This window comes from Falco biarmicus, chromosome Z (genome assembly GCF_023638135.1).
Source record: "Falco biarmicus isolate bFalBia1 chromosome Z, bFalBia1.pri, whole genome shotgun sequence".
Classification (NCBI taxonomy): Eukaryota; Metazoa; Chordata; class Aves; order Falconiformes; family Falconidae; genus Falco; species Falco biarmicus.
Genome location: NC_079311.1, coordinates 31,062,712 through 31,206,890, shown reverse-complemented (window position 1 = coordinate 31,206,890; position 144,179 = coordinate 31,062,712). Strand labels below are relative to the sequence as shown.

The following is a 144,179-nucleotide window of genomic DNA, read 5'->3' as shown; positions in this document are numbered from 1 at the left end:
TGGCAGCAGACAGATGGCTCAGTAATTTCAAAGCCTCTCCAGAGAAAGGAAGTGTCACTTTAAGCCCGCACTATCCTGACATTAGGAGAGAATGGGATCTTAACATCTGCATTAGCTGAAAACAGTGTTAGGAAGACATGTTGTAGGCTGGATTTTTATAGTTATTCTCATGATCTCCACTGGCATAGCTCTATGATTCTCAAGCCTTCTCCTTATCTCAAAATGGTACTTTGAGCCAACATTTAAATGACTTATTTCATTACTTTAGATGTTTTCTCTGCATCATCTCAGTCAAAACATGTTGTTGCTTGATGCTTCAGTTTCTTGTCTGCAAAGCAGATAAAAATCCTCCGCTGCTCCTGTGCTTTTAGATGGCAGACTCCTTGGCAGAGAACTTTTCCATAATTTTCTTTTTCTCTTTCTTTGTTTTCTTTCATGGTGCTGGACTCTACTTCGACTGCTTTTTTGTTATCTTTGCTTAATCCCTTGTTTGGGGGGTTTATTTTTTTTAACTATTATTTACGCTGGAACAGGTTTGCTTTTCCTTGTTGCAGTTTTACTGCTGCCTGTGCCCTCTCAAGATTGAACTGACTCTTGTGATAGTGGGGGAGGGGGGTTCATTTTCGCCTTCTCTTGGATACTTTGTTGCTGTAGCTTTTTGAAAGAATTAAGTTTGTCCTTCCCCCCTGCACTCCTGTTGCATGGTACAAGGCCCACCAAATGCTGATTCAGTAACTAAATCATTCCTTTGCTTTACTAGAAGTGACCTCTTCTTACAGAAGCCAAGTTGCTCTCATTCTCAGCTCTGACTGGTCCCCCAGAGCACATATAACTTTCTTGTCTTCTGAGAAGCTAATCAAACATCATCAAAAGGAATCAAAGGGCTGGCTCTGTCTTCTCATCTGGTGCCTACCCATTAAGCAAAGTCAAAAGAGAGGAGGATTGTGGCACAGCATAAATTCTGTTTAGGGTGAAATGGAAGGATGAAGTCACGAGCATCTCACTTGGGGTACATCACAGCTCAACCCAGCAGAGCTATATGCTTATGAAGTTTGCATAACTGAAAGGAGCACCAGATCAGTTTTCCTTGTTCCAGGAAGCCCAGTCCCTCTGTGCTGTCATGACTGTACTTCAGGGGTTAGAAGGTAGTTGGCTGTCCTGAACTCCCCCTTCTCCTTTGCTAGTGAGAACAAGCTTGGCCACTCAGAGGTACAGAGAAGGCACAGCTCCAGCCGGTGGTGATGGGGCTTGGCTGAGCTCGGGCCCAGAACTTCATGAGGGTTTCAAAAGTAGGAAGGGCCTAGGGGTGATAGAGAGTGGGTACTCTGCCATCAGAGGGAAAGGTATAAAAGTATAGATAAAATGGATGTGAGAAGGTCCTCATTGTCATTGAGCAGAAAACGACATTGGACACAGAACAAGAAAACAAACAGCATCAGGTTTATTATCTTGTGGGAAGATGCAAATGGTGTGAGGAAAGAACTAGTCCTTAGTATGAAGCCCACAAACAGTGGCATAACCTGAACCAAGCAAGGGATAAGCTGAGGAGCAAAAAATGGCAATGCCCATTGAAACTAGCACACAGAAAATGACCAAGCTGAACGTCAAGCAGTTACCACAGGTCTGTTCACTGATCAGAAAACCCGGGGGTGGGTGTTGCGATGCAGGCCCCCCAAACACAAAAGGGCAGACCACCCTGAAAGGGAACATGACTAGCGTCTGTATGCAAAGGTGGGTTTGGCACAGCTGTGACACAAAAAGGGCAGAGGCGTGCTAGGATGGAAATGGCAGGCCACTGCAGGCCTCCCATAGTGTGGAAGGGGGGTACATCTGCCTTTTGAGATAACATGGGTCTGCGAAAACTCTGGCTCTGCTTGCCGCTGCAGAAAGGATATAGAAATTTAGAAGGCAGGAGATGCTAGGAGCAATGCCATTTTGTCCACAGCTTGTACCAAAGTGATCTTACTGTGCTGCTGCCTCTCACCTTTCCTCATCAGCACTCAGCAATAAGAGCTATCCTGCTTACAGAGTGTACCCTAAGATCAAGCGTGATCTGGGAGCTGATGGATGTCATTTTGTCCCTCTAGCAGACAGCTGGGCTCAGGCCTACTATTATTCATCCAAGTGAAACTTCTGATCCTGGGCTGGCAGCTAGATGATGTGGGCAGGCCTCCACTGAGAACAATGGTGTCCGCTACACAGCAGTCTGCCTTGCTGGTTGAAGGTGGGACCTATAAAAAGATGTATGTGTAACTGTGGAAGCTGGCACAAGCTCCTGTAGATGGAGGAGGCACCATTCCCTGGGGAATGGTTGGGGAGAGTTAAATCCAAACCTAGAAGGACAGGAACTGAAAAACATAGTGGACTGGGAAAAGGACAGGGAGGGAAATACAGTGGCCTAAACTTTTGAAAAATCAGCAGACTGTGTAAATTGCAGTCTCAGCTCCAGCAAGCATGCAGCTGCCTCCATACAAGCCGTGAAATTACAGAATTAACTGCTGGATCTGTCAGAGAGATTCAGAGTAAAACAGAGACATCCTGCAAATACTCAATAAAACAAAAAGCAGGTTGTCGATACAAACATTGCTTCCATCATCAGAAACAAAGCAGGAGAGCCCGGTAACTGCTCCAAAGATGTTGGCAAAAACAATGCAGATGAAGCCAGATTATTTTTCTACAATATGTTATTGACTCAATGTCCCCTGGAAATGAAATTTTTCTGCCAGAAGTCTACTTCCAGCCAAGAGCCTTCCCTCAGCAGACAGGGAGCAGGCACTGTTCTCAGTCAGCATGTGGCTATGAGGGTAATTAAATAGTGCAGCAGAGCAGGTTTGGGACACACCAGAACTCCAGGGATTTAAAATGAGGTTAGGCAGTTCTTTAAAAAAGCCAGTTGTACTCTAGCATCTAAGGAAAATGCTATTGCTGGGTGAAATATTTCTGGGTATTTAACAGGCAATGAGGTAAAGCAAACATGGCATCTCTGCTGCCCAGTGAGGTATTGGCAAGTCTTGACCGTGGGCTTGGAGGTCTGGTCATCACCACAGGTAAGAAAGGGAATTTAGTGATGTCATATGCCATTCATGTTCTCCTATTAAAGCTTCCTTAGAGAAGGCTTTAAGATCTGCAGGTGGAAGAACGTCAGACAAGAACTGGACTTGATAAGACACCCTTCTGTACTTACAGATGTTATCAATGATACTGCACACCATCACACAATATGTAAGCTATTTCCACTTGGCAAAGGGCAAGTAACTCTTCACTCACAGCTGGTGAAGGTGACTTGTTAGTAGTATGTTTTGTGCGCATGTTCAGAACTTGGCATCAGCCTTCTGAGTTTGCCTTTAATTTCTGGTATAACAGGATCAGATAATTCATTGGAAGAGGAACTACCATGTTAGATGTTGGGAATTTTTATGGTACCCCTTGAGGTGAATCAAATGCACATTTGTTCTTAAATATAAAAGAAACCTTTAATGAACAATGCACGGTGAAAAGTCCTACAGCAACAAGCGGTTCTACATGGAGTCTGCAAAGATACATCACAAGCAGATTCCCTATAAACGTTTGCACCAGCACCAATCCCAAGCGTGGTTGCATGGGGCACCTCAGTTCAGATGTGGATCCATCCTCCAGCCCAGGTCTGCTGCTCGAAGGTGGCCTCTGAGCTTGGGCCCCTGTCAGCTCCCATGCAAAGATGGCCACGAGGTTTCTTATCTCCTCACCAAGGGAAACTTCACTCTCTTGAAAGGAGTCCTGTCTCTGGCAGTCCTGCTTCCAGCCATCTTAACCCTTTTTTGGTTTTGGCCCTTTTTGCCCTCTATGCTGTATCATTCTTCAGTGACAAATCACCACTGCTAAGCAGTTACATTTAGATTTTCCACTTCATAGATCAAACAGGCTGATGAAGGGGACTTGTTAGACTCAAAAAATATTCCTGAGCAGCATTTTAAACAGGGGAACAGAGACTCTGAGCTGGGGTTTGTGTCAAGAGAAGAGCCAATGTATGCTTATTTTGGCCAGTACTGTTAAGGAGATGGGCTGCAGCCATTCTCATTTCAGTCCTGCTTTGGAAAAGGGACGTGAGGCCAGACTGTTGCAATTGTTTGGGAGGCACTAGACACAGCACGTGCAAATCAGCACATGCACAGACCTGCTGTGGCATGTCATGTACTCCCACCTCTGACCCCTGTGGTGTAAAATGGCACTGACATAAGCTCAGAGAAGCTATGTGCATTGCCCAAGGTCACACAGGACATGTGTTTGAGCTGGAATTGGTGCTGTAGTCCCCTGCGATACCACATCTCAACAATACCAGCCTCCTTCTACCCTTAGCCTGACTCTTCTCTGTCTGCTTAAATACTAGCGCATGTTCCCATTTCCCTTAGCAAGAAATTAATTAGCAAGAAATGTTATTTTATGAGAGAAAAAATGTCTTTCTCAGCCTGCTGTCTGTTTAGACAACTGTCAGTCTCATGAATAAATTGATTTAATAACTATAGTGAATTTATAAATCCTTATGGAAAATAACCATTACAGTTTTTATGTGAGTGTGTGTTTATTAACTCAACACCTCCCCAAGGAAGATGAGACCTGTTAGGCCCGAACAGGCACTGGACTTCCAGGCAGTGAGAGGCAGGGCTGCTGGTGCCTTGCACCACCTTGTGGGTGAGGAAATTCTGCTATGGAGTTTGCTGTCTTGCGCTGCCCAGGTCCATAATCTCGTCCTCCCGCGGGCAGGGGCAATGCAGCCTACGGTGCCCTCAGGCAAGGAACTGGTCTGCAAAAAGTGGATTTGAAGAGCACAGGACAGAGCCCTGTCCATGCAGCCATCCCTGTGGTACACAGAGGACAGCTGCCCTTCCATGGTGTTACCTTCTTTATCGCTATGCTGTTCTAAAAGCTGGTGCATCGGCATTCATTTGAAGATGTGGTACCCCTGTGTTGATCCCGGTTTGCTGTGCTCTTATGCCACTCTCCAGTGAAGGCCAGAGCTGATGGCTTTTGTGACCGCTGAGCTCTTGCTCTGCAGGCTCAGTTGGCTGTGAGCTGCTGTCGCATTAACAAAAAAATCAGTGAAACAGGTGGTGCCATCTACTGGGAATCGAGATTTTTACTCTGATTCACAGACAAGACCGTGGAATCTAATCTACTGCCATCAGTCAGACTCCCTCCCGACTTCATCTAGCATCTTTGCAGCAAGATGTTCGTGGGCAGGAGGCAAAAACCTTTCCCAGTAGCACCATTACGAGTCAGGATCTGAATTCAGTCTGTCTGCGCAGAAATTTCTGTGGGGCTCTGGTGTGGCTTTTCCCCACCACAAATTACTGATGCAAGAGTACATGAAAGGGCCAGGAAGAACTGCTTCTGGTTTTTTGACCTGGTCAGAGAAAATATTCATCCTGCTGTGGCAGAATGTAGATTAAATGCCCTGCAGCTGCGACAGACAGGTGCAGGGTATTATGGAAGGCTGATAACAGGGGAAAGCATTGAGCTTGCAAAAGAGTTTTTGGAGAGATTCTCTGCTGTGTTTTTACCCAAGGTGTTTCCCAAAAAACCTGATAGAACACCCTCATAAAACAAGGTATAATTTTGTCACTAACCTCTGCCTCAGTGCCTGAAGTGTCCAAGGATCAGAGAGCTCTGGAACCTGCGGAGTGACCTTTTGGAGTGCCCCCATCTAAGCATCTGGGAAACTGGATGTGACCATAGTTCTGGTAATGAAACAGAATGGTTCAGACTGCTCACCAGCCCCTGCGTCCTTCTGAGCAGCAATTTCTCTTTGCTGATTGATGAGATACATCGTTGCTAGTCCATAATACACACAGTCAAGCACTAAGTCAGGCTTTGCTGCAGCAAAGTGCCATTTAGTCAGACCACTAGGTAGACAGAAACTTTACTAAACCATTTGCTGCCTGCCTGAGACTGCCCTCCATTTAATTCAGTGGGAGTTTCATCTCTGATTTCTGTGGAAGAATACCTTAGAAAAATCCCTTCTGAACTGTAACTTTCTCTTCTTTGTAAATGTTTGAAGCCTCCCTCCCTGCTTCTATGTATTGCTAGCAGCTTTTGTCTAACAAGCAAGAAAGCAGTTAATTCGTACTATTTTAAATGCTGTCTCCAGAAGTTATTTTAGGTGAGCTATTTGCTGTATTAGAGCTGCAGCCCTCCTAGACACAGGAATTCATCAGAGCCATATAAACACTGTCAAACAGACCTGAGACATTATCAGAACAACAGATTAATATATGGTTTGGATCCTGACAGAATCTTCAAAGCAGGTACAGCACAGAGGTATGAAGGTGCACCCCAAACCATAGTCTAACAAACTTCTGTTGAAGTGAAATGCAGTCCTGTTAATGGAGGGACTTGAGAGCAGCCTTTTCCAACAGGCTTTGCTGAGATGGGCAGGCTTCTTGCCATGGTCAGTGCTCCTTCACCGGAAGAGGACCTGGAAGCTGGATTTCTTCATCAATGGGTTCTTGTCTAAAGACGGATGATTAATCCTTCTGTTCTCTGCTTTGCAGGGTTTGTTAGGATTTTATTTATTTATTTATTTATTAATCCAGCTGTCTGTCCTTGCTGCTCTTTCATGTGCCTGAAATAGCTGTCTGATATCAAAGAGGCTGTTTTGTGTTTGGGTAGGAAAAACAAAATAAAAAACCACATGAAATTTCTTTGACTCCAGGAGTGGTTTCTTTATTCTCTGTGAGACAAGCCTCACACATTCAACAGCCCAGATAAAAACTGAGCAGCCTCCTGGTCTGTAAATCTTTCAGTCTTGTGGCTTTTTTATGTGCAGGTGGAAGAAAAACCCTTTCAAAGCTTTACCTTGAAATCCCAGCCTGAAATACTACAGTTTCTGGAAGAAGCCAAAAGCATCTACAGGGAAACTGCCTTTGGATCTCTTGCAACTGCTGGATGTGAAAGCCTGCTGAAAGAAGGCAATATTGTCCCAATTCCCATGCTGCCTGGTCATTCTGAAAGCTTTAGAGATTTTTATGTGTAAGATTGGTTTTCTTCAAAAATACCGAAACTCGTAGCCCCCCTTTTAGGAATGCCCAGATGCATACTTCTGTGTGCATAAACTCCTTTAATGTTCTTCCCATGCTTAATCCTTGACTTTGAGAAGGTTTAAGTGCCCCCTTAAAAGGAAGAGCAGGAAAAATTATTGATTTGGAGAAGAAACTTAATGCTTCTAGCCTTAGGAAGTGGAAATATACTGCTCTTCTGAAAATTATGCATGAAGGAGAGGGGACAGGGGTGCAAAGAAGCAAGGGTATGAGACAGCAGAGGAGGGGAAGTGGGGATGTGACACTTAAAATTATTTCCTGCTTAGCCATGATGCCAGCCTGTGTCACAAAGCCTCTTTCGACAGAATTTTAAGTGAAAACATGTCTGAATAATTCGTGTGCTCTCTTCCAAGATAATAAGTAGTCTCAGAAAAAAAAAACCCACCACTGTTTTTTTCTGCTAGAAATGGTTTATTTTCAAACTGTGAGGCATGATGCCATTGTTGTTTATGTAGTTTTCACATTCCTGAAAATAGTTTCACTGGCTCTAACCAAGTTGCTCCTGATTTGCACCAGTGTCCAGCATGACATCCAAAGGACAGTAAGAAGACTTAGGGGGGAGGAGCAGGAGGGAGCCCCACACCAAACAAGAATGTCCCCACAAGCTTCAGAGTTGGAGCTTAAAGCAATATAAAGCATATATCATATCCCTTGCCTTGTGAGCCCGTGACCTCAGAAACTCTGGTTTATACACCTTCACCCTTCGTTTGCTAAAAGGAAAGGGAAAAGATTGTCATGGTACATTAACATAAAGGCTGTGCATGCAAGTGGCTCCAGGAAGATTTATAACCATGGAGCTTTCTTTACAAATAGCCCTTGAAATAGTGCTTTGGGATGGGAGAAGTCAAACGCTCTTCTAGTACCAGATGGAATAAGCAGCTGAGATTTTGTTCTCTTTTTGTGATCCAAGGAGAGAAGAGCTGGCCTTGTCTGAGTTGCCTCACAGAGGCAGTGGTAGTATTTACCCACTAACACTGGTTTGTTCCTATGTACCCCTGGAAGATTTTCTGGGGGCAGAGGTAGATATTGCCTCCTCCTTCCCCTCTGTGAGGAACAACTTTTACTAAATGTTGCTGGAGGGGAGTGGATCAAGTCTGAAAAACATGGTATAGGTTGTTAGGGGCAATGGAGATACTTGTATTGGTTTCAAGGACATGCAGAACTCATGCGATCAAAGGAGCAGTAGGCTGACAGTAATATAATACACACTTCAGAAGTGTTCCCCCCTTTAGCTAGTGAGTAACTCAGCTTACTGGATATAGTGCAACAGAGGGGAAAGGAGACTCGTGACATGTACCTGCTCTTCTTCCCCAAGTACACTTTCTTGGAACCAGAAACACCTCTCAGCAAGCCTACGTGAAGCTGTGTCAGACTAGCAACAATTCCATGCTGTACGTGTAAATCATACTGTGCCTTTTGACAACTCTGCACACTAAGTATTTGCATAATTTATAGAGAAATGGGGAGTTTCCACCCTAAAGCCCCTTCTTCTCCACATGACATGTTTTGGTGGAGCCCCACACAGTTCTGCCCATTCCTCAGCTGGCCATGCTTGGAGACCGTGGGGTGTGATTTCTGGCAGGACTGGGTGAGCCAGGCACTTTGGAAAGTGAAATTCAGGTTAGCAGCATCACGGGATGAATTTGTAAGTAGTGTGTTCAAGTGGCAAATAAGCCTTGTCTCTAAATACAGTGGCTTACGGCCTCCTTTGGCTGTGAAGATGCCTGGCTATGAAACTCCACCCTCATGTGAAGCTTCTCCCACTGAATGCTTGGCCCTGTGTCCCTGTAGCATTCCCCATCCACCAATGTCTCTACGTCATCCGTCATCATCAGGCCAGCTGGTGATCCTTCATGACCTCCAGTGTTGCTGCAGGCAAGGGGGAGCTCGACACTGTTGTAAAGATGCAGTAATTCCCTCTGGTAACTGCAAAATAACTTCAAGGATCTTTCCCATCCTCCCTCCTTGCTAGCGAGGGCAGCACTGCCTGTCATTGCACACCAGGCTGTTGCCCAGGCCCCTGACATGTCCCACACTTCCTACCTGCAGTTGTTACGGCCTGCAGCACCTCCATCTTCTGGGAAAGAGCTTCTCTGTGGGCAGTCTGTGTCTTAAACAGGGCAAACCAGCTGTTTGTCCTTGTTCCCTTGCCCTCGCCCTGTAGGGATTAGCAGTCTAGGTTGGTTGTAGGAGTCCTGAGGAACCAGGGATGTGAGACCACAGTATTGTGGGGTCAAGCTTCCAGCTCTGCCTCAGCGAAGCTCTGGCACCCATGCCTAACTTTTCAGCACATGAAGACACTGGTTGGCTACTCTGCATATTTAAGGATTGCAGCAAACAAGGGCCAAGGCAGGGTAAAACCAAAGGGTTCCCTGTAACCTGACAGTAAAGAGTGCCCATTTCCCTTCTGGGATGACAGCTCCATGCTTGCAGACTGATTCCTGCCATCAACCCAGGCTACTAGGTACAACAATTTGGGAATGGATCTGTTTTAAAGGTTACTGTGGCGGTGACACTCCCTCAGTCACTAAGCCCTACTATTTGACTTCTCCAGAGGTTTATGGAAGTGGCACAGGCTGGAAGGACCTGGTGGGGACAGTCCTACAGGGGTGGATTGGATGCATTGGATGCATTGTCTTAAGGTTTGTCAAGCTGAGAGCACCACACAGTATGCACACGGATTTGGTGTTTTCATCTCCTGCTCTCAGATCATAGGTGTGTGTGAAAACCAGGGGGACTAAGAAATCCCCTCCTATATTAAGTCCCTTCCTGTTTCACTCTGGTACCATGTGCCTTTGGTCCCTCATGTACTTCTTGTGATCCTTGTCTCTGTGGGTACATTGTCACAGGCCAGACCTGAAAAGGAGACTCTAAATGGGAATCACTAAACAGGAATTGCATAAAAGGTTCAAGCGTGGAGACCTGGTCGGTCATCATCGTGCATTGAGTATGTTCCATAAGGAAGGACTCCGAATGCTTCAGCTTGTCCTCTAGGACATCTCTGTGATGAGCAGGTGAAGTCTGATGGTCAACAAGTATTCAAATGCTATTGGAAGTCCAGGAAAAAGGAATCAGATGACTTGGTCTTTGCCAAAATGTTTTCCAACAGTTCCCTGAAATGGTTTAATTTCTACATGGTAGCATGAATGCAGGTTATGCAGGGCTGAAGATTAGCTGCACTTGAGCTGATAATAGCCTTTAGCTATGCCCTGTTGAGCCAGAAAGGGCAGGCTTGTCTTTAAGAGGTATCTGTCTGAAATGGATATACAGCATGTTTGAAGGAGAAAGGGCAAGATAGATCACTTCTTTGAATGACAGGCTGGCTATTTCAGTGAGGAGCAATGCTGCCTGCTTTTGACCTTTGCAAGCCAGAGAGGGCAAGAGTTGAATGTACATCTTTCTGAGTCTGCAGCCTACCACTCGGAAAGCACAAATGGTGTAGGAGGCATGTTGTTTGAGGCTCCTGAGACAGTCACCATCCCCACAGCTATGGAGTATCCCTGCTCCCTGCCACAGGCAAATAGTTTTCATGAGGTTTTCCTGCCTTCAGAATTTTTTGGTGCAGGATTTGATGGCTCCCATGGAGGTGAATAGGACTTTGCATACTTAGTCTACATACTGTCCTCCCAAGCTGAGAGTCACATAGTCCTTGGTGACAAACACAGTTTTCATGAAGCAGGCATTTGTAACAGCTGAGATTCACAAAAAAGAAAGTGAAAACTGGATACATCGAGTACTCAAAACAACACAAAACAAATTGAACCTCTATTTATTTTTCTATCTGATGTTTTCAGGCCTGTGCCATGATTTTTCAGGAACCAGAACTGATGGTGCAGATATTGTCAATGCTAAGCTGAAGAGTTTAGTGTTTTCAGTACTGCTGCCAGGCTGATCGTGTGTGTCACCCCAGCTGCAGCTCTGAGTGTAGCTGCCCCTTAACTACACAGACTCTTGGACACGATCTCCAATGGGCTGGTTGAATCTCCCCACTGAGTGAAGCAGCCAGTTTAGCAGCTGTGACTTTAATTTCAAATGCAGCCACACAGTCCTCAGTACTGGCAGTAATCAAAGGTACCTTTTGAACAGCTAAAACAAAGTTCTCCATGCTTCAGAAATGGCTTCAGCAGTTTTCCTTTCAAAGGAGCAACACCTACAATGCAGCCAACTACAAACCCCCCCCATCCTAGCTGAGAATCCCAATTTGTTTTCCATAGGAGAACGATGCTGTGGCTGACCAAAAGTAAAAAGTATAAACTTATTTGCAGTGGATGGAGGAATTTCTTTCTTTTTGCAGCGTCTGTGAATGATCAGCATCAGGATTCTGTCTGATTGCTGGATAGCTAGCAAATCCAAGTTAAAACATCTGTGTCAGATACTGCATCGCTGCTGATCCATCTGCAAAACACATCAGAAGTCAGTTGATTGATTTGCACTTGATTGGGCTGGGTAACCAACCAGCAGGAAAAGAGAAACTACATAGCACAGTAAGAGTAATTTCCCCTCACCCTTCTTTCTTTTTAGCTCTACATTTTTGTTCCTCTGCACGCATTTTTGCAGTTCTTTTTCTTACATGGTATAGTTACGGTGTTGAATATGGATAGGACAGTGAAAGCCCACATTCCGAGAAGGTGGGAACACAGCTGTCCCTGGCAAAAGCAAGTGTATCTGTGACTACCATCACCAAAAGCATAAATGAAACATGTAATGAAATCTTCCAGAATCTGCTTTGGGATCTCAGCAGGAATACTGGGGAGAGTTGTGGGTGTATTTCTGTAACAAAGATTTGAACACTTTTGGTTGTCTTCTCCTTTGACTTTTAAATCACATTGACTCAAACACAGTTGTGATACTGGAGTTTGTTGTTTGAAGTTGATGTCATATTTTCTGTCTTGCTAACCACCTGATCACATTTATGCTGGTCACCCCTACTCCTCATTGCTTCCTACTGCCTGCTTCCCTGGGTCACATGCACATGCAGTTGTTGAGGTCTTCATCAGAAATACTTTTGCTGTTCTGGGTGCTCCTTTTGTGACCTGTGGGGGTGCAAACACGCATGATGATGATTTACAAGACTTTCATTGTTTGTTTTTTAATATGATGTGCAAGGCAATGCAGCCTGGCTTATGACTTTGTATATCTGTCATAGCAACCACTGTATCAATGATTACTGCAAAGTTAGCCTGGATGCGGGGCTTGTCTCTGCCCTTCCAGAAATCAGTGAAGGATTCAGCCACTCCCACTTCAGCAGCAGGTCTCCTAACAGTGCTTGAGAAGACAAAATATCTGTCTTACTCACTTACCTTTACATTGTTTCTGCAACACTGTGGGAAGTGATAGCAGCATGTTGCTGTGTGGTCTCTGGGCAAATGCGATCATCAAGACATGATAGAGGCAGCAGGCAGTGAGTTAGAAGGTGATATCTTATACAGACAGCTTTCTGACTCTAACTGCTGTTGATGTGCAAATCTGGAGATCCAGCAACCAAATCCTCAGCTGAGATCATGTCATGCTCCAGTTCCTTATGCTGCTCTGAGAGCAAGAGGAAAAAAGTCTTTCCGCACAGGCAGTATTGGTAAACCCCAACATTTCTGAGACATAGATAGTTCAAGGCTTGCTTTAACAGCCTTATGGGATTCTGTGGCTATTATAGCTGGCAGAGGGGATCTGCCATACAGTTTAAAATCAGAGCCACCGTCCTTTTAATTATTTTCCCTCTGCAACTCAATGATAGCTTGTTAGCACAGTAGTTCAAACTTCCCAGTATGACTGTGATGTCTGGGTAAGTTCTTTGCAGACTGCTTTTTAATCCTGGTAGGAGCAGAGCAGTCATTCAGCAGCTGGCTGGCCTAGCAGATGAATCCCCTCTTCTGTAGGCACCCCCTGCATGAGATCACAGATGTCTACATGGGAAAGGAAATCTTTTCATCAAAGGCTGTGGCTCAGATAAGTGTGCATGAGCTGTTTTATTTGTATCATGTCAGTTGGAGGAAGAAATCTTTGCAGGAAAGGTCTTTCTGTATCAAAAAAACCCCAAACAAACAGGACAACACAAATTGGGAGAAAAGTGTGAAACTCATCGATCTGTATAAAGACCTGAAGGGAGAGTGCAAATAAGTTGCAGCTAGTCTCTTTTCAGTGGCGCCAAGGACCAGAGGCAGTGGGCACAAACTGAAACACAGGAGGCTGCCTCTGAACATCAGAAAACATTTTCTCACTGTAAAGGTGACCAAGCACTGGCACAAGTTGCCCAGAGAGGTGGTGGACCTCCTTCCTTGGAGGTAAAGCCATCAGGACACAAAAGCCTGGGCAACTGGCTGTAAGTGGCTCTGCTAGACCAGAGGGGTTGGACCAGATGACCTCCAGAGGTCCTTCCAACCTCAGTCATTCTGTGATTCCGTGCCAGTGAGTGAGACGATCTCTTCAGACCAGTCTGATGTGAGCATGCTCTTCACCCAGGTACTGGGAGCAGGGTCTGGTACCTGATAGTGAAATGCTTTAGCCATGATGCTGTGTCAGTAGCAGTGCTAACTCCTGTGCAGCTCCTCTCTGTTAGAAACATGGAAGCACATTAACAACTACCTACATTTAACAACCAGGGGAAAAAGTAGCAGTAGGAAGTTGATATATCATCTAGATGCAAGACAGCTTCACAGGCCAGTGTACTAGGCAATACCACTTAGTGCATGAGGTTTTGCAGTGCCATCCTTGGGAACAAAGAAGCAAAGCATTTCAGCATTTTCTGCCAGGAAAACTCGGAGGCATATTCCTTTTGCTTCTCCCTTTACGCCTGGGGACAATTTGACTGGTACCTGACAAAGGTGAGATTGCTGAAAGTGTGCCCAGCTCAGATCTAAGAAGTCACATAAAAATGGAAGAGGAGCAGAACTGGAAAAGTCCCCAGACAATAAGCACTAGTAACAACCTGTTACCATCTATTAAACTTGAAACACAAGCAAAGGCTTGGTCAGTTTTGTTTCAGAACTAACTAATACTGCAGTATGAACAAAATGAAAAGCCTGCAAGAATGTTTTCTTCCACTATGTGGGGGAAATGTGCTCTAGACACTTGCAGTCTGTTGGTAACAAACAGCTGTATGATGTACCAGATGGATTTTGAAATGATGCCTCTAACTGATTTAACAAATATGCAATGATAAAATGTCCAGCAACTGGCTAGGTGGAAATAACAAATGGAAGATTGTAATCCAGGCCTCAGAAATGGCTTTCTCTGTGCTTCACTGGGGCAATTTTTAGAAGCCAGACTCAGAAACAGCCCCTAATGTTGAATGATTCATTCTCTTGATGTACTGATAGAAAAAGAGGCAATTTTCCAATGCCTGTCAGGTCTAAATCCTAGTCGCTATTTTGAGCATGCAGCACTGGAAATGAAGAAGAGCAACATTACTGCTGAGACAGTTGGCTGCCTGTGGAAGTCAACCTTTGGTCTGTGAGAGCTTTTGGGATCTTCTCCAGCAACAATAATCTAGTCTTGAGAAAGAACACAGGCACTGAGAAGAACAGGGCAAAGCATCTAGAGACATGGAGTTTCTGAAGCTGAACCAAAAGAGAATTTGGCCTCAGCACACACTATGTAAGATGCCAAGGGCATTCTGAAGGGGTCTTCTCCCTTCTGCTGCCACAGCAGAGCTAGTTTGTGATTCTGGCGGCAGGGTCAATCTAGCCTGTGCAAAACAAGTTGCATAGCAGGTCTCTACACAAGATCCTGTGTTCTCAGTGTTGGTATTTACAGACTACCTTTAAGGCAACCATGGCCCACAGTTAGCAAAGGTTTTATGGCTAGAAGACAAGAAAATGTGCTCATGTTGCAGTGTGGTGACTTTGGCTGAAGAAAAGATGTCCTGACTGCTGAGCTGACCACTGCAGCATGAATGTCCTATGTCTCCAGTGGTTTCTGCGGTGACTGACCTCTACTGCACTCACCTGTGTTTTTCATGCTTGTGGAGGTGCAGCCATAGTTTTTAAGTTAAGTGGGAAAACATTTGGTGCTATAGTTATCACCCAGTAATTCTGCTGCTAAAAAATTTCAGTTCCCCTGGGGGAATGCTGGGAAGGCACTGGAATACTTAGCAACATAAGGCAGAGAGTTTGTCTTGCCTAGCCTTTACCAATAAAGTCCATCTTCTCATGTGAGCTACTGCAAGACTCTGGGCTTCTTTGTACACAGCACAGACAGAGAGAGTGCCAGAAGATGATTCCTCTCAGCCAAAGATTTATTCCTGAAACCAAAGGAATTTCTTCTCAGTCCTTGTCTCTGCTACATGAAATTTAGGCATTACTAGCTCCAATGAAAACTATGTGAGCTCCAACAAGCCGTCCACCTCCTCTTCCTAGCTAGGTTTGCTTGAAGAACTGCTTAGATTAGGGCAGAGACTTCTCTCACATAGGTGAGAAAAAATAATGAGGGGGAAAAAATGGCCTAACTTCTCTGTATGTATATGTTCTCTGAATTGGGACCAGGGACAGTAGAAGGCTTTCTGCTCAGTAGTGAAGTCTAGCTTCAGAGAAAGCAAACGTGCAATCTGCAAGCAGCCCTGCACAGTATCTCTCCTGAATGAAAAAGTATCCAAAAATCCACAATCCTTTTTCTGAAGCAGTCGTCACAGAAAGGGAAGTGGTAGGCAGAGAGGAGAAGCCATCTGTCCTCAAGGATGTTGAAAGCAGCTGTTTTCTGCAGTTCCTTTGGGAAAAGACTCAAGAAAACTATAGACATGCATGGGTCCATGTGCCTTCCACTACTGCAGTGCACAATGTGCCATGAACAGCTGAGAAAGAGCAATTACCATTAGATTTCCAGTAGCACTGGCCTGACTACTTGCAGGACAGAGGAATGATGTGCCTTTAGAGGCAAGAAGTAATTCATCTGGCAAACAAGGTATAACACAGCCAGAATACTGAACGTAGCAGTGGGAATTTCTGTATGAAGGAACAGAAGAGTGTTCAAGTCAGACTAAACGGATTTACTTTTGCTTTATTTAAGCCAAGCCAAAACAGATTTCTGAGTTGCCCTCACTTCTTTGTGTAATCAGTTTAAGGGGACATGTTAATGTAAGCTGAAGCTCATCTGTTTGTGGGAAAGACATCAATATAGATTTGGATCAGGCAGTAATTCAGCAATGTTGATTTCAAGTGCAGTATTTGCAGGAAGAGGTGACCTCTTCTATCACGTGTGGTGGTGCAGCTGGGGTAGATGGCAAATGTTTAGGTGTATAGGCTTTTGAGCTAGAGAGCTGAGTAAACACTGCTTCTTTACCAGAACATAAGAGGAAACTAGTACTGTCAGCTGTAACTGGAACATTCTCTCCCTTGTAATATTTTAGTGAGGTTATAATAGAGAAAGTAGGTCGTCATATAAACAGAGACAGGTCTTGGATCCAGTCCTAAAGCTCCGAGGAAACATTACTATCCTTTCTGTCAGGCTTCCCAGTTTTGAGGGCAGCTTGTCTCTGTTAGTTCTCTAAGGCACCTACTGTAAGAACGTCTCAGTTCTAAACTCTGTTCTGCTGTTTCCAACACTGAATAATAACATTTGTGACAGGGGTGGCTGCCATAGATGTATCAGCATGCTTGATTGCAATGGTTTACCTTGAGGTACTTTTCATCCTCATTTAGCATGGCTCCATGTCTCTGGCCACCAAAGCAGAGCATGGATCACACAAAGAAATCCAGAAGAGGCATAGCTGCTTCAGCACAGTGCTACATGAATGCACCACACAACCTGGCCCCTGCATAGGCTATACTGTTGAGTTTTGCAACCCTCCTAGCCTTTGAACTTTGTTTTCTCAACATAACACTACATATAATAGCATATTCATCCCGCTATGTATCAAGGACCGTAAACCCCTATAGCTTTCAAGTAAATTTGAACACCACTGCATCGAGCTGCATCCCTCAACTATTCTGAAAACAAACTGTACCGTAAAATTATGTACAATTTCTTTCACAGGGTATGCTCTGTTGGTTAGAGCAAGGTGACCAGTCCCAAAAGCTGGTTAGATTTACGTGACAGCAGGCAGTTTGCAAATACTCATTGCTTCAGCTTTTCACTGTCTGCAACAAGACCCACCTTCAGATGGCAGAACAGGTGTTTGAGGACAGGCGAGTGGGCTAAGTTATGGTGAAAGTGCTTCTGGAGGCCAGAGCCTCCTCTGGGGTGTGCAGGCACTACCTTATTGTTAGCAGACAAGGGGCAAACTCACACTAAGTCTCCATCTCTACATTAAAAATTTCCTTGAAGAGGATCAGAGGTAGCAGGCCCATGAAAATCTGCTGGAGTCTGGCAAGAAACGGACCTCTGGGTAGGTGCTGGGTAGTGAGAAGAGTACATTAAAGCCAGGAGGGCTTGACTGCCAGGCAGGAAGTGACAAGGTATAATCGTGTCCCCAGGACAGGGAGAATCCCAGGAAGTGGGGTGTAAATTATCCTGCTTCCTCTGCTGGGGTCTGGCCAAGGATTAACACCCCTGTTTGCTTAGGAGAGGTCCTGCGGTGCTTTTAACATCTGCAAGGGCCCACACGCTGCTGCTGTCTCACGCAAATGTGCTGAAAGAGCACTTCTAAGCAAGCGTCATGAATCAACACCAGCCCAGGCTCCACAGGAAAAACAAATAGCCGGCCCTCCAGCCTTTACTGAGGGTCTCTCTATAATTTATGGGGGCCCAGGGGCACGCTTCATGAGGAAGTGTGATCTCCTCCCTGCGTTTAGGGTTACAGCCTGCAGGCCATTTTTAGAACCCGCCAGGAGTTTGTCCTGTGCCAGCACAGGAAGAACATGTCCTGGCAAAACTGAGCCTTGTTGTGGTCTCCAGTATAGGAATATTAGCTGCTGATGATGAGCATGTGGAGGGAATTTCCTTGTAGGATGACCTTCACTACAGCCCTAGAATTGTTACTGGAGAGTTAGCCCTTGTGTTTCTAAGATCACCATCTTGCAGATGAATTCATCATGGGTGATGAGGAGGTATACAGTCACCTTTTGCTATTCTGACACAACCAGGATTCACCATCAAAACCAGAGCAGTGGCGTCTTCCTTGCTCCCCTCCCAAGGCATTGGCCTCACCCTATGTGCCCTACCTGCCACCCCCATCAGAGGTCTGTCCTTTAAGTGATAATGTTTTTCAAGTGCTTATCTTAGATATAAAGGTTGACATTATATAAGCATATGGTAAGGAAAACCCCTTCCATACATAACTGATGCTTCAGTATCCACTGCAGTTTAGTCAGTCTGCACCTAAACCCTACCACTGAGTGCTCACTTCAAGGCCTCCCACACAGCCAGCCCGGGACTAGAAGTGATTTTACTGTCTGTGCAAAGCATTAAGCCCAAATTCACAAGCCATGCCAGGCATGAGTTGGCGTTCTGGCAGCATTGCAAGGCAGGATGAAGGAGTGAGAGGTTGAGAGAAAGAAGTCATTATTAGCAGTGTCTTGGGGGTGTGGTAAGTGCAAACAGGCAGAAAACTACTCCTTTGCCAGATAGGTCCAGGAAAGCAATCATGCGGGTGGTGCAAAAGATAACAGGGCAATACAAAGACTGGAGGTGCAGCAGATGCAGCAAGGCTGCTGAACTGCTGTGCACCATAGTCAGTGTGTAAAAGAGGTGATGAACAAAGCCATGTTCTGGAGCAATGGGGTTTGTGACAGAATTGTAGAATCATTTAGGTTGGAAGTTACTTTTAAGATCAACAGATCCAACCATTAACCTAGCACTGCCAAGTCCACCAGTAAACCATGCAGCTGCAGAAAATCTCTTGCACCCTGGTCCCAAAACGTATGATGGGTATGTTCCTGATAAGAAACTGAAAAGCTGCTAGGGCGCATTTGCCTGGATTCTAATTCAGGCAAAAAATATATATAGGCTGGAGTAAGGAATCATCCAGGCTGGCTCCCTGCTCCAGCTTGTATTCGGCTTTTAGAGGCCCAGCTTTGCAGGATAGGTAATGAAAATGTTGTTTGGTTTTCATGAGTTACTCACTGTCAAACATTTGGAGAAACCTCTTCCTGCCCTCAGTTCCCCATCCATCTGACCTTCTGACTTGAGAATGATATATTCTGCAAGACTTGACATTCAGCTGAAAATATTTCATTAAATTTTTAGACATTAAGGAAATGCAACTGCTTTTGATGTTATCTCTCCCAAAAATCTTGCTATCTTTAGAAAACATTTTCTGTCCACTTCACTTACATGAGTGTTACTCCATCTCATTGCTGTACGTGTCCAGAAACAGCCTGACACATCTATATAATGACCATTCTTGCTTTGTTGTCATATTGCTTGAAAATGGAAAGAACCACAATCAAGAAGAGAGCAGTGGAAAGAAACGTTCTCAAACTGGATTTAAAAAGCTATCTGTAACCTTTCTCAGTTCTCTATACTGAACTGTCTGGCATTTATAGATCAGTCAAATAGTACCAGGAAGTGAAAGTCCAGAAAAAACTAGTACCTCCCTTATTCCTTCTAGTAGAACTGGGCAAGACTGCTGCCTGTGATGAACCCAGATGGTTTTATTTGTGTGTACGGTCCTCCTACCTTCTGTGCAGAGCTGTGAGAGCTGGCTCACCACGGCACTTGAATGCTTGGTACCAGTCAGCATGCTTTGTGTGGAGTCTATATATTGCCCTTCTTTTTGGCTCTGATGTTGGCAGCTGATGAGCAGGAGGACCCTGGGGCAGATGGTTCATAATGGCTAAAAGATATTTGGGCTCCTAGTGAGGTCTGAAGCCTACTAAAGTGGCCTGAAGATGGATAAGGAGGAAGACTGGCTGAGGAAAAATACAATCCTATGCTTTAGAATGCATCCACATAAATCATGTCATCTTCTAGTCAGAATACCTCTGTGGGTCAGAAGAGAAGTACAGGCAAAGAACAAAACATCCCAAACCCCTTTATCTGCAGAGAAGGAAGATTTGAGTCTATGCTGAATGCATTTTAAAATCCCCCTCAGTATCTAGTGCAGATCTTGCTTGTGCATGGGTGTGCACTTGGGCTGCAATCCTGTGCTGTCCAAGCGGGAAAATAGCTCTGACCCTTTGTGTGCAGTTTCAAGAAAGCAGATGAGATAAGTCTGTGGGTGGGCTCCTGTCACTGATAAAAGTCAACCCCATGGCCTGGGAAGAATTAGGGGGTAGCAGCTAGCTCAACTACTTCTGAGCTGTGGAGATGAAGAGCCTGGGAGATTCATGGAAGTCCTGCTTTGGACTTTGCATTTTCCAGCTATGGGAAAAGTGTCCTGGTCTTGCTGAAGGGAGGCTAGATGAGGTCCACAGGTCCTTCTGCTTCTGCTTCATATGTTAGAATTACTTTTTTCCATCCGGAATTTCACCATGAAGTGTGAAAGCCCATGGCTCATCCTAGCAAATGCCTCTGAGGTTTAAAAAATGAGGCTTTGGCTTAAAAGAGTTGAAGATAGTCATGGCAACTATGTAGGAGTCCTGTCCTTCATTGAAAAGCAAAGAAACAGGGTGGAGTAGCTTTAGTGTGTGGGTCTGGGGTCTAGGGAAGAATGGGCTGGCTTGCTAATGGCTTGGTACCAGGTCCTGGTTTGCTAGTGGTGTGGTACTGATGGCTTGGTACCAAGTCTTTCACCTTCACATGATGGGGAGATATCCTTGGGGAAGAACTGTCTCCCCAGGAACCTCCATCCTAAATGCTTTTACTTGTATTCAGTATTAGCCACATAGAGCAATGGAGGGTTCAGCTACATTTGATTGTCCTTGGTTTGGTTTTATTTTCTGCACAACGGGGTGTTTGACTAGATCTCAGTCTCGAAGTAGAGATCTGGTTAAGCTGTGGTACTGTCCATCTGCTTCAAGTTAAGCATGCATCCCATAACCCTCCTGGTCTGCAGCTTGAACATGCTCCTGCTGCTTTCAAGTCTCTGGCAACTCACTTACTTAAAAGACACCATAATGATGAAAAAAGTTGTTTTATGTCACCACAGTGGGTGCAAAGGAGGTAATTTGGCCTCTGTTTGTAGCACATCTTTAACACAGGACTTAGGGGGTAATCCTGTGGTTGCTGAAGTCCTGGATAGAGCTCTCAGTGGAGAGAGTGCAAATCAGATCCAGACTGGCCAGGAAAGTTATACAGCATTTCCAGTAGAAATAGACACCCCACCTGATAAGGGTTAGATATTCTTCCAGCTCCTTGAAATTAACTGTTCTGCAAAGCTAGGTGTAATAGCCATGACTAAAGGGCAGTTATTAGCCCCCCCTCCACACCCCAAAATACTGTTTCAGTGAAGAAATTCAGCATTAAAAATCATCAGGCTAGAGTTGTGCCATTTTTTGGAACAAGTAGAAAGCACATTTATTGGCTTTTTTTTTTTTTTTAAATCCTTATGAGAAACTGAAGTAATTTTCCCGAATATTTAGTGGGGAGAAAGAAAATTCCACATTGACTGAAAGCAAAGAAAGTGCTGACTAAAAGAAAATTACCAATGAAAATAGAACTAGAATAGAAACTTAATTTCAGCTCTGCTGCACTGATGGGCTGACAAGAAAGAAGAATTTCTACAGTCGAGTAAAGCATAATCACTGGCAGGCTCATACCCAGCTATGTGGTCTCTTGAGAGAGCACAAGGCTAATACAAAATTGTATGGAACATTTTCAGTATGCTGTTTCTTTAATTCTCCTGGGGCATTTTGCAGTGTGTGAAGCAAACCATCTTTGTAAATCTTCACAGGGTCTGAGCTTTAAACCCCTTGAGGCAGGGACGGTCATCTGCTGTGCATGTCTGTATAGCAAATAACCCAGCAGGACCACCATTGGCTTACTGCCTTTCAAGGACACATTCAAGTGCTGCTGAGAAGTCAGGTCTGAATGGGTTGGCACATGCAGAGCCATTCTGTGGTGCCACAAATGCCTGACCTGAGGTCCACCACCCCGAGGAAAAATCCCACCCCCTGAAATCAGTATTGAAACTATGTGGTTCCCCTTGTGCTTGAGCTTCACCTCATGATGCACTCCGTGTGTCTGTTTCTGCCTTAATAACTTCAGGGAGTTGCTCACCACGTATTTATCTGTTTTTCCAAAAACGAGGCACCTTACACACTGCTAAGACAACATTTTGTAACAAGTTAAGAGTGTCACCTACACTGTTTTCAAACCTGACAGCTTTGCTAGTATTTTTTTAGAGCCAGTTAGAAAACCAGGACAAGATTAAGTGTTTTCTCTTGGAAAATTCCTCCCCTTTGTGGAAATCTTTAATTAAAACTGCTAAAAAATCAGGATAGCTTTTCTCCACCAAAGACATCCTGAAAAAAATCATGCTAATTCAATGCATTTCTACCCATCTCAGATCTTCTTCGGTTGTGCTGCAGTGAAGTTGTCCTGGTATTTCCTGGAAGCCATCAGAAATCTACCCATGCAAACTGAAGGTTTTGTGGATCTCTCCTGGGGCCTCAGACTTTTCAGCTGCTTCCCAGATGGATGGCTATGTGCACAGGACCAGGATCTACCTAGGTTTCCAGGACTGCATCTTTCCCTCAATCCAGTGAAGGGCTCAAGAAGGAGTGAGAAGCGGGACGGTTGCATCCTTCTCTTCCAGTGCCTAAGCAGCTGTTTTTCAGCTAGTGGGGCTGAAGGCCATGTATAGGTTAGTGGTGGAGCTACAGTTCCCAGAAAGAGAGAGATGGACTAGCCTTCAGGGACCTGCATTTCCCTTCCAGCCCTGCACAGCAGTTTTGGCAAACATGTTATTGTCCAGCATGTGATTTCATGACACAGCCATGCTCAACATCGAGGAGCACCAAAGCATCAGTTGAGAGCATAAACCATGGGCTGATTAGGGTGGAACATGCCTTTTGGTGGAGAAAAACAGTTAATTTTGCTCAGACTACTTGCGCTTCACTGTGGAGCTGTGGTCTGTTTCTGCTTCTCCAGTTGCTGTATGATGACAGTGCAACTCAGCCATGCCTTTAAAAAACCTCAAGAAATACAGTATTTTCTGTGTGCATGAGATATGGGGTCCCTATTTACTGAATGTAGTAAAATAACACATTAATTGTATTTATTTTGGCAATGCTTTGCATTTTTTCCTCCTATTTTCCTTATTACAAATTAATAGCTGAATAATTCACACTTTTCTTACTATTTTGTTAGCACTTTATTCTCACCTTTTAAACAGTTTGGGGTTTGATTGCTCTCTTATAAAGAATACTTTCAGTTTAGGGAAAGGTGTTTGTAAGCTGTTCTTTAACTCTTTCTAGCCTGGCTTCAAATGATCCTCTCCTTTATTTCTGAAGTGCTGGGGCCTAGTGCAATTCAGAGCTCCCTGTTCTGGTCATGTACTTTCCCTTCACCCCCTTTCAATGCCTAAGAGATTTCTCTCTCCATTCAGATTGAGATTACTATTATTAAGTTGCATTTAGAGAACAGAATTCCACTCTTTATTTTTGGCTTCTGGCTGACTATGCTTGATAATTACATGTAACCACTTCACTTTGTAATATATTCCCCATATTTCCCTTCCACCTGACCTAACACTTTCATACAGTAACATACTGCAAAGTTCACTAACCCTTTTTATCTAGAGGCATAATTGGGGCTCTGTGTTCCCGAATCTCTGAAGTCCACATCAATCCTTCTAAGCAAACTTCCTTTCAAATGCAGATAAAGTAGAGTACTTTTTCTCAACTTGATGAAGAAAGCTCCTTTGCCTCCTTTATTATCTGCTTTATGATACCTGTTTCATAATTTTAGATGGTAAGAAATCCTCATGCTTAATTTTCATGGTGTTTAAAATCTATGTTGAATGCAAAACCAGATGAGTCATGTTTGATAGTGGGTGAATCACAGCTGACCTGCCTGTTAAGGGAGTGTGAATATAATTCTGTCCTGAAGTCTGTGCAAATCTCTTTTGTGGCAGCTTCTTTCAGTCAGGGCTTGCTGTGTTTGGCTTTCTTTCCCATTGTGGGTTAATGTTGGGTAGCAAAGGCACATGCACAAGCCAGAGGTCTGTCAGGAGTGTGTGTACTGTACACACACTGTGCCATATGCACATGGATGTATGCCATCTGAATTAGCATGCACAGGTTTTGGACTGTGATCCTCTGCAGATCTGTCCGCAGTAACACCCACTTAAGGAGACTTAGGCTTCTGACAGCCTCTCAGCCATTTCCATGTAACTGCTCCTGTGGTCTGGGAAACTGACACAAGGTAAACATCAGCTGACACACACACACACAAAAAGAAAGTTGCTACTTTTTACACACAGCCCAGGTCACAACTGGACCCACCTTTATGCACACCTGAAAGTGTGGGATGTGAGTGTGAGCAACTGCCTGTGCATGACAGCTACTTAAACTAGCTGCTTAAACTCTGTTGTTCTGAGAGACACAACTGTGGAGCCTGCCCCTTTGGTTACCTTGAATTAACTACTAACCAGACAGCTCAGGTCACAGACTGTCTTTTAAGGCCCTGATTCAGAAAACCATTTAAGTGCATGCTTCAGTTTACTCTTTCTGTACAATGTATGTAAGCAATGCTTAGCCTTAAACACATGCTGAAGTCCTATTGAAATCATTTTGCAAGGGACTGGGATAAACAAATCCCAGCCACTCAACAGGGAGAACTTTATTAAATGAAAATGTTGGGTTTATCTCTTCGGTTTCTGTTAATAGGTCTAGGATGTGGCTTTCTACTGAAATGTTGCAGTGAAAGTATAAATTACTTCGAAAGTGTCTATAAAACATTCCCTTTGTCCTTCCCTCGTTCCCTATTTTTCACTAGCAATTCATCACAAAGAACGTATTTCTCACCAATTCAAAAATGAAGCCAAGCAGCAGCTTAATCTGCATTGCCTGTATGCCTGCAAGCTGCGTGTCTCTGGGAGTGTTACGTATTTTGTTATTTTAGAATGAAAAGCAACTGAAATTGTCACACAGAAGGTACCTAAGCAGTCTGGCAGCAAATCTCTGTTCCATGAAAGATTTATTCTTATTCTCTATAGCTTGATCTAGGTATTGTATGAATGCTGTCTAGCTTCCATGCCCAGAAATACATACAACCAAATACGGGTCTGGCTTACTGCATTACAGGGCGGAAAAATTTTGTTGCTATGTTTTATACCTGGCTGCTAAGAGTGGTGTCTGGAAAAGCTGCTTACCTGTCTCTGACTGGTGGGCAAACTCACTATTTGAACCCCCATTGTGGAATCAGGGTTTTTTTTGGAAGTGATGATGATGTCTCATCCTCACTTCTTGCTCTGATAGATACAGAAATATCTAAAGTGCTGGAAAATTGCAAGGTGCTATTTCCCCCAATGTAAAAAGGGAATAATAATTGAAATAGTTAGGGATTATAATTACTATACTATATATTGCATATAAGCCATATTCTTTGTCAGATAATGATTTTTGTTATAAATGGTTGGCATGACCTAGCAAAAAAAGACGCATTGCATATATTACCAGTATCATTCTCCTCATCAAAATCCACAGTATTCAGAAATAGAGTAATGCACATAACAGAAGTCAAGAGAATGAAGAGTTTTGGCTCTGGCTACCTTCTTCTGGAGGCAGTTACTTCACACAAAATTAGGTTCTCCCAGTAAAAGTAAAGAATGGCATCTTTACTTTCTTTAAGGTTGTGGGAAGTTTGCTGTTTACTCAAAACCAGAATTTAACCTTAGGGACAGAGATGTGGATCTCTGGGATTGAAAAAAAGTAAGAATAGAATAAAGCTAAAGAAGTTACTATCTGAGTCTGCAAAGAGCCTGAAACAGTTGTTCTGCAGCTCGCCTGTTGCTTTGCGCATGGTATTTTCAAACACACAACTTCAGAAGGAACAGTCAACACTGTAAAGAAATTACAGTAGTCTTCCAAGACCATCTTTGTATATCCAGTGTACCCAGCCCACGGGTAGGTCAGGTCCACTAGCTATTACAAAAAAAAAACCCAAAAATGCAGAAGGATCTCCATTCATCCTCATAGGACAGTGAGCATGGCAGTGACTACTGAAGTAGAAATCATAAAAATGCTGAGAAAAGGTGGAGGAATTAACTGTGGAGAAAGGTCTGCATAAAAGCAACACCTTTTTCTGCTAAACAAGCAGACACTGGTTCATAAAGTGGCATCACTTTTTTGTCTTCATTTGACCTCTCTTTACTCTGTTTATGGCTTCAACAGATTTTGGCTTCTTTTGTGTTTGAAAATACTTAATTAAAACAACTGGGGGTGGTGCAGGAGGGAATGTACCATACAGTAGCACCACACACCGTGATGGTTAATGGAGAGTTAATATTTTAACTTTAAAGGTTTTCTTAGCTTAAGCCCTAAAAGCATTGACAGTTTTGCTATACGCGAATCACACAAGCTGTATTAAAATCATCAGGAAGATCCTATTGTGAATATTTTGAGAGCTATGGAAGTTCATTCTTTTAATTTGCGCCAAACTAAAAACTGGCATATTTCTGGCTTTGCTCAGTATTTTTAGACTGTGATTAATAGCAATATGTGCTTTTATAAGGCTTTAAATACGACTTTCCTCAGCAGATATGGCTAAATTTTACAATTAAAGATGCTGATACATCCTTCAGTGCATTTTTGATCTGAAGTAGATCACACTGTTTGTGCAAAGCACGCCGGACACACAGTTTTGGCACAGGCGTCCTGGAACAGGAAAACGAGAGCGAGTCAAAGCAGTTCCCCGATGCGAAGCTGGCGGACAGTAAACGAGACTGGGGAGAATCACAGTATTGGATGTCACACTCACTTCAGGAGGGGCAGGCTGGGCACAGACTGGCAGGCAGGGCAGGGGGCAGGCAGGAGCCGGGATGCAGCGGCAGGCAGGGCCGGGCCGGGATGCGGAGGGGAAGGTAGGGCCCGGCAAGGCAGCGGGCAGCGGGACAGGGCAGCAGGCGGGCAGGGGACGGGCAGGTCCGGGGCCGCTGCGCTCCCTGCGGGCTCCGGACGCGGCGGGGGGGCGGGGGCTGCCGGGGGGTGGGGGGGCGCAGCTGCCCCAGCCCCCAGGGCCAGGCCAGAGTCTCGCCCTATGCGGGGCGCCCCCCGGCCCCGCCGCCGTCTGCCTCAACCAGGCGGCGGCGAGACCCCCCCGCTGCTGCCCTGTCACCCGCCCCCGGTGCAGCGGGCCCCGCGCCCTCCCCTTCCTCCCCCCGCGCTCCCCCCCCCCCCCGCCCGGCACGGGACCCTTTAAGAGGAGGGGGCAGCGGCTGGAGGGCTTGGCTAGGGGACGGGGCCGCTTCTCTGAGGGCTCTGGGATTGGGTCGACCGGCCGAAAAAAAAATAATTAAAAAAAAAAAAAAAAAGAGAGGTGGGTGGTGAAGGCAAAAGAGGGGGAATTAAAAAAAAAAAAAGGGGGGGGGGGGGAGGTGTGGAAGCAGGACAAGAGGGGAAAAAAAAATAGAAAAAAGGAAGCCGTCCTCAAATTGTGCCAAGCCTGGGAGCGAGCAGGGATGGTGCACCCCGGCTGGCTCTGCCTGCTGCAGGGCTCCCTCCTCCTGCTGGCCAGAGCGCGGCAGAGCCGCGGCCCCGCCGGCGCCTGCCCGTCCCACGGAAAGGTAAGCGCCGACGCGTGGGGGGCACGGCCGCCCCCCGCCCCGCGCCGCCCCGGCCGCCGGGCACTGCCGCGGTCCCGCAGGAGCGGCGGGGGTCCCGGGTCCCGGCGCGGCGGCCCTTCCCTCGGGGGCGGTGGCGAGGGGACGGGGTGCCGGGGCTGCGGAGCTCGGGCAGCGGCCGGGGCGGGGGTGGCTGGCGGGAGCGGGGCGGGGAGGGCGGTGCGCGGGGCTGCGGCCAGGTGGGGCGACCACCGCCGGTGCCGACGGGGCAGCGTGACGGAGGAGGAAGCCCCGGGACGGGCCCTGGCAGGACCTTTCCCTGCGCCGTGCGGGCGGGGCTGCGCCGCTCGCAGCGGGACGGGCCGCCGGCAGCGCCTTGCCCCAGCACCCCTGCCCGGCGGCGGCCCTTGCCCGGCGGCTGGGCGCCGAGCGGGCGGGGCGGGCTCGGGCCGGCAAGCGGCCGTGCCCCTGAGGTGGAAGCACGGCTGTAAGTTGTGCTCGGTTTTGTGCGTCCTCTAACATCCTCAGCTTGACTGGAGCGACCAGGAGCAGCACGGGCTGGAAGGTAGTGAGCGCAGCTGAGGGACCCTGCTGCGAGTTAGGGGTGATGTTCTGTCCAGCGTGAAGCTCGAGGGAAGGGTGTGATTTCTGTTATAAATCGGACACTGAGAAAAAGCAGGTCTTGCTGAAGTTTCTGGGATGAAAGGACCAAATACCATGTAGGAAAAGACTTCCTGAACTTTGTCTTAATGTGTCTGTTGGTGTTAACAGACCATCCATGCTGTCTGTTGGCATCTGCTTGCACCTGGAAGCAGCCTGACCAGAGGTGCTGTGCACCGAGATTTCCCTGGGACATGTGCCTTGCCATTTGTGTTCATCTGCACCAGGCAGGGTTACCTCATCCAGCACAGCTGGGAGCCCTTAGGAGTAAGTGCAGGAGCACTGCGCTGGGGAGGTGCCAAAGCCACAGTGGGCTCACTGCAGGGTAGGTGTGAGAAGGCTTCGCAACTATGAAGAAGGTCTGTTCTGTGACCTTTCTTCTCTTTCTCTCACTTGGAGGTGCACCTACATATAGCTGCTGGTCTAGGGGCCTCGCTGCTTCCAGCTAAGCATGCCAGCCTCCCTGCAGCTGTAGAGGCTGAGGCGTCTGTCTCCTCCCAGACATAGGGCACTGCCAGTTCAAACATATGCCAAGCTGCGTGTGCCTCACTGGACCTGTCTGCCTGACCTTGGGCTAGAGCTTAACCTTACCTTGGGGGATGGTGCCGTAACAGTTCGCTTGTGCCTGGAACCAGTTTGTCAAGTGGATTTATAGGTGGCCAGCTGTGACATTGCCCTAGAGTCAGCTCAAGCCTCTGGGGTGGGTGCCCCTTTCCTCCTGAGGGCATGAAATGCAAAAGCTGTGGGCTGGCATTAATCTATTGCAAGGAGCTAGTGAGAGCAAGAAGAAGAAAGGGGACAGCCCCTGAGAGCCTAAGCATACTTGTGAATTACTCATTTCCACTAGTTTGGTGGGACATGAAGGGAGTTTTTCTCAGGAGCCATTGACTAGACTTCTGCCAGTTACCAGCAAAACTAGAGATGAAATGTGTTAATGGTATCTCATTATCTGCTGATTACTCTGTCATTAAAATGTGAGACCACCTGTAGTTCTGGTATTGGCAGGTTGCTTCCTAGGGTCATTAGAACAGTGGTGGTAACCACACTGTCTAGGAATGGCAGCACCTGCCTTATTTGTGAAGCTGAGTGTATTCTTACCCTTACACCAACCCCTTGGGAAAAAATATTCCTCCTTGTCCCTGTGTCATCAGGGAAGGCTTTTTTGCTTGTTTTTATCATAATTCTTTATGACACCTCTTTTCTTACTTCTCTAGGTTACAAGTATACCTTTCTTCTTTTTGTCAGGTTGCCTAAAGCTTCTGTCTTGAAAGAAATATGTACATCAGTGCCTGAAAGAGAGAAGCTGCTACTTTAAGGAATGAACGTACAATACTTGAGAGGATTTTCTCATCATCATTCCAAATTATAGTTAAATCTGCAACCAATAATGTGCACCACCCTCCTTCTTCTAAAAGAAAAAAAAGAAAGACTTTGAAAACAGTTAATCTAAAATAAAGTATGCTGGAATCCTTTGGGTTATGTTCCAGTTAATAAGTGGTGTAGTCTGGTGATGTTTTCTTTTTGCTTAACATTGGAGTGTATTGGTAAATTTAAAGCCAGAATCCAGAGATTAACAGCGGAGTGCTTATGGTTGTAGCCGGTTAGTATTTTGTGCTGTGTTGTACCTTACAGGGGGGTAGTTCATTGGAATGGCTACTTCCCCATGCCCTTCAGCAGGGCAAGTAATCTGTCTGCTCTCAACCCTTGGCTTTTTTGTTAAAAGTTTTATTTTTATTTTTAATCTATATCAAACAAAGACTGAATGTGTGTTCTTTTAATAGTTGTAGCCACTGTGGTGTTTATCCCCATGTGAATTCTACTTACAGTCTTAAGCTGAGTTTGAAAGCCTCAGTAATGCAGGTGAGCAAAAGCTCAAGACGGTGACCTTTGAAAGCGTCCCTAGCATTTCTGTGTGCATTGCCACAGATGCATGGGGCACTTTACATGGCGAGTAAAGGCACAGTCTTTGCCCCAATTAGGTATAAATGAAGATGACAAGATACAACACCAATATAGGTAAAAGGGAGGGAGCAAGCCATATAGGGAGGGTGATAGGGCTGCCTGCCTGGGTAAGATATTGCATATCACATGCTTTGGCTCCTGTAGCAAGCAAAAAAATGTTAAGAGAGTATTATGGGTTGAGAAACAGTGCAATCCTGGGCTGAGGTTTGGAAGATGTGGCTGTGGCGCCAAGTGGTGAGTATGAGTGTTAAGGGTTCTGAAAGACACTGAAGCCACAGAGGGCACCAACCTGCACGGCGAGCTACACACATTGTGCTGGAAAATCTATCGTCTACATAGATGAAACAGGCAGGAGATGGAAGGAAGCAGAAGTGATGTAGAAGGGAGCAGACGAGGTATAGGTTTCCCATGTCTGGAGTTTGCATCTGGTTCCTCAGTCTTTGGACAGCAGTTTTTCTTTCCCTCTGAACCTCTGTTCCTGTATCACTACAACTGTCATTATTAAATTTTTTTTGGCTTTTGAACTCCCATGCTCTTCTAGACACTGAAAGTGCTGCCACTAGGTGCATTCTTTGTTCCTCCTGTTTCTTGCTGAATTATTTTCTGGAAGTTTACCATAATTTTACTCTTGACAGTCAGTATGTCATTTGGCCCAATTTGAGCTATTTTCTCAGAAGAAAGATGACACTTTCTCTGATCCTCTTTGGCACCTCTCTTCCAGCAGAATCATTGCTGCCTTAGCTGAAGATGCATGATGTCTGACAAACACAGTATTTGTGTATTTGAAGACTACAGGTTGCATCCTATGGTGGACTATAAATACCGCTAGAAAAGCAAGCTGCTGGGGTAGTTAAAATAAACAGAATCTGAGGCTTGGGGTTTGGGGTTTTTTTGGTTTGTTTTTGTTGTGTGGGTGTTTTTTTCCCCAAATCTTAAAAGAAACAACCTATTGGAAAGATAATGAAAATACTTCTCTGTCAGAGCCTGTGTTCTGCTGAAGCAGATAGAAGAAAGGCAGGAGGTCATGGCACTTTCCAGTGCCACCTGTGGACAAGCAGCTATGTGATTAGAGGGCAGATGTGATATGGGATGAGCACGTGCTGGTTTCAGCTAGCAATCTGCAATGCATCATTTCGCTGTCCCTTTCTTTAAGTTTTTTGTTGTTCTTGCCTAGACCCCTCCTCAGCTCCTGAGGAAAACCCCTTGATGTGTACCATGCTTTTCCAGGATTTCTGCAGTGCCTGACGCTCTTGTCCATACATTTTAGGAAGCACTGTCTGGCCTTACATGCCCCCAGTACATCTCATGGGAGGCAGTGGAGTTTGTCCTTTGTGCAGCCCTGGCTCGGGAGGGAGACATCCTCAGTCTTTTGGTAGGGAGTGGATCCTGTAGCTCCCAGTATGTTGTCTCTGTTGACAGTGTCAGCTTAAGCAGCTCCTTTTTCTTCTCCCTCATTCCCCTGCTGGCTAGGGAAAAGACTTTCTCTTTTTCCTTTTTTTGTTCCAAGCCATTTTTTGGCTGGGCTGATACCTTGAATTAGTTCATAGCCAGCTGTTTTTCATCTGGGGAGGTGAGGTAGGGGAGAAGGCACTGTGCCATAGTGCTGAGCATTCAGAAATACCTTGATTTGGGATTATGTAGTTGGAGGTCAAACTTGAGGCATGGAGGAGGTGTGGTATGGCTACTGTGATGCTGCTTCAGGTCTTGATGTGCCCGCAGATGGGGAGACCTGTGTTCTCTTGTGGGACTGCTGCTCTCTTCATTAGGCTGCCCCTCATTTATTTTTTTTTAACCCTTGTTTCTACTTTCTCCTGTCACAAGTAATGTGTTGAGTACCACCTGTAACTTGGAGAGCGGAGACAGAAATATGTGTCTTGATGTAATACATGAACCTGACTTTTGTTGTTATGCAGCCGAAAGTGAAATTCCTAGAGTTATACAATGCAGCTCTCTTAAGCCTCCAGGACACCACTTTGACTGTAATTTATGCTGGTTTTAAAGCACCCCTCTCTGATGTAACAGCTGTGTAGAAGGATCCTACTGCAAAGGAAAATTGGGTTGTAGCACCTTTATCTACTGAACGCTGTCAGGGAAGTGAGGTGAGGGAAAGGCAGTGCCAGTGACGGCGTATACTGTGATGCTGAGCAAGCCTCGGCACTACTCCTGTGCTGTCTCACAGCCACCTAAAGCATTGTTTTAATGGCTTCCCTTTTATGGTCTTGGGGAGAGATTATACCCTTGCTTTTTGTTCTCTGAAGAAGCTGTAGTGAAACGCGTGTGAGCTCTGGGAAGGGGGATGTGAGGGTGCCAGAAGGGATAGCAGGGGAAGCACAGACCTGCTCAGGCACACCAACGACTTTGCTCCATCCTGTCTCACATAAGGCAGTAGCAAGCTTTTTGCAGGGGTCTGGCATAGAGGCAGAGCAAAGCTGGGACTCCAATCTCCACCTTGTGCAGGAAAAGGAGATGCCAAAAGAGTGTGAAGCACTAGCATGTCCCGAGCAGCTGTAATGCTACCTTTTGGAGGGAAAGTGAGCTTTGTGAGCTCCTGTTGTAGCATCACCTGGTAAGGATGACCAACTGCTAGTGCCCGGAAACTGTCTGTGCAGGGTCTGGGGAGGTTTCTCATGAGGTTTCTCATGTTTCCTGTAAGAAACAGGACGGTTCTCCAGCCCCTCACACTGGCTTCTAGCAGTTCTGAGAAGGGAGGTCTGAATGGTGCTTGGGGTGGGTTGCAAAGTTCGTGATAGCTCCTGGTGGCATAGAAGTATCAACAAGGGTGCCCAGCTGCTCCCCTTTTCAAGGTCTCAGTCTCTAGGACTGTGTGAGAAGTTTCATTAGGTTGAAGCCTGCTATCTTCTGCCTGCGCTGCAGGCTCTTCAAAGGAAGACTATTTACTGTGTGCCTGATGGCCTGTGTGATTTCCTTGGTAGTACTACTAATAGTTGGCAGTATTACTCTGCTTTCAGTATCCGATTGTGAAAGCTGGAGTGATTTGCAGAGCAAAAAAAAGTGAAAGTGAAATGCCAAACATCTTTCTGGCTGGGCTGTGTGAATTGTCCAGAGCAGCATTGATGATGGGCATTAAAGCCTGGTACCATCTATCTGGACTTGAACCTTCTGGCTTTGTTCAGGAGCTGAATTGAAGTTTTAAGCTGGCTGGTGACCACTAGTTCCTTATGATTCCTTGCAGTTGTGACTGCTCTTGTGCACTGCCATGTACATGATCAGACTTGTGTGAAGTGAAGGAGTGTTGACCTCTTGACCTCGTGCCTGTCCTAGATGCCTCTTCTGTCTTTTTGCTTGCTTATAGATAAAAAGTAGCACTTCTGGTCCTTCTTTGTTGCTGGCTGATGACTACTTCCCATTAATTTCTCACTGTAGTGGTGTGTCCTTCCAGTTTTCCCTCCTGAATAACAACAGGAGGGAACCCTGTGGTGTTCTCCCTCTTGTTTTACTTTGCATATTTATTTTCCTGTGTTCTTCCTGGGTCTATGTCATACTCATACTCACCTATTGCCCTGTATCTTAATTACCTCTCTGTGCTGCATCATGTTTTTTCTCCCTTCTTCCCGTGGTCTTCAGGAGAGTTTTTATGCTCTGTAAGTCAGGAGTGAACTCCAAGAGTGTCCTATGGGATCTGGAGTTGTAGCATGGTGTTACCAAGGTCTGAAGTATCCTTCAGACTCTTTACATGCTGCAGAAGTGTGTGAGGAGCTCTTTGGAGTATAGTTGGTTTGTGGATCTATGTGGGTAAACTGGACTGGTGGTAGCACTTCACTGAAGTGCTGCCTGATCCATGGCCTGAGTTTGACATAGAGAGCTGCTGGAGAAGGTTGTCCAGGATGAGCCATTGCAGAGCAGTCCTTAAGATTAACCTTTCTGACCCTGGGTCTTTAGTATCAGAAATTTATAGGCAATGTGCTTCCAATAAATTCCTCTAAGCAGCCTGTTCTGCATTTGGCAGGCAGGCAGGCTGCTTAGATCAGCACACATGCACACTTAATGCTAACCTCAGCTCTGAGGCTATCTGCTGGCTAAAGGCTGACCAGATGTTTGAGTGCATCTGGAAGCCTGTTCTCTTACTTAGACATGCAAAGGCTACCTCTTCCTGTCTGCACAGAAAGATAGAGACTGTGTCCATTGCACCAGTAAGGACAACTGCACCAGCAGGGTGCACATGGTAGGTGATGGAGGTCATGTCTGCTGTTGGTGTAAAGTGACTTGGCAAGATCCATTTTGCCCCATCTGCTTTCCTGTCCCCCAGGATTGCTTAGGGCTTGAGCACAGCCCTGTGCTCTGGTATTCCTGGGGATGCTATGAGGCACATTTTGCAATGGAACAATCTTAGTCTGATTCTGACTTCCTGATGGCTGTGGTTTATTGAGAGACTTTAAAAGCTAAATTAAGAAAGAAGGAAGCTTTTTCCTCCTTTGTGTTTGAAATAGTATGCCCTGGAACCACAGGCCGAGTTTGGTCTGCAGAATTTTTTCCCTCACTTTCCAAGGTATTGCATGCATGTCTCTGCTACTTAAAAAAGGTAGCTCAGCTGGAAGAGGTCCTGTACATCCCTGTAAAGTTTCTGCCCCATATTTCTGCCTGCTCCAGCAAGTCTGCCTGCCAGCAGTGTTGTGTGTTTCTCATTTGTTTGGTGTCTCGCTCAGAGTGGAAAGTTCTTCTAAGATGCTGTGGCATTCTCTAAGTGTCACATCAGTTTCTTTGAAAGGTGCCTTGCTATGCTGAAGTGCTTCAGCAAAGTGATGCCAGCTTTTGCCTTGTTAAAAGGTGGGAATGTCTGGAGCATGGCCTGCTTGGGCTGTGCTCTGCAGCTGGTTTTGCCAGATGCTTGGGTGACAAGCCAGGGGGTGTTACTGTTGAGAAGACCCAGTGTTAAGTTTCAGGAGGAGAAAGCCAAGGCCAATCTTCTTGTGTTTTTAATTAGTGAAATTAGAATTTTGACCTCAAGAGCTGAGAGAAAGGATGGTCAGAAAGTACTGACTCTGTGTGAGCAGAACCACCGCTGGCAAGCTGCTGAGACAGATGACCTGCTGGCTTGGCACCATGCTTTACTTAAGCCCTGGACTGCAGTGCTGTGGTGTAAATGTTTGTACTTACTCAGCTGTGTCTCCCTCTCCCCCAGCAAAGCGAGCTGAACTCCTTCCTGTGGACCATCAAGAGAGATCCCCCATCTTACTTCTTTGGCACTATCCATGTTCCGTACACACGTGTCTGGGATTTCATCCCAGAGAACTCCAAGAAGGCCTTCCAGCACAGCCACATTGTGTACTTTGAGCTGGACCTCACTGACCCCTACACCATCTCCGCTCTCACCAGCTGCCAGCTCCTGCCACAGGGGGAGAACCTCCAGGATGTGCTGCCCCATGACATCTACCACCGGCTCAAGCGGCACCTGGAGTATGTCAAGCTCATGATGCCATCCTGGATGACCCCAGACCAGCGGGGCAAAGGGCTGTATGCAGACTACCTCTTCAACGCCATTGCAGGCAACTGGGAGCGGAAGAGGCCGGTGTGGGTGATGCTGATGGTGAACTCTCTGACGGAGGTAGACATCAAGTCGCGAGGCGTGCCTGTCCTGGATCTGTACCTGGCCCAGGAAGCAGAGCGGTTGAAGAAGCAGACTGGGGCTGTGGAAAAAGTGGAGGAGCAGTGCCACCCGCTCAATGGGCTGAACTTCTCCCAGGTGAGACAGTGGTGTGCTGGGTGCCAGGCTGGCTGCTTGGGTGGATGTCGCAGCAGCAAGAGCACGGGCTGGGGTGTGTGCTAAGTGTGAGACTTGTGTTTGCTCCCTGTAGTCCCTGCCTTTACCTGTGCCCCCAGGAAAGCTTGCTAGCTGTAGGAGTTCAGGCCACATCCTAAATTTATTTAGAGCTGCCCTGGAGAGACCCCTGTCCGCTTCCCTGGGCTGCCTTGGGCAGGCTCCACCCCAAGAGGCACCAGACCTTTGGATGTCTGTTCACTGACATTGAGTGAGCTGCCCTGCTGGAGCCCAGGGCAGGCTGGGGCTCACTGTCTAAGCTTGATTTTGTAAAAGCTAGTTAAGAAGAAAGCACTTGTGGGAAGCAGAGGTGCTGCGAGTAAAGCTGAGAAGTAAGTGCTGATTGGGAAAGTATGCCAGTGGACCTCTTAGTGCCTTCAGAAATAAGGGCCCATCCTTTGCATTGGGAAAAGCGTGTTTCAGTTTTGGGTTTGGTGGTTTTGGTTTTTTGCTTCCTTTAAGACCAGATGAGGGTCAGCACAGCTTCCTGCAGGGAGCTCCACAGGCTACTGTGGGCCCTTGTGCAAATGCCTTCATATTTTCAGACCAGCTGGAGTTTAGCACTGTTGTTCATGCAGTATCACATCAGGCAAGAAGACTGACCTCTCTTGCCCATGAGTTGGATGGGGCAGTTATGGGCTCTGCTTTCTGAACTAAATACACCAGGGAGCTGCATCTGTTGCTGTCTCTGCCTGCCCAGTGGGATTACAAGCAGGCATAAGGCAGCTCTCTGGCCTGGGGTAACTTTGCTGCAGGGAGGTGCTAGTCTGGGGAGAGAAAGTGGTGTTTGCTTAGGAATAGGCAAGACCGGCTGTTGCAGCGTGCCCTTGTAGCCCACGGTGGGGGGACCTTTCGTTGTGGGGTGAGGAGTTTCAACTGATGCCCGACCCTTTCCCCTGTGTTGATGCAGTCTCCCGTGCTGAAGGGAGCTGCAGCCCAGCAAAGGCAGGGACGGCAGTTTGGGGCAGATGTCAGAAATGCTGCTACCCTGGCCAATCTTGGCAGGGACCATAATGCAGGGAATGGCACTGCAGCCCACACTGCATTTTACTTATGCTGTCCTTAATTGCATGCAGGATATCTGCACTCTTCTCTTCCCTTGTCTGGAGCTGGGCAGTCTCATTTGCATCTCCAGTCTTTTGCTTAACTGTGCTTTGAATACTTGTGCTGTCGCTGTTTGCTCGCAGCCGCCCTAAAAATGGCCTGGGAAGTTTCATCTCCACCACCTCTTACCTGGTTAAGGCTTTATTAACATTGTTATTAACATTATTGCCTATGTTTTTATGTTGCTGAAACTGCCCCTTTGGTTTAGTATGATAGAAGTGGGAGGGCAGGGGCGTGTGCTTCCTCCACTGCCTTGTAAGAAAGTAGTAGGAAGGCTGAGAAATACAGGTTGCAAGTCATGTCCCTGTCAAGCTTATGCAACTGTTGACGCTTGCTTTAGGCTGTCACACAGCTTTCTTCAGAGTGGCTGTTGCTGTACTGTTTTGCAGGCGGAGTAAATGCCAAGTGAGCTGGCAAACTGCATGGGTGGGAACACAGACCCGCAACATACAGCTGCCCAGCCTGGTGACATTGACTGTCAGAGCCCAGCTGAGGAAGTCAGGGTAACCAGAACTGCAGGAGAAACTTAGCTCTGGTTGGGAAAATCACAGCCCGTGATGACCCCATAGTGGGTCGAAGTGTGCACGTGCACCATGTGAGCTGTGGCTGCTCTCACACCTGCTCACTTCCATAGGGAAGAGGCATGTTGTCCCATGTGGGAGCAGGTCTGGAGCAGCTCTTGCACTGCAAATTCACACCCTCACTTCTGCCCACAGCTAGATTTCCAATATGGGCAGCTCAAGGAAAAGGAGAACCACAGGCAGATGCTTTTTGTGTTTCTAAGCCAATTAATTTCAATTCCAAGCCAAGGCATTTCAGAGTCTGACTTGTGAACTCTCATGGTTGGCAATTCTGTAAATCTTTGATTTCAGAGCTTTCTTCTCAGTTTGTTGAGGCAGTTGATTTAATTATGTGTTTATATTAAACCAAACAAATACTTTGAAATAAGCTCTTTGAAAATGATTTTCCGTGGTATTGTGCTGCTATCTGGGAACTTCCAGTATCAGGCTACTTCTGTGTCTATCTTTCAAGTGGGTGAATACACAGGGACAGCTTATAAACTTCTGCTGGGGAAAATGGGGACACAAAACCAGAAGGAATGGTCTAATCCTGTACAATGAATGTTTTTTGTTGCACAGAGATGATTTCCTTGCCAGAGAAGCAAGTTCAGTACTTTCAGTTTATGCTTCTGCACAGGGTTTGCTCTTTCTTTCATTTATGGCATGGTTGTACTACTTGATGAGGAGGACTCCCAGGCCAGTTAGAAGCAATACACTATTACTGGCTAGGTCCCACTTTTGATCCATACTGTTGAACAAGGCCCGTTTGGTGTGGGTAGTGGTTATTGCAGGTGAAGTCTGCAACAGTTTGTTATTGATTGTGTTGATGGAGTTTTACAATGCTCAGTAGCTGAAAAATGCAGACAAACCCAGGCTAGAGACTTCCTCCTCCTCCTTGTGAGGAGAAAGAGGAGAAAATATACAAAAACCCACACACATACAACAGCTAACACTGCCTGTCATGGGGCTCTTTTTCTTTGACTGTATTTGTTCCAGTTTCCTCTTTATCTTTTGTTTTATGACTCTCTTATTTTACCTGCCAAATCTGTCTTGTTCTTGCTCAGCTCAGGCTGGCTGCCCACATAGCCAGGCCATAAAAGTATCATTTCTATATGGTACACAATGATGTGTAAACAATCTGTGAAATACCTTACTGCCTCCTAAATCCTCCTCTCTTGTTCAAAGATCTATGTAACTGTAGGGAGTACGGAAAGATTAGTCTGTCTCCATGCCAGGACCATGGTGTTTATTTTCCTGTTTCGCAACTGTTTCTGTCCTAGTTTGTCTTGAAGACTTTATCCCACCCCACCTTTTTTCATGGGTAGTGCCTTTCTTGTTGCAATACCGTATAAGGATGCTGGTCTCACTCCTAGCAGCAACTGGGCTTCTAGAAGATAAAAGGCTTTGTAGCTATACACAATCTACCACTGCTGACTCCCAGCACTGGAGTCAATACCTCAGACCTCACGACTGTTCCTTTCAAGTTACGCATGTGCTTAGACGTTTGCAGGATTGGAGGCATTAGTGCTCCAGCCTAAAGCCCATGCAGCTTTGCTGTTGGCTCTAGCTGTAGCATCATGAACATCAGTTTGGTATTGACTCACAAAATGAGCTGGCCTTGGCCCTTGCCGTGCCACACACTTGAATTGGCTGTGCTTTGGCACACTCAGATGGTGTCCAGGCTGTGTTTCTGACAGACTCGTTTGAGCTTGAACACAGAAAGTTTAGGCTTGTGACTACCCTCTGCATGGGACCCCGGCTTGAGCCATCGCTAGTTCCTAGCCAAGACCATAACCTGTTTAGCTTCTCCAAGCTTGGGATGCTTGATGGAAGACTACCTGTTAGATGTTCTTGATTTGAGAATGGTTTTTGCCATGTGGCTTTCCTGTGTCCAGACCCTTGCCACGGCACTCTGTTCCTACCTAAGCATCTGAATACATGCCTACATCTTTAAAAGTAGTCTTCAAAGCTGCTGGGGTGTCAGTAGAAAGCAGAGAGCCACTAAGGACTGACTGCTCTTGAAATCCTTGCTCCAGCTCTGAGACAGAGCACTTGAAAGTCTTATCTTTTGCATCTTTCAGCCACTTCCCCAAAGAGTCAGTTGTAGATAGAAGATGAAGCAAACACTTCTAGGATTGATCATTTTGCATTAATTAGGACATCAGTTGTTCATGTTTTTACTCGAAGGGCAACCCCTGCAAGCAACAAAGTGGTGAGAGATTCCTGCTTTTCTCTAAAGGGTTCTCAGGTATTCCAATTTCTGGATCACTAAGAAGACTGTGAGAGCTGTAGACTCCTGCTTAGTAAATACAACCCTTCTGACTTACCAGTATAATTTTTCTTGCTTAATCTATGTACCCAATTGGGTGAAAGGACTAGCCTTGATTGCCCCTGGAATAAAACTAGGAGCACATCTGTGGGGCAAAGTAGGAAGCCAAGGCACCCACTGCCTTGTTAGGTGTGGAGGGGGGAGCTGGTTGATTTTTTTTTTCCCTAAGAAAGTTAGAGGAACGGCAGTGATGGCCTGCAATTAGGCCCAAAAGGCATGAAGTTAAAGGGAATTGTGCTAGTCTTCTCACTTCAAACAAAGGGCCTTTTTTCTACATTGAATTGATCATTTATAACATTCGTCTTTAATTTCTGGGGTGATGAGGTCAGATCTGGCAGTGTTTCCATGCATGAGACCCTGGTTCAGGTTCACTTTTGCCAACAGCAGTAACTGAGAACCTTGAGAAAGAAAGAGCAAGGAGAGGCATGTGGTGGGAGCTCTGCAAAGAGTAGTTCAGATCCAAACTTGGAGCAAAGTGAAGAGCAATTGCTTGATGAAAGAGCTGACAGAGGAGCAGAGCACTCACTGCTGAACAAGTTGGACAGGACACTACTTGTGGTAACCTGATTGCATCTTCTGCCCTGAGGGTGTAACTTCAAGATGTATGCATCAGGAACAGCCCTCCCTTCTCAGGTGATGGGAACATCAGGGTTTTCTGCACATGAACTGGAGCTGAAACAACTGCATTGATCCTATTTGCATCTTTGGCTGCTTGAGTCTATGACCTACATTTGTTTTTGTTTTCAGTTTGTATGTAGACACACCTGCAGCCTCCACGTCTAGACATCAGGCAAGGGGAATGGGCTGGCTGGTGGGAACCAAAATAGCTAAGGCTTCGCATTTCCATTGTCATAATTAGAGTTTAATTAAGATCTTATTAAATACCTGAAGAGTTCAGAGTTCTTTCTTTACTGAGAGTGAAAGGGGAATTCAGTTACTGATCTGCTGTCTCTGCATTCAGAAGGGTGGAGACTTTGTTTCAAACAGCCTGGACTCTGCGGTAGGGCTTTGAAATCCCAAACTGCATTTTGCTGTGGCACTGGTTTACATGTGCCACTGTAAGCTTCTAGCATTTGTACTCTGTGTGCCTGTCAACCAGCTGGATTTGCCTATTAAAAATGCCCTTTGTTCAGCATACTACACAGCAGAAACAGAAGACGTCAGGTGGTAAATGTGGCTTTGTCTCTCCTTGCAGCTCCCACAGATGGCCCCTTGCCTGGGCTGGCTCCCAGTGTTACGATGTGAGCATGCCAATACCTTTCCCCTTTTCCCAGTTCGTGAGGGCTGGGTGATGAGTTGTGTGTACACTGCTGTGAGTGTGCTCGTAACTAGGTTATCCTGCTCTCCTCTGACAAGTCAGCACTAGGTTGGTGAGCTGGTCGGCAGACACACTCCAATGACACTTGATATCCTCTAGCTTGGGTTGAGAGTACTGCTGCTGCAGAGGAGCACAGCCCTGTCAATGGGCTGAGGGGTCCTGGGCATTGGGGGCCACTCAAGGGAGTGCACAGAAGCTCTGGACTAGATGCTTTTTGGAGCAGCTTAACCAACAGTAAGGAGTGTGGAGCAGGAAGGGGATGTGGGCTTGGCTCATTCAGCTGGTCAGGTAGTCAGGTGTGTCCATACTAAGCTTTGGTCTGCACATCCTTAGGTCCTGGTGCAGACTTATGGTGACCAGTCGCAGTGGCCTGATGCTGTGGCTCTGTCTGACACCTGATCCTGAGCGCTCACTGCTTATTGCCAATTACTGAACCCAGACTGTGGGACTGTAGCTGCCAACTTTTCCCTTGGACAGGAAGGTTGCAAGCTGTCAGGACAACCTAAAGGCACATGCCTGCAGAGTTGTAGAAGACCAACTTCCTTTCTGATTGAAGAGCTGGTCTGCACTGCTGTCACCTTCCTGCCCAACAGCTGTAGAACAGTTCCTATTTGGCCCAGACTGCATTGCCAGGTCCATGGGTATACCACTTGGCTCCTGCATCCCAGTGACATGGTTTCTGTCCCATGGCAGTGGTTCTGAAGACTAATTTTTAGTTTTCTTCAACAAACCTAGACATATCCAGACCAAAAATACAGCCCAGCTTCAGCTCTCAGCTAGTGGAATTTGTGAGGGTTTGTGATTCGCTGAAAAGCCTCTACTATCAAATTTCTCTACCTTGTGCGGGTGCTGCAACTGTAATCAGTTTGCCCTTGAATGTTCGTTTTGTTAAATGAAGCAAGTGGAACCCCTTGAGCCTTGGCCAGCAGGGCATGTTTTCTATGTGTTAACTATTCCTCAGCTTTTCCCAGGCCTAGCAGAATCTGTCTTGTGTCATGGCACTCAAGCGTGTGCTTCGTGCAGTGCTGTTGTCACTACCCTCATCTTTCCTTGTTTATGCATCGGAGTTTGTCTGTGGTTCTTCCAGGCACAGTGGTTTTCTCAGAGCTCATGCCTGAGCGACTCAGTCTTTTTTACTCTTCACTGCTTCCCAGGAAAGGGAGAGTGTAACCTGTGGTGGTGTGGTCCAGTCTCTGCCTGCTCTGTGGCCAAGATGAACTGCAAACCAGCAGACAATTTTTGTTGTAACAGAAGTTCCAGATTTCACAGCACCTCTGCTTTCTTCCCCTTATTATTTTGCTCCTCTGACCTTTGTTTTACCTGTAAAATCCATTAATGATAGAGTTGGGGGTTGCTGGGTGTTTTTTGCTCTCTAGGTTGTTGACATGTATATTGAATGCTGTATGGCAAAGAATTTCCCCTGCAGAGGTGCTTAGTAGCTTACATAGTGTTCTCATCTGCAGTTACATATTCAGGTCTACTAACTACCATTTCTTTTCTCCACGTCTTCGGTGTGTGATGTGTTGGGTTTGTGTTTCTCTAAATTCCTACTGCCCGTATGCTTTATTCAGAATTCTGTTCACTGATGCCATTGCCTTTACCAAGTAAACTTGAAAGCTCACAAAAAGCTATCAGGATTTTGGAAAGGGTATGTTTTCCATTATCCTTGCTGTTCTGCAGTTTTCTATAATCTTGTAAGTATTTCCAATAATCTTCATGAAGGATTTTATTAATTAGAAAGGTTGATTTCAAGTAGGATGAGGAAGCTGAAAAACAGTTTTAAGATGTCTACTGCTTTATCTGGCCTAATGCAGAAAGGGAGCAGCAGGAACATTTCTTCATTGCTTTTGATAACCTAGGAAAGATTGGGTCCCTCAATAAAACTATTATCGGGCAGAAATCTTAGCAGGTAGATGCACATCCGCACAAGGCATCATTCATTTCCAGCGTGCTTGGGTGAAGGGTGCTTGAACACAAAGATGTGTGAACAGTTTTGAAAGAATTAGACAGATATATAGTCACACCAGGGAGTCTCATGTGATGTGTGTCCCACGTGGCATCTTTGGCTAAAGACATCCCTCAGCCCCTGACAGCTTGAATTGAGGGCAAGTGCTAGGGAAAGAGCCACTCTGTAGGTGCTCTGCTGACATTGGAGATAGGGTGCTGGGCTTCTGCCTCACTGGGCAGGTGTGGGAACATCATTCCCAAAATGTTACTGGGGCTGCATTTTCCAGAGGGTTGGCTGAAGTGAGCAGCTGAAACAAAGGGCATGACTTGTCTCTGGAGATGCTGAGCTGTGCCAGTGGGGACAGAGCCTGTGCATCCACATGGGCCTGGCTAGGTGTCCTGTGTGGGAGTCGCCTGGTGCCAGGCTCAGCTGAGTGCACCGGTAGCTGGCTGCCCACTTTCCTTCCTCCAGGTCAGCCTGTTTGCTTTTGGAAGAGAGAGGCCAGGGTAGGCTGGGTGTCTGGGTTAGTGTTCCTGTCACCCCTGCATGTGCTGTGCCCTCAGAAAACAACAACCTTTCCTGCTGGTTTTCAGGTGAGATGGTGTTACCAGGGGTGCAACAGCCCTTTTCCTTCCAAAGCCTAGCCCTGGCACGTGTGATGGTCCTGCATGCAGTGCCTGCAGTCCAGGTTGTGCTCTGGGTCATGCTACATCTGTCCAGTCTCTTGGAGCATGCAGTCTGTGTGGGCAGATGCTTGGAGACTCAACCTGAGACAAGTGGCAGTAAAAGTTGGTGCTCAGACACAACAGCTTTCAAGCTCCATTGGCTCACCGGGAACAGGAAGTGGTCTTGGAAGTTGATAAGGAACAGGTCAGCAGACCTAACCTTGGCGGTGTCTTGGCTGGAGCACTCAGACTTCCACATTTCCTTCCTTTTCATGAAGCTTATCTTTATTGAGCGTGCAAAGGTCAAACAGACAAGCGTGTGAGGAGCAGTTAGCTGTGCAGTCTGAAAGCAGGGAGAGGTTTATGAAGGGGTCCATCCATGCAACTTAAGACCGGTCCTGTCAATTAAAAACAAATGTGTAACAGTGTTTAGTCTGCCACTTACTGTGATCACAATCCTGTCATAGAACCGTGTAAGGGAAGATTTAGGTAGCTGGCCTTGTGCATTTCTCAGTCTCTTTGCTCTAACAAGATTAGCAGGATTGCTGGTTTTGGCCAGAACTCAAATTAACCTTTGGCAAAAAAAGATAGGCTGTTTCAGACTTGACCTACATGAAGTGCCTGGTAAATGCAGTATAGGAATGTTCTAGCAAATATGTATATTTTTTTAAATGGTAGCTTTTATGTGGTTTTGTGTTGCTCTATTTTGTTTTCTGAGCATCATTCTTTTTGCACAGAGGCTGCATCATCAACGTACTCAGTGCTCCTGTCTGACTTTCATCTTATTTACTCAAACCCTTAATTTCTGTGTGGATTACCTATAATTTATCAGTGTGTCCCACAAACTGTACCATGTGAGAAAAATATTTCTACATCTTTATGGACCATCAGGCTGTCAAAGCTCAAATGAACTGTGTTTGCAACTGTGCATCAAATCTTGCTGCGATTTTTTTTTTTTGCTGCAAGTAAACCATACTACTTGATCCAGACAGCAAACATCGTCCCATGGATGATCCTCTCTCTCAAAGATATAAGCTGAGGTCTGTGTATGTCTGGTGGTGAGGTGTTGTCACACTCGCCACTTGCAGTAGCTGAGAGACCCCACTGAGATGCGTGGCTCTGGGAGAGCGTCCTGCCTTGTTGCTGTCTTGAGAGTGTCCCAAGTACAGTTAGCACCCTCCACCTGTCAGAAGTGGCAGTTGTTGGCTTACTGTGATGTCACACAGGATGAGCCATTTAACCTGCACCAGGGAGACAGGTTTCATGGTGTGTTCCACTTGGCTAAGCAATGAGCCTGCTCCAGGCATGGCTCAAGCTTATTTTCACTCATGCTTGAGGCAGGGCAGCAGAGGACTGCATCACTAGGGTCCTTGGCTTTCCTTTTGTGGCACCTTGTGGCACTTTGAAGAGTTTCCTGCAAGCTCAGAGAAAGTGTTTGGACTTCTTGTGGGAACCAATTATATAAATAAAACACCAGAAGCTCTGAACCAGCAGGAAAGCTGCAGCCCTGCAGTGACGTGCTGCTGGATGTGTCCCAATGCAGGGTGTTGTTGAAGTCCCTCTACTGACACTACAGCCCTGGATTCCTCTCATTCAGTGTAAGCTAGATTTTCAGTTATTTCAGCTAAAGGCTTTACTTTTTCTGAGGCTCCTGGATTAACTGCTTAAAGATTTTAAGTGCTGAGAAAATTTGACCTTTCTTCTGGACATTTTCCTAAACATCTTCCTGCCTCTCCACCTGCAAACCTTTCACCAGATCATGGAGTCTTGGCTCACTGGTACATCTGAAGAAACAGGGTGAAAAGCAGGTTTTATTATTGCTTTGGGCTTCTCTTGTACTTCTTTTGTAGCGGGGAGATGACTAGATCACTCAGGTGCTCGAAATCCACTGGTCTCTTCCCACAGTTCTATCCCTCTGCTGTGCACCCAGAAAGACAGGTAAGTTGTGTCAGAATCCAATGGTAAAGAAGGCTAAAGCAGGTTAGCTTTCCACAGTTGCACAGGATCAGCACAAAACTAACTCTCACAGGTCTTTCACTAGGCATCTCAGGGCTGCGCAGCTTTGGGAAGGCTTGACAGTGTGGTTGCTAGCCCACTTGACAGGGCTGTCCCAGGAGGGAAGACGTGTCCTTAGCCAGCGCTAGACAGACAGAGGTTTGCTGCTGATGTTCTGAGCTCAGTTTTGAAGCTCTTACAGTATTCTGGCCAAACAACCTGTTCTGCTGGGATTGTGCAGTAGTTTGACTACCTGAGTGTATTGATTAACTCAGCTTTGTGATGTCCCATGCCTATATCATATAAGAATCTCCCTAACTTCCGTGTATGCTGGGGGAAATTCCTGCCCATGGAGCTTTCAGGGTATCCCCCAAAATGCAAACATACCATATTCCTCTATAGCTCTTTGAGACAGGATCTGAAGTCCTGTCACTGTTGGTAAGTCTGGTAAAATGGTCTCTAGGGATATTTAGGGCTGAGATTTCTGTACTCGAGCAGTTGCAGACATCCTGAGGTGAGGTATATGTATACTGTCTTTGAGACCATGGTGGGTACCTGGTAGCCAGATAGTGTACCTTTCAGTCTTGCATTGGTAAGAGATGACTAAGCAGATCCATTCTGCCCAGTCTGGCTATGTGCTCCCAACGGCTCACCAGTCTGTGCTCTGTGACAGATTGAGCGTTTAAAAATAAATTGCACTGGACCCTGTATTTCTAGTTTTCCATATGCCTGCAAAAAGGCTTGACCCTGCAAAATGCAGACATATAAGGAGTGGTTGGGAGCTGCTCATGGAGGCATTAATGCGGAAACAGTTCATACAGTATGGCCAAAGTCTGGACAGTCTCTGCTGCTTAGCCAGCATACAGTGACTTGTTAAGCTGGGGTGTTTTGATCACGTTTCTTCTTTGTATGAATTTATAAGGCCTGTTTATTAAGATAAATGGGCTATTGTTACAGCTGGAGTCCGGTGGGGTGAGTTGCATGTTTGGAATGTTTAAAAATAAAGTAGCTACAACCCTGCTTTCTAGGAAGGATGAAATGGAGAAGGAAGATGGAGTGACACCATATCTTTTTTTATTTGCTGTGAAGCTGTTGGTAGGTCAAAGGAAGAAGGCTTGGAAAGCTCAAGGTTGTAGGTGATCAACAGCAACATAGAGGATGGAAATAACTTCTTAGCAGTGTTGCATAATGCCTGGGTGAGCAGCTCCTTGAAGCTCTGCTAGAGGAGAAGAAAGAGAAAAAAATCCATTTAGGTACCTGAGGTATGGTTTTGCAGCTCTGGAAGAAACCTGTTCACTTAAAACACATACCTTCTAGACAGAGTGTTATTCACGTATCACAGCTGGCTTGGAGTAATGCAATTTCAGCCCTCATCCAGGTTAATGAAAATGAAATAATCACTGAACTGAAAAGGAAGTTTGCTTAGGTACGAGTAATTGTGACTGAACTTCATTCGCTACGTGAAAAGGGAATATATAGTCCCAACTAATAATATGTATGATGGGTGCTTTTAGGGGGCTTAACTTCCCCAAACTGAAGATAATTATAGGCCAAATAAAGTGGGAGGAAGAACTTAAGCATAAAAATGTGAATGATAATTGGGAGTTGTTCAAGAATCCTATGTTAGGTCCCTGAGAAACCACAATCCTGCATTTGCAAAGATGAATTCTTTAGTAAAAAAAAAGCTGTTTTGGTTAACAGAGGAGATGAAAGCAGCAATAAAAACCCCAAAATACAATGAAAGGAAAAATAGAGGAAGCGGCGTGGACAAGTAATCTGCAAGGAAATGCAGACAATTGATGAAAGAACTGAAGGGTACCAATGAATAGCCTTTGGGCAGTGGGTTTGGAACAATAAGACAGGATTCTTTAAATGTATCAGGGATTCATGAAATCCTAGCAGTGGTACAGGCTCCATACTGAACAGGGTTGCAAAATTGTTGCTTATGAAAAAGAAAGGCAGAAATAACTAGTAACTATTTCTTGGTGTTTGGAAAGGGGAACACTGGGTATTCATAGCTTGGTCAAAAGGGAATATTTTCTGCTCCAGTAAGAAATTACTTCCAGTAATTAGGAAAAATGTTAAATGTCAGTGTTTTTGAATGTACGAAACATTAACGATGGTTAACTTACAGTCCAGAATATTTAGAGACTAAGCCAAGGAACTCTTTGAATCATTAATATAGGCACTTGAAAAGCTTCAGGGGAGTGGAAAAAACTTACTGTATCAGCATTATTCTGGGACAATGAGTGGGTAGCTTGTCAAGCTCCCCAAACTTCAGTTTGCTCAAAGCATAAAAAGGCTGATAAACTCTGCAGCTGGTGAAGAGCTGAGAGAAGGCAGGATGATGCTAGCCAGTTTCCCTTGAATGGGAATCTGGCCTTGTCAAACAAACATGATTCCACTTCTTGATAAGAGTATGACTTTTTGGTGATAAAAATCATTGCGCTGATTAATTATACATAGATTTGAAGGCTTCTGATTTTGTTCCCGGGGATACTCTGATACAGGAGTACACGCTAGACAAAATCAAAGTGGCTTATTGTAAATACCTATGGGGAAGTGATCATTCTCATAAAATGGCTGCAGATGGAGAGTCATCCTCCACCAGGGAGGAGGAAAGCTAGAAGGTGCTTGTAAAGAAGTACTGAAAGTATCAGTGGCTTTGTAAGTGATGCAAGTACCAAATAAATGTTAGCACAAACATGGAGATCCTGCAGATGGATGGGACGTGAACAACGGATCAGCTGTGGGAGCGGAGCTGAGTCACCTGGAAAACTGGGCTGATCTTCTGCTGTTAAATGCAGGGCCGTACATCTTGGAGCAGAGCATGGAGGTCAAGCTAGCGAGGCTGGAGGAGGCCTTATCTGGAATACATTAAAGGTGCAAAAGGCTTGAAAGATAACTTGCTAACATGACTGCCAAGCCCAGTACTGCAGTTGAGAGGGAGATTTCCCTGCTCCTACCACTCACCTGAGGATGGCAGAAATGTGCTGAGGAGCCCAGTGCAGAAACACTGCGTAGTCCTGGTGTCAGCACTTCAGAGAATGTTGAAGAATTGGAGCAAGGTTAGAGAAGAGCTACACAGTTAATCTGGGACCTGAAGACCATGCTGCACAACAGGAGAGTGATGAAAATTATTCTACAAAGTTGTGTGTAGAGAAACTGAGTCATTTCATGAGCATGCTTGGGTATCTGTCTGAAGAAGAGGGACAATGCAGCAAAACCCCTAAGTCCAGTCGTCTGGCTGCTGAGGATACACACTATCAGAATCAATAGAATTGGTTTCTGAAAGTAGCCAGCTGAACAAATTTCCTTCATTCCTGGTGGAATTGCTGTTGTTCAAGCTTTAAATCACAACCAAATTGTTCTCTGAAATGGAAAAGATTTCTAGGTAGTGTTCAAGAGCTGCTGATTCACGCATAGGATCAATGTACATTTTGTTTTGTCTTATAAAATACCACTTTGGGGCATGTAGACATCTGTAATTAAGGCTAGACAAGCAGTTTCAAGCAGCTTCCAGTTATTTTTTTTTTAAGATCTTTCCTGTAGATTGAAGCTTCATAAGTTTGTTGTCAGTGCCAGCGTGACTTTCTTAATGCTGATCTGAAACCAGACCTTTTTTTTTTTTTTTTTTTCTGACAGTGAGACATAGGACAAGAAATTATTCTAAAACAGAGTTACTGAGGTACTGTGACTTTTTTAGCATGGAGGCAGGCAGGAGTGGGAGGCAGCTGCAGGTCAAAGCTGTGTGCTTTCTGCTGCACATCCACTGCAAATGGGCTTGAGCTTTCAGGAGCAGTAGTACACCACCACCAAGCAGAGGGGTCTGTTGTGTGCTTGTGGTACTGAAGGCCTTTGCTAGCCAGTTCCAAATGCCCTCAGGCATCAGACAGATGTGTGTGAGTGAGAGGGACCAAATACTTGTAGGGCTGCATTCAGTGCTGCAGTACCTGCAGAGGAAGATCCCTAAGGAACAGGCGCCAGTTCTTCTGGGCTCTGTTTACCTGCTTAACAAGGAATGACGTGTGACCATAAAGACATAATGCTGCCTGTAAGCCACATTCCTGCTCAGGCTAGTCACGGGTGAGTGGTTAGAGTTCAATGCCCCCTTCATCTCACTAAGCTCCCACATTAAACTTGTGGCTTACGAGACTGTAAAGGGCCTGTCCCTGCCTGGTGCAGGACATGGATGCTGCAGAGATGCATGGCATGTGGGCTCTGAGTGCCCTGCCCTGCAATTGTTCGGTATCGCACTGCTCCCTTTATGTTCACGAAAGCCCTTGCCATACCTTGTGCTGTCAAGTAGAGGGCTGGGATTTTGGCAAGTGACAACAGCCCTTGGTGCCATTGGCTTGCCCTTGATTTGTGGCACTAAGCACAGGGAGCATCAGCCAGATGAAAAGTCATTTAAAAAGTACTTGTGTTGCCAGGTCCCTTTAGTTGGAATGCAAGACACTTTCCTGGGCACTTCTGTGAAGATGGCTTGAGCTGGTCCCCAGAGCAGTGCTTTTTGGTAGTTACTGGGACAGCAACAGTGGTGGGGAGCCTGTGATGCATGCAGGTGGGAAACTGAGGCATCAGTGATGCTGCTAAGTAGCAGAAGTTGCTCCTCTTGCTCATACTGTCTGGGAAACCTACAGCATGTCTGTACAGTAGCATTGTAATGGATCCTCAGGGTATAATCCTGTTTCCTTTGCCTAAAATTTGGTTGCTGTTTTAGGCTAGTCCACTTTGACATTAAGAGCTAAAATTTCCAGGCTGGATTCTTCAGACTGTACTGAATTCTGGCCAGCTGGCCAAAGCAAGAGTTGGAGGTCATTACTGCTGGTGCAAAACTGTTTCCAAAATGTCATCGTGGTGCCGCTGTTACAGATAGCATCGTGGATAGATGGGGATGTCTTTTCTGTCCTTCCCATGTTCAGTGAGGACTGGGAACCTGGCCAAATGCATTAATTGCCTTGCTTAGGCAGTTTTCAGGCTGGTAGTGTTTCAAGGCCATTACAGTGTTTTGAAGACCTGTCTTGTATGTATCCGTCCATTCCTTGTTGTGGTGGATTAGGGAAGCTGGGTCACCTGCATAGCAACCCATTGTCTGTGACTGCTGGAGTGTAATGTTTTTGTAACTTCCAGAAGTCGTGGGGTCACTGGGGAAAGTCCTTGAAAGAAGGCACTGTCCTCTTTTTCCAGTGCCATCGTGTGTGATTGTGCATATGCAATAGCTAAGCAGACATCCAAAATTTAGAGGAATTACATCCTTTGGCAGCTCAGGAACCTTAAGTGAATCAAAGGCTGTGTGACACTGAGACAGGAGAAACAGGTATTTCCAGATACTGTTGCTTTTAAGAGATGTGTGCTGGTCCATAATTGATGTTTCTATATATCCTTCTGCCAGCTATGTCTCTCTGGAAGGAGCCACCCTGCAGGCTTCTTGCTGAGCTCCATGCTGGTGGCTTTTGTTTGGAAGGGAGTGTGCAGGACAGTATGCTGGCATAAAGCAGGTTCCCAGGCCATGTGGTGAAGTGATGGTAGTGGCTCGATGGTATCTGCCTAGCCTCCACCGTTGTGATCCCATGTGCCACATGCTTTTCTGTTCTTGCTCTTAAAATAGAGGATGGAGATCTCTTGAGAGATTGTCCATGTCTAGAGATCAAGCAGTTGTAGAGCTGCTGCATGATGCTAGACCTCCCTAAATAAGGTGTCTCACCATGTGATGTAGAACCAGAGTGGTGGATCTGGAATGTGTCCCCCAAGCCAGAATAGGCTTGGCTTAGGAAAGACTGTGAAAAGGAATCCTGCAGCTCTCAGGCTGTTAGAGAGTCCTGTGTAGCCAAACAGAAGGTGAGCTGCTTCAGATCAAATCTAAATTTTGCAGGAAAGCTCTGCCCTAGCTTGTAGTGCCATTTTCCTTGTTCTCCTAGCTTTGGTGAAGCTCAGAGCCTGGCAAAGAGCTACTTCTGCATGCAGATCAAGTTGGTCAATGGTGGAGCAGGTAGACTGTGGAAACTGGAAAGGTAACAATAGCCTTGTCTTAAGGATATTTGTGAAAAGTCAGCTGCTGTTTCTTGGTGCAAAGCTCGTGAAAGTCAGGAAAGGATCTCCTGCAGACATCAGTGGATTTCTGCTTCAGTCCTTTTAGAAGAAATGGGAAAAGTCCTAGGAATAAATTCTGATGTTAGATCTCTTTATACAAACATGGGACCTTTATGGGTCTTTATGGAGAGTATGTCTCTGGAAAACACATGGTATATGCTGAATTTACAGCTGCTCCTCTGGGTCAGGGGTGCTGCTGACCTTCATTTTTTAATCCCTCCTTGCACACTGCTTTCCTAAGATGTGTCCCAGCCAAGGAAAGCAGCAATTCCCTGTATCAAGAATGTTATACACGTTTTTGTGGTGTAACATTGCAGGGTGCTAGTTCTGCAGTCACATGCCTTAGTCACACTGGTTTACATCCTGAAAACTGCCTACTCATTAAAATGCTCAGTGGCTGCAAATCAACATTGATTTTACTAGAAATAGACAAGGTTTTTACACTCATCGCTCTCTTTTTAGTCTTTATATGGGTACCTGTGCACTCAGTGCTTGAATTTTCAATGGAGACCAATGTGTTACATGGGCTAGAACCAGCACAAATGATCTCAGCTCATTAGGAAACTGTTGCAAGTGACCCTCCTGTCTTCCTGCTGTTTCAGGTCAATCAGCTTTTCCTTGCTGTCCCTAAAACGTCACTCCTCCAGTTCATGTGGTAAAGAGCCTTACACATAGCGTTACGAAAAACATTCTTTGCTCAGTTGTGCTTTCCCTTGGCTTCTGTTTTTTTATTCTTCTCACCACCTCTTGACATAAATGCAGCTGAGGTCAGACTGCTGGTGATGCAGAAGCTAAACAAAATGTTACTTGGCACTCACGTGGTTGCAGGCACAGCAACAGCCCCCAAGGTGTATGTGCAGCAGGAGAAGGGGAGAAGTCAAGGGGACCGGGACTTGAGTTAGTCTGTTTCTGCCTTGGGCTGTCATTCTGCACTTCGTCCCACATCCAGGGCTTGGTTTTCTAGAAACTCTTTAGTCAGATCTGGCTTGCTTGACACCCTGGTACTGTGGCACTATGTACTATAGTGCTGCTGTCACTTTCCCCGCTGCCTCTGAACAACACAGGCATTGGGAAATACACTCCTGTTCCACTTCAGTGTGAACTGACTTTTTTTTTAACTTTTTTCCCCCCCTCTGGATACTGACCTTATGCCCTTTTTCGGAGTAAGAGTAAAGGGGCAGAGCTAGAACTGAGCTTTAACTACATTTCTGCCTGGCTCCTTTTTCCAGTTTAATATCAACATTTGGCCAGAATTTTGTTTTTTCCTTTTATTTCTTTTTTCATGGAATACAGAGACACTTTTATTCCCAAGACAGTCAGACAGGTCTAGCATGAACCAGTGGAGTGCCTGAGGACTGACTCTAAGCAAGCAAACACTTTGGACTCCACCAGGGTTCGTGTTTAAAAACAAAGGCAACTGTTAAGCAAACTTTCCTGGACTGGTGGGTGACAGGCATCAGCTCTGCAAGAGCATCACTGCTTGCCCCAAGACACTTCAGCTCCTTGCTGAAGTGCTGCAGGCCTCCTGGGAGTCAGTGTCTGCTGGAAGTTTTCTTCCTCAGCATTGGGTGCAAGCACGTGTGACATTCTGGAAGATGAGTGCAGAGCTGGGGGCAGCAGGTCTTCCGGCTGTGCTCCTGCCCTTAGTGTGTGCACACCAGGTGGTGGCCCTACCTGCCAGGAGGTGAGTGAGAAGGAAGCCCAGATTCCTGGCAGTCAAACTGCCTGTCTCCCACGACCTTGTTACGCCCAACACAGAAAGTGCCCTCTGGGCAGGATTGTATTTCTGGCTGGATTCATACATCTGCACAGTCTGCAGGTTGCACAGCCAGAGCTGCAGGGAGACATCAGGAGGATGCTGAGAGGGGATGCGATAAGGCTTAGGTTTCCAGTCACTTACAGCCTCTTGTGAGGTAAAAAGAAATGGTCTTTCCTCCAGCTGGGAAACAAAGGATGGGGTGAGAGCAGGTGAAATGGGTTTACCAGGGCACGTGGTGTACATAGACCATGCCATCCCACAGAGGGTTAAATAGCTTCCCAGGGACTGCAGTGGTGTTTGCTGCGCAGACACCTATCAATTTCTACCTGGCAGAGGGAGTAAAACATGCAACTTGTTGGAAGGCTGGGAACAAGGCAGTTGCTCTGATGGGTGCTGCTGCATTTCCTCTGCATTTCCTTCCCAGCTGAGTTTCCTGGTCTCTGTGCTTACCTACCTTCCTCAGGGACTTCCACAATGAGCCAGAGGTTGTCCACATTGCCTTTTTGTCCCAGGGGACAATGCAGTCCTTCTGTCCGGAGCCTGTCTGTAGGCTTTTAATAAAGAGTATTTCCCTTCCTTCCTTTCTTCTTGTGTCACCCGTGCCAGGCAGAGGTGCAGCACTGCTGAATTAGGAGGAACATCTGCTTTGAAGCTGGGATCGCACACCTGATTGAGCAAGATCCTCTTCAGCCCCAGCATCTCTGCCTGCAAATGCCTGTCTCTAGGCTTCCAGAGCATGTATGTGCACTTCAGCACTGCTGGTCTGCTTGAACTCCTGTTTTTTTTCTGTTCCCACTGCTTTTTAATCCACCCTGGCTCCCCGAGAAACTAGTCAATGTATCATCCAGGGTCTAGCCACAGGTCGTGTAATGGAAACCTGGAGACCCACCAATGTATGAATCTTCACCTTACATATTGTAAGTATTATGTGGGGATTTCAAACATCCTGTAGATAACTTACTGTTTCTAATTGCATTTGCCCTGGCCAAGGTATTTTTTTCCATCCACTTCAGTCCCTAGGGAAGAGTAATTGCAGATTAGTTAGCTGATAACGAGAACTTTATCTTGGCCACATAAGAGTCCAGCAGAGGATTTTATTGATGGACTTTCATAGCTTAGACTTAATGCTGTTGGGAAAGCATCTTTCTGGAAGCTGTGATGCATTTACTTTTGATGAGGGCAGAAACTGTACTTACTCAGACTGATTTGAGTAGAAGCAGTTGTCCCTTATCTTTGCTATGATTTTTGAAAAGAGTGGGAGAGGAAAATTAAGGTACTGTCTTGTTGCTAAGAATCATAGGAATTTAAATGGGGTAAAGTCTCTAGGGCCCAGATAATGGTGCCTGAAGACAATCCGTTTCTCAGCCTTAGCTCCTACCAGGAAGGTGGTTTTCTTTTCAGTCACGTGCCATCTTATTTGTTGAGGAGGGGCAGAACTATGGTAGGAAATGGCTTTGTCCCAGCATGAGTCAAACAGCAAAGGGATTGCTGGATTTGGCTTCAAAACTGCACAGCATGAGCAGCCATAGGAAGAGGGGTTGTGAAATAGTTGGTCCAGGATTGGAGATGGCTGAAATCAAATTTCTCAAGGACAGAGACTACTTAAGCCTCAGAGATATTAGAGAGTCATAAGTGAGAGAGTGTGCAAGGAATATAGCACAAGAGACCGGCTTCTGGTTTTGGCATCGCTGCTTTCCCCTCTACCTCCCCAGGCTATGCCAGGTTGGCAGTCGCTCAGCATGTCCTGTAAAGGTCTGGTTGCTCTTAAGAGTTTGCACTTTGCACATATCTGCTCATGCTGGTTTTATCTGATTTTCAAACAACGTGTAACCTTGCAGAGTTTGGCTCCAAAGCTTTTCAAGGTGCCTGGTCTTGGCTTACACCAGGCTCTACCACTGAAATGTCGTAGAGGTGAGTCACTTGTGCTGCACATCATTGGGCAAATGGAGCGGCAACTGGAGAAAGCAATGCTCAACTGCAGAGTTAAAGACACAGGGTACAGTTTATGAGATAGGTGCTTGATGTTTTCACTCTTTATATATCCTTTAAAGTTTCAGATGTCAAGGTCTTTTGAGAGCCTCTGTGGAGAGCATCACAACTGGTCCTACTGAGACAGTGAGGACACCACGTGGCTTTGCTAGCCAATACTCCTTGTGCTAATTTGTAGCTAGGCTAGGCTTTGTAGGTTCAGTGCATCAAGAGAGGGGTGTGTTTAGAAGAAGCAGTCCGGTTGTGGCATTGAGAGACAGAAGCAGCCATAGGGGAAGCCTGTTATGGTATTTATTGGAGTGCAAGATTATAATGCTGTACAGCAAGCTGGCTGGAGAGGATTGCCTAACATTACATCAATAATTATTAGTGGTGTAGCCTATGGCAGCAGAGAGTCCTCTTACTTTGTAGTTGGTGAAAGTCTTTCTCACCTTCTCATTCTCTTGTTTTGTGCTGAAACAACTCATCTGGCTGTACCTGATTTGCAGCCTGCTGTTCTGTGGACTGTGCTGAATTTAATGTACAGTTCTGTGCTCCGTCTAATCAGATGTGGCAAGGAATGCTCCTGTTCTGCTTTGCAGATCCGTTCACCTCCTCTGGGCTAGGAGTGTTTACAACTGCAAATTGTGCAATAAGGCAAATTTTATTCACTTAGGTTCTTTCCAGTGAGCAGTGAAATGGGAAATTCCTGGACAGAGAGTGAACATAGCAGTTCCCACTGTCCCAGCTCAGCCTGACTCTTTAACAACAGCTTTACATTTGCTGCTTAGCTATAAAAAATAGGAGTCATGGTTCCAGCTAGATTTCACCCACAGGGTACTTAAGGAATGAGCGTAAGAAATATGCCATGCATAAATTTACTTCCCCCTGTGTGATCTTTCAGTTTGTGGTTATCAGAGGCATGGGGACTTCCTGAGCTACAGATACATTATGGCTGAGGGATGATGAAGACATTACAGCTGCTCTGCTGAACTTGGCTAGCACAGAGATGCTGTCCAGGCAGGCACAGACATGAAGGAATTGTTTTGTTTCACTACCTTGTAATAAGATTTAGAGAAAGTTAGCCTACATTAGCCAGGCAGGACTAGATAACTTTTCCAGAGCCACATATCAAAAGCATTATGGGTTCGGAGATACAATACGTACTGGATTTGTTTAGCTGGAGAAGAATTCCTGAGAGGAGGTCGTGGGCAGAAGACAGTATGTGGGTGCAGCAGGTAACTGTGGGATGCAGCATACCATTGTGTTGCAAGGTAGTCTAACAGTTATGGCCTTGAAGACCTTGCTGGTTTGTCATTTCCAAGTCTAGGGATTTCATTACTCAGAAAACCTTTCAACCATCCAGGCCTGTTGGTGCTGTTGTAAAGAATGATACTTCAGTGGCTTACAAACCAGAGAAAGGTCCGTTGGTGACAGAGACAGCATTGTGGAAAGTGCATTCAGGAAAATGCAGTTGGGAGCAAGGAGGGAAGAAGGGCTGCGAGGAAGAGCCATACATGCTATTATCAGTGATGTACTGTTAAAATAGATCATTGTATCTTCTACTGTAGAACAAGGTGTGTGAAAGACTGAATGCTTCATCTGTTGTCTCCATTGGTATTTGTAATTTGAAGTGGAAAACCTCACTAGAAATGAGAAACCAGCCCAGGAAAAGGGGCTAGTTTGGGACTCTGTCTACAAGAAAAGAATTGCCCTTCAACCATCTTCCTTATAGTGGGTTTTTTTGTTTTGTTGTTTTTTGTTGTTTGGGGTTGTGGTTTTTTTTGTGGCTGCTGATCTGGACCTGTGGGTAAACAGTGTGACCTGTTCAAACAGGTCAAAGCATGTGCATCATATCAGCTGAATTGAGTAAGTGTTGGCCTCTTCTTAAATGTCTTTCAGGCTTAGTATCCTGTAACGTTGCTCTTTTCTAGATTTTACTTTGTCTGCTGCAGGCAAGCAGTGTAGCAGTTCACTGGGGAGCTGGGACGCAACGTGGTGGCACAAAACCAGCAAGCAGGCTTTGAACTCCCAGCAGCAGGTGAGCTGGTAGCACAGCTAGTGCATCCATCTGAGGCCTGGCTAGCATCTTGTCCTGGTTTAGGTGGGAGGGAAAGCTGAACAAGGTGCAGTCCTATAAAGGAGTGGATTGGAGTTTAACAAATGCTATAGGATAATTACCTCACTGTAATAGGTTCAGAGGAACAGCATGCTGATATATCCACCTTAATTGTTCACATATAATCTAGACTGGCCTGGGCCCTGTGGTGTAGTGTAGCATGTTTTGCTAATACCCTACCTGTGCAAAATTTGTCTTCCCTTGAAAAGAGAAGAGCACAGGACACCTCTGCTGTTGTAGGACTGGGGTATGTGAAGTGAGAGAGGATGCTACAAAAACATAGTCTATGTGTGAGGACACCCAGCTGCATGGTCTCTTCTCCCTTACCTCTCTGTATTTGTCTCCTCAGAGTGATTAGTTCTGACACATACCAGAGAGATCTCACCAGATAAAAGCTGACGTAGGCTGTGCCCAGGGTTCATGTACAAGAACACCAAGCAGAGCTTGCAAGACAAGTTCCAGAGTTGAGGCAGGCTTTGGTAACCAGGAGAAAGAGATAGAGAGCCTTACTTGCAAGTGGTGGCTGGAGGAAAGTTTCTGCAAATGGGTCCTGTGGGCTAGAGGGGAAGCAAATGCTGTTGTGCTTCTGTGAACTTCCATGTGTCTTGTTCAGGATGACAACACAGCGTAGTGCCTGCCACGTCTCACCTATGCCTGTTTTCTGGGCCAGCTCTGTGGCAGCACTGTAGTCCCTCATTGGCAGTTCTATAGAGGGCTTTGACTAGGTTTGGTCTGAGGATTTAAGGTAGACTCTTTTCTACCAAAAGTTTTGTCAAAAGCACAGGGAGTCTTCAGTTTGGAGGAAGAAAAAAACAAAACCAAAACCCCAAACCCGTCAAATGTAGTCTTGATGGTGGTTTGGAAAAGAAAATTTCTAAGACTGTTATTTGGGTTTTGTTTTTTGTTTGGGTTTTTTTTTTTTTTTTTTTTTCCCCAGGAACATTCCTTCCCTTTGAAGGATGCTGTGGCATGGTATGTGATGAAAAAAGAGCCTGGTGTCTCCAGGCTGAAACCTTATAATTGGAAGACCTCACTTCAATTCCCAACCCTGCTTCTGTCTTCCTGCCCCTTCTTTGCCTTCTGTTACTTGTACAACATCAGGTTTAACAGTGCTGTGCATGGCTGTTGTGAATATGTTGCAATCAATACACTGTTTTGCTATTGCTACAACAGGATCACAACAGCCCACAGGAACAGAGTGGGTAGCATGCTGCTTCTGCTGTTGGTTTTCCAAAATGGATATAGCCTGTCCACATGCTTTAGTCATACTCTAGGTTCAGTTTTTTAAGGACTCCTGAGGAGCTGATCCTTTCCTAGCTTGAGAATCTAGTTTCCTGAGTAGCAGCAAGCCATTTCAGTAGCCTTTTAGAGAGCTGGAAGTGTGGTTTTTAGTGCAAAGGAAGCTGAGGAGATGTGTAAGGTAGCCTGACTGCTTTGAGTGAAAGTGGATTTAGCTCCCCATAAGTCTAGATTTTTCACATGCAGTGAAACTATGTTAATAAAGTAGATTTCAAATGTTTTCTTTCAGGAGCTAAGAATGTCTTTTTGGAATGGTGAAAGGTAGAAAACATGCATTAGGATTACAATGGGTAATTGTAATTACAGTTCATTCGTGGATGGATACAAAATCTGTTCTGTAAGCAACAAACAAATAATTGCCTAGCAGAAAAGGAAGTACCAGAATAGAGTTGTTTTTCTTCCTTTCTCCACTATTCCCTTAATGTGTCTGTTAACCTCAGGTGATGCTGTTCTTGTTTTGATTGTTTCTATTTCAAAAAATGTTTTTCTGTTAAATGATTTGGTGAAGGTGGATTTTGTTAATTTATCTTAGTTTAATTTTAGCCCAGATTTTATTAGGATTGACAGTGGCCTAGCATTGCAGTGTCCCAGCTGTAGGGTGTATTTATTGTGTTTTGCCTCTTAATACATCTCTGTTCCTCTACAGGAATTAGATTGACATGTTTGAGAAGATTATCTTCTAAAACATAATTAGAGCATAGTGCTGCACCAGTGACTCTCTCTCTACATGCTTCTAGGGGAGGAAGGTAGGTGAAGTCTCAAGATTTCTCTGTTTTCAGGGCTCTGATCAGCATAAATTGAACTATTTTGGAGACTGGAACAGTATTTCACACTCTGTTGTCAATGGGCATGTTGAAAAATAGCAGGAGGGTAAATCCCTTATAGTAGGGAGGTTCTGGCAGATTGTGCTATGTGGTCAACCTAATGTTACTATGTCTCCCATGGTTAAATGAGTGACACTGTGTTGTGGTAACTTTTAGTTCAAGCCTATGGCTTATGTTGGTGAGTTTGTGCTTAGTGCAGGGAGTGATGCCCAGTGACTGCTGGTGCTGTAGAAGATGCAGAGCTGAAGAGAGGAGCATGAGACAATGTGTGCTGAACACAGTTGGCAAATCAGTGCAGAAGTCACCTAAGAAGTAACTTGAAAGTGCTTCTGAAATCCCTGTATGTTTTTCTGTAGATTTCTTGCAGAGTGAAGGCAGAACACACTGCTCCTGGATGTGATGTTTGCCAGATAAGAAAATATTTATTTGCTGAAGCAGATTTTGGAAAGTGCTAAGTGGATTAGAAGAACAAGTCCTGTTAGTCTCAGTGGGTTGGGAGCTCCTATGTCCTCTTTCTGCATCTGAAAATCTTTGCTCATTAGGGCTGTCTGAGATAGACCAAAATCTGTATAGTTTTGGATTGTTGAAGGAGTTCTTTAAAGCACCCTTGTTCTTTTTAGTGACACAGTTTGTAAGAGGATGTTGGGTCTGAATCTTGTCACAGTTACTTTGTGTTGTGACAGTCCCATCATCAGTGTTACTGCAGAAGGAGCTGTGAACAAGTGATTTTTCCAGCTGTTAAGAAAGTGCATGTATCTGCTCAGATTTCTGGCGTTGAGAAGACTCTTTGCTTCTTAGTGGTTTGGCTTTGCTGTCAGCTGTGTTGCTTTGTAACAAAGATGCAAAGAAGTGTCAGCATGCTTTTTGGCCTAAAGCAGAGGTGAACGTTGCTTTCCAAGTAAAGTGCTTTGCTGAGTATCTTTTCCATGGATTATGCTTATAGCAGAGACAGCAGGATAGGCAAAGACAGGTGCGAACAAACATCTAGTGAACCTGGGTGGTGGGTTTTTTTGGCTTTTTAAAAATGTGTGCTTGGTGTAACTCAGATCAAGGGAAATTTGAACCTTTTACAGACACAGTTCACACTCTGTAAATAAATATTTTTATTTATAAAATGAATGAAACAGGGGGGAGCCTGAATTGGAGAAGAAAAGCCATGCCCTTGAGTTCTGCAGCTTAAACAGTCCTTCAGCACAGTCCTGGTAGCTGATGCTTATTCTCTGTCCTCACTGGACTGATCATGGCCCCAGGTCAAGGAATCATATTTTCTCAGCTATGGCTGTTAATGTTAATGTTACAAGTAAAAGTGGGTGGGAAAGGGTTTCTTTTTCCATTAGAATTGTCCAGGCTACAAAAAGTTCCCTCTGTTTTTAATTATAATGTGTGGCTGTAATCTCAAATTTACAAGAACTGGAGACATAAAAGGACTTTAACTTAGCTGAAAATCTTTTTGGTAGCTCCAAAATGACGTATTTCTAAATTGTTATCTCATTACATTTGTTTGTAAAAGTTAAATTTTGTTTTAGAGGTTCTAACTCCAATGATTTCAGTTGAGGTGAAAGAGGCACAGGATTTTTGAAATGCAGTCTCATTATATAGAGAAACTTAATCATAGGTTGACTTTGGAGAACCAGTTTTGAAAAACCTTACTATGACTTCTGGAAAGCTGGCTGGATATGCCTTGTACTGACTTCCTGGGCTTGTTCTGCAACTCTAATAGCTTTGATTTCCTTCTTCAACTCCAAGAGCACCTGCGCGCTTGCTATCTTGGCAGTCACTAAAAGATCCAGCTGTTGTATGCAAATTTCTTCTGGGCTTTCAAGTCACTGGCATGTAAGGCATCAGGGAAAGATTAGAAGTGTCTACCTGTGAATTGCTCTGACTGATGAAGGCAATATGAAGTTTATAATCTACACTGAAAGACTTCTGTTTATATTTGGATGTTGCAAGCAATTTTGTGGAGAATTAAGAGGTCTGTGTAAATGCTGTGTCACAGAATCCTTTTTTGTCTGCTTTTGTCTCCCACAAGTATGTGAACTTTTATAATTCATGGGGAGGTAAGAGCAGCTGGTACCATTCCAGTCAAGGGAAACATGCACATGTGGTAATACTAGGCATACTGCAACACCTATCTGCTACCAAGATTTAAACTTGGCTTTTGCTTCTGCTCTGCAGCTTCTTCTGCCAGTCCTCTCCTGCAGGAGCTTTTCCTCCTGCAGCCTGCTGATTGCTGCTGACAGTACCAAGCTTCTCATATGTGGGAGCTGGCTTTGTGGCAGCGTGGCAAAATATGGGCAAACTGCTAGTTATCGTTATTCCTTCTGCTGTTCAACATGCTGCGTGGCAACACTGGCATCCAGGTGGTTGTGTGGTGCTGCCTCCAAGTAAAAACCTTGAGCAGCCAGTGCTAGGGATGCAGCTTTAGGTGCTGCTGATGCTGCTGCAGTTGTGGCTTTTTGTGTGTATGCATGTAAGTGTAAGCTTGCTATTGTGGGCGAAGTCTTGCAGCTGCTGCTGTCTCATCAGCCTTAGGACTAGTCATCAATGCTGGGTGCATTGCCTACCATGCCTGAGTCTCAGAAGGAAGGTGAATGCACTGGATCCATCTCTCTTGGAGCTGTCCTGTGCTGGGGAGCAGCCTTAGCTGCTCCATCACACTGCTCTGAAATGGCATTCAGACTTCCCTCGGTGAATGTGTTGGTGTTCCTGGAGCATGCGAGCATACTAAGGTGAAGCAGCAGTACGATGGGAGGTCAGATGTGTGAAGAAGATCTGAGAAAGACATAGGGTTGAGGGGCAGGGTTTAGCAGAAACTGATTTATCAGGAAGGACTGGAGTGCTGGGAAATCATGACTTTTCTTGTGAAAGTTGTTTTTGGTTGTTTTTTTTTCCTCTGCCATAAAGACTTGTGGATGGGACCCATGTATGCCATCCAGTCCCTTGGCTGCAGTCACACTTTCGGCAACATTTTCTGGTTGCAGAAATACATTGTGAAGCTGCCTGTGCTGTACAAACAAACTGAGTGGCCTGTGAGCTCTGTGGATATGCATGAATGATTTCTGTTCAGTAACTAAATTAACAGCTAATTTAATGACACTTGGTATGTTAGGTTGGTTTATAAAATAAACTGATTTATTTAATTAATTTAATAAAATAGAAATTGAAGGACCAAGTAAGCGCCTGCAAGTTGGCAGTTATTAAAATTCCTGACTGAGCTGGTTTGCAGACCACTTCTGTGGGTACTGAGCTCATATGTGGGTGATTTTATTGTCATCAGGTGCCATGATCCAGAGAAAGTTCTAACCACCACTATGTAGACAGTCTCCATGATGAAATTATTCTGTCATGTAACAAACAGAAACATTTCAGATTTTGTGGGTTTACCAAGTTTAATGAATTTACCAGGTAAGTATCTTATTATTTTGGACACTGACCTTCTGCATACATTTATTTTCCTTATACTAGATGCCTCTTTAATTATTGTGCGTACAATATTCTGTTCTTTAGCCAATTTCAGTTTTGTATTACAGTAGCATCTGGAACTTTTTAAATAGGGACACACAAATATACAAAAAAGACTTGAGATTGGAGCAACCTGTCAGTCAATACATCTCTTGGCTTCATTTTAGTGCTGTTTTCCAGTGCTAGAAAGTTCCAGTATTCTGGTGTCACTTGAAACAAGAAGGTTCTGGGCAAAGTAGCTAGGCCTAGAAGATAGGGAACATTGCAGAGATAACTGGGAAAACAAGACTACAAACATCTTAAGATAAAATCCTCAAGTGTTATGTCAGTTCAAAATGGAGATGGACTTGAACAATTCAGTTGATACTACTACAGTAGGAAATGCCACTTTGAGGCACCTTGCTTGGTTTTGTCTGCGTTTTATAATACAGTTTATAAAAGCAGAGCTTGCTTCCTTTTTGTCTTTGATTTGCTGGACACAGTTAGTAACTTAGTATTTTACTTAGTTTACTGTCCAAAATGAGCCATTTTTTGAGCATCCATTCCTTAACAATATAGCCCGAGGAGGATGGTAAGTAAATGATGGTTTAGGTGTCAGAGGCTGCAAAACTATCACACGTGCCTTGCAACGCAAAAACATACAGTGGGAAACATTAGCAGGCCACTTCAAAGCATCCCCTATGCGCTGGACCCTAAAGACAGGAGACAGCCAGGAGTTCTAAACTCACGGCTTTCAGGGAAACTGTCTGAGTGGTTCACAGTGAGTTACAACGTGTGGTGGGAGCTCGGTGGCAGGAGGACCAGGTGTGCTCTGCACCCAGGCTCTGCTGAGCACACTCAGCCTTTCCTAACAGCAGTGTGTCTCTCTGTCTCCAGTTAATGTTTTCTTACCTGAAGAAGCAGTTACTTGTAGCATGTGAGCATTTGGCTATGACAGCTAAAGAGACTTGCTGAAGGTCTAGAAACCTAATAAATCTTCTTGTCCAGGCCAGAGAAGTACAACAAAATTGTGCCTGGGAAATAAGGCCAATGATGTCTTAGATCCTGTGGTGGAGACTGTACAGTGACCCTGGAGAATCCATCCCTACTTCATTCCTTCCCATCTTAGCTTCCCTCTGTACCTAAAACACTTGCTGTTGCAAGCTGAACTGGTGTCTTCTTGTTGTCCCCAAGCTGTGGACCACAACTTGATGGCTTTTTCCTTTGTTAATCACCTTTTGTAGGCAGGGTGAACTGTAGTGATGCCTGTCTCCTTCCTTGGGCTTCCTTTTCCTGAACTGATTAAGCCAGCTTCTTCGTCCTTTCCTGTAGCTTATGTTTCCAAACCTTTGAACAGTCTTCCTTTTCCCTTCTGGACTCTGAATTTGTTTCTGTCTCAGCAGCATTCAAAACTGGATGCAAGAGTCTGGCAGAGGCCTCGACAGGGATGGATAAGACAGGATAACTACTTCCCAATGTTTGCATGTTACACTCTTGGAAAATGTCTTTTGCAAAAGCATCATGTTGTTGACTCAAATGTTTTTGTGCCCTGCCACCCACAGATCCTGTGTGAATCCTCACATTTACTTGTGTATTGATTTTTGTTTTTTCCTCCCATATTTCTATTTGATCCATCTGAGATTATTTATTAATTTTGCCACGGTTGCTGTGAAATATTGCTGTGGCTCCAAAGAAGTTCTGAGGACCATTTTGACCTTGAAATTAAAAACAGCAACAAAAAACAGAAGATGGATTTGTCATAGTAAATCTCCCTGTACTAAGATAGAGAGCCAGGAGTCACAATCAATTTTGTTACTTTGAGCTCCTTAGCCTGTTACAGAAAGACTCATTTAGTTTGCAGTGAAAGCCCCTGTCCTGAGCAGACCTCATGAATTAGCTTGCTTGAGCATATTTGCCTGTTTGTAGGTATGAAAAATCCTTTGATTTCAGTACCCTTTCAGTTTGGAAGCTCAAAAGATGTGACAGACTTGAGACCAAATTTTGTCAGAAATGTTACAAATGAATTGTAATTATGCATTCATTCCATTAATGTAGTAAATCCCATAAGCTTTTGCTGGATAGGAAATACGTATTAAATAGTGTTAGAAAGTATCAAGAATAAAATGGAATGTGGAATGAGTAAGTTTCATTATTATAAATCTTATAAGATTTAGTATACTTAGCTGTACTAGTTTGTGCAGTGGTCCTGGACGAGTTATTGGATCACAGCATCTGACTTTTTGCAGTGCTGCACACAGGTCACAAGCCATGTGTGACTACGGATTCCCCAAGCCATAGTACAGCCATGGCTAGTAGCGCAGGGTGGTATGTGTGCTCCAGCTAAAGTCTGTGTTAGATGTGCATTGCTATATGGAAAGAGGAGCAGCAAAAGTTTTGGGAGATCTGTCCTAAACAACTGTAGCAGTGTGTGTGAGATCATGGTATTTCACATCTGCAGAGGAGGAGGAGGACTTTTGCAGTCAGAAGTGTTAGTGCCAGCAGCCACCCCAGGGTCCAAGTTCTTAGTAGTTCCCAATGAGCTGTTTTGGCAGGCTTGGTGCATCTGTCTGGTCACCCTTTGTGAAAAGGGAACCTGATGGTAGGTAGCATTTGGGCTGTTTGGGGTTTTTGCCCTTCTAGAGCGTGTGCTTTCTGCAGAAGTTTCTTTTGTGTGTTAGCTGTAGTGCTTGCCAACACCTTTGAAATACATCCCTTGGTCCATCATGTTTTTTTTTAAAAGATCAGGACTGAGGATGAGGTCCTCAAAAGCAGAGGTATTTTCTTATGTCAGCAGTTAGGAATTTAAAAGACGCCAAGAAAACTTTACGGAAGCAGACGTGGGGCTTCTGCTGCCCCCTCCTGCCCTCCTCAAGTAGCCTGTAAATGTCTAGCTGCCACTCAAAACCATGGAAAAGTTTCAGAGGGCTTTCTGGGTTCAACCAAAGTAGTTATTACTGCAGCTGATGCTTTGTTGCTTATGTTCCCTTCTAAATGAAGTAAATTAACTGTACAAATTTGTGCTCATTTAAATTCAGCACTTTTTACTTGAGTTGTTAAATGAAGAATTTGCTTCTAGCGTAGATAAAGCCATGCAGTCCAATGAGTGTGATAAGAAAATGGTGTAGGCAGAAGCAAGAAGTGTCTTAAAATGGATTTTTTGCTGGCCAGATTTTTTGAGAACTCTCCACCAGCAGGTCTGCACTGGTGGAAAGTCCCTTGTGCTGCGGAAATATTCATTACATCATTTTGCATCAGGGGAGCAAAAGTTGTGGAAGTAGGAAAGGAAAATATAAAGAGAGAAACTCTTGAAGGAACAGCTTTGGAGTGTCTGAGGATGGCAGAAGGGCTGAAGCAAGCAAATATTTACTAGTGCTGTTATGGAACATCTTGTAAGGAATGGAATAACCTGTTGGTTTAGCCAGCAAGTTATTGATGAGGGAAGGGTGAGAGGAAACCTGGTAAAACTAACCATTTCAAAACCAGCAGGACCAGATGACACAGTGCCAAGGCTTCGAAAGGAACTAGCAGAGGATACCATGAACTGCTAGCCAGCCTTTTTGAACATTCATGGAGAACAAGTGAGATCCAAGACAACTGGACTAGGAAAACATAGTAACAGCCTTTAACAAGAAAAAAGCATGTCCTTGGAAGTTGTTAAACAGAAAATGTGAATTAAAACCATTTTGAAATGTGACAAAACATCAAACATGGCAGCACTGGCATCAAGCAGCGTTTTTCAGCTATTTTAAGTTTAAATTGAATTAGCCCTTTCTGGTGGTGGAGAATTGCAGGCCATCTTGTGTAGTGCTGTTGCAACAATTCCATCAGCAAAGAACAATCATGCTAGGCTTAAGGTGTTAATTATTTTTATTTCATGATTGCATGGGTCTGGTTTTTGATGGCTTTTAAAATGTGCAGTCATCTCATGGGCTGATGTCCTTGGATAACTGGTCTGACTGACCACAATTTAAATAATCACTGAGCTGCACGAAATACATCCTTGACACAATGTACTGAGGGCTGGCCCAGTGGCTTTTGAGTATCATGAAGTCATTCAAGATAAAAGATTGTGCTGACAAAACTTTGATGGCCTCTGGAGCAGAATTATGTGATCACTGAGTAAGCTGAAAACACGGGCCTGAATTAACTGGACCATGAGTAAAATTGTATGTTCCTTTCTGGAGCAAAATAAAGGTACTAATAATATTTTTAAGGGCCTCTGCAGAGGGGTGATATAGTCCCAGCAGAGGCTGGCTATCTCTAGTGGACAGACTCAGAAGGGAATTATGATTTGGATTGACATTTATTTGATTGTCTTTCTTGCAGAAAGAGAGCTTGGCAGAAGTCCTGTGTCCCAAAGCTGGGCTGGCTTGTCAGTTCCCATACCTGAGGATAGTGCCAAAGTGCACAGTTTCAAGTTTTGTTTTACTTGGTTTGAAGTGTTTGGAAACATATATGCAATTAGACACACTAGCTGTGAGCCTGGTGTATGACTCAGGTTTACACTCCTTAACCAGTGGTGCTGCTATTTTTATGTTCGTAAACTTGCACTTTCATCATGTGCACATTAGACAAGCAAGCCGCTTGTCAGGTAGCAGTGCTCTCTGCTTCGTGTGAAAGGTCTCCTGGAAGGGACTATACAAGGGGGTTGCAGTAGAGGCTGCAAAAGATTGGGGTTCTGGGTTTGGTACTACACTTTGATGCTGACCAGAGGGCATACCAAGGGAGTGAGTTTCCTCCCTTGGATCTCACTCTCACCATTTAAGGATAAGTGTTGAAGCACTTCCTTCCTCTAACGCTTCTTTTCACCTGGCAAAGCATCAATACTGTCATGTTAGAAGAATCTGATACATCAACATTGCAACTAGAATTTGATACTGAAACCTATTGCCATGGACTCTGGGAGGCATGGACAGCCTGATCATAAAAAGCAAATGTGATGGCAGTTAGCATCTGAGGTTGAGCACTGAGCATGTGACCATCAGGAATGGAACCTACCCTTCTCTTGTCCACCTTTGTAGCAGCAAAGAAGCCCAGGAGTGTTGCATTGAGTGAGTTCTGGCTGAGCTTGTCTGGTTTCAAGCCCACCAAGGGCACTTTCAGTGACTCTGGGGGTTATTTGAATAATCATGCAATCAAGCTGAATGCCAGCAGGTCACAAATAAGCAGGCCGAAAGGGAAGACTAAGTCTGGAAGAGGGGGCTTGGAATGGTAAAGGAAGGGAATTTATATACAGCTCAGGTTTGTGCAGTAGGACGAGGTGCTTCATCCAATGTATCAGAACCTACTCAATGTGCTTATGTAGTGTGAAATCCTATTTCTGAGTGCAAGAAGAAGAGTAGAAACAGTCAAGTGAGATTCTAGCAAGAGCGTTACACTTAATTTGCAGCACTGTTCAGCTGCAAGACTGTAGCTGGTTAGGACCGAAGTTTTTAGCCAGCAGTGTGGATGCAGGTGATAAAAGACTTTAATGTCCTCTATCCTTGGTATTCACGTGTCTCCCCAGTGTAGTTTATAGATCACCAGTGGGCTCACAGAGATCACAATGGGATTGATGTGCAAGACTTTCCAGGGGTTCTGAAACCTCTTGGGAAACTTAAATTTCCTTTTTGCATTAATTCCAAATGGGTCAGCAAGTTCTGGAGGCTTGACCTCATTTCAGGTTTTTTGGATTTATACAAAAGCTTGAAATGCTGTTCTGAGGGATAGTGATTTAATTCCCTTTTTTGTCTTTCAGACAGATGTTCTTCTATGTAAGGTTCCCTAATGAAATGCTTGTTTGCTGTGAATTTTCTTTTAAACACCAAGAATGTTTAACAACATGTTCAGTATGGCATATTCTGAACAGGAAATCTCTGTTGTCCTGGTAGGTTTTTGTTTGGTTGTATTTAATCATGAACAGTGCAGAACTTGGAGAACTGGCATAACATAGTACCATGCAAGAGTTGTTCTGGTTGATGAGTGGTTTTGGAGCAGCGTTCCAAAGGCAATGTCTAGGAAGGTTCCTGCACCAGGAGGGGTCTTGTGGGCTTTTCTTCCAAGATGAAATATTGCTGTGTCTGGAAAAAAAATAGGGAAGAGGTAATATTGACATTTCTCTGTCTTTAAGTTCCCTGTCCTGCTCATGTGTAAGGAAGCAAAAGAACCCAAAGATAAGCTCGAGTGAAAAAGCAAGCTAATGACCCTGGGAGAAGAGTAGCAACTAAAAAATGAAGGGAAGGTTTGGACCTAGGGCTGCTTTGGAGGTGAATGAGCACCAAAATGGAAACAGAATCCTGATAAGGTCTGGTGGAAAAATACATCAACATAAGGATGCATTGTGTATTGTGGCATACTGGTCTGTGTAGTTTTCAAGAAGGGCTGAGCTGAGCTGCCACTGAGCTGTGACATGAGCTAGTCCAGTAGGGTCCCTCACTGTTCATGTCTGCGTTAAAAGAATGTCACTTTCCTATTTGGGGAAATTTGCACAACAGCAAATACCAGATCTCCTGTTCTAAGGAGGCAACTTTTTCTCAAGAATTGTTTCTAGTTAGAAAGGTTGAAGATGAAGATTGATCAGAAATACCAACAGGGCAGCATTTTTCCCAAGATGATAAAATTTAGAGGAGTTAATATATGAGATTGTTTCTTCCATCTGTTGGATTTTGGGACATTTCTTAATGCCAACTTTATTTTCCTTGATTATGAGTTTGGGCTAGCATTTTAATCCTTTCATATATATGAATATTAAAAAAAAAGCAGCAACAAACCCTGAGGAGATTTATAGGGGTGTTAGGTAGTGTATTTCAAGGGTTGGATAGCTTCTTTTTGTTATTTATTCTGTGTCACAAAACAGAGTGAGGTAATCTCTGAACTCTTTTATCCTTAATCTGGTGTCACAACACATCTCACTTTAACATGTAGTCAGCAGGGTAAGGAAAATAATAAAGGCCTGTTGTACAGCAGATAAGTATTGGTGTTAGCAAGGGAAATAAGAATCTTTTCTTCTGGCGTTGGATGTATTAAAACTGGCACAGAGTTAAAGTCCACAGGTTAAAATCTTCCAAACTTTGAAAGCAATAAGCTTACCTGATCTGTAAGATTGTTTGCAAATCCATTGAACTTAGTTGCTTAAAATTCCTGATGGGTCTTTGTTGGCATGCAGCAGTCCCTCTCAAGAAAAAGCAAAAACCTGAAAGAGAAAAACAAAATAAAAACCCCAGATACTTTTTAATAATAAACAGCCTATCTTTCAGAAGTGCCAAATGCCCAGCAGTTCCCTGATTGCATTGGCAGCAGGTGGGTTTTCATGGGTCTGAAAATCAGAGTATTTTAGATTTTTCCACAAAAGCAGTTTGATGTGTTGGCTGAAGTGAGAACACTGCTCATGTCCTAATGTGGACAGCCAGGGAGGTGACGGAAGGTGCCATCTGGCAGCAGAGCCAGCTGGCTCATTCCAAGAACATCTTCTCAGGGGGGTTGCACAGCACAGCTGGTGGCTTGTAAATTCCCATCCTACCTTGGAATACGCTAATTTTTCTATGTGGCTGAGCTTACAGTTACTATGAAGCACAACTTTAGGCCTATGTTTCACTATGTGAAAATTGTCAACTATTTCTCTTGGAAAGCTTTTGCACTGAGAATTTCCAGCCTCTGATCTGCCTGAAAATAGCTAGGGACCATTTTAACAGTTCTTGCATGAGGTTTTTCTTGGCAAGTCAAAGTCTACCGCTAATATAAACTTTCTGTTTCACCCCTGTACCTTGAAGAAGTCATTTTGCTCTGCTGTGCTCCATTTGGAAACCAGAAGCTTCTTTTGAAGATGCTCTGAGTTGCTTTTGACATAAACACTGGTCAAAGTTGTTGTTCTGTTTAGAACAGCAGCCAGAGTCCTGGCCTAATTGTTCTCTTGAGTGGAAAAAATGTTTTATCAATGCCGAGTGTTTTATATGGAACATGCATTCCCAGCTGGCAGAACTTCAAGAAAACCCAAAGTATTTTGTTGCATGGTTACCAGAAGACATACGATAATGGTCTGAGCTTGTTCTTCATATTGCAAGGCTAGATTGTTTTCTCTATTAACTTTATAGTCTTTATTTGCTCATGCTTACATGAATTATGCAAGTAATGTACATCAGTTTTACAGAACAAGGGGGAAGCCCTGAAGCAAATGAAAAGTTTCCTTTCTGAATTACTCCATTCCACAAAAAGAAGTGCACAAGAACTGGGGACAGTTGTGTTAGTAGTCTGCATTTCTATGACATGCTACTTCTAGCAGTCTTCCAAATGGCTGTCAGGTTTAGTCTTTACCACAGGCCATGCATAGAACAAGTGAAAAAATAATCAATGCAGCCAAGAGCAGGCCTGTAAGACTATTTTTCTTCATCTAGCAGCACTCCAAAGAGCATCTGTGAAAGAGAACTAACTGGAAGCCAAATCCCAGGTCATCAATACCAAATTTGTTTAGTTTCAGTGATTGCGTTTTAGGAAGATAAAAAGTACTGCTAAATGTTGTCCTTGAAGGTGTGGAGATAGGCTGGGCTATGTAAGCTATGTTACTAGCTTGCTCCTTGCAGTGGCAAACACAGCGATGTCTTCATCATTTCTACAGTTTGGAAAGCCAACGTGTTTCCTTTCCAAGGGAATTTTCCTGTAAAGTTGTTTAAAAGTTAAGAAAAAAAAAGTTTGGTTTCTTTTGTTAACCTTGGTATTTTAGTTTTGCATCCACTAAATTTAAGAGTATCTAGTGGAAAAGAAGAAGGAAGTGGACTAAAGCAACTCCTATTGTAGTAGAAGATTAAAAAAACCAAACCAAAACCAAAACAGTCAAACAGCAAATAAAGCCTTGCAGATCTTGAATTTTAAAAGTATAGCCAGTCTCAGCCAAAGGAAACCAAGTTTAAGATTTTTCATTTTCCAGCTGTTGGTCTTTTAATACAGTTTGGAGTTAAGTGTCTTGTAAAATAAATAATTGTGCAAAAGAAAGATACCCTTACTACTAGCATACTGGTTAAACAGTCCTCTAAATTGGAAAGCGGGCATACCCAAAGAGAAATCTGGATTGCTAGTAATTCTTTTTCATTTGGTTAATTGTTCTGATGCCTGTTCTTGACCCGAGTTTACCAGCTACGTAGCAATGCTACTCCAAAACAAGCTGGACATTGCTAACTGAAGAAATGCTGAGTAGGAGACAGGCAGGTATGCTAAGTGTAATGTGTTGAAAGTCCATTGTTTTGCTATTCGAGGGCTAGTCCCTAGTTCTGTTTGATGAGGTAACAATGTATCTGATGAAGGTTTTAAAAGCAAACTTTCTAATGTTTACAAAATCCTTAACAAAGATGAAATAAAAAAAAAGTTACTTCTCTAGTAACGTGCAAACATGCATCACCCATTCATTTCTAGCACAGAGTGATTTTCTGCACAAGCATGAACTTCATGGAAGTTTCAGGCACTCCTGCAGCACAAGGAGGCACCCCAGTGAACACTTGGGTGGAGAGCTCTCAGGGATGAGGTGTAGCGGCAGGTTCATAGCCACGCTATGACCCTGCAGAAAGACGGGAGCAAGTTGCAGCAAGGTTATGGAAGCGTCTAGCTGTGAACTGCAAACTGACCTGTGAAAATGGGAACAATCTATTCCACTGCTGGTCTTATTCCACATTCAGCACATAGTGGGATGTTTATTTCTCCTGCTTTCAGTGGAAACATAAAAGCCTGTAAGTCAGTGTAAATTACTCAGGCAAAAGACTACATATTAATGCAATCTGTTACAAGTAAATGAGCTGCACTTCTTCTAGCAGTGCTGTAAGCAGCGCTTCTCTGATTCAGCATTATCTACCATCCTTCTGCATCAAAAGAAAGATGACAAATTCATTCACTACTTCAAAAGTGCCCAATGTTGAAAATTATTGGAAGTCCCTTGTTTTCATAGCTCCTAGTTGGAGAAAGGTTGGCTTGTGTATTCCCATATAAGTCTCAGATAGCAACAAAAAACTTCATGTCTTCTTATTCAGTTCTAGAAAGACACGCTACAAGAATCTGGCACCAGATGTGCCAGGGTGATTTTGTTGTCAGCAGACCAAAGTTCAAATCCTTCACTGCCATTACCTCTGTCAGCATCTGTGTGTCTGATTTGAGACAGTGTCATCTAAGTGCCTTGGATGATTGTGCTAGAGGAGAAGTGTTCCCTCTGCTTGCCATGCTGGCTTTTGAGAACACAAGTCATAAATAAAACCAAGTCCATGGGAAATTTGCAGCTTGTAGGTAACCTAGAACAGTTCCCATTTCCTTTTGTTTCATGACTTGTATTGTTTGTCTCTTGTCCTCTGGGTGCGTCCCTCAGAAAACCTGTCTTTTCTAGTCACCTGAATCCATCCTTTCTCACAGAAGTGATCCAAGTTTGGGAAGTTGCTCCCTTTTTGTTGTCTTTACAAAAGCTTATTGCAGGGGCCACAAGGAGCATCTAATCTGATGCAACAGCCCTTAAAGTGACTTAGGTTCTTCTGACAGGTGCAGATGGTGGGTTAAATCTCCTGTTGGCAACCTCAGCCCCTGCCAAAATCAGACTTCTCCTGCCTATTTGTGCAGGCTGGTGTTTGTAGGGCTTCTCATGGCAGGTGGATTCACTTTTCAGGCTCTGAGAATACCAGTCCAAACTTTCTGCCTTGAAGGCAGCTGAGGCACGGGCACCAGACATCTCAGGAGCTGCGTTACATTTGAGCAAGGAATCCTGCTTTCTTCTCAGCACTTGGTGTGCTGGACCATTACCATGACAAAGGAGGACTATTGACTTTCATAGTGATAATGTCTTTGATTTGAGGCTCGCTTTGATTTGGGGCAGTAGTGTTTGCTGGCCCAGAGAAGCATTGGTCTCCTCCAGGTGAAGAGCAAGGAGAGAAACACACTTTTGAGAAGGAGGAGGAAGAGGGAAAGAATTGGCTGAAGAGACTGAATGGAAAGCCATAATAGATGCAGTTAGTCGCTGGGAAGGGCCCAAAAGCAACCCATGATTCCTTAAGACAATTAAAAGCAAATTGTCCGGCTGAGCGATCCCAGAGCAAGGAAGATGCTCCCCCAGACTATAATTCAAGGGGCTGAATGGCCCTCAAAAACTGAGAGCAAAGAGAAAAAACCCCAGAAGATGAGGCAAACGATGGAACAGATGTGAGTGCTTTTGTTGGGAAGACTTGGAGGCTAGCGGGATGGCGATAGGCTAATTTGAGGCGCATAATGCCAGGTTCCTTTCATATGCAGAATAGCACTTTGATCCACTGTGGATGAAAGTGCTGAAAAGTGGAGAGGATGGCAGGGGGTCTTTTGTCTTTGACAAAAAAGGCATCTGCTGGGCTCTAACCCCCTTTTCCCCACCCCCTTAGCCTAGCGGGCCACTCCAAGAATGCTAGCAAAGGGGACAAGTGTCTCCTGACAGCTGAAGAAATCTCCAGGAGGAGAATGAGGCTTGCAGCAATATGTATACCAGAGAGCTTAATCGATTTTTTCCACAGTACAAAAAGGGAGAGAGTTGGGGAAAGACAGAGAGATCACAGTAGAAATGGGAGGTGGGAGGAAAAAAATCCCTTTCTAATAAACTTGTTACTTTTGTTCTCAGAATACATCTTTTCAGGAGATGCTTTGATGCTAGTATGAATACACTTAATGGAGCAGAGTAGGGTAGAGTTGCTGGGCTGGGGGGGTGGGGAGGTGTGAAGTAAGGAAGAATAGTTTTGCAAGGAGGATTAATGTAGAGTGATTTCTGTGGATTCTAGCACAGGAAAGATTTTGGAATTGGTAAAACAGTGCAGTGGAAGAGATACCTGGGAGACAGATGCATGCTTTCTGTACCGTCTGTTGGAGGAGCTCAGCTCAGCACAAATTCTTGGTTTTGATTTCTAATCAAAATTGAAAATTTCTCTTCAACCTTCCCTTCTTTCCTGTTGTTGTCTTAACTCCTTGGACTTCCTAGAAATGAAAGGACTGCATGATTGAATGGGGACCTAGGAAGGCAAGCAGTATTTGTGCCAAGCACATATAGCAGCTGCAGATCGACTGGTGATCTGGTCCCCGCTTCTCATGCTTTATCGACTTTCTTCAGCTTTTTGCATCTGGTAAACAAGACAGGGATCTGATCCACCGAGTCTGATGGCTGTGGTGTTCCTTAACTATTACTTTGCACCTAGTCTAATGTTTTCTTTGAGAAATAATGACAGATAAGAGTTACCAACCTCTGAATAAGACCCACCTCAGGGTCTTTAAATATTTTCAGAACAGTAGGTTCAAGAATCTTCTTTCTCTTGAGATCCTGACAGTGTTTATCCATTACTATTTACTGAAGATAACCTTCTCACGAGGGCACAGCTATAAGCAACACCTGGTACTGGAAACAGCTCCTCCCTCTTTAACCCCACACTCTTCTTTCTGCTGGTTACAGTTCCTCCAAGAATGTACGAGTGATGCAGAAATGGAGAGAAACTATTACATTCCTTTGGGAGGCTCAACACACAAACAGACACCAAATCATAATCCTGTGTAACTGTTCAGTAGGTGCCATGATCTCCCTCCAGCAGATGCCACCATTCTGTTCAGGCCAGCTGATGTGGAGAGTACTTTTGGCAATAGCATCTCCTACCCTCCAGCTGTGCAAAGCCTGATGACATGAATTACTGTAACTCATTAGGGAAGGCTAACTGTCAAAGACATTGATGTTTTTTAGATTTCTACCATTAATCGTATCCTGACTTTTCTGGCTCCCAGTGCTCGGGCTGTGGTGGACAGTGGTATGCAGGGACTTGAGCTGCTGCAGCTGTTTTCAAAGGAGCTGAGACCACCACTGTCCCTTACAATGTCACGATGAAAATCCCCTCTCTGAGTAGACTTCGGGTTGTTCTTGTGTGACTTCTCTCTCAGTGCTATGTACAGTGATAGGATGCAGATCTAGATCCAAATGGGCAAAGATGTTGCTCATGGGTAAGTCTCACCTGGCAGGGAACAGCACTTTGTAATCCTCTGTGCCAAAGAAAAACAGCCCATGCAGTGTCATGCGAACCCACTGACTGGGCTATGGGTCCTTAGCAGCCTATTGGATGGTCTGTCCCCAGGCAGTTTGGTCAGAATGGAGTGTGGGAGTCTTGGGCAGTGAGCCTGGACACTTGTTATTCTTTGAGGTGAAACATGAAGCACCTCATTGTGAAAGGTCTTTTGTGTTTCCCCAGCTGGGAAGGCAAGCCCTTCAGCTGCTGCCATCCTGAGATTTCTTCACATTTCCAGTATCAACTCTCCCACCTCCATACCAGAAGGATGTACTCTTAGCAAAGACTGGAGAACTGCCAAAACTGCCTTACCAGGACAGCTCTGTGTCATGCCAGCAGTAGAAATCTGAAGTGTGTGTAGTGGGGCGGGGTGTGAGTTGACTCTATTCCTATGTAAACATGTGTGGTAATCCTCCATAACTGCAGGTAGTCAGTGCAGTTTTAAACTGTGCTCTTGAGACACATTTATTTAGCTTTTTGCAGTTCACTGTGTGCTAGTTTATTGTGGCCGGTGTGTGGGCACAAGGAAGAAAGATGCTTGTGTGGCTTGACCTGACTGCCATGGTCCAGGCCAGGTCTGCTTAGAGGAGAGACTGAATCTGTTCCACCTGAAGCACACTGCAAGGGAGGAGGGAAGATATGTGCGTGGAGCAGAAGGTAGCATGCGGAGCAAGTGACAGCAGGAGTGCAGGTTGTGGGAGTGCAGCAGAGAGAGGAAGGTTTGCTTTGTTCTCACGTCTCACCCAGCAGGCTGGTGTTTTCTGCACAGAAGCCTGTTACCCTCCACTGTGTTCTGATGAAAATCGAAAGGTAAAAATTGTAAAGCCTCTTTGTTGTACTTACTGTAAATGGAGGCAGAGCTACCTGACCCGCTCAGGTGACCATCACAGGTCTTATTCCTGCTCTGTGGTCAGGGACTGCCTGGTTATTGTTTCAGAGGCTGCTGAGTCTAGAAAGGGCCATATTGCTTTAATGGTAAATTGTCCAGGCAGATGCTGCGATGGTAGTCGCATAACTTACAAACCAAGCCATTCCCATGGAAGTGCCTTTGGCTGGACTGATTGTATGTATGAGATTTTCCTGGCATGACCTAGCAGTCCTGGCTGTAGAAATCCTGTGTTATCAGCATGGATTTGGCCTGTCTCTCAGTGAATCTTGTCTGATCATTAACATCCGTTAGGGCATCTCTGTGTGGGAAGTGAAGCCAAACAAATGGAAAATGATGGCTTCTGAGTGCAATGAGCCTCAGCCAGCATGCAAACTTTTGTTCAGATATGAAGTGGTTTCAATTAGTTTTGTTTACTTCCAAATTAAACAGGGGTCCTTTGCAAGATGGCCACTGGTTAGTTCAATATAACTTTCCTGAGTGTCTGCCTGGAGGTATTCTTTTAATCAGGTGCAGTTTGTACCAACAAAGTGAATTCTTGCCCTTTTTAAAAACATGAGATGGGAGCTAATGTTGCTATTCATGAACACCCTTCCAGAACTAATGCGAAGTTATGTGCTTTCATATTCAGTTAAATACACAGTGGTTTGGATCCAGACAGGCAACCCTAGCTGTAGTGGGGACAGTGTGATTCCAGGTTTGATGGGACCTGCATCTTTCTGTGGGAGATGGATTGTTGTGTGGGGAGAGGGCAAATTGCACCTGTTTTGTTCCTGCATCTGCCCTGTCCTGTAATCCCAAGATTTGGTGCACATAATCTCAGTACATCATGAGTATGCTTACTAACATTCGACTTTCATGGTGTTGATGAATACCTCCAGCTCCAGAGTGCTTTTGATGGTGTTCAAGGCAAATATCCAGGAGGTATTAATTACACAGAGCCCTTGTCAGGCTGCAGAGAGTCACGAGAGCTTGGAAAACAGCCCTCCCAAGAGTAGCTTGTGAAATGTGTTTCAAGACCTCAGTGATATCTCTCAGCTTTCTGTCTCCTTTAGAAATAAAAGCAATATGCCAGTACGCAGTAGGAAAGCGTGTTCCAGTTGTCTAGTCTCAGCATGCAAACCAGTGGTACTTGAGTAAGCGCTGTTTGGGAGAGATGGCAGCATTTTAGTTGCCCCATGCTGATATCGAGCTGCTGTCTGCACAGGTGAGTAGCCAGCCCTGCGCCCCACCTGTGTGCCCACTGGCACCCTGTGCTCAGCCTGGAGGGGGTTCTGGACTTGGGGCAGAATGGGCTCCCTGCCCCTCCAGAGCTTGGTGGCCACCTGCCGTGGTGGCTGGAGCAGCAAGGTGTACAGTGGTCCTGTATGGTCTGTTTGGCTCCAGAGGCCCCTGTCAAGTGTTGCTCCAAATGGCTGTCGTGCCTTTGAAGTGGCAGTCAGCCTGGTGAGGTGTGCGCTGCCCTGGCAGCTGGGGGGCAGCTCTCTCTGGGTCAGGCCCTGAGGCCACTGCCTTGGGACACCCATGCTGTGGAGGAGCTGGGGAAGCAGCAACACCTGGAGAAGACCTGGTCTTCTGGTCAAGGGAGTGGCTCACTGTGGCTAGGAGCTGTGGAAGCCACGCTGGTTCAGCTTGGGGTGAAGGGAATGAGAGTGTTTGCATTCCTGGGTGAATGCTGAGGAGGAGGAGGATGGAGCGCAGGCAGTGGCAGCCCCCTGCCTGCAGAGTCCATCACTGGGGGGAGACCGCTAGGCTGCTGTGGGACAGCAGCCACCAACCTTCCCTGGCCTGCTCCAGAGAGCCATTCCTGCCTGAAACAAATGGGGTGTGTAGGAGAAGGAGACACAAAGCAGGAAACAACAGCATTGATGTTCCTCGCGGATGAGAAAGAAAGGGCAAACAAGGAGAAGCTGTGCTTAATTTAGGTAGGTAGCTGAGGAGCTGTGGGGGTGGGAGCCTGTCTGGGTGCTGAGGCTCTATGGTGGTCAGGCAAACTGTCATCTAGGGGAGCAAGACAGCCCCTGTTTCAGTCTGCCCCTTTGTATCTTCTGTATTAATCACATCATGGGCAAACCTCCTGGAGTTACTTGTGGTGAGCCTGTTCCCTGTGAGCAGGCTTGTGGGACCTGAGTATCTGCAGACCTGGAGGAGGCATGGGTTGGCAACATGTGGACTGACTTGCTCAGAGTGGGAGCAGCTTCAGAGAGCCCTCAGCAGGCAGCTGTGTGTCTGTGACCTTCTCAAGGGGCAAGATGAGAACTCACCAGGAACTCTGTCTTTTCCTCCCTCTTCCCCTTCCTCAGGTGGTCTTTGCTTTGAATCAGACTCTCTTGCAGCAGGAGAGCCTCCGAGCAGGGAGTTTCCAGATCCCCTATACGACAGAAGATCTTATCAAGCATTACAACTGTGGAGACCTCAACTCCATCATCTTCAACCATGACACTTCTCAAGTGAGTCTTGCCACCACAGCCCTTGTACTATGTACGTGTCCCCATAGTGTAACCCCTGTCTCACTCATGCTCATCTTTCCTCAGGCAGGCCCTTTACAGGCAAGGGCCAAGGGCACATTGCTGGCTCCCTGGCCTGTTGGCTTTCCTGTGCCTCCTGTCCCAGGAGTCTGCACCACCTCACCCCATTTTCCTGCATGCAAGAAGTAAAGGCACACCTGGCTTTACCTTTTGGATGAGTGCTGTGTTTGCTGTAGCATCAAAGCTCTATAAGTTGATCCTTTATTTTCTTAAGGATCCTGTGACATTATGCTAGCTTAGGTATGAGCAAACTTATCGCCAACAGAGAAAAGCAGCAGGCTCTTTTTGTGCAGACAGCAACAGAGAAATGCACTCTTGACTTGGACACTTGTGTAAGGCTGGGCAAGCTGCAAGCTTTTTAATATCCCCTATCAGTATGATTGTGTACTGTGGGCAAGGCCCAAAGAAGGGAAATGGAGTGAAACAAAGAAAAGATAGAGACTGAATCTTAAGGAGAAGAAAACCTTCTGAAGTCTCATAGACTTGGTTTATGGAGACTGTTTCCTAAGCAGCACAGTGGAATGTAATGCTCTGATCTTTAAACCACTAGAAAATGCCCAGCAGGGACCAATTTCACCTGTTTGGGCTGTTAGATTAGCTAACCTCAGACTGGGATATCAGGCCTTTCTATTCCTGTCTGTGAGGTACTGCCTAGCAGTTTGTGCACATCAATGAAAACATAGGTTCTAGCCTCACAGCGCTGAACAAGCGAGTGTTGGTACCTGGGCTTTCACTGCTGAATAACTATTTTCCTATGGCTTTTTAATATATATGGTGCAGTGCTGCAGAGCTGGAAATACTGTCATATGAACCCTTACTTCTCCAGTGCTGAGCTTTGTGCATGCGTTCTCCCCTTTCTGTTCTGCACACCCTTCAGCCTGCAAGTGCAGGCAACCTGGTCATTAATACTGCTTAGCTTTTACACAGTGCATTTGATTCGTAGATTTCAAAGGGCTTCTTAAAGGAGGCCAGCACTGTAAGAGCATACAGATGCTGCATCACTATTCTGCTGAGGTGTTACAAGCTGCAGACAGCTGGTGTTGCATTGAGGTCCTTGGAGAAAACAGCTCTTGCCAAGACATGTATGTCTCCAGGGAAGCAAATGCCCGTTACTTACCTGAAGGGCCCTACTGCAGGACAGTTTCCCTCACAGTGGAGCTAGTCTGCAACGGTATCAGCTAATGTTTTTAAGCAGAACTTCTTTGTAAATTGTATTTGACCCCATCCTGTCTGAGTAGATGACCCTCTGTGGGCTAAGAACCCTTTGGAAACAGTCGATAATAGTCTTTAACTGCCTCCAGATACTCTTTAGCTGCTGCAGCCTTGCAAGGGAAAGCATCTAGTTTAGTGTTTGCTCCCCAGAAACCACCATTTGCAGGCCCTTTCCTTAGTAGTCCCTGTAGCTGCAGTGCCTGAAGCTACTTCTCAAGAAGTCAGGATGACTGCAACTCCAGACCCATGTTTCTGTTTACTAGCAAGAGGTCAGGGTAGTGTGCAGCCACAGCTGTCCTGGGGGCCCCAGGGGAGGAAGCCAGTAATTTAAAAGATACCTTGAGGACAGGTGAACTGGAGGTGGTAATACTTTCTTTCCTGACAAAATCTGGCCCTCTTTCTTTTGGAAAGTTTAGGGATGTTTTGTTAACTAGTTCAAATTGCAGTTATTTTTTGACAGCCTGAGGGTTCTGATACCAGTCAAACTCTCTTAGAAGAGTGTAATTATCGTTACAGTTATGTCATACCTATGGCAACTTAGGGAAGAGGTATGTAGCTAAAGATAGCCCGTGGCAAATATTTACTTTCTTCAGCCAAACAATCAGAATTTGGGATCTAAAGTGTGGAAAAGGGAGGATATTTGTTGACTTTGTAAAAAAAAAAATAATATTCAGCCAGCTGACTTATGAAACAATATGTTGAGAGAATTGAAGCTCTGTGCATTATTAGAAATTTGCTGAGTAATTTTTTAGCTTTCTTTGGGGTTTTTCTTACTGGGCAATTGCTGCATTCAGTGATGGAGCAAAATACCTGTGTATGATGGCTGCCTGTGAAATAAATGCCCCTTTCATGAAGACTTTTTTTTCCCCTACCCTAGGTCCCAAATTTCATTAATGCTACACTTCTGGCCCATGAACGCATTACTGCCCAAGAGATAGACAGCTACTTCCGTCAGGAGCTCATCTACAAGCGAAATGAGCGAATGGGCAGGAGGGTGAAGGATCTGCTGGAAGAGTACCCAGACAAGAGTTTCTTCTTTGCATTTGGAGCTGGTATGTGATCGAGGTGCCCTTCAACCTGAACATATTCTTCCCACGTCTGCTAGAAGCGTTTTACAAATGCTTGTCTTAGTTTAAAGAAAGGTTAGAACTTTCGCCATGGTGGACACAGAACACAGCTTTACCCTGATAGTTGTACTCCAGCAGGAAAACTTTTTCAGTGTAGGAGACTCTTTTTATTTAGTATGCAAAGAGCTCAGAGTGTATGCATTGATTCCAATATTTAATAATTATAGACTTTTTTTTATATGCATAGCCAAAGATACTGAACGAACTACAGTGCATACACAAAAGGAACAGCTCTTGGGTATACGTCCTTGTGGTCTGGCCAACCAGGGTGGAAGGGCAGGAGAAACATGGAGCTGAGATAGAAGGTATAAAGTCAGATGTTGCACCAGTGCTTGAATAAACCTTTCAAGAACATATCCAAAAGAGTAACATGCCAAATCGCATGAATTTAAGGGGCTCAATAAATGCAAGGGGAGAGGTGAGACACACTTTCACCTTTCTCTTTGTGCTGCAGCTCCTTACGTCTTTCACTGTGCTTCCACAAGGAAATTGTGTCTGCCACTGTTTTGGAGGAGACCACTGGGCCCAGCTGGGGAAAACCTACTCCATTTTCTGCCTCTTAGCAGCCAGCAGGAGTCTACAGGCACATTCAACTCAGCGAGGTTAACACCCACACTTCACACTAGGGCTGGGTGCAGGGTGTAAATAGGATTGGTTTGCCGTGACTCCTGTCCTTAGCTCTAGCTCCAGGGAAGGGAAGAAGTGAGGATCAGTGTGTGAAAAGACACCTATCGGTGTGTGAAATTCCTAGAGGAGTATCACATCCCATCACCATGAACCATATGGGCCTTGAGAAGGGGGGAGAACTGAAACTGGTGTTAGGCTCCATGTGATGTTTTCCAGTCTCAGTGGCTACTGCTTTAGTGAGGATGGAAGATCTAGACAAGGCAAGGAAAATATTTACTTAAACATTCAAAAAGCATTGGTATTTGAAGTCTGTGAGAATCTCTTCACTTGCAGCAGGGAGCTGTGGTTACAAACTTATCATAACAAGGGTCCTGTGACAGCAGGGAGGTAATGAAAGGTGGCTGATAATGTCTGTTCAGGCACGCATGAAGATTGTAACACACTATCTTCCTGCGCTATCGTTGCTCTGTGCAACTTGCTGTCGCAAAGAACAGTGAAGCAGGCACAGGTTGTGTAGATTTTGGTCATGTCTGTCTGTAAGCTAAGACCAGAGCTTTGCTGTACTTTGCTGCTGATGTTTTGATTGCACTTGTCCCTGCTGCTGAACTGATGTGCATTCCTGACCAGCATATATGTCAGCCCTGACTGCCAGTTGCATCAGTTGCAGGTAGCTAGTCTTCCATCAGGAGGCTGGTCACAGATGTTGGGGCTGCAGTAACTGGGTCACAACTGTGCAATGAGTGACCCATGCAAACAGACAGTTGTGGGTGCAAGTGTCACTCTGAGTATGCCCTACTCCAGGAGCAGAATCCTTTGAGAGAAAAGAGCCTTTTCCTGCACATAGCCCCTGAATCCCAGCAGCTGCGTTGGACAAGTCACCTGTCTTTAAGATGCTTTTGTCTCATTTGTCTCATTCCATCAATTTCCTTCTCTTCCCGCTCTTCTGCCCCAGACTTCATTGTCACTAGTGGGCACAGCTCAGCCCCAGAGCCCAGAAACACTTGCAGGAGCAGGACAGATCCCTGTCCTTCCCCATCTCTCTTGTTTTCAACCTTCATTGACAGTCCTACAAACCATCCCAGGCTTTCTGAATTCTTGCTTTCCTCCTTCATCTTATTTTCCTTTTCCCAGTTGTCCCCTTCTTTGTCCCCTGATTTACACTTCCAGTAAAACAGATTCACCCAACACTGCTGTACTGCAGCACTGCCTGGAGCCTTGGGCCTATATGAACACCTTTGATCCGTGGCTTATGTGCACATGGCTTGTTTTCCAAGCAACATGTGTGGTCTTCTTGTGCTTTTCCATCATACTTTTGAATCCAGACAGGTTCTCTGTCTTCTCTGGGGGCTCTAGATCACCTTTGAAATTGTCCCCGATTACAGTCTGGCTTTGATACCAGTCTGGCCTCTGTTCTCATCTGCCCTTCCAAATAGCTCTGCTCAAAGGACAGTGCCAGCCTCCCACTTTTAGCAGCATATTATCCGCATTATCCCTTTTTTTTTTGACTGCATGGGCATTTCTTTTTTCTTTTTTTTTTATTATTTGTTTTGTATTATTTTTCTAAATGACAAGTAACATCACAGGATATAATGCAAAAAACAGATGCATTTCTACACAGTTTAGAGGTTTTCTGAGTGCACATTACAAATATGAGTGCATGCTTTTATTATTTTCCAGCAAGCTAATTTAGCCTTTTGCTTATCAAGGTTGCTGTATGTGATAGATAATTATGCAGAAGATTTATTTTTATGCTAGCCAGCAATGAAGATGAACAAATGTCTTCTGTTCCATTTGGAGCACTGCTTGAGTATTGTACAGTTGTTAATTACTGGACTAGGGTTCTGGGAAAGTGCTCACAGAAGGCAGGTTAGAATGAGCTGCAGAAGAGGAGAAAAGGGAAGGCCATAGGAATGGGACAAAATCATCACTGCATCGTGGCTTCCCCTCTTCTGGCCCACAGTGAAAAAAGTATCTCCTAGCACTGGCTGATAAACTCCAGGACAAGGTTGAATTAAAATAGTAGTAGGATACTGAAGGGTCTCCAGATTAGAAGGGAGAGAAGACTTTTAGTTGTTTCTTCCCAGATTTTTTTCACCCTGTGCTTTTTATTTTTAAAAGGGCTAGACTTTTTGTAAGGAAAGTTCTGTTCTTTTCATTAACCAAACATCATTGAAAAAACCACTTTTATCATCAATTACATCCAAGCAGGGTCATGATTTGTGGGTGGCTGTGGTATTACAAATACCCCCTCTTGTTATTTAAACTACTCTTTGTATTTTTATTCTTATGGAGGAAAAATCAGAAAAGATTGATGATTAATTTTATATCTCAGATGGGTTGATATAGTTCAGAGATGCGTAATGCATTGTGCAAAATAAAGCTCCTACCTCTTTCCAGATCTTAATACAGCTGCAAGGCTATAGAGGTTGATTTCTTATAGGGTATTACATGTGGTAATTTGGAATGTGATAGATTTGATCATTAGATCCAGCATATTTTATGCTTCTACTACATTTTAACAGATCAGAAAAACACCCCCTATACTCTGTTGAAAACATTACGCAGTCAGAGCTCATTTCTGGAATTGTTTTTGTTTGGAAGTAATTTAAGCTTGCACAAAATTGGAGAGCTAAAAAATAACAGATTTTGCTGCAACTGTCCAAAAAGCTTTGCTTCTGGCCAAAGTGCAAACCTGGAAAGTTTCAAGCCAATATAACTCTGTTTGAGGGAATTAGAGGGAAGTATGGGAAGAGAGATGGTAATGCCAGCGGCATTCCACCATGTTCAGTAAGTATTTTATTTTAATTGTAGACAGGCTTTTTTGTGTGGTGGCACTAAAGTTACAAGCCAAACCTACTCCCTGTTGCCAGTGGAAGAACCTGTGAAGCAAAGCCAGCTATAATCTCTCACAAGCAGTCTTTCTTCCATGTGCATTTTTAATTTCTCTGAACTGTAAGTGGAACATTCAGGATTTGAACGCTAAGCCAAAGTAAGTGATGTCACATGTGACTTCATAGACAGCCAGCTAGATAACACTATAGGTTTCTGGTTTGTCTAAGAGGTGTACATTGACATAGAGAAGGCTGCTTCACCAGTCGTACAGGTCTTACAAGGGTGCTGCCTTCTGATTAAACCTTCACAGAATCACAGTATAGCTGAAGCTGACAGGCATCTCTGGATATCTTGTGGTCCACTCTTCTGCTTAGAGCAGGATCATATAGAGCAGTTTTCCTAGGACTGAGCCTGGTCAGATTTTGAGTATCTGCAAGGATGGAGACTCCAGAACCTTTCTGAGCAAGCTATTCTAGTGTTTAACCGCTCTCACACTAAAGAAGCTTTTTCTTACATTTAATTGGCATTTCCTTTATATCAGTTTGTGTTCATTGCCTCTTTTCCTTTCATGGGGCACCACTGAGAAAGGTTCTGCTCTACCTATTTTACAACCTCCTATCAGGTATTTATACATCTTACACCCTCTGAACCTTCCCTTTGCCAGGCTGAACAGTCCTAGCTCTCTCAGCTTCTCCTTGTATGACAGATGTTCTAATTGTTCATAATCTTTGTGGCCCTTTGCTGGACTCTATCCAATATGTCCACATCTCTTTTGAACTGGGGAGCCCAGAGGTAGACACTGGATCCAGATGTATGTTGCTGGGGCTGAGGAGCAGGGAAGGATTGCCTCCCTCGGTCTCCTGGCAACACCTCTCCTAATGCAGTCCTGGAGGCCTTTGGCCTTCTTTGCCACAGGGGCACATTGCTGGCTTAAGGTCAACTTGATGACCACCAGGACACTACATCCTTTTCTGCCAAGCTGCTCTTCAGCCAGTCGGTGCCCAGCCTATCCTGGTGCCTGGAGCTATTCCTGCTCAGGCGCAGGACTTGATTTGCTGAGCTTCATGAGCCAGGACACCCCCATCATATATCCGTACCAACCACTCTCAGTCATCTGCTTATCCCTAATACATTTGGAAATGGTTTGCAGGATAATTTGTTCCATCACCTTCTGCAAGAATAGAGGTGTGGCTGACCAGTTTGTAGTTCCCCAGATCCTCCTTCTTGCCTTTCTTGAAGATAGGAGTAATACTTGCTTTTTTCCAGTCCTCAGGGACCTTCCCCAATTGCCACAAGATTTTAAAGATAATGAGAGTGGCCTCTTAGTGACATTGGCAAGCTCACAAGGTTCCTCTGGGTGTATCCTATTGGAACTTGCACGTCTTTTCTGTTTGAATGTACCTTAAACTCATTCTCCTCCACCCAGGGTAAACCTTTTCTCTGTACTTTCTCTCTAGTCATAGAAACCTGAGATTCCTGAAGGCTGGTTTTACCAGTAAATAAAGTGACAGCGGCACTGAGTACCTTGGCCTTTTCCATATTCTTTGCCATCATGTTTCCTGCCCCCTTCAGCACTGGGAAGATATTTTTCTAGCCTACATTTTCCTGTTGAGGTAGAAGCATTCCATGTTTCCCTTTATGTTTCTCACCAGATTCTACTCTAGATGGGCTTTCCTTCTGTATGGTCACTTTTATTCTAGGATGAGCATGGCTTGTTTGCTTTGGCTTACTTACTACAAGGGGGGGGGGGGGGGAAGCATGGGATTTTTTTTTTTGTATGCAGGAGGAAGCATACTTAGTGGCATGAGATCCTGAATTTATTGTAACAGACAAGGCCTCAGGTGAAGCCAGAGTTTCTGGGAGCCAAGTTTAAATTCCCTCCAGTATCTCCTGCCACTTTGAACAGCTGAGAAACTCCAGAAGTGCCGGCTCGGGAACAAAAAGTACAGGGGGAACTAAGATGCCTTATATCCCTGTGGATGAAATGACTGACTTCACTGAGAGATGCTAGTTGATGTGACAAGATTAAAAGGACCAACTTCTCAAGCTGTAAACACTGGCAAATTCCTTTTTCTCTCAGAGCTCTTTTTTCTTTGCTGCTCCTGAAAAAAAAGCATGATTCTGAGGCTTTAAAGTATAGTGGATGTTGGCAAGCTACCACTAACACTAACAAAAGGGGGATGGTGGCGAAAACTTCTTCAGCTATTATTTCTTCTAATTACTAAAGAAGATAATGCGTGTGCTTATTTAGCATTGCTAAGGCTGTATGGATTCAAACTTCCAGGTACTAGCTGCTTTTTTTCCCAGCCTTTACTACCCTGCCCTTTGCAAGACCTCCCAGAAAGAATTGTTGTGAGCAGACTGATGAACCAGTATCCGAATTAGCAATCCAGCTAAGAGCTCCAGATCTTAGCTGTCTTCCTCCCAGCAGCTGAGTCAACTGATACTTGCTAAACTAAAATTAACTCATGGATGGTTGACATGTGATTCAACAACACACAGAAGAAGGATTTGGATATCATTATAGAAGTGTAATTGACCCTGTCTGAGCTGAAGGTGGGTGTGTAACCTATTGTCTTAGCCATCTGCACAAGGAAAAGAAAGAATGTGCTACCACGTATAGTTACCCCAGAGTCTGCCATAGTCCACCAAATGGCTTCTTCAAACTTCTCTAGGTTCTGAGGCAGCCCTTGGGATGTGGGAGATTGGTCAGTTATGTGTCAGTCTTTGGTGCCAAGTGCATTGGATCCACAGGCATGTCTGATGCCTTTCCCCTTTCCCCTTTTGTCATAAAAAGCAAAAAGAAAAGATCAGATTTTCAGCACAATTCCAGTTTCCCTTGAGTCTCTGTCCTGAGTGGTGTGTTAGGTGGTAGTGTTTCCATGTAAAGCTGTTCACTGTTATTTCTTGAAACCTGCTATTCCATCTAGCATTTTTGGATGGGAAATTATGCAAGAGGAACAAGATACATTGTCTCTGGAAAAGAAAAAACTGGAGAAAGGACCTGTCACCACTGTTTGTAAAAATAATCAACAGTGCTAAGCCCAGGATGTCTCTGTCCACTTTGTGTAGGTGTTTATACCTGTAAAACAAAACCAAACAAAAACCTGCCATGAGAATATGAAAGTTGCCCAGGTAAATGGGCCATTAGTTTGCCCTTGAACCTGCCATCAGCACATTTAGGATGGGAGATGTGGGTGTACACAGGTAATGTAAATTTATCTGTACATTATATAAAGGATTTGAAATGTTTAACCAAGGAAGTTCATGAGAACAAGAAGCTGAATCTTGGCAGGTCCTGGAAGAGGACAGAAATGGAGGGGAGGGCAGGACGATAACATAATGATAAAACAGATTAAATGAATCTTCTGGGGCTACATCACTTCTACATGGGCACAAAGGGCTTGCTGATTGCCTGCTTGCTTCTTATGTCTCTGCAGTGCAGCATCACTTTAGCCTATTTGGTTGGGAGGAAAGGCTGAGTCCCTGAAGGTGTGCCTGTACCTCTGTAATCTGAGAATGCCAGATACAACCCAGCAGTTTGAGACTGTTTTCCTGAGTAGCCTCTTTGAGTCTGCAGAATGCTAATGACAGGGTTTATTAGAACAACAACCCCTGAAGGGGATAGATAATGTTGTGTGGAGGCAGGATCCACATCCAAAGCCCCAGGGTTCACATGAAGGGCGCTCCTCCTGGCATGTCTGACACATGAAATAAGGAAAGCTTTGCATTTCTGCATTAGAGGCAGAAACCTCTGTTCCAATGTATTAGTAAGTACAACTGTTAAAATCAGCCAGGTTCAAACAACTGTGTGCTGTTTCTGCTCAAGTACTGACAGTGTGGTGACCATCAGCTGCTTCTCAGTGCTAGGGTTTATCCAAGCTACCTTTAGTGGGCAGCTACAGTAGGAAAACTTTCATCTCTTCTTGTATGTTTTAATATAGTGGGAAGCAGTGGGGTGGAATGGGAGCAGGTCCCACTGCAGAGGTGGCTATGAATACTGCAGCTCAGACATAGCATTCATATTTTGTTCTCTTACTGGTAACAAAATGCTGGCTGCTAACATAATTGCCTACATGAGGGTCTGCTTGCCTAATCAGACTAGAGCTTCAACAGTGGAAAACTCTGAGTAAATGCCGGTGCAGATGCAGCCTCAGTGGCAAAGGCTGACTAAACAGAAGCTGTTCCTTTTGACTCAGTTTTTACAAAATAAGTGATATGGAGCTGTAAACTTTTTCCTTATGTTAACTTTGCTGTAAATTTGGCCTTATGATCAGTGGAAAACCCTTCTCTAGCTTCAATTATCAGTCAGTAGTTATCAGAAAGTTTGACTTTACCCGAAGGTAAAAATGGGAATCCTCAGGACCAAAAGTCATATGTTTATGAGACCTAGTTTTTGACAGAACCTGGATGATAAGAGTGTCTTGGTGTCTTTCACAAGAAAAATGCCTTCATTTTGGCTCATGCAAATTGTAACTTCATATGGTTCTTTTCTGTGGTACTAGGCAATTTTTCCCATGTTGTGCAAGTCCTTCATCTTCAACTATTCTGAGAAGGATTTAATGTTTACATGATTCTCCTACAAACAAATATGGAAAATGAATCTTAGTAATTCCATATAGGTGAGTTAATTAGCAAAGCACATAAGTTTTAAAGAAATGGTGGGTTGTTTTTTGTTTCCTCCTGAGTGAATGCAGGTTTGAGGCACCTTTTTTAAATCTCTCCATCTTTAGTGAAATTTTTTTTCTGGGGCATAGAGATTACCAATGTTCCACAGTCTTGCCCACCAGATTTTCCGCTTTGGATTGAGAGTGACTGAATCCACCAAGATTTTGTACTAAAAAAGAGGTTTGAAGGAAATCATGGTTTTTGAAAACAAACACTTGACCTGGCCTCAGTGGAGTAAAACCTGAACTTCAGTGTTTATGGAGTAGTATTTAATCTTACAGGTAGTCACAGGAAGGAGTATGTTTGGAAGTCTGCAGTCTTAAAAGGATTGGAGGACACAGTAGGGCTGCTTGCTGGGGATTTGATCTACATGCATGCAGAAGTATTGTAATGCAACATCTTTGTAGTCCCTCACTTAATGTGAGTTCGGGAAGTCTTTAAGTTGATGTACAATACCCCTAGGGCCACCTCCATCACCTTCAATTTTTGTCATTCCCTTCTCCTGGCAGCACTAAATTTGTGAGAGTACCGTGCTCTTGGTCCTTTGGTTTGTGTTTCGGTACCTGAGCTTTTCCCAACTTGGAAAGCAAGAAGGTTTTATTACTTTTAGTGTTACATGTTTTCTCTTTGAGAAACTGTTTTAACTTAGGTGGCAGATCAGGAATACCAGCTACTTTATCAATAACCTCTGTTTACCTCCTGCACAGGACTTCCTCCCTCTGATGCTGGGAGAAGTGAAGTGTGAGCTCACCTCGCCTGGGTGCATGGTGCTCATGCTTGAAAGCAGTGTCTTTCTCTTGAACAGTGTCTACAAAGGCATGCATTTAAAGGAAACTAATGTAACAGTTGATCACATTACCTGCTTTCCTCCTTTTGCTTTGGATCGTATTAAATACTTTATCTTTTTTTCCTCCAGAATTTTACTAACTGCATTAAAATGACTCCATGTTCTGCATCCCAACATGTAATTAAAAAGTATAACTATGTGTATGCATGAGGGATTTCTGAGCACCAAGTACAGCCTTATTCAAGGGTGCTCAGCTGGGAATGTTTGCCACTGCTGCCATTGTCAGCCTGTATAGGAAGTTCTCTGCATTTGTGCACAGATATTTTTGCAATCAAGTTTGGTAGTAACTTGGTTACGGATAGTTGAGGACTCTCTCTGTGCTTGCTATGGTATGACTACGGTATGACTGCCTCCAATATGGCTTGCCAAGCTCCACCAGTAAGACATGGTTAGGGTTATCTTTCTCTGGTCACTTAGTACTTTGTGGAAGCAGAGTGAGGTCACTTTGTGGTATGTGTGAAAAATGGACTTTGCCTGTTATTCACAGAGCATAAGCGGTCCCTTGTCCTTGTGCCAAAAGGTTAAACTAAGTAGAGATTTGGGGATAGGGAGGAGCATCCTTTTCTTTCCACAGGTTTGCTTCTATTTCTCTCATTCAGCTCCTTTCAGGGGATAACAGACCATGGGTTCTTGCCTGTGGGGATGCTGTGGGTAGTTATATCACATGACTGATTTTTGAGTCTCCATTCTTAGTCATTGTGTCCTAAGAGCTGTGTCTTTCAGGAGCTCATTTTAGTTTTGCCAGGTACCTGATGTCAGTAAGGATCACTTTAGCATTCATCAGCCCATAAGGTGGACAAAGTGATCTGTACCTGTGGGAGGAGTAGGATGTCTGTTTTGCAGTTTGAATTCCATCCAATGAAATTGTTTAAGAGTACTCTGCATCCTCTATGTCATTGGCTGGATCTGCCACATGTGAACTTTCAGCTCTTGACTGCACATACCTGTGGGACTGACTTGGGTCATGCATGTCCAGAGAAGGGTGATGAAGCTGGTGAAGGGTCTGGAGCACAAGTCTTACGAGGAGCGGCTGAGGGAACTGGGGTTCTTTAGTCTGGAGAAGAGGAGATTCAGGGGGGATCTTACTGTTCTCTACCACTACTTGAAAAGAGGCTTTAGGCAGGTGGGGTCTCTTCTCCCAGATGAGTAGTGACAGAACAAGAGGAAATGGCTTCAAGTTACACCAGGGGAGTTTTAGAGTGGATACCAGGAAAAGTTTTTTCACTGAAGGGGTGTTGAAGCATTGCAAAAGGCTGCCCGAGAGGTGGTGGAATCACCATCCCTGGAGGTATTTAAAAAACACATAGATGCAGTGCTTAGTGATGTGGTTTAGTGACAGACTTGGCAGTCCTGGTCGGACTTGATGATCTTAGTCTTTTCCAACCTAAATGATTCTATGATTCTTTGTTCTCCAGACCATCAGGAATTCTCCTTTGCTTGGTTTGCATACTTTGAGGGAGCACTGGCAGTCTTGAACCCTTCTCCATGGCTTCATTGGCTCACAGGCTGTTACTGGAGGATACTTTGATTACTGAAAGGGTAGGAGAAGAATCCTGCCATAGGTGTGACATAGAGAGGGATGAACTGTCCATTGTGCCTTACAGTTAAGTGGTAATTTTTGCTTAAGTTTCTCTTTTTTTGTTCATGGATAGCATAGTCAGCAGCCTCATGTCATGCCCTTTTTACAGGTCAGTATCTCTAATCCAGACACTCCAAGTGTTCTGTTCACCCTCCTGGGGCATGTTATATGAATTTATCTATACAAATCTTGGAAGCAATCTAAGAAGAATGATAGCAGATGATCGTTGCCATGGGTATTTGCAAGAAGCTTCTAAATAATAATAAGATCTGTACCTCTAAAACATTATTGAAAATACTTGTTTCAGTGACCCATAGACTCTCTGGCACAAAAAGCCCATCTGAGCACTCCCAGCCCAGGCAGAGATAAACATCCTACTTTACGATGTCCCCAGTGGCTAGAACTGTTTGTGCCGTTTTGTGGTTGCACTATTATGATCATGTGCTGTAGCTGTTGCCACCACTTCTTGGAGGCCAGCAATCCAGATCAGGTTTCCTAACAAACAGTTTTGTTATTTTATGCGTACATCCAGTGATTCATTGTCTTGGGATATTTGTAGATGGTGAGGTCCTGGCATGTTTCTGGGGCACATGGAAAGCGCTGTCTTTCTACCAAGGAAAATACAGCAGACATAAAGAATTACATGGGCTTGGGGGTTTCCTTTTACATGATCCCAAGAGAAGGCCAAGGAAATTTGTGTATCAGCCAGCCTGGAATTGTGGATTTTGTTGAAATTCAGAGAGGAATGTAGTTTTCTTCAGCCTTACAATCTTGCTTTAGATAAAAAATAACTATTCAGGAAAAGAAACAGAACTTCTGTTGTGCAGTATCTCCTTGTTCATTCAGCCTCATGATGGCTCAGACTGTGGTTCAGGACCCCCTGCTGAAACCCACAGTCCTCGCACAGTTACCTAGATGAAAACACCTCTGCATGCACTAGCAGTAAAAGCTGCAAGCAAGAAAAGTGGATTTTATGGCAATAGTTGTAGCCTGTGTTCTGCAAGATTGGGTATTGCTACTGAGGAAGGTCAGGAGAGCTCAATGCATGTCCACAGGAGTGTGTGGACTAGTCTGCAAGTGCACATTAGTCAAAGAGCATTGTTGTTTGAGCGTATTGCCTGTTGTGGTCCCTGCATGCCATCTCCTTTCAATGCAGATTAAAGGCTGGAGTCTTATTGACTCTCCAGTAGAGTGCATGGCTGAACTGGTGCACACAACAGCTTCTTAGTTTCTCTTTGAGCTTGAATACAGAAGAATAGAGATTCATGGCTCCCCAACCCCCTACCAGAGTAAACTGACCTCTCAGAGGAATCTCTTCACCTAGGGGTATGAGGATAATGCAAGGCTGTGTACAGAAAGAAAAGAGCAGGCTTTCTGATGGGACAGGGCCCGGGGCTTTTCTTTTGGGGGGCATTCAAGTGTGTTAGGCTAAAACAGAAAACAGGTGAAAGAGGCCTACTCCCTGTCATGTGACTTTGGACAAAGTCTCACTTGCAGTGTAGCTGCTTCATCTTAAACCTTGGAGTCATTATTTCTCATGTTTCTTACAGTTGTTTTTGGTAATCAGGTCTCTCACACACCACCAAGCTCTTTCTGTGACTATTCCCAGAAAAGAGGCAAAAGTGCTGATGCTAGAGAGGCTCCTGGTTAGGTCCTGTACCTCAAACCCTCACCCTTCTGTCTTTTTTTCATTTGCATCTAGCTTGGGTAGAGCTGGGTCCTCTGGGCGCCAGACCAGCTCTGTCTCATGGAGCACAGCAGCCCACCTTTTGGACAGCAAACACTGACATCACCTAATCCTTTTATGTACCTAGCCTGAGGGGCTCACGATTGATCACATCTTGTGAACAATCTAATGTCACATGCCTGTCTATATGTGTATGCCTCTGTTTTACACATATCTATTAATTTCATCTGTTCTCTTTTGCACAATATTGGCACACCATTTTTCTTTCACAGGCAGATATAACTTGTTGCATCAGCAACAAATGAGCAAAGTCTTCCTGTGAAGGCCTGCACATGTGACTGTGGTATAAAAGGTATTCTTATCATCCATCAAATTAAAAAGAAAATTATGGCCCAGCTTCAGGATATCGCACGAGCAGGTTGAAATCCATGTGCTACGGTAATTTCCTACATACCAACCTAAATCGCTGCTCTGAGCAAGGGTAACTGAAGATCGATGGGGGTAATGTGTTTGATGGTGTGATGTGAATGCATGTGACTGTAAGCTCTTAAACTGGCATGAGGAAAATTATTTTCACAGCATAGATTGCCCTATATATTCCTTATCTTTATGTCTTGTCCCTTTCCTCCTGAAGGACTTGGATTAGTAAAATATGAGTTCAGAGTCTTGGCACTGCTTTTCATTGCTCAGCTCATCCAGCATTGCCTGCATGTGATGGATGCCTAGCCTGAACTTTCTATATACGTTGCCCCTATCCTTCTCAATAAAGTTAGTTCTCTAAAAGTCTGAATTGTCCTGCTTCACTTTCACAAGGGGTGGATCACCCTTTGGAAGCACCCCTTTCTTCTGCTTTCTGGAGGCAGGGGTGGAGGAGTTGTGAATCCCCTCTCCCCTTCCCTTTGCACATACCTCTCCTCTGTGTTAAAGGTGGGAGACAGCAACTAGGTCTAGCACCTTATATACCTAGTAGTGGCCTACCAGTGGCTAATTTTACTCAGCTGCAATGTTTAATTACAGTCATTCCCATTCCCTGCTGCATCTGGTCTTTCTGCTGACATGTGGAAATCCTCAGCAAACTACATGTGGGGCTGAACCATTGGCAAGTGACAGATACCAATAGTATTAGGTTAGGTCCATATAATGGCATGTTAGCTTTACTCTTTCTAAAGGCAAAAGATAGACCAAGGAGCTGAGGAAAAATCTGCTTAAGTAAGTGAGAAAATATGGTACCTGACAGGTGTGTGTGTTGCAGTGTTTGGTTAAAATATTTCATTTAAGCTAGATACATTTGTGTTCTTAGACTCTTGGGGAAACTTCATCTTGATAAATACCTGTGCTCAAATAAGCCCTGTGCTGTTGTGGCATAAGAAACTGGAATTTTGTGCTCCTAATTAATTGAATCCATTTTGGAGTGAAAAATCATAAATCCCTTGGGTTTAGTCCTGTGTTTAATCTCATCACCATTGAACTTCTCTTTCTATGTCCTTAGGTTTCCTGGCTACTAGAATAATTCTGGTGGGTTTATTGTCACGTATTTATGAATAATATTAGTGGAAAACAGATTTTCTGAAATTTATTATCAGTTCTAGCACTGCTTACATCTACCTACAGAGGCAAGAGATCCCCCTAATAAGTCATTTGCTCAAGCCTAATTTTAATTAATGTAGGCTGTTAAATGAACAAATGTTTTCGAGAAAGCTAGATCTATGAGGGACTGTACAAAGCCTCTGTTGTCCATCTGCTTCTCAGCAGCCTTGTCTGATGTGTTAGTGATGGTGGAAGTCAGTCAGTGTGCAGAGCATACAGTCCTTCAGGAATACTCCTGCATCCTTTGAGTAGTCATTTACTCATTATGCCAAATTATGGGCTGACCAACCACCACAACTGTATGGAAATGGAGTGGACACATAAATAAGAGGGGTAAAATTAGGGCAGAGCTAGCTAAGTCCTTCCAAAACTTTTGTCAACATGACTGAAGTGGAGTTTCTGTCCTCAGTGGCTTATACTGAAAGAATGAAAGGGATTGATTTAAGTCATTGGCTTTCAGAGCTGTTTTCAGTTCTCTGCAGTTGGATGATTCTTAACCATTTATAAATTGTTAGTGATGTTGACCAACATCTCAGATAGTGCCTTTATGATGCCAGAGGATATTAAAATGATGAATGCACTGCAGCCAGATTCTGACCTGGTTTGCACCACCACCAGTTGTAGACTCAGTGCTGCTCCTGAACAAGTGTCTCCTGACTTCATCTCTTACTGCCCCAAGAAATCCACAGTAGCTTGGTAATGCAACAGCCTGCGGGTCCAGAGTAATTTCAATCAATTCTGCCTTTTAGAAAGGCAGAATGTGTTATTGAAGTGACCGTGAGAAAGTTCAGTTATTGTTTGTTAGAGATCCTGTGCTTCTGGCGCATGGTGGTGGGGAGTGGTAAAGCACTGCCTGCCCTGAGTGTGGCACTCCTCCTGTGATGAGGAAGAACTTTGTTCTTTCTCTTTCCTTATGCTTGTTGAGTTCTGATGTCATTTTTCTCTTAACTGCAGGTCACTTCATGGGCAACAACACAGTGATTGATGTTTTGAGGAAAGAAGGGTACGAGGTAGAACACACTCCAGCTGGACAAGCCATCAACAAGTAATGCATGCTTCTATCTAGCTGAGCAGCCATTGGGAGGGTGGGTTTATAAGCAGTCAAGAAGAGGTAGTGCAAGATGGGACTATACCTACTGATGAGCCAGGCTCCCTCTCTCCTCCTCTGTTTGCATTTCTTTTCCGTGAGCCAGTTTGGAAACAGGATTTTATTTGGTTTGGGTTTGGGTTTTTGTGTGTTTTGTTTGGGGGATTTTTTTTGTTTGTTTGTTTGTTTGTTTTGTTATGGGGTCTTTTTGATAAAATGAAAATATTTTTTCCCCTGTAAGTTTTTAACTCTTAAACTAACAGCCATACAGTATGCATGCTTGGTTCATCAGGTCTGGATGTTCTCTTATACCACATAGGCTTCCAGGCTCCTTCCTCCCTTTTATGTGTTTGACTGTCCTGCCTCCCTTCTCTTTCACTGCTATTTTTGATTCTTTCTGATTGCTCTCTCAGCCTGGAATCTGATTGCCAGAGTCCACCCAGCCTCTTTGCATGCAGTCCCCATGACTGATGGCTCTCATGTCCCCTGTTCTCTTCTGCATTTTTAAGCCAAGGTACTTCATTGGTTTTGTTCATCTTGGAGTTGTCCTTCGGGATATACCCTTACTGCCTCTTTTTATTTCTTACTGGATGCATGTATCCATCTCTATGGTTGCAGAAACTACAAAATGCCAAATAATCTACTGTTCCATGCTCTGCTGAGAATTACATGTGCTCTTGACTCACCTCTTCCTGGCCTTCTTGCCACCAGCTTAGGGTCTGCAATCCTTGTCTCCCCCTTCTCCGGACTCTTGCCAAACATGCGCTCCTGTCTCTTGTCAGACATTCCCACTCTTCCTTATATCACTGCTTAAAGACCACAGTGGAAAAAAGGTTTGATCCCAGTTATGGTACTGTTTCCCTCTTATCCTCTGTGTCAGTCATGCTGTCCCTCAGTGCTTACATCTCTGTTCCTTTTCCCCCATATTACTGATATGAGGCTTTCAGGCAGGATGATCACCTTTTATACAAGGGGCCCAGTACAAAGGCTTGGTTTGTGCCTGAGGCTACACAGAAGTGGTGCAAAATAATAACAGATGTTTTTCTCATACTCTGGTTGCTTCATCTTTCTCTTTGCAGCATGTCTGCCTTTTTCAGACCATGAGATTCAAGTTCTGGCAGGTCATGTTTTTGCTGTGTTTCTTGACATGGACATATACCACTAACTCTACATGCAGTGAAACAAAATGAGCAAAGATTCATCCCCATGAGAACACGAATGCAACCCCTAAACCTGTTGCCACCTAATAGGCAGGTAGTCTGACATGGAGAAGCTCTCTGTGCTTAGGCAGAAGATTTAATGATCCTATAACACTTCAGTCATGATAGACAATTCAGTGTATCAGTGTTTATGGGGTTAATCAGAAACCTGTCTGCATTGATATTTTCCCCCTCAGAACATCATTAGCTTAGGTATTCCTAAACCCAACCATAACAGCTTCTTAAAGCTTAAAGAAAGAATGCTTAATATGCTTAATATATACTTGAGAGTAAATAAACCCCATCTCTAAACGTGTAGCTGTAAGGAAATCAAGGGCAGACAACTGTGAAAAGGAGAGATAGATCTTCACACATCAGGCTATGCATCAGGAAGGTAGGTATCAACCTACCATCATCAGGGTAGCTGGGCACCCATTTCTCTGACTACATCATGGAAGTTCATTGTCCCCCCAGTGATTCTTGTGCTTTTGCAAGCCCTCAGTTTGGCATTGATTACATCTCAAACCTCTCATTAGAACTACTGGACAGAACATCTTTCATGGTGTCTTGGTTTTAAAGCTGAGTGAAGAAGCTGAAGAAAATTTCACTTTAATATTTTCTTTGAGAAAAGATGTTAACATTCCTGGATGACTTGGAAACAGATCTAAAATATGAAGTTTCAAGGAGAATGTGTGTTCTGAAGGAGAAGAGCATTTGAGGTGAGGGAAAGACCTGCGGCAAGAGTACGTCAGAGTCCTGGGAACTGAATGGAGGGTTTCACTTGACTGCTATCCTGGGCTTGTTCTAAGGACCAAAGTCCAGGGCAGTCTGAGTCAATAAACACAGTCCAACCCACATAAATATGGAAACATATCCAGCTACTGTCCTAGATAGCAGTGCTGCACACAGTTAAGTCAATACCCATGGGCTATTTCAAATGACAAAATTGAGAGAGGAAAAAAAACTGGCAAGTGGTTGAACTGAGACAGAGCATTCAAATGGCTGTTCTACTGTCCGATGCAGTAGGGGATATTAGCTGAGCAGTCCTAAAACAAGAAGATGAGGAAGTCTGCAATTGTCTCCATTCCCCACAACATGACATTGTACAGTAGCAGCACAGTCTGCTGCTGCTTGTGCTCTGGCTAAGCAGAAAGTCCCTCCTAAGGTATCTTGTAGATACTGCGTGCAGGAACACAGAAACATGCAGGAATAATTATGCATGTTTTCGTGTAACAGGCAAACTGCTGGATGCAGTAACACAATTTCACCTGCGGACAGGGCTGCCATCCTGCCCGTCTGCAGGGGGAGAGGAATGAGTGCCGGAGGGCTCCTTCTTTGTGGTGTCACCAAAGCATGGAAGGCAAAAGGGCTGCTCCAACTGCACAGCAGCACAAAGGACAGTTTATAAATAGTGCCACAAGTTCAATCAAGCTCTTACTGTCTTATTTTGGGCTTTAACTGTTGATCCTGATTTTAGAATACATATATATGGTAAAATATTCATCACACAATCACAGCCTTAATTAAGGTGCTTCCTGACTCCTCTGTTAACTGCTATGCTGGGAGAGGGAGCTGGCCTTGGGGAAGAAGGACATGCTTTTGCATCTGTGTGCTTTTTCCTGTGATTGCTCTGTCAGTCCTGGGAAGAATTGGCTGCAGGAAGTGTTGCAAAGGAGGTTATGTATATGAGTGTCTGTTGTTATTAGAGTTATGAGGCTGCAAGTATCAGAATAAATAACTGGCCGTGCAGGATAGAGGTCATCCTGTCTGTGCCTGTAGCAATGCTGAACTCCAGCGTGGTATGGACACGAGTTTGGCAGGGGAGGCTGCAGGCAGCAAGGCACTCAAATCTACAGGGGAGGGCTGGTGCCTGCTCTGTGACTTTCACAATTAAGGAAAAGGCACACAGTGGAGAGACACTGCAGGAAAGGGAACCATAAGCCGATGACCTTCAGAGAGATCAAATCCGTCGTCTCTGGAGACAACTGGGTGGGGTCACTCTGTAAGGTGGAGTTAAAAGGGTGGGTGATGTGAAGGTGTTGTGGAGGAGAGTGAAAGGGTCGTGAAACTTCAGGTGATAAAGTGAGAGTGTGACAGTCACAAGGATTTTGAAAGGGGTCAATAGCCCAAGACCCATTCTGCACCAGTCTCTGTCACATAAAGTTCACCACGTGATCAGTCTGTGATTTTCCTTGCAAGAAATAAGACTAAAATCTCTTCGTTTTCCCTCTACTGTCTTCCTCATGTTACAGTCTACGACTTCGTTTCACCTGTTTCAGGATGAACCCTTTTTATTCTCCATCAAAGAGATGTGCCCACAGTGATGGGCTAGCTTGAAAATGGCAGTCATGCTGAAACATGTCTCCTTCAGGACCTACTCCTTGCGATGCTATTGCAGGGCAGAAAGGAAACACGCTATAATTCTGGAAAGGTTTTACTGACTGAAGCCAGGTTTCTGCAGAGTGGTGTGTGGTCTTGTTACTTTTCTGAATTTCAGCCCAAGCCAGTCTTCAATTTTGTCTTCTTACAGATGACTGCTGCATCTCTTCTCTTTATGAAGTAGTCATAAAGATCAAACAGATATTTTTGTTGTGCTCTGTGTATCCACAGAGTGGACTGAATTTGTGCGTTTGTCCAGAACGCTCATGAACAAATGACGAGGGGGAATTGCTTTGTTCCAATGAGGATAAGTGTGGGCCAGCAGAGTGATGAATGGACAGGAGACTGCAGACTGCCTGCCTTGGAGTGTACATGAGGAAATGTTGCTTACTTTAAGTATAATGAAACAGATCTTGAGGAATCAAGGTAGAGCTGATTGATTGTTTCTTCAGTATTTCACCTTCCTATGAAGTTGGGTATGCGTAGCCCTTATAGTTTTTTTCTGAGGGCTTTGACTGAGTGCTCCTTTGGGCTTCCAAGATTTGCCTTGTGAGTTTGTGCATGCACATAGTCTCACTGCAGTATCTCACTTGCTGGAGCTGCTTTGTAGTGCTAGATAGTGGTGCCAACCTAATAGAGGATCTGTGCAGCCAGAAAGCTGAAGTCCTGACTCCTGCTCCCTCATTACTTGCTATAAATGTGGGCAAAGCTCACTCCTGCATTGTGGAAGGGCTATGATTCCTCTGCATTCTCCTCTCCACATTGACCTCCATACTTGTCTGATACAACCCTTTAAAACCACAATTTCATGCTCCCTGGTGTGCTTATCTGAGTGGTAGGACAGCATTATCTTCTTTTTTAGATCAGCATGAAGTCATCAGTGCTTACACTAGAAGTGAATGCCACAACAGTGAGTTGAGCTCTGGTCTCTTACGTGTCAGACATGTCCCCTGACCTGACGTTTTATAAAGGCTATGCATTCACTGCTCTGGACCACCTGGCTTCATGAAAGAGAAAATTAGATGATGGTGAACTTGGCAGCACCACAGCTAGTCTGCTTCCAGTTGCTGCAGACTAGATGGCCCAAAGAATTGCTTAATGGTATATTGACCCATTCCCTTCAAAGATGGTAATTCGCAAGATGCATTTCTGCAGCTATGACTGCAGTCTGTGCCCTAGCTCATTACTTGTCTTCTCCACCAGTGAGACCTGTTGGTCTAGAACTGGCTCCTTCAACTAGTGTGCCTTAGCTGTCCTGTCCCTGCCCCTTCCCCTAGCCCTCCAAGTTAGTTGGCTCTGGGCAGGAATTGCTGAAAGGAATAATCTGGTCTGTGTTCCGCAGTACAACAGACAACAGGAATGTGGTTTGACCTCTTATGACTTAGAGAGTGATTCCTTTTTTGTCTCTTTCTAGATACACAACATTATTGCCAAGAGTTATTCTACCATCAGCCAGACTGCATTCTTTCTGCAGTTCCAGGTTACCACTTTTCCAAAGCTTTTTTTCATTAAAGAGAACAGTTTTCATCAGAATATTGAGTTAAGGAAGGGAGGGCAGGAGCACAAGATAGAGAAATAAGCATCCAGCTGAGACATCAGGGAGAAATACTTGTTTTGTGTGTGTGCCTTGATGGCATCTGTACCAGGATTCTCCCTCAAAGCCCTTTCAAATATTATCTGTGTTCCCTCCTCCTTCCAGCAGAACCCCCCCCAAAACCTTGTTAGCCTTTTCATCATCATCACCGGCACACAGCGCCTATGTCACATCCCAAGAGCTCCCACTGCCGTTGCATGCCCGGAAGGAGGAGGAGGAGGAAGAAGTCCTACCTCACCTGCTGCTCCCTGACAGCATCGACATGCTGGAGAAGGTAGACAGGAAGTACAAAAAGAAGAAAAAGAAGCAGCAGAAGAAGCAAAAACTGCGACAGTTTAATGACCTCTGGGTTCGCCTTGAAGAAAGGTACCTAACGGCTGGGAAGGGTGGAGGGCTTGTCATGTAAACTGGACTTTAACTTGCAGTGATTAATCCAGTACTCCAGACTTCCACAGGGGCTAGATACATGCTGAGGGCAGGATGTGACTTTCTACCTTACCGTGATTCCTGCTGAAACATTTGCTCAAGGCTGCTTGTGCTTTTAATGACAAAACAGCTTCTGCTGCATGGTTAGGTTTGTGGAATATTGGGCATAATACAATAGAAGCCTTGTCTAGACCATTTTGCCTTTGGGCTTGAGGGATTGTGAGCATGTGGTAGTCCTCTATCACAGAAGGCTGGGTCCTGTGGTAGATGGTATAGATAAAAGCCTTGGACCTTTTTCCAAGAGCTGCTGCATATGTGGAAACTGCCGTATCAGGCATGTGTACTCCTTGCATTTGGACAGTTTTTGTGTAGTATTTTCAGTTTCTGTATTCTTCCAGTCTTAAAAAGCATGTGAGCCCTGTGGCATTACTGGAGATCTGGAAAGGGAGATGACAACCTAATGGATGATGGAATTGATATTAAAAATTGAGTGTATTGTATATAGGGGCAAAGGTTCACACATACCCCCTAGTTTTCAACCAGAAGAGCTTACTCGACTACAAGAACTACAGCAGCCTGCAGAAAAAGCTAACTTGTCCCTCACTAACTATATTTAGGCCTGTGGCTGAATGTGTACCTTAATGTTTCCCTCCTGTCTAATAACACACAGACCTAAGTCTGCTCACTTTTGTACTCTATGTCTCTGTATCTCTGGTATCTAATACTCAGGTTGAAAGCACTTTATTTTTGTGGTACTGTACATAACAAGACAGGTCAGGATGATGGGGAAAAGCCTGCAGTTCTTGAAATGAAGCTTCTACATTAATATTTTTCTTTCCTCTGAAGAATATTTCTTCCAGCTCCTTGAGGTACTGTGTATATCATGGTTCTTCTATGCCTCTTATATCACTTCCCTGGGTCTCAGCTGTACCACTTCTTTGAGTAAGACATTGCTCAGGCTGGATGCAAGCAGGTGCAACAGCTGTTGTTCTGCTCTAAGCATTCAGCCATTGTCAGACTTTCTAGACCAGACTCCTTTTCCTCGTTTCTACAGTAGTTTTTGGGTCTTATCTCTGCTCTTCCTTCCAACCCAAGTCTGAGTAGTCTGGAGAGAAAGAAAGACGAATAAATGTGCATGGAGGTTTGCATGCCCACTGACAGACCTACAAAGAGTCCAAGATTCACCAGTCAGCAAATCCTTATAGTCATCATATTTGATTTTGTCTTTTAGTGTATCATTGACTTTCTATTAATGTAGTTGATACCAGTTGTTTGTGAATGGGGTTTTGGAGCTTCTGTTGAAGTTGGAGTCTCTATGATCTCAAGATCCCTCCCTGCCAGCACACTGACGTGTTCAGTTTTTCACATGCAGTTGTTCATATGAAACTCAGGGAAGTCAATGGACACAGTGATGTGAGATACACATGCACTTGCAGCATCAGTGCCTTCAGAGGAAGAGGGAAGATGGGAGGATATGCTACTGTGACTAAATTGGAGGTACATACTGGATTGCAAGTACTGCAAGGCAATAGTGAGGTAAAAAGCAAAGGTAACCTTAGGAAACTACTGCATAAGCCTGGGAGCAGTGAATGCCTCCTTTCCTCCTTTTGTAATGTTTCCTTTTTTCTCCTGCTAATTAAGTCATCCTTTGTGCTAGAAACTTACCCAGGTACTAGGTGACAAATTCTTTTTAGGGGTGTGGGTCCTTAGCAGGAGAGAGCTTGAACTTCTAGAGGTGGAGGTGTTGCTTGGGAGTACGGGGTAAGACAGGTAAGTGATGTTTATTGCTGCCTTGGGAGATCGCTGCACCCTTGCTACAGAGGGAAAGCCGCGGGTGTCAGAGAGGCAGCTGCCGTTCGCGTACAGCCCCCACCTGCTCCGGGTCTAGGCTGTGCGAGGCGGGGAACGTCGGCCCCGCGGCCCCGCCGACACCCCGCGCCGCGAGCGGGCCGTGCCGTGCGGGCTGGGCTGAGCCGACAGCGCCACCTCGTGTCCCCACGGAAATGCAGCCCCCTGGGCTCAGGCTCACAGGTGCGCAGGGCACGGCTCGCTGCGAGCCTCAGCCCTTGCTCTAAGCACTCCCTGGGGTCCCCAGGCACAGGTAGCGCTGTCAGGTTTCTTATGTCTGGGCCGTTCACAGCTTTCCTCCTGTGAGCCTGAAAATGTGAAAGGCAGAGCTCAAGTGATTTAATGCAATCTTATAGTCCGCTTGGCAGAGTGGCTTTCATTTGTGCTCCTGTATGCATCAGCTGTCAGGTGTATTTCTTTGATGTGTGGCCAGCTGGCTTCTCTCCAGTTACTGTTCAAACCTTCTGTGGGGACCTTCGGGTATGGAAGGGTAAGTGTCTCTAAAAAGGATACTAATTGCCTTCAAGTTTCCCAAACCATTTTTCTTAATGGGGGTGGCCAAAATAAGGCAAGAATGGTGCACAGCAGCGGGGGGAGTGGCGGCAGGAAAAATTACTATGCCTTTTTATTTGGCAGGTAGACTTGCATTTAATTTTGTCCCCATTTGTCTTCTGGTTCCACAGAGCCCCATGAGGCCCTGGGGTGTACGTCAGCCTTAACAGCTGTGGGGTCAATCATAGTTTCCAATACATTGACAAAAAGAACGACACCTGTGCAGTATCTGACCCTTCTGACTCTTGACCTGCCATGGTGTGGGAGCTTCCTCAGTTTGGAATGGTTGGTGTTTTCAGTCTGGAGCATACAAATTTCTCTCCTCCATCACATGTTGCCATAATGGGAGTTCTGCATCACATAGCCTCTGACTCAGTTCTTGTTCATCACCACCTCAAAGTCCTCACTACCACTGGGAGATACTCTGGGATGTGGTGGTCGTTTCCCGGTGACTCTAGGATGCATTTCTGGAAGTAGCTCTTCCTCTCCTTAAAGCATGTCATGTAAACCCTTTGTAATTCTGTAGTACAGGAACAAGTTTGGTCCATGCTAAGATGCAAATACAGACATGGCAGGGGAAGACTGATTCAGCTGAAAGCAGGTGCCTCACTCCTGCTGTGCTCAGCATGTTGCCACAGTTACAGTCCCCTGCAAGAAAGCTTGTTTTCTTCTTGCATGTTTTCTGCTTAGCTGAAAGGTGCTAGGAACATGGTGGTCCTGCCCATCTGAATGTGTGGGAGCAATGGGCAGGCTGGCTGGGTAGGCCTGCGTACAGGGCAGGTGTTCAAGGGCTACCTCCACCCTCCTCAATCTCTTCCCCCTCAAGACTGGTTTGCAGTTCAGCTGGGCAGCACCCTGGTCCATATGGGCTGTCATGGGAGCTGCCCACACCTGTGAGGAAGCGATGAGGCAGTGCTCTGCCACCAGGAGACAGTCCTCGGGTGAGCATGGAACCAGTACAAGAGACCATTCCCAGGAGCCCAGGAGACTGATGGTGGGACACAGAGGCTGATGACCATGGAGCGGTTCTGGGCTGAGTCTGGACTGATGTTCTTCTCTTGCCTTGCAGTGCTACGGACCCTCCTCCCCGGATCCGCATCATTAACGGCTACATCACGGTTGAACCGCAGCCCCGGGGCCACAGACGGTCTAGTCACGCTCGTGCAGACACTGGCAGCGCTCACCAGCTTTCCCGTTCCATTTTCCTCCCACTATTGACTTTGACTTTACATATGATAAGGCTGCATTGAAACACAGGGGGAGACAAACTGCAGGGAACTCACCTTAAAAAGCGAAAAAAAGAAACTTACATGAAAAAAAACAGAAATAGAAGACTGAGTGGGACACCTGTTCTTTCAGGTGTTCTTAAACTGCCTCCTTTTCCTGAATCTGGATCATTAACACTATTAACTGGTTTGACCTGCCCAAAGCAGGAGAAGATATTTTAATGAAAGTGTTAGTTATCCTTCTCTTGCAGAAGAATGATTTCATGTTATCCCATAATGCTTTGGGGAGATTATAATGTTTGCTATAACATAGCTGTTGTTTAGCTGTATGAGCCCAACTAAATTACACTTTTTTCACCTTCAGTGCCTTGTAAGAAGATTTACACACACTAACTTGTTTGTTAGACCAGAATATCTTGGTCATACAAGCACAGCTGGGAAAGAGAGGTTAGTATTTTATGTCTCTACTGGGTAATACTTTCAATTCTTGCTCGTTAGGGCTCCAGATTACATTTAAAGGTTCATGACAACACCTTCTACAATAGAATAAACCACTAAAGACTTCTGAACACAGAATGTTTCTGCCGCCTGTTTGGTGCTGTTGTAAGATGGGTACACCTGGACCTCCAATGGCCAGACAAGTTTCATAAGCACAAACTAATATATGTTTAAGAAAAAATATAACCTGGGAGCTTCGCAATCATACTGTTGGATGCTTCCAAAACAGGAAGTTCTCAAGAGCTGATCTGAGAAATCCAGATGCAGGTTTTCCCTCTCTTTCTACATCACAAATACATAGTTATTTTATAGATGGAATCACTTTTGGGGATAAAGGGCTTTCTTTTCCTTTTCTGCACAGTTAGACTTCATTCTAGGAAATCCTTGCAAGTTTTCCACCAATTTCAATGGAAATTCTCAGACTTTCCAAATTGTTTTAAGTCCTTTGCTGTCTACTTAAAACGGACATGCTGTTGACTGTTGAATGTAGGAGGCTTGGAAGTGGTGATGAATGGTTTTCTCTGTTTGTGCAGGACAACCTCATTATCACACTGACTTGTTTAGCGAGCAACATATCCCTCCCTCATCTGAGGAGGGTTTCATTGCCTGGGAAGGTCTCATAGGATTCACCCATGGGAAGGCTTGGAGCCAATGTGCTGAGCCTTGTACCTTGGAAACACAGCAGTCACCTGGCCAAGCGAGACAACAGACCCTCAGGTTTTCCTTCCTGTGCATGTACATATGCTTTGCTGCTTTTTTCATTGCCTCTAAAAAGTACCTCTTCTCATTCTTCTACTGCACATGGGAGGAGGAAAAGCAAATGGTTCTAGCTTTCTTAACAGTTCTTTAATCTCTTAATCTCAGATTTCAGACCCCCCTTCGGAAGAACTGAATCTGAACAAATTCTCAATTTGCTGAGGAAAACTGAGAAAGGAGAGGCTAAATACCACAGTTTGCAGCCACACTGTGGGGAAAGAAATATATCTAGGCTGAGGCAGAAGATGGAACCATCTTATTGTATGTTCCTTCTTATAGGGACTACTACAAGACTTCAGGGTCCTGAATGCGTTCTGGCTTCCTTGGCTTTACACAGCAGCCGGGCTGGTGATGTGCCATCCCTTGTCTCTCTCTCTGGTTGATCTTTCACTGGTGTAAACTGTCATAGGCCTGGTGGGTCCAGAGCTGTTTTCCTTGGCCTGAATATGACCTGAGGGGAGCAGATTAGATGGCAGATAGCGTGGTTACAAGATGCACTGCAGGCCTGACAAACTGAGCACGTGTGTACTTACCAGTGCACCTGAAGGGGCATCAGATACATTATGTCCAAGTGTGTTCTGCCACTTGCTACTCTATGCATTGGTAGTGCTTCTCCTCCCCCTCTCCTCTGTCCTTCAGAAGTGCATGAAGAGGTATGGCACAGGTCCAAAGGGCTCTGGAAGCACTAGGAGAAGGGGCTGAGGCATTTCTTTTCTCCATTACAAGACAAAGGCTGCTGTGTAAAATAGCCCCAGACTGACCTTTCCCTTTGTTCCCTCCTCCATGGTTGCTCCTGAGTGTCACCTCTGTGAAAGGAGCTGAGTTGAGTGGAACAGCCATGAACGTTTTTCTTAGGTTGGCATGAGGGAAGAGTAATTATAAAACACTCAGGAGTAACAGAGACCTGAAGCAGCACTATGGATAATTCAGTTCTGGTGGCATAACTTATTTTGTAGCCTGTGTCCAAGTGCCTGACTATGTCAGGGAAATAAAGATGTCCTTAAACTGTGATTGATTGTGTGCCCACAGAAGCTCCATCCTGGGGGTCTTTCTGCAAAGTAATCAGATTCTTTCAAGGTATTCTTGAGGGTCTCATGAGCTTGGCTTGGTACCTGTGAACTAACCAAGTGGTTCCTACCCCTCACTTTTTCTTCCAGAGTAGTCTTTGCCGACTGGCCATAGGACACCAAAGTCTTGAAACTGTGACTGGTATGGAGAGCAGAGCCTTACTTAACTGCACGTGCTACTCAGCTGTTTACAGTGACCACTGGGGAGTGCTACACTGAGGTCCAGTTGTTTCTCCTTAGTTCCAGAATAAGAAAAGTTTACCAGGACTGGAACAGCCTGAGGAGCCATCCTAATGGCCAAGGTCTGCTCAGGTATCACCCTTCTTTGAGCAGGAGAGCATCAGGAAAGCAACCGGTCCCATCATGTGCCTGGAAGACTTCACTGTCCCTCTATCTGTCCCTCCCAAGCAGCTGAGATAGTTTTTGTGGCCTTGCAAGTGAGATACTGTCAGGCTTGTGATGAGTAGCAGACTTGACTCAGAAATAACTGTGAAAGGTGCAGGTACTCCTTTCGTCAGTGCAGGGGCTGAAATCTCATGTTGTCTCCTGAGCTAGGTGCCTCTGCATTCTCTAACTGCTATTACAAAGTGTTTGTTACATCTGAACATCCTGGTCTCCCTTTTCCATTCTCTTTCCTTTGTACTTACTGATTAACCTGTGCACTTTGCTGTTCCCCTTCTTGCTTAAATAGTTCTCATAAATCCTCTCTCCAATGTTCTCTGTTAACAGATCTGTTTTGAGGTGGTTGGGACTCTTGCCATGGGTTCCTTGTGGTCAAGATTTCTCTTTCTCTGTTGGGAGGCTCCTATTTGAAAAGTTATTAGCAGAAATTAGAAACCTACTCACTTCAAAATGTACTAGTTTGATAATATATTCTATACACCACCTGATCAAATTGTAATGTTGGAGAGTATATGTTATAACTATTGCTGATTTTCAGCAGTGTATTGTGAATTCTTGTGAATATTTGTTGCTTGACTAAGCTTGACTAATGGACTACTGTATTTTGATATATATGCTTTTTAATTATGTTAAAACTTCACATTTATGTATATAGCAAGGAAAAAAAAGGCAGACAAACATCCTCCTTGGGAAAAGGGCTTGCTGTTTCCTGAGATAGTCAGCACTTGCACTTTATTTCTACTTGCTGATAAATGGACCAGGCGTTAGACACCATTTATTTTGAACTTATTTACCTTCCAACAGCTACCTCCTGCAATTTCACAGCTTTTTCTTTCTGCTGCTGCATTGAAGCTTTATTTTCTGATATGGTATTTGGTTAGCAACTAGGATTCCTTGCAAAGCACTGCAGGAGGCATGACTTCACTCAATGTGCTTTAATACACAGTAATGTGCTCCTACCTGACACAGAGTTTCTGTGAACTGTGAATGCTCCTTAGCAAGCTGGTGATGCAGTGCTGGTTTACTTTCAAACTCTTTCAGATTGGGATGTGAAAAATAAAAACACTTAAAAAAATAACGTTCTTGTTGTTTAGATATGGTCTAAAAATGTACACATCCCTCCTAAATAATAATTACAACAATGTGAGAGGGGATCAATAAACTTTGTGGATTACCTCATTCTAACTTCTGACATGCCTTAAGGACCTTGCATGGTTTTGTTATTTTAAAGGTGCAGAAGCATAAAAGAACACAAAGTAATGCAAAAAACCTTGCTCAGTGATTTGTATTTCTTTCTTTTCACTTTGAAACTTTTGAAAGTGGGTGTTTTTTCCTGTTTTTAACCATTCATATAGCAAAATTACACTTCTAAAACAGATTAGAGGGAAGAACTGCAGGAGTTACATGAGGCAGGTAAATAAATAAAAATTAAGAAATCTAAACATATTGTTTCTTTTTTTTTTTTTTTTCCCTCTGTGTTCCTTCTGTACTCTCTGCAACAACACTTCAGGGGAAAATATCGCACTCTTTAACTAGGGAAAACAGCCAGGCACTGAAAGAGCAGATCCCTCTCTTTGAACACCACGGTAGTCTTGTGGCTGATCTTTCTTGTCTCAGTAGAGTTGAAAGCACAATTACTCCTTAAATATGATAACAAGCTAATATAGTTCAGTGGGTTGTTATAGCCTCTTTTGATCAGCTATTTAAAACACTGTGACACAGCCAGTGTGTAGAAATCAGGCTGAAACCTCTTAGATAACCAAGAAATGTGCTTTAGAAGATGTATTTCTCCAGTGGCTTGCTGTCTAGAAAACGTGGACAAAATATATCATTTACCCTTTAACACAAAAAATAAAATCTAAGCCATGAAAATTAATAAAAGGTGATCTTGTTATATCCATGGTGAAACTGATTGCTATTTTCTACCCTCCTACTCTGCTTCATCCAGACTGCTATCCTGTAACCACCAGTGAATGCACATGAGGTTTATTCAGGTCAGGTCTGATGCTGAAATTAATTTACCTTTCAAGATCACAGTCCTGTTGTGGTGCAGGTTTGTTCTTATCAAAAAGACTGTGTGTATCAGTAAAGGCTGGAAAAAGTGTCTATCACAATGTATTAACACTCTTGCACACAAGCAGGTCACAGCTATACTGAGTGGGTTAAATGGCATAAAATTAGAAGCACACAGTGTTGCTGGGTGTTCCCTGTGCTTCAGGATAGCAACAGCCACCCAGCATTTGTGCTCTGAGGACTGCTCTGAAGATACTTGTGGTCTAGGCAGAGAACTGAGGCCCCTGCCTTTGATCCTCTGAATCTTTCTGAGGTGTGTGTCTTTCTATATGGGTATTGCCAGCAGTGTTCAGCTATACCTTACCCAAGAGCTAGGTTTTCCAGTGCTCAAGCAACCAGGTACTACCTGGGAAACTGGGCATCAAACAGTTCAGAAAACCTCCACCCTGCAAACACTCTGACCGTGGTAAACTTACCTCTAATTATACAACTTGTGTCTTGAGTCATTTGATCATTCAGATTGCGACACCCATGGAGAGTTTATTCCCTCCAACACTGCAAACAAGTGAAAGCTTTGGATTTTAAAATGTCATTTCTATGTGCCTTGATATTATTTTTTTGTAGATGCATAAATAATTGATACCCAGCATAAAACATACTGTTACTGTCACAGCTCTTTCTCTGATACCTGTGACAAATGACTACAGGTCTTTTGTGCATTCTTCCATTCTGATAATTTTAACACCTCCCTTTAAGGATGTAGCTATGCATGTAGCTTTAGCTTCATGCAGCTGAAGACAAGAAACAGTATTTTAACTTCATTTCCTGACAAATGTTACTATTCGTGCATTGTCTCAGATCTCCCTTCTCCTCCTCTTCACACCTCACCCTGGCTCTAAATTAGTCTGTGCAATTTTAGGCAGTACCAGCAGAAGGTCAGGGGACCTGCTTTCTACATGTGGATACCTAGTGTGGGAACTGCCTCTAGGGTCCCCACAAAACAAGGAGCAGAGCTAATGCCTTTTTGCTGTCAGGTAGCTCTGGGGTTAAAGTACTGGGTAAGACCTGTTTTCAGCTCTGTCTTTGCTAGAGGAGATTTGAAGCCACAGCTCCTCCAAGTGCAGTCTAGCATCCACTGAGAAGTTCACTGGAGGGAGGTAGTTCCTCTCTGTGTAGGGTGCATGGAATATGTAAATGTTTGTTAAGCAATAGGTGAACATGACTTACAAGTTTAAGAGCTGATTACCAGCATCTACCAGGGATAGCTGTGATCAGCCACTGAAAGCCCACCTTCCTGCTGCCGTTTCTGTACCGGCTATTTGATATTCATTGGATCCAACATGTAAACATTCCTGGGACATATTTGAGGTTATCAAGTAGTGGCAGAGTATCTCAAAAGACACAACACTAATGATCAGCCCCCTGAATGATTCAAACCTTGCATACATGCAGTACTTATCGTTCAGGGTTAGTGCACGTGACAGAATGTATACTGGGAGTACCAGTCCTGTCCAAGATGGTTTTGCCTACTGTATGTCTTCTCAGTACAGCACAGTGGGCCAGTTTGAGGCTGGTCTGATTAGCTGCTGGTGGAACTAGAGTCTTTGAGGAGAGCTGGTGCTCCTTTTGTGGAGCAGCACCTGGTGGTATAGACATCTCAGAGAGACAAAGCAGCTCTGACCCTGTGATTAACAGGCAAACAGAGCTGTCAATAAAGCTGCACTGAACACTTCAGATAAACCCCCCCCTTTTTTTATCCTCAATAATTTAGTGAGTATTCACTATAAGCTTATAAACATTCGTCTGTGGAGGAGTGGAAGGAGGTGGCCCCTTCTAAAGAGACGGTCAAAATCAGGTATTTTGATTAAGTTCCAATTAGCCATAGAAGAAACTAAATCTGTCTTTTCAGGTTGCATTGCAATAGATGTGCTGCTGCATGCCCTCACATCTCATGTTATTGTGATTGTCCATCTGGTATGCAGCTTTTGAAAGCATCCCAGGAAATGCATTTTGTATGTCTGATTTGAACATAGTGGAATGTTATAAATAAGTAGGAACTCACTGGCCCGCCCCAGAGTTTGCTAGCAGGCAAGGCAATCTTCTGAGACCTTCCAATAGTGGATGCCAAGCCTCAGTTCCGTGTGGAAGGCACATGAAGTTTTGTGCTGGACTTTTATGACATACTGGGTAATTACCTGCCAATATAGCTTCAAGGATACAAACTCACACCTACTCAGATCAAACGGACAAAGGCTATTAAAAGAATTGGAGCAGATATTGCTACAAGCAACAAGAATCTTGAATATCAGGCTCCTACCATGAAAGGTAAAAAGATGCATAACCTAAGTACAGCAGTTACACATCTGTACTTAGCAGGCCATATAAACCAGCTGTCTTTGGGCTTTAACGTTACCAAGCACTGTGCCACACCCCACCCATTCAGAAGAACTTAGGCATTTCCATTGCTAAGTAGAAAACCCGTATCCAGGCTCCTGTGAGACATGCATGTACACAGGCTCTTTTCCCCACATTAGACTTACGCCAAAAGGTTAGATCCTTAAATGCCACGCAGCACTATTTCTTTTCCACAGTGTTGTGTACTTCCCCTGTAGCTTATGCTGCTCGCCAGTAAATTTGTGCTGCCTATAGCATTAGAATATAATAATGAAAATAGTGCTTTGCAAAGGAACTTTTCTCTAGAAGATCACTAGAGACCAGTGTTACTCTGGTGAAGTTTCTTCATATTCATAATGATTCAAGAAAATATGAAGTCCTTGGCACCAGAAATCACCAAACATGGCCTAGGATCCACTCATATTTTTCTGAAGGGTCACAGGCTAGCAGGAGAACCTCTTCAGGCTTGCTCAAGCTTTTTCAAGGTTGGTGTTTAATCGTCTTGATGTGTGACAGTTTAAACAGAATAAAACCACTCCACTCATCTGAATTTATGGCATTGTTTATTTATTTATTATTGTGGGTACAGTTATCCATTACCTGCTGGAGAAGCTGCATGGTACTTAGTTACTAGCTGGGTTTAACCCATGACAGAGGTAAAGCTGTCATGCTGGAGTTGTTTTACATGGCAAGACTCAGATATGAGGAAAATCAGTTGTGTGAAGAATTGTGAAAATGTCACTTACGGTTAGCCCAAAAACTCAATTGCTAGAAAGGAAATTAGGCAAATAAAGCAATTTACAGAAGAGCTGGCAACCTCTGTCTCAACAGTTCAGCACCTAGACAGCAGGAATAGAAACTGATAATCCAGGAAACATTTAGGTGTACCACCCTGAACAAACACACAATAATTTGCTCAGGAAGCCAGGTGTCAGTGATGAATTACAGTACAGAGACTGGTTTACTGCCTAAAAAATGACAGAAATGCCCTTCCTAAGATTTCAGTGGCAGCTGCTAATAGCAAGCTGAATATTCTTCAAGTACCCAATTCTTTACTGAATTTGTTATCTGTTTAGTCACAGCAACTTCCTCTGGTAACGTGTCAAAGATCTGACTTTGAATTTCCTGCACCTGCACTTCATTAAAACTCAAACTTGTTTCAAAATTTCTCCATGCTTGCAATTCGGGGACTGCAATTCTTGATGCATTAGTTCTCTTTTTTTAATTCAGAGTTACTGTGCTGTAGAACCAGAGGTGTTTAAAGCCAGTCTGTTCTTTGTGTGGACAACCATAGCTCATTAGAGGTCTCTGTGCACCTCTGTCTTGCTGCGTACATCCTGCCAGAACTCTTTGAGGAATCTGTTACTTCATGATCTGTTATATCAAAAAGAATTAGGGTTCAATCCAGGCTGACTGGTGGATGAGCAAATCGAGGATGAGGAAGTTTCAGTGATTTTTACATACTCTGATATGATGAGGTCAGTCTTCAAACTGGGAGATCAAGAAGTGAGTTAGAATTTAGGCTTGAAAAGCACAGACACATGTTAAACAGTCTTAAAAGTGGTCACTACCTCTAGCAGCTCCAGATCCTGAGGATTCCTCCTGCCTGGTAGCTGGAGCCTGGTCCAGGGACCCAGAGGTCTCTGTGCCAGACCGATGGATGTAGCTGCTGCTTTCCTGTTTGCAGGTTCAACCTGCAAATAAAAGCGGCAAAGCTGAGCACATACTCCAGAGACAGACAGACAGGCGGACACACACATGGACAGAAGACACTGACATGGCCGGTTACCCACACTGACACAGATGAGACACTGCCTTCAACAGCACCCACATAAAACATAAGCACAGGCAGCCAAGACCCCTCTTCCTCTTCAGTGGTAAAGACAGACATTTGCTACTGAAAATGTCTGCATCCTCACCCGGAGTTCATGAGCACATACACAGTTGTGGCTTGTACGGGCACGGCCCACTCCTCTGTCCACCTGCCACCACCACCCAGATCCTGAACACTTTTACATGCTTCATGGATCTCCTACTCACCATCTTGTCCAGCTAACAAATCCAGAACTTACACACTCATCTGACAGGTATCCGCACTCACGGGTCCCCTTGGTTAGCAGCACAGACCCTCTGCCTACTTGGTACCCCTGCCCAGATCCAGCACCTACTACTTGCTGGCTGGTACAGCTGGAGGTTTGCCAGTTGGAAGTACACACCACCCCTGAACACAGTAGGTGTGCGGAAGATACAGACCCTCTTCGGCCCCACAGCAACTGGTGCTGGGTATGCATCTGTGACCTGAGATCCCACTCCAGCTGCTGGAGCTGACCCTCACCTGCTTCATTCTGCCCAGTTCCTCACAATTACTGGTTTTCAGGACACACACTGTTCCCATGCCAGTGCCTAGTGGCCAAGACCACCACCTGCTGTAGTTATGAAAAGATTTAATGAGAAAATAGGGCAAATTTCAGTGATCAGGCACAGGGTGTGGTCAAACAAGCATACTGATGAGCAATGTTTTACATGCAACCAGACCCTTTTACACCACTTTGTCCATTCCTCCCCTTTGCTCCTTCCCAATCCCCTTTCACCAAACATTCCTTTGTAAATTTTGCATAGTCCCTCAGACCCCCCTTGAATTCCCAAATCCTCACATTATCTTTTTTCCCCTTTCTTATCAGTTACAAAGTCCAGGTGGCCATCTCCAAAGCTGTGCCTGGGAGTTTCTTTCAATCATCCATCAATTAGTAACTAGAGACACTTAATCCTTGGCATGGTCTCTTTTATCTGTTGTCTCTTTATGTGTTCTTGCTTATCATTTCACCTTTTATTTATTATCCCCTTTGCACTGAAAAGGCTCTTGATCAGATAACCTTCATGAGGCAGACACACTTACCTTCCACATAACCTGACAATACATACTGCACAGGACATTCTTTTAGCAGAATGATGGAAAGACAAGTGATTTTTTTTAATTATTATTTATTTATTGACAACTTCTATTTGTGTCACAGCAAGAGCACAGTCCAGGGCACACAATGTACCAAACTCATACCACCTTGAAGCTTCCTTCACTGAAACCAAGTCCATGGTGCTAAAACTGAGAAACAAAACTGTATCCCCGACTTTGGAAATCCAGCATGGAAGGACAAACTGCAGGTGCTGCTATAATCATGTCTAGCATGGCGCTTGAAGCTGTTAGCTTGTGTGACCCCCTGATGCAGCTGTAGCCACTAGCACCTTGCACTGAGCCAAATGGGCTGAATCAAGGTGGTGTGAAACAGGAAGCTGATGACACCATCTCAGAATCTTTGTTGGCAGCTTATTCGTAGCTTAAGAACCATCCATAGCTTGCTGGGAGTGTGGCTGTCAACTGGCAGATACAGGGATAAGTCTCTGCAGGGACGGGGAGTGAGTTCTGATCCTGTCAAAAAAGCAGAGGTGTTTTCCCCAGGGCCTCATACAGCTATGATTTGCCATGCAGGCAATTGCTGTTTTGGTCTGAAGCCACCACATGAACTGCATCATGGGATGTGCCTGCTGGAGGCAGTTATCTGTATATCTTGGGTTTTGGGACCTGTTAATCTCAGGCCAAAACACCACATTTGGTTGTCTGGGGAAACATACCAGCTGAGCACACCCTGCCTTCTCCCTCCCCACCAATTTTTCTCTTTGAAACAAATTACAAGGTAAAGGTCATCCAGAGCTGTGATGTAAAACTAGTGAATACGGTGTTTGGCTGACCAGACTGTTGGGATTCAGCAGATGTCAGTATAACGTGCTGCTGAGATAACAGATTCTAGTCTAGTATTGAGGCCTGGATAAAAGTTTTGGGGTCCAAAATATCTCCCCAAGTCTTAGAACTTGTTCCCCAGACAGGGCAAGGGAAAGATTCTCACCATCTTAGACAACAGATTGTTCTGGAGCACCAGAGGAAGGCTAGACCCACACAGTAAAATGCACCCATTTTGGCTACAGCTTGATTGTGATCTGGCCAGTGCTAAACCTATTCAGAAAGTTTGTAGACATTTGCTGGTCCTAGGGCCTTGCTGTTGCACTATGGAAGAAAGATGGTCATTGGAGGAGGTGGGTGACAGATGATGAGGGAGGAACGGGGGAGAAAATGGGCTGACTGGCACCTCACCAAAGGGAGTAAAGGCTCCTGCAGAAGGATCTGAGTTGTGCTGACCTCTACATGCCAGCATCAGATGACTTTGTAATGATCTCTGCAACACAGCCTCCTCCCTTTCTTCATCATTCTAAAAAGCATGTCTGGAGCATGCACATCATCACTTATGATCTCGTCATTCCCTGCTTGAAGCTCTGAGCACACTACTCAGGCTTTGCTTACTTAATCAAGACATCCATCCATTCCCATTCAGTTACTGCCCTGCCTCGTTCTGCAGGTCAGTAACTCTCCTCCTGTCTGGCAGGACCAGCGTGTTTCTGGCTTCTTGGACTGTAGTCATCACCATTAACTGATACTGGAGACAGAAACTCTGCATGTCTCCATGTAGATTTTCTAGGATTTGCAGCTCAAATGATGGTGAGACCTTTGTTATTCATTTTAGCTAGTTCAGCATAGCATTAGTCATGTGGGTAAGAAATTTATCTAAAACACATCACTTCTGAGTTGATACTGTTCCTTTAACCTGCTTTCCCATGGCTCCTGACTGTTTGTTTATTACTAAGTCTAAACAGGATACCAACAGAACTGACTACTAACAGCATACAGGCATTGAGAAAAAGCAAGAAAATATATAATGTGTGTCTTTTGTGGTAATGCCTGCCTGATCTCTGGGATATGCCATCTTGACTTGAGGTAAGAAGACCTGGTTTTCGTAGAAACTCTTTTATAGTCATTGATTATGAATGACAGATGTTTAGCCATCCACGAAGATCCTGGAATATGCAGTATCCCTCAGCTAACACTAGATGTTGCTGGATGTGCTTTAGAAGCTGACACTCATCATGCAAAAGGCAGCAAAGCTAGCTGGAGGGCTTTAGGACAGCTAACCCGGCTGCAAGCTATGGGCATCTTATTCCAGAACTGTTTCAGTCAGCAGTACAAATATATATATCTTCCGCAGTTTATCTGGCAGTTATTTCTTATTTTTCTCACCACTCTTTAGGCCTGGCTAGTGCCATATGAATGGTGATTTGGAAGGAAATTCTTGGCTGCCTTCTTAAAATATCCACTCTGGTTTTTGTTACCTCTGTCAGAAGCAGTGGTGCCCACAGTGGAAGTATGTGCCCTTCAGATGAATATGTCAGAGTTGTTACTAAGCCTCAAAAATGTCCTCATCATTTCTATACCCTATAGAGCATCTTTGTCATGTTTTCTCTCAGGCAAGAAAATGCACATGGTTAAAGCACTGGAAGGGTTAGTTGGAGTACTTTGTTCACATCCTTGCTTCAGACACGTCTTTTAACTGTTTTAGGTGAGTGATTTTCCTCTATTTGTGCTTTGCTGTCTCTTTTCTTAACAAGAGGCCTAGGGGTGCTTCCCTCCCACATGGGAGTGTTACATTCTTAAATATATACCTTGGATGGGAGTGATAAAATCATGTGGGAGAAAAGTACACGTAAAAGCATCATCTGTGTTAATGATGGAAGTCCATCTCTGAATATTCAGCTCTCCAGAGTATCATGTATTTCAGGGAATTAATGGCCAGTGTACAGTCTTCGTAGCCAATTCCCCTGAATCCTGGCCAGATGACTGCTCTTCTTCTGGTGAGGGATACCTTGAAGTGAAGTCTTGTCCATCTCAAATCCTTCAAAATGTTTTTATCATCACTCTTTCAGAAAAAAAACACCAAACCACATGTGCTCTGAATTCCGTCCTGACCTAAGGAGGCAACAGGCTGGCTGTATACTCATCACCATACCTTAGGAGACCCCAGGTTATTCCAACCTCTCCCCCCCCCACCCCCCCCCGAAAGCAAGCCACTTCCCCTCCCAGCCCTACTGCCTTTCTTGACAATAAATCACTTTCTTCCTGATGTGCCAACAAAAAGTGTCAGCTGTGTTTTTTTGATTTTACTGCTTTTCTTCTTGGGTTTAATATCACTCCTGGGTTTTGTATCAGTTATTCACCTAGTGGAATCGTATGCTGCATCTTCACTGTGTGTGTCACACAGCACTTCAGACGCAGCCTGGCTGGGTGATGAATCTAAGCACACAGTCCGGAAGGCTGAAGGCCTGCCCAGCGCATGTCCTCCTGCCCAGCGCTGCTTTCTGGTCTGCTGCGCCTTCCCCAGGTCCCTTCGGTTTCAATGCTCTGGGGCCCGGTAAGCTCCTCCGTTCCCGACGTGAGGCTGCATGCTTCCGCCGCCTCCGCGCAACGGTCGAGGCCGCAGCCCGCGGCACCGCCTCCCGCCCCGCCGGCTGGGGGCTGCCTCGGGGCTCGGGGCTGGGCTCGGGGCTGGGCTCGGGGCTCGGGGCTCGGGGCTCGGGGCTCGGGGCTCGGGGCTCGGGGCTGGGCTGGGCTCGGGGCTCGGGGCTGCCTCGGAGCTCGGGGCTGGGCTCGGGGCTCGGGGCTGGGCTCGGGGCTGCCTCGGGGCTCGGGGCTGCCTCAGAGCTCGGGGCTGGGCTCGGGGCTCGGGGCTGGGCTCGGGGCTGCCTCGGGGCTCGGGGCTGCCTCAGAGCTCGGGGCTGGGCTCGGGGCTCGGGGCTGGGCTCGGGGCTGCCTCGGGGCTGCCTCGGGGCTCGGGGCTCGGGGCTGGGCTCGGGGCTGCTTGTACGGCAGCGCGGCGGCGCGTGGAGCCCTGCCCCGGCGCGTGGAGCCCTGCCCCGGCGCCTCCCTCCATCCGGGCACAGCCGCTGCGCAGGGGAGGTGGCCGGTGGTCCTGTCGTGAGAGACCTCCGCCGATACCCTCAGGGGAATGCCCCCGGGAAGAGCTGGCCTCCCCCTCCTGTGCATGTACCCCGAGGCTCAGCCTCCGCCCTCACGGCGGCGAGTGAGACAGCTGCACCTCGGCTGCAGGCGGCCAAGGTGATGAGGATGGTCACCCTGCCGCTTTCTTCTCCTGTGCCTTCCTCCACCCCCAACTCCCCCTGCCCCAGTTTTTGGATGCTCCAGTTCTCTAACTTCCAAGCCCTAGCTGCTGACTATTGTGATTCGCCTCGCCCACAGAAAGAGGCCTTTAAAAAGGTAAAAACAATGATCTATTAATCAAGACTCTCTGTGCAGTCATCTCCCCCAGGTTATTCTGTTTCCCCTGGACAGGGCTGTGAGGGGCTCCCTGTTGTCAGAAAAGATGGAACTGGAAAATCTACAGTCATAGACTTCATCTGCTTGAAGAGAGAAGAAAGATCTGAGATTTAACCACTGCAAATTTAAACAGAAAAAGTGTTAGAACTATTGTTGTATGTTAACCCTGGCAGGCAGTTGACTTGCTCAGTCCCTTGCAGTGGGATGGAGGAGAGAGTCACAAGGGCAGAAGTGAGAAAACTCATGGGTTGAGTTAAAGCAGTTTAGTAGGAAAGCAAAAGCTGTGTGTGCAAGCCAAGCAAAATAAGAATTCATTCATCACTTCCCATTGGCAGGCAAATGTTCTGCCAGAAACAGGAAAGCAGGGCTTCATCACGTGTAAAGGGTTACTTGGGAAGACAAACACCGTAACTCCAGATGTGTCCCCCCTTCCTCCTTCTTTCCCCCAGCTTATATTGCTAAGCATGATGTCATATGGTATGGGTCATATGGTATGGGATTCTCTTTGGTCATTTGGGTTCAGCTATCCCAGCTGTATCCCCTTCCAACCTGCTCACTGGTGGAGCAGCATGAGAGACAGGGAAGACATTGATGTTGCACAAGTACTGTTCAGCAATAACTGAACATATGTATGCTGTCAACACCGTTTTCAGCACAAATCAAACACATACCACCATACCAGCTACCATGAAGAAAATTATCCAGTCACAACCAGTACAAGTACGGAGGAAGATAGTATCTGGGCATTTAAAGTTGTACCTGTTAGATTTGAAGTTGCCAAGCCTTTGGGTTTGGTTGTTTTTTTTTTTTCTTAACAGATAGTATGTGCTTGCTTTGTAGGCAATGGTGTCTAAGAAACTCTCCCTGTCATCCTTCTCCCCTTAGTCACCCATGAGTGAGAACAGCAGGAGTGACAAATATCCAAATGAGGAGTTAGTTAGTACTGTTAGTAATCCCAGCAAGCCAAGGGAAAAGCTGCTTTGTATGGCTCCCAAACACACAGCAACAAACCCAAGTGCTTTGAGGTTTCTGTGTAACAGAACAAGGAAAAGACAGCAAGCTGTGAGTGTGAAACACTTGGATGGTAAAGGCTTTAATGTAATTTGAAAGATCTGCAGTGAGACCTGCTGCATTTATAGTCTATAGGACAAATGTTGTCAGAAATGTTCTTTCAGAACTGATGGTGACTCATTAGAGGAATATTCTCTGCTGAGGTCTGAGGGAGGATGACCTGGTGCTGCCTACTGGGAGCTTTTCTCTAGTTGCTAACAAAGGTCACTAGAACTAATTATTTTTTGTATGTATAATATTGAGCAACATGCTGATGTCTTCTTCAGTATTTCTTAATAGAATGTATTTAATGAAGTCATAAAACAAACGTGTGTTAGCTAAGGAATTTTTTATTTTGTAGGAATCTTCAGTTGGACCTACCATGCTCAGATGGAAAAAGTGTATTGCAATTTAAATAGTTTTTTATCTTATCTGCCACAAAATAATATCTTTTTTATTATTATTTTTTACTTTGCAGGATACTAAGAGCTTATTTTCCATACACACATATGCTCAACAATAACGTATTTCACATACTACTCTTCAACTGCAGTGTGTTACTAATGTATTTAATGACTGAAATGTTGCCACTCAATTTCAAGATTCATAATAGTTTATATGAATCAGAAATTCTACATTTCTGTTTCATGTAAGCAAAACCATCGTTGTTGTGCCTGATAAAGGGACATTGGACCAATAATCTTTACATCACAGCACAAGTATTTGCTGCTTATACTAAGTAATAGTTGCATATAAGAAGAAGCTATTGCCCTTTGTGCACTAGGCAGTAGAGGAGGAGGTGACCCTGTCTTTGAATAGTGCCAGGTATTTGTAGGTATAATGTTCAGAACTGGAAATCTTGATTCCTGAATCAGTACTGTCTGGAGGATTAGGAGATCAGATTTCCACAGTAATTGATCATGTTATTTATTCTGAAAGTTATTATGAATAAATAAGCATATCTCAAGTCCACAACATTATAGACCTCTGCCAGGGTCTGTTTCTTGTTACTGACACATTAAGTGTTTTGTCTGTGTTGATGTGTTGAGAAGTGGCTAGAGCAGCCTGCTCAGGAATGTATAGCACTTGGCTGTGTGTGGTGGTTTGACCCTGGCTGGATGCCAGGTGGCCACCAAAGCTACTCCATCACTCCCCTCATCAAATGGACAGGGGAGAGAAAATATAACAAAAGGATCATGGGTCTTGATAAGGACAGGGAGATCACTCAGCAATTACTGTTGTGGGCAAAACAGACTTGACTTGGGGAAATTAGTTTAATTTATCACCATTCAAATCAGAAAAACACCCTTCCCTTCTTCCCTGGCTTAACTTAATTCCTGGTTTCTCTTTCTTCTCCCTGCAAGCAATACAGGGGAATGGGGAATGGGGTTTACAGTCCTTTTATCACACATTGTTTCTGTTGCTTCTTCTTCCTCACTCTCTTCCCCTGCTCCAGTGTGGGTCCCTCCCATGGGAGACAGTTCTCCATTAACTTCTCCAACATGAGTCCTTCCCATGTGCTGCAGTTCTTCACAAGCTGCTCCAGTGTGGGTCCCTCATGGGCTCACAAGTCCAGCCAGCAAACCTGCTTCAGCGTGGGCTTCCCATGGGCCACAGCCTCCTTTGGGCATCCACCTGGTCCAGCATGGGGTCCTCCATGGGCCACAGCTGGATATCTGCTCCACCATGGACCTCCATGGGCTTCAGGGGCACAGCCTGCCTCACCGTGAGCTTCACCATGGACTGCAGGGAAATCTCTGCTCCAGCACCTGGAGCACCTCCTGCCTCTCCTGCACTGAGCTGGGTGTCTGCAGAGTTGTTGCTCTCGCATAGTCTCACTCCTCTCTCCTGCTGACACAGATCTATTTATTTAACCACCACCACCACCGTGCTCCCCCCCTTCTTAATATGCTGTTACAGAGTCACTACTGCTATTGCTGATTTGTTCAGCCTTGGCCAGCAGCGTGTCTGCCTTAAAGCCAGCTGGCATTGGTTCCATTGGACGTGGGGGAAGCTTCTGGCATCTTCTCACGGAAGCGACCCCTGTAGCCCCACTGCTACCAAAACCTTGCCACGTAAACCCATTACGCTGTGTATTGGGTAATAAAGGGAAAATATTGTCAAAGGGCTGTGAAGTAGAATAAAAGGCAGTGATCAGACTGCTCTGCTCTTGGTAGCCCTATGTGGTGCAGAAACCTGTAAGACTTCTGCAACTAGTGTCGAAAGCTGCTCTTATGGTAAGAACATTGAATACACAGAGGCATAGGACAGACCTGGGATTTTATACTCTCCCAGTCGCCAACAGTTCTTAGCTTTAGCACTTTTTGTCTGAATCAGATGTCATTTCTGTGTGCCTAGTAACCTCTTATAGATTTCTCTTCCATAAATTTGTTCAGCCTCCCCTTGGACCCATGTAAACTTAGCATCTGCAATATGTTTTGGCAAACATTTCCAAGATCTACTTCTTCCTCTGTGAGGAACCATATCCTTTCATTCATTTTTAACCAGGCTTTTGCTAGCTTCAGATGTCCTTGGAAATAGCTGAACTGTTTTCAAATTAAGATTTGAACAAATAATTTCGCAGTGGGCAAAGAGACAAAGTGGGATATGCTCTGACAGCAGCATATTGTATTAGCTTTGGAAACATTACTGCACTTGCTAGTACAGCCTAATGGAGTAGCATTAAAGATTCAGCTATAGTAAGTCAGAGGTTAGCAAAGGTTATCTGTGAAAGTGCTTGCCCTAACTTACTTTTCATTCTAAACTTGGATCTGTGCTGCTTCTAGTGTCTGACTTTTAAATCACTTTCACGGCAGTACTTATACAGTGCTACCACAGCTCAGATACCTCCAAGGGAAAGGTTTTGTCAAACACCGGTAATGGTACAGTTATAAAATAACTGAAAACAAAAGTTCATAATGGAATTGTTGAACAGTATCAGTTCCAGTTACATTTGTTTCCTCCATTTATAGTATTTCCTTGGTTATATGTTTTTTTAACAAATATTTAATTTCTATTACTACAATGATTTAATTAAAGTACTGCATATCATCCCTGAGTATTGAACCAGTTTTCGGTTTCTTGTGTTTCTTGGCAAGTTTACAGACTGATCACAGCCCCCATTCCCCATCCTCCTGCACCACTCGTGGGAGAGTAGGTAGCAGCATTGGCAACAAAGGAGTGAAGCTGAGCCTGAGGAAAGGATAACAGGTTGCTTCAATTTCTTTGCCTTTGTTTCTGAATACCCAAATCTATTTTATTTGGAAGTAAATCAAATTCATTTTTATCAGTTCAAGTCTGTTTTGCCCTTAGTGATAAATGGTAAGCAATCTCTCTGTCTTTGTCTCCACTCACAAGTTTATTCACCCTGTTCTAAAAAAAAATGTATTTCTGAAAGTGTAGCTTTATCTTGATAAATTGCATTTATTGACTGCCAGCCCTTGTAACAAGCACTGTAACATTCAAAATCAGTGACATGGGACTTTGTCATGTTGAAAAAGGTTACACATGCAGCCTGGAGGAACTTGGAGTTTCTCACCTCAGGCAGCTGGAGGAGGTAATTAATTGTCACTGGCTCAAAGCTCTGGCACTTTTTGTTGGTTCTGTTAGGGTTTTGGTATCTCAATTCCTGAAGTGCACTACTGCTTTCAGGTCACAATCTGTCTACTGGAATTCAGACAGCTTGCAAAACTAATTGTTGGAAATGCTCATGAGGCTACTCAGGCTGTATTCAGATTAGCTTCTGATGATTACATGTGTAGAACAGAGTATTACAGGTGTAAAAGCACGCTGAACATGGTGGAGGTGGCTCCTACTCAGATACAGCTTTCCAGTAAACTTTTTCTTTTTTGCAGCTAACTCAACATTCTCTGGAAAGTCTTAATATTCCATTTACTCAGCTTGTGATTTTATAATTTTGTAAAGAAATACATTTAGCTGAATATTCCCAAAGAATATTAAATTATTGGAGAAGATAATAATAGCAGTTATGAATGCTTGTTTGAAGAGGCTCCTTTTGCCCTTCTCTTTCATCAGAGAGGTTCTGCATTACTGCTGCTGTAGGATAAGTTGGGAAAGTTCTTTTGCTGGCTTATGTATGTTAGGTTTAGGAAGTGGGAATGGTATAAAGCTGCATTTCTTCATTTCCTCTCTCTATTTTTCAATTAGAGCTATTTTGACCTCATTGTCAAATGCTATCTGCAAGTCTCTACTAAAGACTTCAGATTGTGTGCCTATACATGTTTTTATGGTTTTGAACTGTCTCCTATCTTAAATTTGTCTGTAAATATACTGTTTGGGAAAGGCAGAAGTCCTCTCCAAAATAAATTGTGACTGTCTGTAGTCACTGCAGGATCACTTGACACCTGTCAGAGAACTTAAGCAATTTGAAGCCTTGCTGTTCTCTGGAGGAATCATAAAGGGCTAGGAACTGTGTAATGGGATTGTCCATCAAATTTCTTGTAGGTGCTTCAAGGTCCTTTAATATTGTGGTTTTACATATATCAAAAATGACAGTTTGTTTCTAATTCAAGCCAGAAATGTTTGATTGGTGCACTTGTGTATTTTAATATTTGTGGCATTTTTATTAACAGACTTTATTTTATTTCCCACATTGAACAGGCATCAACATTCTCATACAGTCTGTTATCTAGACTGAATGTCCATGCTCCCAATTGTATAAAAAAACATTGCAAGGAGTCAGCTGTAAAATTAATTTTGTGGAGCAGGCCACAAAAAGGTCTTTTTTGCAGGAGGTTAACCTGGTTAATGATTGCTGCTATTCCTAGAAAAAACTATTTTTGTGCTTTCTCCTCTATTATTTCATTACCATATAAATTCCAAATAACTTGCACAATAATAACTGTTGAGCTGATGAATTCTCTAAATTCTGAGCTAATTAACTATGTAAATAAAACCTGTATAGTAGATCAAACGACACACCAATTTAGTTTCTGAAAGGACTGAATATTAAATACTTCAGAGTGTCTGTATGTGTGTTTCAGACTCATCAAATAGCAACAAGATTCTCTCATAATATTTTTAACCAGTTCTTCAAATCTGATGTAGATGAGAGAAATCTACATCCTGATCCCCTCAGCTGAGAAAACAGAGCCTAAAATATGTTAACACTGTTTTTAGATGAGCTCATAGCTGCAAAGGCATGTTTTTTGCTTTTTTCCTTCATTTTACTGCAGCATTTTGTATGTGTAGTATTATTTACTTTAAATTTTAAATGTCAAAATTAGTTTTTTAATTAAATTTGAACCCTTCTATGTTTAATTAGAGCTGGGAAAGAAAACTAAAGATTGCTATGGTTATGTGTCTATACATAACTATACTGAAGACTGCACTAGGTCTCTTTAAGAAGCATTTCTGTGTGGTCTTGTGAAAACTGTGGTAAGATCCTGTTCTTCACTCACAAAGTTTATGGTCATAGTCTGGGCTAACAAGGACTTTCAGGTCCTCTGTTCTGAACGTCACTGAAAGACAGAGACATTTACGGTACGACTTAAACCTTACTGTGGATCTAAATAATAGCATTTTTGGCGGGCAGCCCTACGAGTGGCAGCATGGCCTGGAAACTTTGCAGAGCCGTGACCTTGACTATGACATTCCTTGTTTATACAGCCACACAGCACTGAGTCCTCAGCGCACACTCACCCTCAGAATTGCAGAGGTCCTCTAGATGTAGCATTATGTCTGTCTTCTGCCTGTACCAATGATGAGAATCCTCCTTTTCCTGGAGATGAAGTTTTCAGAACCTCTGCTTGTGGTAGAATAACCACAATAAGGCTGAAACAACCAGAAAAAACCAGAAACAACCAGAATAAGGCTGAAAGTCTTACTCCATGATTATTTGATGAGAGTGCTGAGACTCCAAAGATGAGATTCAGACAGTCTGAATCTTCTCTTTGCCTGATATTTTCTATGCCAGTACTTCTGAAGCCTGGAACCAACCTGAATGAAGTGTATAGTCAGTGAAAAATAATGATTGCATGTGAGGCTGGTGCCTAAATTAAGTAGTCCTAGCACCTGAATATCCTGGGGGTTCTCATGCTTCCTTGCTTCCTCTCTTTCTTCATTTGTACCTCTAGCCCCAGAGTACATAATTAATTATGTTAATTTTCATGTCATTTACTTTTGTTTTCTATTATGTCAGTCTATTTATCATTCTCAAAATCCTCCTGGGGATTTCTCTCTACCTTATCCTCTTAGACGTTTTGTAATCCTCCATGTGAGGGCAGTGTCATAGTTTTCCCATAATGCCATTGCTTTGTGTATCCTGTAATTAATTTAATTAATCTTGTAATAATCCTGTAATATCCTATATATTTCAGCATTGCTGAGATCCTGAGTCTTTTCATCATTCAGCTCTTAACAATGCCAGCATTGTGTCTCATGTCTGTTTGTGACTATACAGGTTGTCTACCATTCTCTTGGTCTTATGCTACCACTATAAATAGTAGTAATTAGGTTAATGTAGTACCTTTGAGTTAAAAAAATTGAAAGTCATTCAAAGCTCGGGAAAGATAGGTCATTTGCCATCGATTTAATATAACGATGATGCTATGTCTTTGGTACAGAAAGTCCAAAGGATTGCGAGGATGTCACAGAAGAGTAAAAACAGCTTTCCTGCAGTTTTCTTCTGTATCCGTGAGTGTTTAGTGCTGGAGATAATACCCTAATTTACCTTAGCAAAATAGTGAGTGACTTCTATGCTTACCATTTACACCTGGACAATGACTAATGGGAGAACCAGGGAACATTTTATGCCCCTTTTATACCTTTTTTATGCCTCCCTGACTCCAGGAGGTTTGGAAGACCTTTCCCTGCCTACAATTTTTTCAAAAGCACATTTAGCAGTTCAGTTCTGAAGGTTCTTTACGCACATGTTATACATTAAAACTGCCATTATCTATTTTTGGGAACAAAATTGATTTATCTGATTTCAGAGATGCTCAGTGCTGTATGATCCCAAATAGTGCTATGAAGGGCTTAGCTCTTACCTTGTCCCTGCTGGACTGCAGAGACGACACATTTTTCTGTCTGTTTTTGTCAGCAGTACCCATTTGGATGAGCACTTCAGAGTGTCTGAGAGAGTGTCATGGAAGGGAGTAGAGGCAAATGAAACTGTGTGTCCCGTTTTCACTGTAGATGTAAGTCTTCCAGTGTTTGAAGAAAACATCACTGCATGACAGTGAAGGTCCATTACAGATTCAATTTTTTCTTCATTTGGAGGGGCTTGAGCACCCATTAATGTGGAAGAGGCAAGGGCATGACTGCTCAGCTGAATAGTTAGAGGACTTTCCTGTGAAGGGTGGGGACCTGCACAGATGCAAATCTATTGCTTGAAATGGGACAGGACTGTCCCAACTCAGTTTCACATACAGCTTATGCCGATATAAGTCCAGGCTGGGGCCAAAATGAGTGAGTGTCCTGCTTATAACTGTTCTGTCTCATTGCCCCCCTTATGGACCTGTGGCTCCAAATAGACCAGGCCAGACATACGGGTGGGTAGAAATTAGTTTACTGCTATTTTGATTAATTACAGAGGCTAAAATAGAAATTCATAGTAGACATTAATTTAGCCTCAACCAAACAGTGTAATTGTTTCTTTTTATAGTAAGACACAGAAAATGGAGTGTTCCAAAGCTGAATGTAAAGACATGAAGAGGCTGATGTTCAAAGGACACTTTTTTGGGTTATAGACCTTTTTTGAACAGAATGAATGGGCATATATGTCAAATATATTTTTCGCAAGACAGGTAACTGAATGTGGTTAATGTCATTTATGGATGCCATTAGTTCTAGAATCCTTAGATTCTAGATCCTTACTGTGTCCCTACTGAAGCTAAAATCCTTCTAGTATAGGACAACAGTTTGCTTTAGCAAGATTTGAATGAGTATTTCAGGATTCACCCTATTAGAAATATAGTATTTGTCTTTCTACCAGCTGCTGACATTGTAGCATGGAACACTGAAGAAATTATAGACGGGGAGAAAAGGTCATTTAATTTCTGCAGAATTGAAGGTAAATGTTTTGAAATATGAGCATTTAAATGTTTGATAATGAGGCATCTTGAAGACAACATGACTTTCAAAAGTGCTGAATCTCACAAGAAGTACACATATCACCAAAGCTAGTCTAGACAAGGTAGGACTTGTTCACCTTCTCACACTGCCAGTTTCAAAAATTAATGTGAAGGTTAATCTTTGGTATGAAAATTTACAACCCAGAAACTTGCTAAGAAGTAGGGTGTATTTGCTAAGATTCTTATAGAGAAAAACCTTGCTAGTGCAGTTGCTGAAGTGTTACTCTTAAGAGCTATTGTTCACTTGCATGAGTATTTGCTACAATTCTGACACCAAAGCAAATGAACAGGATTGGCTGGCCTGCGTACAAGCTTTGAGACTTAATTCACATTTAAAATTTTACTTTCTCTCCCCATCCTGCTGTCACACCTGAAGCCAATATGTGCCAAATGCAGATCTGCTATAAAATGTGTGCTTAAGCTTCTAGAACTGGAGCATTTCCTGTGTTCCTGGATTGAAATGTCATTTTTTTCCAAGAAATCTCACTTCTAAATATTTTGCTTGGCGCCTTGTCTGTATAGTACCGAGGAGCAAAAAGATTCGCTTGTACTCATTTGTGAGAAAGAAGTCTCTAGATGGCAGCAAAGCATAGCAAAATTGCTGCTCTGACATTGGCAGAATCTCCTGAAGATTTTCAGCTGACGTAGCGCAGCAGTAATCACATATAATTATTTTGTCCCCAGTGGTGCTGTTCTCTAATTCTTCCTCTTTAACCGACATCTGATACAAATCTCCTAAAGTTTGTCCATAGAAACAAACTTAGAAGAGGGTGAAAGTTTTGCTTCTGGCTTCTGTGGTATCGTGCCATCAGCATTTAGCTTGCACTAGGCTTTTATTTTTTTCTTTACACCTTAAAAATATGCTCAAAACAATATAGTGATTTTTCATAAAGGATTAACTATTTATTATTTAGTATCTTCCCTTTTTGGATCTTACAGCCATGTTTTAAATGTGACTTTCACTTCCCACTTCTTGGCTTCCTAGCCAGAGGGATCCACATAAGCACTGTCAAAGAGCTATTATTTACAATATGCAAGATTTTCTTCCTTGGGATGTGTTGTCTTAACAGATCCCATGATCTACTCTTCTTCCCTCTTATTAGAGTTTGAGAAGGACATGGAGGCCTACTGGGACAGCTGTCTTCTCTATCCTGTTGAAGGGGAAGAAGTAATGCTTGCTGGAGCTCAGCCCAGGTGTATTCCCCTGGTGAGTACACCTGGTTGGAAGGCAGCGGCAAAGCATTAGAATAACTCATGTAATACCGTCACTGGAGAGCTGGTGAGAGATTTCCACTTATGTTAACGGTTTCTCAGATTTGGGGGCATATACTTTCAATAACAACCTTTTTGGATGAATTCTGGTTTGTTTGATTGTTTGTTGTAAAGATTTTGTGTATACTATTAGAAATTCCTCAGTTTTGATGCTTTAAATAAACAAACGATAATGACACATCCCCAGTCTGAAGTTTACTTGTCCATCTAAATTCATCATGTCATTAGACAATTACTGGTAGTTTTTTACAAATACGCTACTTTAGTCCCCAGGTTTTTAGCATGGTTTTCTTACCTAAAATTTTTATTTTTTAGATTTCATAAATAACAGTAAAAAAAACTTAGAGAAAGAGCTCTGCTCTCACACTTTGAGAATTCAACCAAACACTCATTTCCTTGTGTAGTGCTGAAGCTTACTTTAGGAGTAAGTTACTCTAGAGTATATTTTCACTGCTACTTTCCTCCTACGTGATTTTCAAATACAGGGTAAACAGTGCTGCAGAAAAAAAAGATATTAGAAATGAGTCCCTAATCTGAAATGGTAAAACAGGCTTATATGTGCTAATGCTAATATAATAAAACCCATATGAAACCAAATTGTGTCTGGAATTGCTTTTTTGGAGTTGTGTTTACATAATATAGTTGGTTTTTACTTCATGCATTTTATATTTCATGATAAAAATTCAATGGGTAGTACTCTTCAGTCACTCAGTGAGAAATCAGCTTCCAAACAGGCTCTCACATATGAAAGGCCATGGTAGATCTGTTCATAATAGGATACATTTCCTCATGAATTTAATACATTACTGGCATAACAATTACATAATGCAACATCACGTAACTCCTTTTTTTTTCCTGTATTAATTTTCTGGATATGGCTTTATCTGGCTCAGGACTTGGGAACTGATGTGATCACTTTTTTTGGTGTGCTTGCTTGTTTGCATGCTGCAAGGGAGTACCAGGCTGAATGAATTATTAGCACTGCAAGAAGCACAAATTTACTTTATGCCAAGTATACCAGTGTTGTATAACAAAGAATAAAAGTGCAGCCTGACATTTCACCAGCATTTATTATATAAGCAACTTATAGTAACAAAAAAGAACTGCAAGATGTGTAACTGAGCTCCTTTCCTCATGCTTTTGTAGCTACTCTTGACCTCTTTGCTCTCCTATTCTCACCAACCTAATGCATTATCATGGAAGGGTGTTGTTGATGTTGGTTCCTGCAGTACCCTGCCATGACTCTCTTCTGAGGAAAAAAGGCCCACTGCAGTAACGCTGTTGTGAAGGGGAGAAAAAGAGAGAAGATACTTTATTTTTCTTTTCCTGTAAATATATTGATATATTGATTCAAGATTATGCAAGCTAACAGACATTCCTTAAATCAACGTTCCCATATTGAGAGGATGCTAAGACATGATTCTTTGCATTATTAAGGAAAAGATAAGAAGAAATAATTTTGATTAGCAAAAATGAAGTGTTAGTTGTAATACTAGGGAAAAAGTCTTTATGGAGAGGGTGATGAAATTCCACCCAGAAAAGTGTGGAATTTTCCTTTCCTTAAGTTTTTTGTTATTTTTGTTGTTGTTATTGTTATTAATTATTATAATAATAGTAATGACTGTTGTCATTGTTATGAATAACAATAATTAATAACAACAACATATTAGACAAATGTCTGTTCGGAAGGTCTAACTTTTCTTAGCTTTCCTCAGAGCTTGTTTTTGCTGGGTGGTTTCTATAGCCCTGTGCTTCTCTTTCTAGCTACACAGGAAACGTAAGTCAGAAGTGGTTTTGCCTGCATGCAGGCTCGGATTCTCCAGCTACATTAAGTTTCTGAAGATGTTTGACATGAATCCTGTGCCAGTGCTGGGTGGTTGTGAGGTAATGCAAGTCCCTGCCTGTATAAAGAAAAAACCAGATGCCATCTATATGGACTTCTGTAAGGCCTTTGACATAGTCCCCCACAACGTCTTTCTCTCTAGATTAGATCTGATATGGATCTGATGGATGGACTGTTTGGTGGATGAGGAACTGGTTATATGGTCACATGCAGAGAGTAGTGGTCAACAACCAGATGGAGTTCTGTGACAGCTGGTGTCCCTCAGGGGTCCGTATTGGGACCAATAGTGTTTAATATCTTCATCAATGACATAGCGTGATCTAGTGCACCCTCAGCAAGTTTGCAGACAGCACCAAGCTGCCTGAGGGATGTCATCCAGGGAGACCTGGACAACCTTGAGAAGTGGGACCATGTGAACCTCATGAAGGTTCAACAAGGCCAAGTGCAAAGTCCTGCAATACTTTTGAGTATTTTGAGTATTTTGGGGCAAACCTCAGTATTAATACAGGCTGGGGGATGAAGGGGTTGAAAGCCGCCCTGCAGGGAAGGACTTGGGGGTACTAGTAAATGAAAAGCTGGACATGAGCCAGCAGTGTGTGCTTGCAGCTGTCCTGGTTTTGGCTGGCATGCAGTTGATTTTCTTCTTAGTAGCTGGTACAGTGCTGTGTTTTAGATTTAGTAAGAGAATTATGTTAATAACACACTGATGTTTTTAGTTGTTGCTAAGTAGTGTTTATACTAAGTCAAGGACTTTTCAGCTTCTCATGCCCTGCTAGCAAGAAGGCTGGAGGGGCATCAAATCTTGGGAGGGGGCACTACCAGGGCAGCTGACCTGAACTGTCCAAAGAGATACTCCATACCATAGAAAAACTTGCTGAGTATATAAACTGGGATATATACATAAAATATATAAATATATAAAAATATATAAATACAAATATATAAAAGTTGGCCAAGTGGGGCCATGGGTCACTGCTTGGGGACTGGCTGAGCATTGATCAGCAAGTGGTGAGCAATTGTATTGTGCATCAATTTCTTTCTTTTTTTAAATTTCTTTTTCCTTTTTGTTATCTTCCTTTACAATAATTATTATTAGTAGTATCAGTATTATATTTTACTTTATTTCAGTGGTTAAACTGTTCTTATGTCAACCCACAGATATTACCTTTGATTCCCCTCCCTGACCCACTGGGGCATGGGGGCAGTGATTGAGCAGCTGCGTGGGACTTAGTTGCCAGCTGGGGTTAAACTGTGACAGTCCTTTTTGGTACCAACGTGGGGCTCAAAGGGTTAAGATAATGACAGAACTGACCAGAGCATGTTCAAATGATCAGAGAGCTTTTGCTGGAACTCAGGGAAAAAAGGGGAGTTTACCACCTTTGGAAGAAGGGGCAGGGAACTTGGAAGGACTATAAGGATGTTACAAGGTTATACAGGGCAAAGATTAGAGAGGCAAAAGCCCAGCTAGAACTCAGGTTGGCCACTGCTATAAAAGACAGCAAAAAATGTTTTTGTAAATACATGAGAAACAAAAGGAGGGCCAAGGATAATTTCAATCCTTTATTTGATGCAGGGGGGAGTATTGCCACAAAGGGTGAAGAAGAGACAGGGGTACCTAATGCCTTCTTTGCCTCAGTCTTTAACAGCCAGACCAGCTTTCTTCAGGGTACTCAGCCCCCTGAGCTGGAAGACAGGGACAAGGAGCAGAATGAAGTCCCCACAGTCCAGGAGGAAACAATCAGTGACCTGCTGCTCCACTTAGACATGGACAAGTCTATGGGGCCAGATAGGATCTGCCTGAGGGTACTGAGGGAGCTGGTGGAGGAGCTCACCAGGCCACTTTCCACCATTTATCAACAGTCCTGGCCAACTGGGGAGGTCCAAGTTGACTGGAGGTTGGCCAGTGTGATGCACTTCTACAAGGAGGGCAGGAAGGAGGATCCGGGGAGCTACAGGCCTGTCAGCCTGACCTCAGTACCAGGGAAGGTTATGGAGCAGGTCATCCTGAGCACCATCACATGGCATGAGCAGGGCTACTGGGGAATCAGGCCCATCCACCATGGGTTCATGAAAGGCAGGTCCTGCTTGACAAACCTGATCTCCTTCAGTGACAAGATGGACTGCTTAGTGAATGAGGGAAAGGCTGTGGACATTGTCTGCCTGGACCTTAGTAAAGCTTTTGGCACTGTCTCCCACAGCATTCCCCTGGAGAAACTGGCTGCTCATGGCTTGGACGGGTGGACTTTACACTGTGTAAAAAGCTGCCTGGATGGCTGAGCCCAAAGGGGGGTGGTGAATGGAGTTACATCGGGCTGGTGACCGGTCACAAGTGGTGTGCCCCAGGACTCAGTACTGGGGCCAGTTCTGTTTAGTATTTTTATCAACTATCTGGATGAGGAGACTGAGTGCACCCTCAGTCAGTTTGCAGATGACACCAGGCTGAGCAGGAGTGTTGATCTGCCTGATAGTAGGAAGGCTCTGCAGGGGGATCTGGATGACAGGTTCAACAAGAAGTGCTGCATCCTGCACTTGGGTCACAACAACCCAATGCAATGCTTAGAGAAGAGTGGCTGGAAAGCTGCATAGTGGAAAAGGACCTGGGGGTGTTGGCTGACAGCTGGCTAAACATGAGCCAACAGTGTGCCGGGTGGGTCAAGAAGGCAAGCAGCACAGCACCCTGGCTTGTAACAGAAACAGTATGGCCAGCAGGTCAAGGGGGGGGATTTTTCCCTTGTACTCAGCACTGGTGAGGCCACACCTCAAATCCTCTGCTCAGTTTTAGGCCACTCCAAGAGGGACATAGAGGTGCTGGAGCATTTCCAGAGAAGGGCAACAAAGCTGGTGAAGGGTCTGGAGCACAAGTTTTATAAGGAGCAGCTGAAGCAACTGGGGTTCTTTAGCCTGGAGGTGACTCAGAGTGGACCATATTTCTCTCTACAGCTACCTGAGAGGAGGCTGTAGGCAGGTGGGTAGGTCTCCTCTCCCAGATAACAAGTGACAGGACAAGAGGAAGTGGCCTCAAGTTGCACCAGGGCAGGTTTAGATTGGATATCAGGAAACATTTCTTCCCTGAAAGGGGTTAAAGCATTGGAACAGGCTGCCCAGGGAGGTGGTGCAATCACCATCCCTGGTGTTGTTTAAAAAATGTGTAGATGTGATGCTCAAGGACATGTTTTAGTGGTGGACTTGGCAGCCCTAGGTTAACAGTTGGACTTGATCATAAAGGTCTTTTCTAGACTAAATGATTCTATGATTTTATGATTCTAAAATAAATCTGTTATAAGCATTTGTTGTATTCATTAATGGTCACTGGTCATAGTATTGATTTTATTGCTCTCAGATTTGTTGTGCTTGTTCTCAGAGTTGTGTTATGTCACACCTTACTTGCAACCGTGTTCACGGTATTCATGACCTTTGGGGCCTGGGCTAAGGTTCTCATTTTGCTGTACCTTGTGATACTGGCTTGTGATATGATAGAATTGCTGGTGGTGAAACTAATGTGTGCTCAGTATTGCTGTCACTTCTGTACTTCAGGAGTCATCTGATGGGAACTGTTAATAATTACACCTTGTATTGGGTCTGGCTGAGATGGAGTTAATTTTCCCCACAGCAGCCCTCCTAGTGCTGTGCTTTTTATTGGTGGCTAGAAAGGTGGTGATAACACACCGTTTTGGCTACTGCTGAGCAGTGGCTGTATCTCCAATCCCTCCCCCTCACCAGCAGGCTGGTGGTGGGCAAGATCTTGGGAGGGGACATACCAGGACAGCTGACCCAAACTGACCAAAGGAATATTCCATACCATACAACATCTGCTCAGCAGTAATAGCTAAGGGAAAGGAGGAGGAAGAGGAGGCATTTGTTATTTACAATGTTAGTCTTCCAGAGCAACCCCTACAGGTACTGAAGGCCTGCTTCCCAGGAAGTGGCCAGATATTGGCTGCTGATGGGAAGCAGAGAATAACTTCTTTTGTTTTCCTTTGCTTCCATGTACAGCCTTTGCTATTGCTTTACTAAACTGCCTTTATCTTGACCCATGAGGTGTTTTTTCCACCTTATTTTCTCCCCCTCTGTCTTGATGAGGAGGGGAGTGATAGAGTGCCTTGGTGGTCACCTGGCATCCAGCCAAGATCAAATGAGCACATACCTTTTGGTTTTTTTCTTTAGAGAGCCAACCTCTGGAGGAAACATCCTCCCATATCTCCCCCCTTCCTGTCGGGTTAATTACAGTAACATTTGAGAATTCTGAAAATTTTGAATATCCTTGAGATGTTGAAATCAGCATGGTCCTATTGCTGGGAATGGTGAATGTATTCCAGGTCTTGTTTAAGGTTAAACAACTATTTAGGAATACTACCCAGAGATCTGCCCTGAAGTTGGGTAGTTAAGGGTCGTAGAGTGTGTGGGATAGTATGGGCAAGTACCTAGGACTGCAGCCACCTCCAGTGTTTTGGAACTTCACCCCTGAGCAAGTGGAGAATTAGGAAAAACTAGTAAAAGATTTGGAAAAAGTATGTTGTCACCCTGGTAATTCCAGAGAGGCAGAAATCACTGCAACATGCCAGAGCCTAGCTGATGTCTGCTGAGACCTGCTCAACACTATTCAGTACCTTCAAGGAGAAAAGAAGGTCTCTGGGCCTGACAGCAAAGCAGCACACTGCAGCTGCTCCAACCCTGGCAGCAGGAACTGCAGGTGAACCAGAGGACCAACCCATGCCAGGATCAATCACCCCTATACATAAGAAAGGGACAGGAAAGTCAGCTCATTTGCTAAAAGGAGGATGGAACAGGGCCATCACAAGAACAGGAGAAGAGGCAGAACAAGAGGTAGCCACTCGATCCCTATCCCTGAGTTAGCTATGGGATATACAAAAAGATTTCAGCTGTTGTCTAGGTGAGCACATTATCACCTGGCCAGTCCAATGCCTGGATTACAGGGCTAGTAGCCTGGAATTAGAGGGTAGGGAAGCCAAACAGCTGGGATCACTTTCTAAGTGATTGGAAGAGTGACACAAGTCCTCAGCCTCTGGAAGTGACTCCTTTCAAGTATGAGGGAAAGATATTCCTTCAAGGAAGGTGTTATATGTCACCCAGGAATGTGGACTGTCATGGAGAGGGGTGTCCAGTACCCTGAGGGAATTAGCTGTGCTAGAGATGATTTATTATGACCCGAACAGCATGTAGCTACCCACAGATCCAGATGAAGTCCAATGCATATGACCCATGTGGCAGAAATTTGTACAGAGCACACCATCATTGTATGCCAACCCATTGTCAGTAATGACCTGGAGAGACAAGGAGGCTCCAGTCTCCAGTCAGCAGTTCCCCAGACAGAGTGGAAGGGCTGATCTTACTCCTGATCTGTCTGCATGGTATTTAGTTGCTGACTGGGGTTAAACCACAACAGTGATGGAACACCTGTTTTACGAAGAAAGTTTGAGAGAGTTGGGATTGTTCAGCCTGGAGAAGAGAGTGCTCCAGGGAGACTTTACTGCAGCCTTTGGTAAAGGGACTTATAAGAAAAGTGGAGACAAGCTTTCTAGCAAGGCCTCTTGCAATATGACAAGGGGTAATCCTTTTAAACTACAAGAGAGTAGATTCAGACTAGATATAAGAAAGGACATTCTTACAGTGAGGGTAGTGAAACACAGCAATAGGGTGCCCAGAGAAGTGGTAGATGCCCTGTCCCTGCAAACATTCAAGGTCAGGTTGGACACGGCTCTGGGCAACCTGACCTAGTTGAAGATGCCCCTGCTCATTGTGGGTGGTGGTGCTGAGTCGTGGACTACATGACCTTTAAAGGTCCCTTTCCACACAAACTGTTCTATGGTTTACCACTGAGGCTGCCCTGCAGCTGAAGTCTCTTGCACGTGTTGTGGAGGTTTTGGTATGCTACACACAGGGACAGGAAAGCTGGACATCTTTTGTGTATGATGTTGCTACTGGGTAGAATGTAGTGTATATTCTAAATCAAAGGGTGGAATAGCTGTGGGCTTTTAAGCTTTAATTTCTGTGATTTTCTTTCACATTTTCCATAGCTTAAAGCTTCTTGAATTATTTAAACTTGTGTTTCTACTTGTTCATTTTTTTAGTAAGTCACAATACCTTTTTATATGATTTACCATTATCTATTTGTGCCTGTTTTCTACTCTAACTCCAGTTTGATGTGACTTGTTACTCAGAAATAAAAAATGAAGTTAAGACAATGAAATAAATAATCAATTTCTGTACCTCTGTGGCATGTTCAGTAGCACAGCGTTCTTTTGAGCATGCCTCGAAGGAACTGACCTGCCCAAACTGATGATACTTCATCCTGTTTCGTGAATCAGGAGGTAATGGGATGCATTAAAGAAAGAATGTGCAGAGCTGAAACTCAAACAGCTGCTTTTGGATTCTATTGCTGAATGGGAAGCACTCCAAATAGAAAGACTTAGGTCAATTTAATACACAGATTATTGAGTGAAATACCATGCAAAAACATGTAATGAAGTCAGTAGTATGAAATTATGTTCAGTTATGTGCATAAAATTTAAAAGCAGATACATTTTTTCTCCAAAAATGGTCTTAAAAGTTTTACATCACTGAGCTAAATAGAGGTTACTTTTCCATATTATGCTGCTTAGATTTCTCTCCGACCTAACTGATGTTCCTAAAGCATGGTTAGTAACACACAATATTTCAGACCTCAGTAATAGAAGTTACTCTGCGGGGGGTGGGGGGTGTTCAACCCTCTACTCCAAGCAGGGCCAACTTTGAGGGTAGAGTAAGGATTTCTGCAAGTTTTGAATCTTTTGCAGGGTGGCGTCCACAGCCTCTCTGGGGCACTATTTCAATGTTTACAATTTCTGAACATGAAAGATTTTTTTCCTAATTCTAATTATAACTAATATCTAATTATAACTTGCTTTGTTGTGCTTCTTACCCTTGTCCTTTAGCTGTTCTCCTCTAAAATGAGACTCTGTACTTTCCCATTAGGTGACTGAAGAGAGTCAGAAGATCCCCCCTTTGCCTTTTCTTCTCCAGGCCAAACAAAATAATTTCTCTCAGGTCTTCCTTATGTGTCACAGGTGTTCCAACCCCATCATGTGGTTGGCCTCCACTGAGATATTTCCAGTATGCAAAATTTGTCTTGTGTTGAGGAGCCCCAGACTGGAAACAGTCATCCAGGTATGGTATAACAAGCATTAATGGAGCATAAGAATCACTTGCCTTGCACAGCTGCCTGCACCCTTGCTTATACAGCCCAGTCTGCAGTTAATTCGTACTGATGAAGGGGCACATTGCTTACTGGTGCATAATTTGTTGACTGCCGAGACCCATAGATACTTTCCTGCAGATATTCTTTTTAACAACTCAGTGTATGGCCAGTCCTTTTACATGAGGTATTCTGTCCCACATGCAGGATTTACCATTTGCATTTGTTGATCTTCAGAGATTGCTGTCAGTCCATCTGTCTAGCCTGTCAGTATCCCTTTAAAATGCAGCTGTGCCTTCCAGACTTCCAGAGTATCAACTACTCTCCTTACAACTAGCTACCATCTATAAACTGGATTCACTCTCCCATCATCCTAGTCATTAATAAAGACATCAAACTGTATTCATCCCCATATAAAACTTTAAGATGCACAGATTGCTGTAAATTGAGTGTTGCGGAGAAGTAATATTTATTCCAGCTGTTTAAATTATAAGTTCAGTGTGTCAGTCCAGTGTCTCTTGATACTTCAGTGCATCATACTCATGGGATGGGGGTGGGTGGGGGGTGGAATGCATGAAACCTGCAGTGTTTGTTTCACTTTCCTAAAGGTATCTTCCTTTCACTTATATTCCAAAGTAAGGAGTTGTTCCATTTTCCACATTCCACAGTATCTTCTGACTCCCTTTTGTCCCACTGTGCACTTTGACAATCCAAGCTTCTGCAGCAGTGAGTTTTGCAGATAGATTACACAGGTTTCTAAAGAAGCACTATTGCCTGTCTTTTAAATTTTCCCAAATAAAGTTACCCATTCTGCAGTTACTATGCCTGTTTTACTCTGCAATGACATTTCTGGCCACTTACAGATATGGTTGGTGTCTGGTCAGTATGTTGTACTGATCACATGAATGTGCAAGACTCTACCACAATAAGGCCCTTCTTTTCAAGTAAGACCTCTGGTACTATTACACTACAGAAATTTATTACTATAATGTGACAGCTTGTGAAGTCTCATTAATTGTTGTAATTCTTCATTTTTGCGTGAATACTCCTTCTTCCTTAAAAATAGTAACTGCCTTCACTTTATAGTTCTGTGACAGACTGCTCCATCTGCCAGCGTACAGGACATTCTCTTCTAGGTGCGGCATGGAGAAGCCCGTAGTCCTTCAGCACCCAGACCCTTTTTCACTAATGACTGTGAGAGAAGTTCCCCATCACTTCCTGCAGCTGTATTCACCTGGATTACCCAGCATTTTATCTGCTTTAAGATATTTATTACAAGTTTTCCCTCAGAATTTATATTTTTTTATGTAATTAACTTTAATTCTGCCTGTGGAAACACAGCTGATACAAAAGGAGGGAAGGTAATTATTTTTCTGACTCATTTCCCTTACACATCTCCTAGAATAGTGTGGTATTGCATCAGTCTCTACATTGCTGTTAGTCACTCCAGCTTTCTGAGCTCAGATCTCAGAAAAATATTAAATATCTGTGAGATATTAAATATCTGTGTAATCTAAGATCTTTGTCATCCAGTTGTGTGGAGTAGTTGACATAATTGTGTGTTTACTTATAGTTATTAATTGCTACCTAGACTTGCCGTATGTGGTATATAAAGTTTTTGACTAAACATGCACCTAGTAGATGAAAAAGGCAGTCATGGGACCTGGATTTTTTGAAACGTCTTCTTATCTGTGGTTTATCATTGACATAAAAACTATGTTTCCATAATTTGTAACTGAAGAAATGAAAGGAAGAGTCTTTGCCTACAAGCTCTCAGAAGTTTCATTTGTTTATGAAATTTAGCAGTTCAGGAATGTCTGTCCTTTTCTAGTCTATTGCAGTGTGTTGTTGAACCACTTGTAGTTACCAATTTTTAATATATAATAAAGTAATAATTTAACATGCACTGTTTCTGATGCTCCTGAAAAAATGCACAATTTAATTAGTATATGTTGTTACATACAATATTCAAACAAAAACGTTTGAATACACAGGAATTACAGGCTCTAGCTCAGAACCATTAATATTGTATTCACTTTACTTCAACTTTTGGTACTCTTTTTTGGGTCAGTCATACATCAATTTGTGAATAATTGCATTGATTTCTATTTTATCCTGGTGAATAAATTTTACATTCAAAGTGTGTGGCAAAGTCTTATTCCATGATCACTAACGAATACATTTTTGTATGTGTTTGATTTTCTAGAGTGTAAGTTTGAGAGCTTGGATGCAGAGCCACTAAATTGCTTAGTTTCCAAATATGCCAGGTTTGTGAATCATCTGGATCCACACCATCTAATAGGGTGCCAAATATGGTTGCCACCTAATAGATTCATAGAATCATGTCGGTTGGGAAAGACTGTTCAGATCATTGAGTCCAGCCATTAACCTAACACTACCAAGTCCACCACCAAATCACATCCCTAAGAACCACATCTACACGTCTTTTAATATCTGCAGGGATGGTGACTCAACCACTTCCCTGGGCAGCCTGTTCCAGTGCTTGATAACACTTTCAGTGAAGAAATTTTTCCTAATAGCCAAACTAAACCTTCTCTGGTGCAATTGGAGGCCATTTCCCCTTCTCCTATCACTTGCTACTTGGGAGAAGAGACCAACACCCACCTTGCTACAATCTCCTTTTAGATAGTTGTAGAGACCAGTAAGGACTCCTTTCAGTCTCCTTTCCTCCAGACTAAACAACCCCAGTTCCCTCAGCCACTCATCATAAGAGTTGTTCTCAAGACCCTTCACCAGCTTCTTTGCTCTTCTTTAGACACGCTCCAGCACCTCAATATCTTTCTTAGAATCACAGATTCATAGAATCATTTAGGTTGGAAAAGATGTTTTAGATCTTAGACCTTCCCCAGCACTGAGGTCAGACTGACAGGCCTATATAATTACATAATGCCACAGCCAAAGCAAAGGCAGAAAAAAGGCAAGAAAAGTAAAACTGAGAATAGAAATTTGAATGTTTTCAATAATATGCATTTTTAAATATAATAACATACATGGACTTCTAAGAGGGTTTTTTGTTTGTTTATGGAGAATTAATTGTGTGAAGCTGCTTGTCATATTTTGAAAAAAAAGAATTTTCAGAGTTTTCTCCAAAATGAAAAAAAACCCTCCAAACAAATGAAAACTAGCTACTCATAACAAAAAAACCCCACAAAACAACCCCACAAAAACAAATGTAAAGAGACCTCCAACAACACGCACCTTGTACATTTTCCCCCAAAGACATAATCTTTTAAAATTAGAACTACTCTCAGTTCCCAATACCTTTTTAAAGGGATGAATTGTCTAGGTGGTCAAGGCTGTAAGCAAAGCTTGACTTCTTGAGCTCAATGCTTTCAAATTTGCTTAGTAAATTCAGGATGTTTCTGGGGAAGCATCTGGCAAAGCTTCTATGAGTCAGTTCTCAAAAAGGTACTTTTAACAAAGAGATCTCTGGCTTTGATCTTTGTGGTTTTCACGGTTCTGGATCGTAAGATACTCATACTACATTGATATTGTCGTTATTATAGCTGAAAAAATAGTAAGCAAAAGAATACTTTCTGTTGTTGTACCTGTAGGTGTTATGAGTGAAATTTACACAGAGCACTGTTACAGTCCAGATTTAATCTGCAATTGCACAGTGTTACTCTAATTAGCAATTACTAATTAGAGCAATTTCTCTGCTTTTTGCAGTTCCTAGAGCCACAGACTAAGTCTTTAAGTCACAGTCGTGTTTTGGAAGGGAAAGTTCCTATGTGAATCGACATTTTTGCAAGTGAACAAAGGCATGATGCATGCAGTTTCTTTGTTTTGCGAATGAGAAAATAATGTGGTGCTTACTCAGTTAAAGAGAACAAAAGTAGCTGCAATTTTCCACTGTGTTTTCTGACAAAAGGAAATGGAAAAAATAGCAATCTGTTTATTGACAGTTCAGATAAAAAGGGTGTGTCAGTCATCAAAATATTTTGTTACTTATACATGATTTGTGAAACCTAAACATTTCAAGATTTTAACTAGATTTAGAATTCTCTAATTTTCTCAGCTAAGTGGAACATTCTCTTGAAAAGCAAC

General features: G+C 44.1%; 1 protein-coding gene across 1 annotated transcript; it reads left to right on the top strand.

Moving 5' to 3' along the window:
• Window positions 1-27,471: 27,471 nt before the first annotated feature.
• TRABD2A (TraB domain containing 2A) lies at window positions 27,472-110,824 on the top strand. Its single transcript, XM_056325770.1, has 7 exons — window positions 27,472-27,609; window positions 35,369-35,929; window positions 79,617-79,763; window positions 81,931-82,105; window positions 96,962-97,052; window positions 102,375-102,632; window positions 106,162-110,824. Exons 1-7 carry the CDS (start codon window positions 27,505-27,507, stop codon window positions 106,340-106,342), a joined length of 1,518 nt encoding a protein of 505 aa, XP_056181745.1. The 5' UTR covers window positions 27,472-27,504; the 3' UTR covers window positions 106,343-110,824.
• The last annotated feature ends 33,355 nt before the right edge of the window (window positions 110,825-144,179 follow it).

Coding starts and splice junctions, on each gene's coding strand:
- TRABD2A (XM_056325770.1), top strand. CDS start 27,505: ATGGTGCACCCCGGCTGGCTCTGCCTGCTGCAGGGCTCCCTCCTCCTG. Junction 35,930..79,616: donor ATGGGCTGAACTTCTCCCAG/GTGAGACAGTGG, acceptor CCCCTTCCTCAG/GTGGTCTTTGCTTTGAATCA. Junction 79,764..81,930: donor TCAACCATGACACTTCTCAA/GTGAGTCTTGCC, acceptor CCCCTACCCTAG/GTCCCAAATTTCATTAATGC.